This window comes from Andrographis paniculata, unplaced genomic scaffold (genome assembly GCF_009805555.1).
Source record: "Andrographis paniculata isolate CXL003 unplaced genomic scaffold, ASM980555v1 Contig86END, whole genome shotgun sequence".
NCBI classification, from domain to species: Eukaryota; Viridiplantae; Streptophyta; class Magnoliopsida; order Lamiales; family Acanthaceae; genus Andrographis; species Andrographis paniculata.
The window spans coordinates 5,559,897-5,690,899 of record NW_026137624.1 but is presented as its reverse complement, the minus strand read 5'-3'; the positions used below and the strand labels follow the sequence as shown (position 1 = coordinate 5,690,899).

Genomic DNA, 131,003 nt, shown 5'->3' with positions numbered 1-131,003 from the left:
TTTTATTCTAGTAAAAAAAAAAATTTTCACATTAGTATAAAAATACTCTCTCCGTCCAAAAAATATAGTCTTATTGTGTTGGGCACGAGATTTAAAGATTATTGATATTATATTGGTAGTTGGTAAAAATAAGAGGAAATGACTTTTTTGTCCTTTCGAGTATATTAGTGTAAAAAGTAGTGGCAATTGTGTAATAATAATGAAAAAATATGGATAGTTTTATGGTGATATGGTTATTTATGGAAATGAGATTATTGTTTTGGAACTGACAAAAATGGTAAACAAGACTATTATATTGGGACGGATGGACTAATATTTTAAAAGAATAAATTATAAACATACAATCAATATTTAATACAAACTTTTGCCACAAGTAGATTTTGTATTTGTAAACGACAAAATGGTAATTATTATTAGTTTTTTTTTACTACAAGTGGATTTGGATGTCTTCATATTTATGAATACAATTCACCTGTACATATTACTCTCTCCATAGGCTTTATTTGGATTGGATACAAATTTTAATAAATATAATTGTTACGTACGAAATTTAGAATTAGGTTAAAAGCCCAAGGTAAAAAAGAAGAATGGGCCTGGCAATAGGGTTGATTGAACTGGCTGAAGGACACCGTGAGGAAATCAAGGAAAATAAATTTATTTATTTATTTCTAAGGAAAATACAGGACGGAAGGTTCTCAGGTCGGTAGGTCCTCAGGACGGAAGGACTTCAGGTCGGTAGGTCCTCAGGACGGAAAGACCTCAGGTCGGAAGGTCTTCAGGTCAGTAGGTCCTTAAGACGGAAAGTCATTAGGACGGAAGGACCTCAGGTCGGTAGGTCCTCAAGACGGAAGGACCTCAGGTCGGAAGGTCTTCAGGTCGGTAGGTCTTCAAGACGGAAAGTCATTAGGACGGACGGACCTCAGGTCGGTAGGTCCTCAAGACGGAAGGACCTCAAGTCGGAAGGTTTTCAGGTCGGGAAGTCCTCAAGACGGAAAGACCTCAAGTCGGAAGGTTTTCAGGTCGGGAGGTCCTCAAGACGGAAAGACCTCAAGTCGGAAGGTTTTCAGGTCGGGAAGTCCTCAAGGCGGAAAGACCTCAAGTCGGAAGGTTTTCAGGTCGGGAAGTCCTCAAGGCGGAAAGACCTCAAGCCAGATGGTTCGCAAGTCGGGAGGATTGGCGGTCGGACCCATACTATTGTAGATTGGCAGTCGGGCCAAAAGAGCGGAAGGTCTGTGGTCGGCTCAAGGAGTGAAATATAGGGAATTTTGGTCTGCTGGGGACACGTGTCAGCATAAGAAAGGTTGGAAGACGGTTGAGAAGGAGACGTTGTAACCGTTCGGGTGACGGTTTTCAGTACGGTTTCCCAGGGAATATTTAAGGATTTGGATCATCATTTGGCAAGGGATCTTCAATCAACTTCAACAAAGCAAAGTCAGATTTGGGGATCACCACTTTAAATTTCAGTCTTTTATTTTCCAGTTTATTTTCTGTACCATACAGTGTTTAGAGATTCCTAATCTCAGGCACTAATTAATCAAGTTTAAGGATATTTTCTATATCTTTGAATTTTACTTTATTTTTGTTGAAAAATTACATCAACAAATTGGCGACCACAGTGGGAGCAAGACAAAATTGCTCATTCCAATTCCGGCGATAATTTCATACGTCTTAGATCCGGCCGAATCATCGGAAGGGTCCATATGGCAGGGTCACAACCGCAAGCATCTTCGACACCGGTGGGAGAATCCGTTCCACCACCCATTGTGCCAAATGCCGGGGACATCCCACAACCACCAACTGATTGGTGGTCTTATGTTCAACAAATGAACAACCAGCATACCTTGGTTATGCAGAATATGTTGCGTGAGCAACAAACGAACATGTTGCGTGAGCAACAGAGTCAGTTGCAGAACATGATAGATCAAGCATTGTCAAGGGTTAGTCTTCAACCCACTCAAACGCCACCAGGAGTGTCACCGTCCAGACCACAGGCAAATTTCGCAGGGCCATCATTCGTGGATAGTACATTCCCAAGTGCCACAAATCCCAACCGAATGGATCGGGGAAAAACTCCTTTGACTTTTCCCAACAATGTTCCACTGGGACCAAGGGTTACCAATTCGCAGCCGAACAATACAAGGGAGGACAGGCCTGAAGGATATATACATGATCCGATTCATATTCCTGTGCAGGATCCGTTCCAGGTTCCTGATCATCAACGCTTTCATGTAGATCCTGATGAGATTGCACATATATTAAGGGATCAGTATGGATTAACTCCTCAGATGGCTAACCGCCCTGCATATCAAAGACCTTTCCCAGAAAGGATCATTCATGAACACCCTCTCCCAAGGAATTTTCGACCACCCGACTTTCATGCATTCTCAGGGGAGGACGGATCTTCCACCATAGAACATGTTGGTCGGTTCACAGCACAATTAGGAGAGGTTGGCAATAACCCTTTTTATAAGTTACAGCTGTTTGGTTTGTCTCTTACCAGAACGGCGTTTTCATGGTTTGTAAGTCTACCTCCTGGACAAATTCAGACATGGGAAGGATTGGAAATGGCATTTCACGCTAGATTCTTTAATCCTTTACCAGTTGTTTCTTTAACTGATTTACTTGAATTGAGACAGTATCCAGAAGAAACTGCTTCACAGTTTATAGAAAGGGTACGATTGATGAAGGGACGATGTCCTACGGTAATCAGTGAGAAAGAGATGACCAATTTAGTGGTCCGGAATATGCATAATCGCTTAAGAAAGGCACTCACTGCCCTGGATGTTGAGGATTTGGCAAATCTTGCATCCAAGGCAGGACGTCTAGAGTCTTTGTTCAGAGAGGAAGAGCAGCATAACAGGCGTAATAGAGGCCAACATATGGCGAGTATGGGAACAGAAACATGCGACTTTGATTTTAATCAGTCAGAAGAGATGGCAGCCGAAATCCTTTCTGGAAAACCGTATGTATGTCCTAAATTGAAGCCAGTACCAGGATCTGAAGGAAAGGAGCAACCGACCTTTGATAGTTCGAAAGCTGATGAAATCTTTGATATCCTACTGACTGATGGGCAGATTCGTATTCCAAAGGGCCAAAGACTTGCCACTAAAGAAGAAATCAAAGGGAGACCATATTGTAAGTGGCATAATTCTTTCACACACACTACAAGTCAGTGTACTCATTTTAGGAAGGAAATTCAAAAAGCCATCAAGACAGGTCGGCTCAAATACATCACTTTAGGTGTAGACCAGCAACCATTTCCGAAACTAACAACTGCAATGGTTGACATCCAACCAAGTTCGGAAACAAGGAAAAGTTCGGTCAATAGTGGACAAACAGGGGAGCAAACTAGTCCCGGAAAAAAGAAAGGGAATCAGCCAAACAGCAGCCGACCGGAAGAACGACTCAAGGTTGTTGAAAGGCCAGTCGCTGAAAAATGGGACCGTCCAGACGGTTCTTTTAACGTGGAAGTGAAGGAAAAGGTTTTAGTGAAAGACCACCCGACCAGAAAAACGGGTTCAGTCGGGAACGAGTGGGCTCGAAATAAAAAGCCTTTACCCGTTGATATAGATCCTCGTTTCCCAGGTATGAATCGTACACAGATTCGCAATGCCAAACGCAGGTATGCTGCAAAGTATGGGAAACGAGTTCCTGCAGTGCAACAAAGAACCGACGAACAAACTGCGGCCGACCACTTGACAGGAGATCAGTCCATTAGAGTCTTTACAGAACAAACGACCGACGAGCAGGGAGCGGCCATTCAGTCTCCAATAAGTCGGTCCAGTCGGGTCTGGTCAGGAAAGCAACCGAAGGACGGATTAGGAGCTTCCGACTATACCAAAAGAAGTTCGTCGGGACAGGGGAAAGGTAAGGGAATGGCACATGAAATAATTAAAGGTTTTAGATGCCAACATTGTGAACGGATCAACATCAATCCATCTCTGGAAGAATTTCGTATTGAATCCTTGACGGTTCAATCTCGAAATGAGACGAAGGAAGAAGTGGTGCCTACAGAGGAAAATTCAAGATCTGTTAAATCTCGTCTGGGACCACGAATCCCTTGTCGAATGACAGAGGTTAACCAGATGAGTGATGAACCGACGTGGGCGAGTCTGGTAGATGATATTATGGACGAACCTTTATGGGCATTCTTGGCAGATGGCGAATTAGAGGAAACAGAGTGGGCAAAGATTACAGATTCTGAGCCTCAGTCGGAAGCACCTTCAATTGTGTTTCCTCCTATTCCAGAGGGTGCGAACTCCCATTTGAAACCCCTGTATGTTAATGCTCACATTTGTGGGAAACCAATCACAAAGGTTTTCGTGGATAATGGAGCAGTCTTTAATGTTATGCCATTGAAGACTCTCAAGAAGCTAGGGAAAGGAATTCATGATCTGTCCCCTGTGGAATTCGAAATGACAAGTTTTACAGGGCAGCCGACCAAGCCTGAAGGTATGATGGTTGCCACAATTGAGGTCGGACCAAAGAAAATTTCCACTGTTTTCTTTATTGTGGACGCAGATACCACATACTCTCTTTTGCTGGGACGAGATTGGATTCATGCCTCTCAATGTGTGCCATCAACCTTGCACCAACAGTTAATGTTCTGGGAAGGAAATCAGGTCTTTAAAATGGAAGCGAATGACAACCCATTCGACGTAACAGAACAAGTGGAAGAGTCAGTGTTTTATTCTAGTCATTTGGCTCCGATGTCTCAGTTGTATATGGCCAGGGAATACCCAAACAAGGGTTATAAAGTCACTGGCCAGAACTCGATGTTCTATTAAAAGAACACCTTTATTGTATGGCTCATGATAAAGCCACACCCATTTCTGTATAAGTTGTTTGTAATGGAAGATACAACTTTAGAAGTATGTAGTTCTCTTATTAATAAGTTCTATTTAAAGCAGTTATTACATAAAGTAGAAAATAATAAAGAGATTCTGGATGTTCACCTCCAAGAAGATGAACAATTTCGTTGGCCCGACTTATTAGAAAAAACAGAACCAACAGCTTCATCACAAGACCCGTTATTGGAGTTTAATTTAGGAACCGAATTGGTTCCAAAAGTGATCAGGTTAAGTGGTTATTTGTCTAAAGAGCAACAAACAATGATGCTTGAAGTTATTAGAAACAACATTGATTGTTTAGCGTGGGATTATTCAGAGATGCCTGGTTTGACAAGAAGTCTAATAGAGCATCGATTGCCCATCAAAGAAGGTTGTAAACCTTACAAACAACCTCCAAGGCGAATGAGTCCAGATCTGATGCCTCAAATCAAGGAAGAAATCCAAAAACTTCTCAAAGTGGGTTTCATTCAACCTTGCCGTTATGCGGAGTGGCTGGCTAATATTGTGCCAGTGGTCAAGAAAAATGGTAAGATAAGGATATGCATCGACTTCAGGGATTTGAATCTAGCTACCCCTAAGGACGAATACGTGATGCCTATGGCCGACATGCTGATAGATGCAGCAGCAGGGCATAAAATCCTTAGTCTGATGGATGGCTATGCAGGTTATAACCAAATATTCTTGGCAGAAGAAGACATTCCTAAGACAGCATTCAGATGCCCAGGGGCTTTGGGTATTTATGAATGGACAGTCATGCCATTCGGGTTAAAGAATGCAGGGGCAACTTACCAAAGAGCCATGAATTCAATCTTTCATGATTTAATTGGCAGATCTATGGAAGTGTATATTGATGATGTTATAGTTAAATCTGCCAGTTTTGACGAACATTTGAGAGATCTTGAAGAGGCATTTGAAAGAATGAAGAAGTACAAGTTGAAGATGAATCCGACCAAATGTGCTTTTGGAATATCAGCCGGGAGCTTTCTAGGATTCTTAGTTCATGAGAGAGGAATTGAAATTGATGCCAATAAGGCTAAAGCCATTCTTGATAGTCGGCCACCCAAGACGGTTACAGAAATCCAAAGTCTGTTGGGTAAGGTGAATTATTTGAGGCGTTTCATTTCTAATGCTGCTGGCAAGGTCAGACCCATTACTAAATTATTGAAAGCTGGAAAAATTGCCTTTGAATGGGGTCCCGACCAACAAACGGCTTTAGATGCTATCAAGCAGGCATTGGTTCATCCTCCAGTCTTGATGCCTCCCAAACAAGGTCGGCCACTCAAACTTTATTTGGCAAATACATATGAAGTGGTTAGTTGTTTATTGGCGCAGGATGGTGATGACGGGAAGGAAAGGGCAATTTACTATCTCAGTAAAACCCTTACAGGACCAGAACTGAATTACACTATGCCAGAAAAAATGTGTTATTCATTGGTCTTCGCTTGCACTAAACTCGAGCATTATTTGCTGCCCAGAAGAGTTGAGGTCATATCAAAGGTGGATCTCATCAAATTGATTTTACAGAGACCTACTATGAAGGGCAGACTCATGAAATGGGCCATCAAATTGGCTCCTTTCGATCTTCAACATTCCCCGCTGAGGGCAATTAAGGGACAAGCAGTAGCCGACTTCTTGGCAGAATTCTCACAAGTCGGGTATTCTCTTTGTGATAGTGTCCGACCATTTAGTTGTGCATCATATCTGGATAATCTACAGGTCGGATGTGTGCCTTATATAAGTACCAGAACATGGTTGATGTTCTTTGATGGTTCTACCTCTGGAAACAAATCGGGGGCAGGGGTCTTTTTGCAAGGACCTGATGGTCAAAAGATCAACTTACAACTACGATTGGAATCCATGACCCATAATTCGGCAGAATATGAAGCTTTAATTTTGGGTTTGGAGGCTTTAATTGCCAGGAAGGTCCAGTCTGTAATCATAAGGGGGGATTCTCAATTAGTAGTCAACCAGGTAAACAATCAATATGTGTGCAATTTCCCTCATCTTCGCAGATATAGGGACATTGTGAGTCGGCTACTGACAAGAATCTCAGAGGTAATAATTGAGTTCATTCCGAGGAAAGAAAACCAACGTGCTGATGAATTGGCTCAAAGGGCATGTAAAGGAATTCTGGAGGATATGTGGTCGGAGGTCAAGTCGGGCATAGAAGGAAAGACAGACCCGATCTGCGAAGTTACGGTCGGGCAGGAGACTATCGGACAGGACCCCGACTGCGAAGTTACGGTCGGGCAAGAGGATATCGGACAGGACCCCGACTGCGAAGTTGCGGTCGGGCAAGAGGATATCGGTCAGGAGTCCGACTGCGAGGTTACGGTCGGGCAAGAGGATAATGGACAGGAGCCCGATTACGAAGTTTTTATCGGACAGAAGTCCGATGGCGAAACAGTGTCCGATTGGAGAACAGAGCTTATCCTGTATTTACAGAATCCTGGTGCGAGTGTTTCAATTGCGACACGATTGAAGGCTTTACGTTTTCAATTGATAAATGGAATTTTGTACAAGAGATCATTTGAAGGTTTACTTTTGAAATGCTTGGGATCTAAAGAAGCTCTAGAAGTGATGACAGAAGTACATGGTGGGATATGTGGAGCTCATCGGGCAGGTCTCAATATGAGATGGGCCATTCATCGCTTGGGTTTTTTCTGGCCTAAGATTTTTGAGGATTGCATACAATTTGCAAAAGGCTGCCTGGAATGTCAGAGACATGGAAACTTGAATCATTTGCCAGTAACCGAATTGCAATTCTTGGCAAAACCATGGCCTTTTAAATCGTGGGCTATGGATATTATTGGTAAGATACATCCTGCTTCATCGAAACATCACTGTTTCATTTTGGTCGCGACTGATTACTTTACCAAATGGGTGGAAGCAGTTGCTTTGAAAAATGTGGATCAGAAAGAAGTGATAGACTTCGTTTTGAACCAAATTATTTACAGATATGGTATTCCTCAGTCTATAACAACCGACCAAGGCTTGGTCTTTACAGGGGAAAAGTTCTCTAATTTCTTGGCAGAATTCGGTGTTCGGTTACATCATTCTTCACCATATTATCCCCAAGCCAATGGACAGGCGGAAGCAGCAAATAAGATTATCATTGGGATTATAAAGAAGATGATTGAAGGGAACCCAAGAAAGTGGCATTTGTTATTGTCTCAGGCTTTATGGGCACATAGAAATGCCAGAAATACGGCCACAGGGTTCTCACCTTACCAACTTACGTTTGGCCAAGATGCTGTTTTACCAGCCGAAATTCGAGTGTCATCTGGCCGAACAGAATTTACTGATAGTGATCTTACAAAGGAATACCAACAAATTATGTTGCAGCAGTTAGAAGATTTGGATGTTAACCGTCTCCATGCAATAGATCGAAGTGTGAAACAGAGTGAAATCAGAGCAAGGAGTTATGGAAAGAAAGTTCTTCACAGGACATTCCAAAAAGGAGACCTAGTCTGGAAGACCATTCTTCCTACATATAAGAAAACCGATCAATTGGGAAAGTGGTCACCGAATTGGGAAGGACCATACATTGTTCAAAAAGATATTGGAAATGGCGCGTTCATTATTGTAAATCATGAAGGTAGAAGAGTACATGATTGTATTAATGCTAAATATCTGAAGAGGTATTATCCTGCCTTTTCAGATAACAAAACTGCCTGAAACCACATATTATTCAGAACCCATTTATGGGGGTTCGAACCTACTGGAAGGTTCATTTCTGTTAGTCATCGTGTAGTTGTGAGAAATTTTCTGTCTCTGAATCAGACTTTTCATCCCAGTGAGTGGATATTAGCTCTGGTTCTTCTTCAATAAGATCTTCCAAGTCTGGTCGGTACCTTTCCCATTGGCTTTGCATGTCATCTAGATCTTGATGGGTACGTGCTTGCATGTCTGTTAGGGCTTGATGTTCACGGTCAACAATGGTACGCAATCTTGAAAAGACTTTTCGTTGATTGGAAAATATGTTATCCCAACCAAGGTCTGGAAGTATGGTTGCTGCATGATTTTCAATCATTTCCATGTGATGATGGAGATCAGGGATGCGGCTGAGGATGTCATGAAGAGGTTCATACCCCTCAATGACTTTTTCCATCAGGAGGATGACGCGATGAATAGTTCTTCTACCTCGTTGGGAGAATCGGAATTTGAAGTCTAGTTGCTTGAGTATATATAACAAGTCTTCTGCATGGCCTCCAATAGGGTGATTACCTACAAAGAAGGGTTGAAGAACACCCTCCCAGTTGCTTGATGGAACATGAGGTCGGTCATTCGCCATGTTTGTTCACACTTTCAGTGTTTTGATTTTTAAAATATGCTTGGGAATATGTTTCTTAAAATGTGAGAAACAGTGTTCTTTTAAAGAAGGAGTTTGGTTCGTTTCCTATAAAGTTGGGAATTGAAAGGTGATCCTTGTTTTGAGAGAAGAAAGAAAAAAATGGATTACTAAGTCAGTTGTTGTTACAAAGGGGGAAATATTACAACAGTGCCCCTAGGGCAGTTTTTATTTGTGTCCATTTGTTTTCATCCCTGGATAGCCTTCTGGTAATGGCAGCCGTCTGATATCTTCTGATGAATTGGGATCGGGCTTGGGTTTTCAGCTCTTGATCCAATTCAGCCTCATTTTTGGTATACTTCTCAAGCAGATGCTGTTCATTGGTAATTTGCTTATCCAGGGTAGACTGTTCTTTCCTCAGCTCCCGCAATTCTGCCTCCTTTTTCTGAATGGCATCATCAACCAGAGCTTTCGTGATATGAATCTTCAGGAGTAGTGCAATATGGACGGATCGTCGGAGTTAGTACTTTCGAGGCTGAAAATGGACCTTCTGGAAGGGTTCCGTCGAAAGGAAGGGCAGGCATGTATTGATTCGCCATAGTTAGAATGTTTTGGGATTGTGATTCACACAGGCTTGTATTGCGAAGATGGAAGTTTATCAGGCGTGTTTCAGTAACTGGTGCAGTTGCTAAGGGAGTTTTTCAAGAGGGTAGTGATTTATGAACTTCCAAACATTGATTGTTAAATGGCGTTTGAAAGTCCCTTGGCGGCGGGCAAGTTGTTACGTACGAAATTTAGAATTAGGTTAAAAGCCCAAGGTAAAAAAGAAGAATGGGCCTGGCAATAGGGTTGATTGAACTGGCTGAAGGACACCGTGAGGAAATCAAGGAAAATAAATTTATTTATTTATTTCTAAGGAAAATACAGGACGGAAGGTTCTCAGGTCGGTAGGTCCTCAGGACGGAAGGACTTCAGGTCGGTAGGTCCTCAGGACGGAAAGACCTCAGGTCGGAAGGTCTTCAGGTCAGTAGGTCCTTAAGACGGAAAGTCATTAGGACGGAAGGACCTCAGGTCGGTAGGTCCTCAAGACGGAAGGACCTCAGGTCGGAAGGTCTTCAGGTCGGTAGGTCTTCAAGACGGAAAGTCATTAGGACGGACGGACCTCAGGTCGGTAGGTCCTCAAGACGGAAGGACCTCAAGTCGGAAGGTTTTCAGGTCGGGAAGTCCTCAAGACGGAAAGACCTCAAGTCGGAAGGTTTTCAGGTCGGGAGGTCCTCAAGACGGAAAGACCTCAAGTCGGAAGGTTTTCAGGTCGGGAAGTCCTCAAGGCGGAAAGACCTCAAGTCGGAAGGTTTTCAGGTCGGGAAGTCCTCAAGGCGGAAAGACCTCAAGCCAGATGGTTCGCAAGTCGGGAGGATTGGCGGTCGGACCCATACTATTGTAGATTGGCAGTCGGGCCAAAAGAGCGGAAGGTCTGTGGTCGGCTCAAGGAGTGAAATATAGGGAATTTTTGGTCTGCTGGGGACACGTGTCAGCATAAGAAAGGTTGGAAGACGGTTGAGAAGGAGACGTTGTAACCGTTCGGGTGACGGTTTTCAGTACGGTTTCCCAGGGAATATTTAAGGATTTGGATCATCATTTGGCAAGGGATCTTCAATCAACTTCAACAAAGCAAAGTCAGATTTGGGGATCACCACTTTAAATTTCAGTCTTTTATTTTCCAGTTTATTTTCTGTACCATACAGTGTTTAGAGATTCCTAATCTCAGGCACTAATTAATCAAGTTTAAGGATATTTTCTATATCTTTGAATTTTACTTTATTTTTGTTGAAAAATTACATCAACAATAATATTATTATTATATATTAGTTAATTATAATATAAAGTAAAAATGTTTTAAAAAATATACTTAATAAGTTTACATAAAAAAAAAATGATAGAGTGATCATGTAAGTCATGGTGTTATTTTGTAAATAAGTATAATATATTATAAATGAAAAAATATGCAAAATTATTTGCTATAAATAAAAAACTATATATTTTTTGTGAACAAACAAAAAAATAAATAAACAAATGCTAGACTTGATAGAGAATTATATTCATTAAAAAAATAATTCGCTATAAAATATTATTATACTCCCTCTGTAGTCTTAATTGGATTGGTTACTTGGCAAGTGGATAAAAAGTATAGATAAAAGACATTTTTTGTTTGTGAATATATCAATGTAAAAAATAGTGGTAATTGTGTAATAAAAATGAAAAAGTATGGGTAGTTTTACTGTAATAATATGATTATTTATGGAAGTAAGACACGGACAAATTGGTAAACAAAATTATTGTATTGAGACGGAGGTAGTATTAGAGATATAATTTATCATTTACATGAAAAAAAATTATTTATTTAAAAATAGAAAACATTTAATTACACTTCTTTTGTACCAAAATTAGTTATACGAGTAAAGTATTTTTTAATATAATAAAAAAAAAATCAATGGAAACGAAAGAGATATTAATATTATAATGCGAAATTAAACATTTTAAAAATGCGAATAAAAGTTAGTTAGGAATTTTGCAATTATATCACAAATTTCCCCAAACTTACAATACGTACCACAAATTAGAATTAGATAATGCCACAAATTGGGATTCATATTTCCCAAAAAAATTGAGACAACCCACAGGCCACACACATATATATATATATATATATATAGATACACAGAGAGCTAGAAAAAAAGAAGTCAGTGATGTTTATCTGCGCGTCAAAAGGAAGACTGTGACAGAAACAGACCGTCTCTCTCTCACACACACACATATGTATATACACAGATACATAAGCGTCATTTTCGACGCCATATCCGCCTTTTGCATATCCCATAATCCTCCCTCTTTCCTCGCTACTTTCTGCTATTTTCTCCTCAGCTCGATTGGCATTGGTTGAGCACTTCTGTTTCTCGTGGAATGTCAAAATCTCAACTTTTGATGTGCACGGATCTTCAGGTATCGAACACTGGATGCTGATTTTGGTTTTACATGGATACTGTTGATGTTGATGATTGTGCTTTATTGTAGGTTGAGTTGTGAGCTGTGGAGGAAGAGGAGAGTTTATTGGATTCTGTCTCTGTGTGTGTTTGAAAAACAAAAAAAATAAAAAATAAAAAGAAGAAGAAACTTTAGAGATGGAGGGAGAAATGGGCGAAGGACTGAAGAAGAAAATAACGATAGGGGTGTGTGTTATGGAAAAGAAGGTGAAATGCGGCTCCGAGGTTCTGTTCTTATTGCTTCAATTTTTTCACAGCACAGAGACGTTCACCATTGGGTGGAAAGAATGCTTCTGATAGAGTTCTGATTTGAGTTTCTTCATCTCTGTTTTGTCTCCTTCTTTCTGTTGGTGTCAGGCTTTTTCAGGGCCCATGTTGCAGATTCTGGAGAGATTACAAGCGTTTGGAGAATTTGAGGTGATTTGATTGGCTCCAGACAAAATTGTGTTGTTGCAAGAAAACATTTTGTTTGTGGGTTCGAGGATTTGAGTTTTGGTTTTTGATTTGAAACCGTTGTTTGATAGATATATAAACAGGGGATGATGCTTTGAATGCAAACTGATTTTTAGTATAATATAAAAAATAAAAGTTTAGACGTTTGATATGATTGGCTCAAGACAAAATTGGATTGTTGCGCAATAAAACATTTGGTTTGCGGGTTTGAGAGTTGAGCTTTGGGTTATGGATCTTAAAATTTTATATTGATATAGTTATTAGATGGGATATAAATATGTGTTTACTTATTGTTTTGAATGGAATATTAATTTTTTAAATATAATATGAAAACTAAGAAATATGGGCTTTGATTTGATGTTTTCTAAAAGTGAAAAATTAGGGAATAGTGAAGTTTGGATTGAAAACCACAAACTAACAGAGCCCGTGACGACGTGCTTATCGGTAATTGTTGGTTCTGAATTTTGTAGATAGTGCATTTTGGGGACAAAGTAATCCTTGAGGAGCCTATTGAGAGGTGAAGTTTCTAAGACACTATGTCAAGAGCTTTAGCAATGCTTAATAACCTTAAGATACCATTTTGCAGATGGCCTATATGTGACTGCTTGATTGCTTTCTATTCCACTGGCTATCCTTTGGGGAGAGCTGAAGCATATGCTTCTCTAAGAAAGTAAGTTTGATCTATATATACATATATATTGAATTTCTTGTGTATATATGTATGTATATATTCTCTTCTTTTGCAAGAAAAGGTTTGTAACAATAGAATTAATGTCTGGCTTTGAATAAATCACGACCAATGTTGTAAATATCTTCAATCATCATAATTGGTTCGTGATAGAGGTGGAAAGATTTTGCGTGCTTGAAAATTGGAGAGGACTGTGAACAATGTGAATGAAGCTGCAAAATGAATTCCAGAACTGTTTGGTGGTTGAAGAGTTTAATTTTTCTGAAGTTCTATCTGCAATTTAACAATTGGTTTTTGACGGCTATGTGGCACTATAAATGAGTAAGCTCGACTTCATATGTGATTTTCTTGTTTGTTTGTTTTGTTTCGGGATAAGAAAGAAACCTGGTTGGCATAACTCCAATGCAGCTATTTGGGAGAAATAAGTTTCACTCTTGTGCTTCTGTGGATGAATAATTGTTTATGCTTCTATATCACTTTGTCGGTACAGGCCTTTCCTCGTCAATGAATTGGGACAACAACACCTTCTTCATGATCGAAGGAAAGTGTATGAGGTTTGCATCTTTACTCTATTAGAGAACATCAAAGATTTTGACCTTTCCATTCTGTTTACTCTTATGTGCACACCCACACTGGTTTTCAAAATACTATGTGGATAAACAAACTTAAAAAGGTAGGGGGTTACAAAGAAGTTAGCAGTAAATTCCATTTTGACAAAACTTTGTAAATTATCTTTGATTGATTTTTCTTGACTAAAATTTGGTATTTTCTCAGTTTTCTTGCCATCCTATAACATTGTGTCGTAATTCTTTGAGTGTTGAATCTTGATGCTGGGGTGGTTTATCTGATGAGCTTTTCAGCGTCTTGAAATGTTCGGAATTCCTATACCAAGGTATGCCTTGGTCAACCGAGAATTTCCAAATCAAGAGCTGGATTATTTCATTGAAGGGGAAGATTTTGTTGAGGTTCACGGGAATCGATTCTGGAAGCCTTTTGTGGAGAAGCCTGTTGATGGTATGCTTTTACATGTATATCACAAGTGTAGTTTCTAAATCTTGGATTCCTATTATTATTCGTAATGCTTATTGCTAATGGTGTGAATTGCCACCTGCCATACTCTGGATCTTCCCAAATTTGTTGTTGATTTAACTCCATCATTAATTACCTTCGTTGATAAAAATGGAACATATCTATGTATTAATTTCTTTTCAAATGATTTGCCATCAGTACTTCCAACTATATCAGAAAATGGATGCTTGTATTCAAGAAATATGTTTTTACTTTATTATGCATAAGATGATATAATTTATAGTCTGGCATACTGTGTGCCTCCACCGATTTCATAAAAGAGAGTGATTCTTGTGAATTGAGAACCAAGTAATGCAGGTATAAATAACATGAGGTGTAGAGGGGGTGAGAAATCAATAGGAATTATTTGTACTGCTTGCTACAAATGTGGTAATTTGAAGTACAACTTGATGGAGTGGCTGTAGTTCTAAATTTTTTATGTTATATACTATTTTGTCATTATAACGATATATATATATATATTGTCAAAACAGAATTACCAGTCCTTAAAAATTTGTACATATTGCTTCCATAATTGAATCTGGAAAGTGAATGCCAATTGTTTACTTGTCTTGTTAAGGTGATAACCACAGTATCATGATATATTACCCTAGTTCAGCTGGTGGGGGGATGAAGGAGTTGTTTCGAAAGGTGAGACTATGAAAGATGTTTATGTTGATCTAGTTTTTTTAATTTTATGTATTGTGAAGCTTTCATCTTTGAATCCTCTTTTTTCTTGTCAAACTGGCACCTTTGAAGGATTTCCAGTGGAACAACCTTAATTCTTCTTTGAGATATTAAAAATAAGTGAAAATATTCAAATGCAATTTTGTAAGCGAGAGAAGAAATGTGCTCATTGTTATCCTTTGCAGATTTGGAATTAGAGACATTAATGTGCATGCATGATCAGTTCTCTACCCCTTATTTTGTACTCTAGAGTTTATGGGATGCTTGATCTCGTGTGTGTGTGCATATATATATATATATATATATATTTGCTTCCTTTTCAGGTTGGCAATCGCTCTAGTGAATTTCATCCTGAGGTCAGAAGAGTGCGGCGTGAAGGATCTTACATATATGAGGAGTTTATGCCCACTGGGGGAACAGATGTCAAGGTTTCTTTCTTTCTCCTTCTTTTATATATATATATATATATTCTTGTATCTGGGGTGGGGGGATGGAATATAATTCTAATTTTCTCGCAACTTTGAATGAATACTAGTACTTTGTACATATAGATTGAGTTGTTTGTTTTCCCCTGTGTTGTTATTAAACGTTATAATTGCTTGCCATATAGTGTTAAGTCAATCACAACCATGAATATCATGCTTGTACTTTGGGTAATTTAAAGAATTATTATTTTGTTCTTTGGCTGGATGTGTTATCACAACTTATGTCTGCTTGACATTACATAAAGATTGTTTGATTTGTAGTTTTTCTTTTTTCTAACTTTATACTTCAACACGGGTTACGCTATTATTTCTGATTTGTTGTCTTTGTTAAGCATTCAACTTTCTTGGTCCCCACGTATTTTCTATGGGGGAAAGTAAGTTGTTATCGAACTGTAGGCATTTTGATTGTTACCTCGATAGTTTTTGTTAGAATGAAGGGATATTTGCTGGTGCATAGATAAATAAAAACATTCTCAATTGCGAATTTTAGGTTTATACAGTGGGCCCTGAGTATGCTCATGCAGAGGCAAGAAAATCTCCTGTGGTTGATGGTGTTGTTATGAGAAATCATGATGGCAAAGAAGTAAGTTATTCATACAATTGTGCTGTTAGAATTTTCCAATTATTTAATCCGGCGTTTTCTTACCTTAAGGAATTAAACATGAGAAGTAAATTTTAGTATGTGGCTATATAGTACAGTTTAAGTTTCTGTATCATTGGCTATTGACAAAGGTGCTTTTTGGATATCTACTCCTATAGTTTGTCACCATATTGGTTTATTCTATATATTTCGTGGCAGCCAAAGGGATCACTAAGTAGAAAGATCAATGTATTCTTCTTCTTATTAATTTATTTAATGGCCGAATACGGCAGATTGATCACTGGTTTTTTCGTAATTTTTTTTTTTGGGTTCTGCTCTCTCCCTGTGCATTCTATAAGGAACCCTGCCAGCACTCTTGCTATTTTGATTTTTCGTCATGTTCTTTCTCATGTTGCATGTGTAATAGAGATCAAGTTACACCGAAAGTTAGTTGCTTAGCATTTAGTTTACAATTGGAATTGATGTAAATTTCAATCATAATTCTTAGCAGCACCCTTTGAATGCACCTTGATCTGATGTATATGGTTAATATATACACTTATAAAATATTCTATGCCAGATACAGTTCGGATCATTTGTACTATACTTCAATAACGGGTGAAATTTCAATTTTAGCTCAGGGAATTAAGCTTTTGGCACAGTGTTAGCTATATGTTTTTTAACTAAATAGAATTTTATGGTAGGGATGGGTTGGAGTACTAAGCCAAAAGTAATAGCTCATAATTGACCATCATACATCTAGTTGATGATTAGTGAAATTCTTTCACTGAACTTGTTTTTGTGGCGTGTCCGAATATAAGAGTAGTTTTTCACGAATTAAAGTAAATGACTTTGTTGTCTTTAGATAAATTGCTTTCTTTTCAGGTCAGATATCCTGTTCTACTTACTCCAGGTGAGAAGCAAATTGCAAGAGATGTATGCCTTGCATTTAGGCAAGCTGTAAGTATGATAATTTAATTATATTGTGTTGAAATGTAAATTAAATCATCTCTTTTTGAATTTTAATTATGCTAATCACTGGCAAGCAGGATTACTATGTAAGATCATTATTATTTTCACAATTTGGATAATTGCAGTAAACATTTATGGACAACAGCTTAAATAGTCTGGATGAGATTCATATGGCATCTTGCAGCTAGAGTTACATATTTAAATGCCCATTAAACAGTTCGATAGCATCAACTCTGCTGTTGATGGGTTTTTAGTGGTTGTTGCTATACCACTTAGATGGCTTTGGTTCTGAGTGATGTATTTCTTAACAAATATTTTGTAGATTGTTCAAACTGGGATTTCATATACTATTGTTACCTGTCTTTGGAACAAAATTGGGATAGAATTAATACCTTCTGATTTCTTAATGATAACTGCTCAATTTTTGCAATACATATAGCAATCAAAACTAAGATATTTTCAGTATAATTGAATTCATATATGCATGCTTTTATACAATCTAGCAAGCTTTTGCACAGAGTCTATTATGGTAAGTTTCGTTTGATTTTTTATTTCAGGTTTGTGGATTTGATCTTCTGCGCTGTGAGGGGCGATCCTATGTCTGCGATGTCAATGGATGGAGCTTTGTTAAGAACTCCTATAAGTAACATTTCTTCTTGCTGGTTTTATTTTCCTTGATTGTATGGGTGTCGAACAATTTTGTAGATCTGTAGTGTCCTAGGAAAAGATGAAACATCAATCCATTGGTTGTTTGGGTATGCCTTAAATCCAGTGCATCAGTAAATTCAGAAGCTAAAGAAATGCTTTTTGTTTTTTTTATATGTACACGTATATATATGCCCTTTCTCCTTTATTCTTTTTGAAAATTGTCACTTTTGGTTCTTATTTTACAGTGTATTTTTCTTTATCAAATGCAGATATTATGACGACGCTGCTTGTGTGTTGAGGAAGATGTTCCTTGATGCAAAAGCTCCGCATCTTTCTTCAACAATCCCTCCAACACTACCATGGAAGGTCAGTGAACCAGTTCAACCGTTAGAAGGACTAACTCGTCAAGGCAGTGGGATTATTGGAGCATTTGGGCAAGCTGAAGAGCTGCGCTGTGTGATCGCTGTTATCCGTCAGTAAGACAAGTCACTTCTTTTCTGTCCTCGATTTTATTTTGCAGGTTTTGAGACCCTTTAAAAGCCACGTATATATTTGCATGTTACTTTACAGTGGTGACAGAACTCCAAAGCAGAAAGTCAAATTGAAAGTTACTGAGGAAAAACTTTTGAATTTAATGCTAAAATACAACGGTGGACGCCCCAGAACAGAGGTACTTCTCAATCATATAATAATTCATTTCATGGCGACAATTTCCGCATTTGCTTGTACAAGAAATGTGTTTTGAGTCTGTTTACGTGCACCTGCAGACAAAACTTAAAAGTGCAGTTCAGTTGCAAGATCTTTTGGATGCAACACGAATTTTAGTTCCTAGAACTAGGTGGGGGAAGAATGTTCGAATTCTCGATGCTAATTAATTCACTTGTGTAACAATTAGTCAATTATCATTCTGCCTCAAGATTATATTATTTTAACTATATTTATTAGGGAATCGTTCTTACTACATGCTTTTATTAGGTGGTTATATAGATACAACTTTTTAATCTTTCAATTGAATGTTTCACTTCTATCATTCTATACTGATACTAAATTTATTACTTTTATTACGCAGGCCTGGTCGAGAAAGTGATAGTGAAGCTGAAGACATTGAGCATGCTGAAAAGCTTCGTCAAGTGAAGGCCGTGCTCGAGGAGGTCAAGTTCAAGAATAAGTTTATTTGAATTTTTCAAAGTTTTTTTGATTAAAAAAATAAATTATGCTGACGTTTTCCTTAAATGACGAAGGCGTCAAGTTTCTCATTTTCTTATGGTGCTATGTTAATATAAATTTGAACCATCCTGAGAAGTCTTGCACAAATTGTAACTATTGTGTCACATTCTCATATTCATAATTTCACAAGCTTAATTGTTACTATATATTTATATATGTAATTATCTGATGTTAGCACTACTTAGAGGTATGCTTGAATTACTATAATTATCTATTCCCTATACTTTATTTACTACTGTTGTGTTTTGTGTTTATGAAAACCTAGTGTTTGTTTCTATATCAACCTATAAATGTATTGTCTTCTATTCTTTTAGAGAATTTCTTGTAGATTGTTCTGATGATAATTATTTAATCGCTGAATTTTTTGTGTATAGGGTGGTCACTTTTCCGGCATATACAGAAAAGTCCAACTGAAGCCCTTAAAGTGGGTCAAGGTTCCGAAAATTAACGGTGATGGAGAAGAAGAAAGACCTACTGAAGCTCTTATGGTTCTTAAATATGGCGGAGTTCTCACTCATGCTGGCAGGAAACAGGTGACAAGATATTTGTATCACACAAGCAATCAATTTTGGTCTCAAATATGAAAACAATTTTTGGTTTATTGTTATAAGAGCTAAGCGTCTATCATTTGAATTTACATGACCAATATATACGTAAGCTTTGCACGATGCTCAAAAATCTTTTTGACAGGCTGAAGAACTGGGCAGATATTTTCGAAACAATATGTATCCAGGTTCGCAATTAACCATCTCTCGGTTGTGTAATGTGCACTTTCTGCGAAATTCATTTTATAAGAGTTTGTGGTGCTACATTTCATACTCATCATCTTTGGAGATTTGAAGTAAGTCTCATGATGTGATTTTGGGCGTGTTTGTTTAGTTCTTTTAGTTTTAGTTCTTTTTTTATGTTAGATATGACGTGTTGGTAATATATTAAATGATATTTTGTATTGAATTGTTGATTTTTGTATGTAGGTAAAGTATATATATTGTGTGAGAGTGTGTATATATATATTGTATTTTTTTTTTGCAATATTAATCGGAATCGTGTAGGTTTTTTTTGGAGGGCAGAATGAAAGACCCTTTCTTTAAGCTTTAAGCTTTCACTGTTTTTCTGAAAGTAGAATTTCTGTCACTACTGATTGTATTCTCAATTTTTTTAGATGATCATTTTAAAGCCTTCAATTGTTTTATCAATTTATTTGATTTCATTGTTGAACATGGCAGAATGCTATTAAAGAATATATATATATATATATATACACATATTGGATCGATTACATGCTGTAGACATTTTTTATATTTCATATATTTTTGGTTCTCTCTCAGGTGAGGGCACAGGCCTGCTTCGACTCCACAGTACTTATCGTCATGACTTAAAAATATACAGCTCCGATGAAGGCCGAGTACAGGTTATGCTTCCAACTTCCAAAATTATGTTTGTATCTAAATTATGTCTTAGGCTATTTTGGGTAAACATCGGAGTCGCCGTAGAGCTCTACAATGTGTCATCCTATTTTAACAAGTTGCTTGATGAAAGTCCTCTTCACATATTTGTTGTTGATTGACAGATGTCAGCAGCTGCTTTCGCCAAAGGTCTTCTTGATCTCGAAGGACAATTAACGCCCATTCTGGTTGGTGATTAAATTTCCGTATTGTTGATTTGCCTTTAGACATGTGAAATGTTCCATTTATTTTTCATTTTTCATTCTCTAAGGTTTCACTTGTCAGCAAAGACTCTTCAATGTTGGACGGACTCGACAATGCCAGTATTGAGATAAAAGAGGCTAAGGTAACATAAAAGTTTTAAATATATGATTGTTGAAATGTATGACATTAATAGTACATGACTCTAAATGAAATTTTTCATGTTATTTCTTAACAATCGATATATTTTATTTTACGAATTTCCTCTTTATTGTACTTCTAATCATTTCATTGTCTTATCATATTGTTTTCGATTCATCATTAAAAGAGGAGAAAAAATGTCACTTGCATTATGTGTTTTCTGCAATTTATGAAATGTCGAATGTATTTCTATATTCTAGTTGGGATTTGATCATTTTTATATGACTGTTCTACAATCTTATGCGAGCTAATGATACTGCCTAAAGAATTTTCAGGCTATAGAACACTAGATTTTATTGTCAATATAAATTGTTTTTCCAGCACATGGGAAGTGATTCATAAGTTATGCTTTTCAAAAATAAGAAACTCTCAGAATCAAACAAATGGATTTTTATGGTGTCTCAATATTCAATGTTTTTGTTGTGAACTTCTCTTTTATCCTTCTTGTTTTTCCAGGCCAGGTTAAGTGAGATTATAACTTTGGGAACAAAAGCTGTTCACAACATTGGTTCACCGGAACAACCTTGGATGGTCGATGGAGCTGGGCTTCCACCAAATGCTTCCGAACTTCTACCCAAATTGGTACAAGACTCTGAATTCAACTTATGATTAGCATCATTCTGAAGTGTATAGGCATGATATTGGTTAATATTATTTACATTAGATAGTAATTATTTAGGCATTATGTTGAAATGATGGCGCTAAACTATAATAAATTAAAGTTTCTGCCAAAGTAGAATTTTTAGTGGCAGCAATCTTCTGGTGATCCTATGTGATTATCATGATTCTAATCAGGCTAAGTTAACAAAGAAGGTTACTGAACAAGTGAGAATTCTCGCCAAGGACGAAGACGAGGAGCTTGCAGAGACAAGTGCTTATGATGTGATTCCTCCATATGATCAAGCTAAAGCACTCGGTAAAACAAATATCGACGTGGACCGGATTGCTGCAGGTTTGCCTTGTGGCAGTGAGGGGTTTCTTCTCATGTTTGCTCGGTGGAGAAAACTCGAGAGAGATTTCTATAATGAACGCAAAGGGTAGCTCTACTCTGATCCTTTTCTTTTTGCTATTTCTGCATGAAAATAATGAACTTGATGTGACCTATATCCTCTCATATCAGATTTTGGATAAATTCTTTTACCAAAAGTTTAGCTGACAATATGAAAAAATTTGCAGGCGGTTCGATATAACACAAATTCCTGACGTTTATGACTCTTGCAAGTATGTAATACTAATTTGAAAATCATTTGCCTTTTTGTATGTGATTCATTTTCTTCGTGTTCTTATTTTTTAACTTGTTTCACTTACCATATCTACAGATATGATCTATTGCATAATGCACATCTAAATCTTGAAGGCTTGGATGAGCTCTTCAAAGTTGCACAGGTATGTCGTATCCAATAGTTTTCGAAATCTTTTTTTTTCTACATAATAAAATTGTAGCGTATATATGTCTTGCTCGTTTCGCTGAAAGTGCAAAAGCATTTCCGATTTCAGAGCTTTGGGAAATTGACACACATATTCTATACATATTTTTGTATAGTTGCTTGCAGATGGTGTTATTCCAAATGAGTACGGTATCAATCCGAAGCAAAAACTTAAGATCGGATCAAAGGTAAAGCTACTCTTCTTTGATAATCCAAGATACATATACTTTTGTTCTATGTCGAATTTCGACACAATAAAGGCTCGATTGCAAATTCTCTATATGCCTAAAAGAAGTGTGCAATGTGTTCCGGCGAAAAAAATTGAGTGTACATTCACATCTAAACCTTGACTTGCAAAAACTTCAGATTGCTCGTCGATTACTGGGAAAAATATTGATTGATCTGAGAAATACAAGCGATGAAGCGATCAGTGTCGCGGAATTGAAGAGTAATCAAGAGAGTAATTCAGCATCCAGCACTGTTAAAGATGATACAGATTACCAGTCAAAGCCTCACAGTAAGATTGAAGGCTCTAGAAGAACTAGCTTCACAAGTGATGTTTCGATGGATCAAGATGACGATGAAGACAAAGAAACAAAATATCGCCTCGATCCAAAGTAAGTAGTGTCATTTTATTATTACTTGCTGTTCTTCGGTCGATTAGCTTTTCAAACAGATGACTTATACTCCTTTTTTTTTTCGGCTTCTTCCATCAGGTATGCGAATGTGAAGACGCCTGATCGCCATGTTCGAACTCGGCTATATTTTACATCAGTGAGTGAACATTGTGACATCTTATTTTATTTTTGCTTTCTTATTTAATTTTTTTTTTCAATAAACTTACATTCTCACGACGAACGGCAGGAATCTCATATTCATTCGTTGATGAATGTTCTCCGCTATTGCAACATAGATGAATCTCTTCAAGGAGAGCCGAGCCTCGTTTCTGACAATGGTCTTGAACGATTGTACAACACGAGGGAGCTCGATTACATGAGCTACATTGTATTGAGGATGTTTGAGAATACAGAGGTCAGTGCTCTAATCTTAATTTTTTTCTATCTCTCTTCTAAAGTTAAAGATTTACGGATCCATATTGCGTTTGAATTCTAATCATCGCTGCATTTCATTTGGCGCGCATTGATCCGCAATTGTGCTTGTGTCAAAATTTCGCCAAACTATGATTAGCATGCTTTCCAATTTTTCGTGATTTTGAGGATATGGAAGCTTTAGCTGCATGATTCGGCATTCATACATGTTTTGCGAACTTGTAAAGGCAATAACAACATTTACTCGTCGGAATTAACTAAGGTAGATACATGATGAATTCACTGAACTATATTGTTTGTTTAGTTTTTATAATTTTAGATATTTTTGTAGTGAGATATCAAGAAGTGTGAAAATATTATAGAAGATAATATTTGATGTTTTTATTGAATTGTTTGGTGTATATATTGTATATTATATATTGTGTGTTTGAAATAATATTTTGGGGACATAGGAACACATTCTAAGAGTTATAGTTTTGTATAGAGCTAATAATAAGTTGAATAGAGCTTTTATACTTCTCTCTTCTTATCGTTTCTGCGGCGCCTTGCATCGATCATTATATTATCGAAAACTAAAACCAACTGCAGGTGGCTTTAGAAGATCCGAAGAGATTTCGCATAGAGATGACTTTTAGTCGAGGTGCCGATTTATCCCCTTTGGAGGTAACTATGGCTTTATTCTTTTAGTTTCAGGTTTTTCTTTTTATGCAACTATCGATATTATATTTTTGCTTACAAAATATCACATTTAAACTACCATTGAAATATAAAACTATAATAATAAAACCAAATTTTGTAAGTCAAATAACATCAAGGTCTTGCTTTCAGAAGTTTTTCTTTGGTCGTGTTTACTTATATTTACAGACATTTGTTGAATTTAAAAATTATTCCGGATGTCCTTAGATATATTTTGGAAGTATTTTTTTTAAGTATAAAGATATTTAGATATAGTAAATTATGAATAATAAATAGGCATTCGCTTCGATATAGAAATAGATACTAGATATAATGTTATGTACTCAAAATAAGTTCTTGCTGTAATATTTTAAATGAAAATTAGATGTATTCCTTTAAAAAGCTATAAAGTCGATTAGCCGTGATGTTTTTTCATCCAAAATTATCAATTTTTTCCCTTCAAACCTACAAATTGCATAGTACGGAACAAAATATTGAAAAACTCGAGCTTTAAAAAAAAAAAAAACTTCTATTACTTACTTTCGAAAAGCAGCTAATACTTGAACTCGCATATGTGTCGCAGAGCACCGACAGCTGGTTACATCAGGAGCACACGCTCCCAATAATGGGGCCGGAAAGGCTGCAAGAAGTTGGATCATGTCTGACGATGGAGACGATGGAGAAGATGATGCGCCCATTCGCCATGCCGCCGGAGGATTTCCCTCCACCATCGATCCCTCAAGGATTCTCCGGCTACTTCTCTAAGAGCGCCGCCGTCTTGGAACGCCTCGTCAATCTCTGGCCCTTCAATAAACACACCGCTGTTGCTGTTGCCGCTGCCGCTGCCACTGCCGCCGGCGGCGGCAGCAGCTCCACCTCTAACGGGAAGCATTGATCCCTCAAAATCTCATGTCCTTCCTCAATAGCTGTCTTTATCTATATATATATATATTTACACAGGTGGGTTTATTACACATAACTGCACACCATTTGTTTTGCTGTCTTGAAAGGTACTTTCTTGGAATAGTTTAAAATCAATTTTGAAGACTCAAAGAACTCTTTTTAACATTTTCGATTCTCTGCTAAGGTTTGGTTTACCCAAATATAAGCTAGATTAAGTTTGTTTTGTTAGTTAGAAATTTACATTGGAGCATGATTTGGGGATCAGGTTTTTACTAAAATATATCGTGACATACATATTTTTTTATCTTATAATAGTATATCATTAAATATTCAAAAAAAAAAAAACTATTATTTTTTTAAAAAAATAAAATTTTAAAAAATCTGTGTAAATGAAGCAACATGTGTAAGAAATCAACTAATCAAACGCGTGTTTAGGGATATATATTTTTTTAAAAAAATAAATTGCATACTAGTATATTTTATAGATTAAATACAGTAATATTTTTCTCTAAATAAACCGGAAAAAAAAAATTGCACATTTTTTTTTAACATAAACAATATCATGTTATTTATATTATAGAATTATGTAGTAAATTAAAAATTAATAATATTTTATTAATTAATAAAAATATTTAACATTTTTTCATATTTTTTCCTTTCGATTTCATAGATACAATAATGTATATGTAATTCTTTTGGAAAATTTTCTTCAATTTTCACTGTTCATCGATTTTTTTTTTCTTAAAAATATTAAATCACAAAATTTATTTTTTATTTTTTATATTATAGTCTCTCCGTCTCACATATCATGTTCACGCTTGCGTCGTCCCACATAGCATGTCACTTGAAAAATAATTATACTTTAATTTTATTTTAAATTTTTTAATTTTATTTTTTTAAAATTTTAATTAAACTAATTAGTTATCTTAATCTTAATTTATAATTATTTATATTATCGGATAATTATTTTTACTAATACATTCTTAATTATTACTAGTTACACCCTTCCTATAACGGTATGTGGGACAGAGGAAGTACTAAAAATTATATTCAAAATTTCACACAGTTATTACAATTCGAAACTTTTACTCCCTCAGTCTTAGATAATATAAGCCTATTACCGTAGATCGAAAAATTTAGGTAAAATATAATTAATAAATAATTAAAAAATATATTAAAAAAATAATTATTATATATAAAAAATAATTATAGATTAAATAATTAAATAATTTAATTAAAATTTAAAAAAATAAATTTAAATTTTAAAATATAATTAAAATGTATAATCAATTGATAAATTACGCATGACAAACGAAGATAAAACATAAAGACAAATTATATAAAACAAAGAAAATACTATTTAAATTCCAACTTAAAACTCAAACTCCCATACAAACACATCATAAGAAAAAATTAATACAAACACATCCTAACTAAAAATAAAAAATATTTTGATATTAATGTATAATAATAAAAAAATACTTTGAGTCTGTCATAAAACACTAATGTGTACCCTGCATTTATATTTTACACTGACATACACGCTTTAACTACTTCTATATTGTGTTGATAAAATTCAATACAATAACTGCCTCACGCACAGACAATAAATAAAGAATAAAACATTTCAAGTTACATACCAAACATGATCCGAATACAATACAATACAATACATAAACCGACAATACATAATAATAATCCATATATCACATAACACAATTAATCTCGAAACAAGATGTATGCCGAACACTCGAACACACGTTTAAGAGGCATAACTAACACATGATAATAATTATCATAACGCAATTAATCTCGGACACAAAATGTTTACCCAGCACATATGTAAGGCGGCACATCACATTTGCATTAATTCAAGTCATATACCGTCAATTTATACTTCACTAGTCGACTAGCCATTCCCGATACCATCAAATATATAGTTCATGGAGAGGATGTCGCCATCTCCAAAATTAACGATCATACAAATAAAACTTCATGAAATGGCAAATTATTCCGATGGGGACATTATCTCCATGACATTCATTGCAAGGCAAAGGCACAACAAATTCAAGAAAGAGAAAAAGAATAGCGAGAAACGCCCTGAACTGACCGGGAAAATTCAGGCTTGAGATTCGAGATCCGCAAAAGGATGATAATACTAAGTTCAACAAAAGGTTAATTCAATTAAAGGTAACGAAAAAAGGAAATCAAATTTGGCGCAGCAATCTAGATTATTATTACCGACAAGCACAGACAGAATCCCATATGACGACGAGGATGGCACCCGACCATTCATGGCTTGAGAGCCAATGCCAAACCGAATTTGGCACTCTTGTCGATAGATTTGGTGTCCACTTCAGTCGAGACAGTGATAAGCGACTTAGGGCGCCATTCATGCTGGATCAGAGCATTCGCCTTTCCCCAATTGTTCAATCGAGCTTTCACAGTAGTCATTGGGTCCAAAGAATACTGTGTGCCGAATGTGATAGTATTCTCATTAGTCGAGAAGCTATGGGTAACCTCTGCACCAACAGCAGTGTTGGTCAACGGGCTCACTATGTGGTAGTACGACCCGTTCAATGTATCACCCTTGTCGTTCCTAAAATCAAGAGAATGATCATCGTTATTGTAAGCCCCATTTGAATCTTCCGGACAAATTCAAGTCAATGATGTGTGCACCAAGACAAGAAACTCGATAAAATCAGATATAACAAATAAAAACACCTAGTAATAGAAATATAGAATCACTTACACTGTCAGGGAAGCTATGAGATCCGAATTTGTGAAGCTTGCGCCGAAGTTGCATTTGGTTAATGCTCCTTCCTTGGTGTCAAACGACAGGTCACTTCCTAGTGCAAACTTATTATTTCCCAAAACACCGGAGAAGTTCACGATCGGGTTAGCAGTCAACCCAACGCTTGAGCTTATCCCGGCATACTCGTGCAAGTATTGAAGTTCCAACTACAATGGTCGACGACAAATCAATAATAAGGTAAGCCAGTAAAGTGTGGCAGACCAGCAAACTCAAAATGTAGCTTACCTTCCCAGACCTTTGGTCGGGAATTCTAAAGCTTAATATTGTCTTCAATCCAGGAGCGGGTTCATCAATTGTTATGGTGGTGAAGAGCTGTCATTGGATCGAGAAACTAGTTAGATCTTTCTATGTGGGCAGTAGGCGCAAATTTATTACGATATTCATCCATTTGCGGAAGAGTTTTATTGCTCATTAATATATATATTTATATATATATGTACCCGTAAGGATGAATACTGAGAATCTTTTCTAACAGAAGAATAAATAAGATTATAGAGCAACATATTCAAAGAAATCCCCAAAAAATTAAAACGGAGACACTTACATTTGAGCTTGTGTCCACTTTAATATCGGTGGTGATGTTTTTTTGCTTCAGTTGAGTGTTCACATCAGCAACGAATAGTTCGCCCTTCTTAATTCCAGTTGAAGTGAGGGTCTGCAATGAAGGCAAAAAGGTAAAAGAAATCAATATACATACAAAAATGGAACACAGAATTCCAAACTAACAAACTGCAGTGTCCCAGCAGCATCTTGTTCCCTCAGCAAAACCTCACCCCTCAAAAGACAACCGAGAAGAATGAAGAAGTTGAAATTACGGCAATCTCACATACATTAATAAATGTTTTTGTATTGATCAACCTCTATCCATACAGTTTTAATATATAAAGCACTATTACAAGAAATGTGAAGTTAGATACAGAGTGATCATAAGCACATATAGTAATTAACTTTTCAAAACAATTGTTGTACAATTTCTTTACTTCAAAGTTCGAAATCCAATTTCACCCAAGAGTATGATGTCATAATCACGCCCACTCATAAGCACAACTTATATTAAACTTTTATTCTAACTTTTTCACGTCCTATAAGATGAAGAGCTCTCTCAATAAATGATCCAAATTCCAAGTACCAAATAAACAGCTTATCCAAAATCATCAAGATATAAACACATATTCTTCAATTAACAAACGATGCAAAATCAGTGTTCGTATTTACCGACTGTTATTCGCTAATTCGTATAAGAGTAACCACCGATCACAAGCTAGAAGACAGAACAGTATATATTTTAAAAACAAAAAATGCGTACAATATCAACAAACACCAAAACAAACCTAGAAATGAAAAAATCACAGAAAAAAATAAATAAATAATCACTAAAAATTCAGAGAACTGACGAGCAAAAAAAACCTCCAATTAAAATAACAAAAAGACAAAAAAAAAAAACACAATCAGATCCACAAGCAAATAACCACTTACAACTCCAGTGGGAGAATAGGTAGTCAATGTGAACTTCTGGTCGCTGTTGAAATCCTTATACAGCAGATCTGAATCCACCAGAAAATACATCACAAACCAAAAGTAAATTTAACCTAAACCGCGAACAAAAACGCAATATCCGCCATTAACACTAGAAATGCGAACCATTAGCATACCTCGAGCTCTCTTTCCAATATCGGTGTAGAGACCTGGACCTTTGCCCATGATATCTTCGCCAACAATCTACAAAACTCCAAATCGCAGAGGAAGATCGCGAAGACAGGAAAGTCGCCGCAACGATAAGAAATGAATCGCAGCCAAGGGCAGGATCCGCGGTGGCTCTTGATATTTATAGCGGAAATCGGAGCCGTTGATGGGAGGCCGTTATCTCAGGACCGTCCATTTCTTTATTGAGATGTGGAATAGAGTTCAACGTGAGGGATTTATGATACACGTGGCGACTGTATGCTCAACGAAAATGAGGTGTAATGTTTATTATTTCAATCCGACCGAATCTGCTGGTATTTTAATTTTATTTTTTTTTAAATTATTAGTTTGTGTAATTTTTAAGATTTATATTACAAAGTATTTAAAAATATTTAATCAAATACTTATTTTAAATTTTACTTTCTTTCATCCCCTTCAAATATTAATTTTTATTTGGCACACTACCGCATACTCTATCAGTGTTATATAATTTGCTCATATTTTTTATTTTTTATTTGTTACGTATAATTTATCTTTTTTTTAAAAAATATAATTATATTTTAAATTTTATATTTTATATTTTTTAAAATTTTAATTAAATTATTTAGTTATTTTAATCTTAATTTATAATTATTTTTACTATACAATAATTAGTTTTACTAATACATATTTTAATTACTTACTAATTATACTTGGTATCTACAATAATATACCCATATTATATGGAGCAGAAGGAGTATTTTTTTTTTATTAAAGTAAAAATAATAACTACTAATATTAATTTTTTTTTACATGAGTTATAACTATATCTGTATACAAATAATTAGTTTATACATAAAATATAAATAAAAAATATTAAATGATTTTATATATTTATATTAATGAATCAAATATGATTATTTTTTAATTTACTATAAAAATTTAAAAAAATACTTCGAACCGAGATAGAGTATATCATTGTATTTTCTAAAAGTCAATGGTGTTTTTTTTGTCTTCTAAAGGATTTTTTTTTTTACACCAAGTATAAGAATTTGTTTAAATAATATACAATAATAAATCTTTATTGTTTGAATTTGAATTTTAATCAAATAATTCATTTATACATAGAATATAAGCGACAAAAATATCAAATTATTTTACATATTTATATATTAATCAATCAAATCTTATTACTTTTACTGTAATAAGAAAAAAAAAATCCAATTATCAATGTAACTAATCTCATATCTAGAGCTATAAAATAAAATAAAAAAAAAATTGTTTACAAATTTGACTTAATTCGATTCGTTTGAATTTTTTAAAAACTCGTTCATTAAATTAAGCGAATTGAATACGGACATAAATTTTAGTTTATTATGTTCATTAATAAAATTGAACATATTTACGAACGTTCAACCGTATTTATTAAAAATTTAAATTAACACTTTTATATTTAATTCTTTTTAAAATTTAATTTTATTAACAAAAATTATAATTATTATTAATTTAAACTTTAATTAAATAAAATAAAATAAAAGATTCTCCTAATTAGCCAAGCCAAGTAAACACAAAAAAATAAATAAAATAAAATTGCTAAACAAATCGAACTCAAACAAAAATATTAGCCAATATTTCTTGACGAACAGCCGAACTCAAAGATAATAGTCTCAGTTCAACTTGTTTACGGCTCTATTCATATCAAATTTTATATTAAAAAAAAATAAACAAATATAAATTTTGAATGAGACTGGTTCCAAATTGAAACAATATTAGGCCCATATTTGGCCCAGATATATAGCTCGATCCTGGCCCAAATTTATACCATGCTCAGATTTTGGGCCCATAAATAAAATGGGTTGGATTAGTCCAAACCTGAATCAAACGGCCCACTAGAAAACTCGAAGCTATATATACATATATATATACTTATAATTAATACCATTTGTGAGCGTAACGTGATTTTCTCCCAAATAAATAAATTGAAATAAACAGCCTCCCTGTCCAAAAACATTTATAGAATTAAATCTAAAAACAGCAGAGGGTGGGAGGAATATTAGGAGACCAATGGCTGTGGCTACCCTCTAAATATATATAATTTAATTATATATAAATATACAACCTGCCGTGTCCTAGCAACACCTACCAATTTTTTTCATGTACCACCCAACGTATAATCCCCACAGAATAAATCAAACCCTAGTTAGGGAGGGTGGGTTAACTTATTTAATTATTTATTAGGTTCAAACCTTAATTAGTTTAATTAACTAATTAATTAATTATATAGGAATACCTAAAAATATAAAAATTATATATAATAGGTATATATAAAAAGTCATCCATGAATATCACTATGGAAGAAGACACTAAATTGATCCTGACGATCTTCTTCATTTCCGTCGCCGTTTTAATCCCGACTATTCGGGCTAACATCGCCGAATACGACGACGTTTTGCGATATCGAGCTGAACTTTCGATTAACCGAACGCTCGAGTCGTACGAGCCCGATCCCGAGGAAGTCATCGGCCATCTCAACCATAACGTTCATAAGTATTTATTTATTTTTTTAAAAAGTTTACTGAACACGTGATACTTTACTATTATATAATAATTGTGTATTAATTTGACGTAGAATGCTCAAGGAACAAGGGTACGACTATAACGGGACGCGGCGGGAGTTGTCCAAGGGGTACACGGGTCCGTGCCGAGCGACGAACCCGATCGACTCGTGTTGGAGATGCGACCCGAATTGGGCTCGGGACCGATCGAAGCTAGCCGATTGTGTTTTGGGGTTCGGCCGGAAAACGACGGGCGGGAAAGGCGGGCCGATTTACGTGGTGACCGACCCGAGCGACGAGGATGTGCTTAACCCTAAGCCGGGAACCCTCCGGCATGCCGTGATTCAGGATGGGCCGTTGTGGATAATTTTCGATCGGAACATGCTGATCACGCTAAAACAGGAGCTTTTGGTCACCGGAGATAAAACGATCGACGGCCGCGGTGCGGCCGTCCACATCGCTTACGGCGCCGGAATTACGATCCAGTACGTGAAGAATGTGATCATCCATGGGCTGAAGATTCACGACATTGTTTCGACACCCGGCGGCCTGATCCGCGACTCGATGGAACACGCCGGAATGCGGACGCAGAGCGACGGCGACGGGATCACACTGTTCGGAGCTCAGGACGTGTGGCTCGACCATTTGTCGATGACGAAATGCGCCGACGGGATTATCGACGTCGTTCAGGCCTCCACCTGCGTGACGATCTCCAATGGCCATTTCACCGATCACGATCACGTAATTAATTGAACAACAAGCAACAACTCTGCTTTTTTAAATTAGGTCAAATTGAAAAAGTGTACCTTAAATTGAATTTTCCGGCGGCCGTCCGGCGGTTTGCAGACGATGCTGTTCGGAGCGACGGACGACTACGTGATGGACGAGAAGATGCAGGTGACGGTGGCGTTCAACCATTTTGGTAAGAGGTTAGTGCAGAGGATGCCGAGAGTACGGTACGGCTACATCCACATCGTCAACAACGATTACACGCACTGGAAGATGTACGCCATTGGAGGCAGCCAGCATCCGACGATTATCAGCCAGGGGAACAGATACATCGCGGATCTCCCCTTCGCCAAGCAGGCAAAAAAAAAAAATACATATCAATTAAACCAAATTTCCCCCAAATCAATTAACAAGTCCATTTCTCAAAACCCTAGAAATTAACCTAACCTCGCTGCAGGTGACGAAGAGGGAAATTGCGCCGGAATCGGAGTGGAGGAATTGGGTGTGGGTGTCGCAGGGCGATTTGTTCCTTCGCGGAGCGTATTTCGTGACGTCGGGGCCGCAGGATTGGTACACGAAGCATCCTGACAGATACGACCACGTGAATCCGGGGCCGGCGGACCTCGTCGGAGATATAACTATGTTCGCCGGCGCACTTGGGTGCAGAGTAGATGCTCCCTGCTGATAAATCACCAAACCCTAGAAGGAATTGGAAGTAGCTGAGGAAGGAGATGGATGTTGGAGGAAGAAGGGCATGAACGTATGTGTCTGTATATATATATAAGATCATCTATTTAAGGCCCTTTTTCTTTTTCTTTTTTTGTGTGTTTAGGTTTTTAATTTTGTGTTATTAATCGTTTTTCTTACAAGTTTACATGTAGCCGAAGAAATTAAATCATTTTTGTTGATTGTATATTTATGTAGAATTTGTTCGTGTATACAATCGTTGGTGTAGTTTATAAATGTGTATTATTTATTTATTTTTTATCATAGAATATTTTCTTCCCACAATCAAATTTATTTTTTATATATATTTTTTTGTTTAATTACTACCGTTCAATATTTATTTATCATAAGTATTATTATTTTTATTTTCTGAATTACTAATTAAATTTTTAAAAATATTTTAATTTTTTAATAAAATATTTATTTTTGTGTTATTTTATATTACAATTATCAATTTTGATAGCATTTAAATTTCTTTTTATCAATTAATCTAATTCGAACTAAAAATTATCAATTTTAGTTTCATGACAACCTATAAGCTTGAAGACAACCGTATTTGATGACTCGGATATAAGTAAACATGGTTGTATTCATACCCTTATTCATGATCATATTCTGAACACGACTGTATTCTTACCCGTACATGAGTTCATGTTTCATATTCTTGCTTATAGTAACGACCTTCTTCTTAATATGGCCATGTTTATGACTCTATTTTGTATATAGTCATATTTACTATCATGTTTACTTCTTTATCAAACTTATTTGATATGTAGTATTCATTCATTTTCATATATATTTATTCGCTTGCTTTGTTTACGGAATTTTATAAGTATTAATATTCCCCCCGTCTCATTTAAAGGTTGTCATTTTCCATTTTCGTCCGTCCCAAAACAAGATTATCATTTCCTAATTTACTAATTGTACTACCTACCTAACATAATAAATACCCTTCCAACTTACACTATATTACACAAATGTCATTACTTTTATATTATACAATACTAATAGGGGTATTTTCTTCATTTGCACTACAATCCATTATAATACTAATATTAAAAAATCTATGTGCAAAAAACAAACACCACCCTTGTTCTGGGACAGAGGGAGTATTATATTGGATGTATTAGAAATAAAGGTAAAAATAAAAAATAAACTAACCATATTAGTGTTGTATAATATAGTGTAAATTGAAAGTGTATTCGGTACGTAAACAATACAATTGCTAAAAATAAAAATGATAATTTGTTATGAAACATATCGAAATTAAAAAATTGATAGATTGTCAAGGAATGGACGGAGTGAGAATATATTTATAATTTAAAATTTATATTTTTAATTATTAAAATTTATACAAAGTAATCAAATTTTAATATCTAAAAAATTAATTAAAATTAACAATAATAAATAAGAAATTAATATACTACATTTTTAATAATTATTATTATATATATTTCAAAATTTATAGTAAAAATTTTAAAATAAAATTAATTTGTAATTTTAATAATAAAAACAAAAAATAATTATAACTTATAATAATTCATAACTTATAATTTAAAATATAAAAATAAAGAGTATAATATTTTAATTTAAAAATTGTAAAACAACATCAATAATTCGGCAGTTATCCTGCCGACGCGGAAATACGTGAGCAAAGTGTTGATTTATTGTGCATCATCCAATCGTGGTCCAGTTAGATTGTAAAATTATTTCAATAAATTCGTATTTTCTAATTTATTCTATTGCGAACTAACATTTTTTTTTCTTCTTATTTTAGTAGTTGTATGGTAGTGTTTAAGTAATATTTTGTTAATTTTATATATTACGAGGATTTGCTAAATAGTTTAGTAGATTCTTCTTTTTTTCTCTCTTTTTTTGTTTTATTTAGTAGATATTGTTTATCTATTTGTCTAGTTTCTAATTTTATCTTTTTAGAAACTTAAATAATCACCAAAGTTAATGTATTTTTAACACTCTTTATTTTCTTTGTCAATATATTAATTACTCCACGTAGACAGGGAATTTAGGTAAAGTATAATATAAAGTAATTAAGAAGTGTATTAGTAAAAATAATTATTAAATTATAGATTAAAATTAAGATAAGTAAATAGTTTAACTAAAATTAAGAAAATTATAAAATTTAAAATTTAAAATGCAATTAAAGTGCATAATTAGATTTCCAAAAATAAAAAGGAGTGAGACAGACGAAAATAAAAAATAGGGACAAATTATGTGAGACGGAAGGAGTATATAATAATGAATAAATTTTATCGTACAATAAGCACATTACAAAACTACTATATTATTACGTTTAAAATAATATAATAAACTCAATTTACCACACAACAAATACATTGAAAAATTAGCATATTATTGTATTTAAAATAATATATTTATAGTTTAACACATATTTATATTTAAATAGCAAACTTTATATTAATAAAGTTTACCAAAATATAAAAATATGTCAAATAAAATAGAACAAGTTAAAATAAAAAAAAAAAATATATACTCCAATATAATTCATTCCGAGAAGAAGGGAATAAAATATAACCATTTCAATAAAAAAAATTTATTATTCTCAAAACTTAATAAACACAAACAAACAAACTCTTGGTTGTAAATTCTGTGTTGATTTGATAAAGTCAATATATTTCATCAGATCAATATATGTTATACGAATGAATGACCATATTTATACATTATACAACATATATTACGTTATAAAATAACATATATTATGTTATAATATAATATATAATGCCCGTTCCAAATTTTTGTTAAATGATCATCACAGACATAAATTAAAAAAGAAAAAAAAATATAAACAACATACATGTGTATGTTTGGAAGTTTGTTTGAAATCTTCAATAGTAAAATTTTTAAATAATTTATTTATTAGAGATAAATCCTATTAACATATATTTAAATTGATTCGTAGTGTAATATAAATAAATACAAATATCAGTATTTGAAATGATATTTTTTATTTTTTTAAAGAAAAGACGTCAATAGCAAAAATAAAATGAAATCATCCAAACAAACACTGACAGAAGATTCGAAGCTAAGCAGTGGGAGGAACAGAGGCTGAGGCATCTGCATTGTTCTTACTATTATTGTATTCACTTATTTCCTCACTGTAACGTTTCTTGTCCGCCCTTGCTTTTGCTTCATACGGACTTTTCTCTTCCCCTGCCATATTTTGTAAGAAAAAATATATATATTTTTATATTCGACATCGCAAAAAAATCAGAAAAAAAATATATATATATTCTCAAAGAGAACATAGCCTTCGATTTTCAGTAAAAAAGTCTGACAAAAATTTAAAAGAGAACGTAGCCTTCGATTTTCAATACCCGTCATTTTGTTCCATCGCTCGCCGAGAACTTTCCCGAGCTCCGTGAACGAAATTCCCGGGTTGCTCTTCTTCATGTTCTACATCGCAAGCCAAAAAAGGAAAAACATCGATAATCAGCTAAGTATGATGTAAATTTTGAAATGTAGTTAGTTATTCGAAAGCGAAAGATAAAATGTACGTCTCGTTCGGTTTGGGAGAAGAACATGAAGGCGCTCATCGCCCTCTTCGGCGCATTTGGATCCTTTTTCTTCTTCGGTTTCTTCTTCTTTGATCCGTCGTCGTCGCCATCGTTGGCCTTCTTTTTATTCGATGGTGCCGGCGCTTTTGGCGCAGCTGCTTCTTTTTTCGATTTCTTTTTAGCCGGTACCTGAATCGGCATGGTTCGATATGAGGGTAATCGAAAATTAGATAAAAGTCGCAAGTAGAGAATAGTTTTGACCTCTTTTTCGCCTCCACTCTCGCTGGCGTCGGAATCTTCCTCGCCGGAGTCGGACGGGGAGCCTTCGTCATCTTTGTCAGCAATGAAATCCTCGTCCTGGAAAAAGAAAACAGGTACTTTGTGACGAGATTGCTCGTATGTTCAAATTGATATAAATGTCGAAAATTAGTCACCTCTTCGTCGCTGATGGCGTTCTTGATCCGCTCGAGATGTGGGTCAACAGAATCGTCGACATGCTCATTAAGAACAGAAGCAACTCCGACGCCGGCCTTATCGCTTCCCAGGTTCATGATTTTCAGGCCTTTGTGACTGCTCCCGACACGGGTTGGTTCCGACCTCCATTACGACGTATTTCGAAACGAAATAAAAGAAAAACATCGAAGGGTAAGAGATTGGACTCACTTGACGTATTCGAAGAGCTTGTGGTATTCATTCCTCTGAATGTTACGGAAAAGGTGCTCCTGCTCGGTCTTAAGCCTAACAAGAAGATCAAAGTAATGCATGTTCGAACCTCCAGCGCCGTGCCTCTCGAACTCGACAAAGTCTATCTGAATTCGAAACAATCACAATTACGATTCTTAGTTACGTGTACGAGTGTATGTATACAGCACAAATATAGTCGAACGTTGGATTATACCTCCTCGTGGAGAATAAGAGTGGGCGGTTTCGGCAGAAAGAAAAAGCTCTTTTCGAGAGGATAAAGTACTCCATCTTCGGCTTTAAGAGACGACTTCACAGCATAGCCGTCCTGGTCGCTACGGAAGGTTCCGGGTTTAGTGACTTTGGCGCCCGACAAGCCCCGGAGGATTGTAATAAAGACCTCATGTGCCAGTCCCTGTACGAAAAATATAAAACAAAAAAGAACATGTATATAAGAGAATGCAGTTTAGCGCTCCCAAAATGGTACTCTGTCGACCTATATTCAATTCATTGGGAGGTTATTATCGACCTCGAATTCAAACGTTGAGCGTCGTGCTTTAAATACCTTGTGTGTTAGAGGGAGCCTTTCCTTATACTTGAGATTGTAAAGTTCATCACTCATCGACAAGGTGGTATCCTTCACAATATCTGTCTCAAACTACACTCGAAAAACCAAAGAAATATCAACGCAATAATACGAGCATTACTTGCACCCTCAAGTCATATCTTGACAGGGTATTACATACATCTTATATCTAATATCAATCAATGAAAGAAAAATGCATATGAATGTATACATATATATATATGTGTGTGTGCGTGCGATCGTGGATTGCTATATATTATCAAACAAAACTACCTGCATCACGATATGGGGATATAAAGTTTGGCCCTTCCGAATTGGTGGATCAAGTGTAACAACGACGAAGGTATGAGGTTGGTTAGACTGCAGAGGAGAGATGATTAAGCAGGCATTCGCATAGGTCGATTCATTCTTTTTTATTTTCTTGGAACTAAAATGAAAAGGTGAAAAAAAATTTCAAGTCACACCAATATGCATTAATGTTCACTAATTTTAAAGAATGAGCAGAATGAAGAACCTTAGGCAACCAAAAAACTCGGACAACACTGCTGTATTGAATTTTGAAGTCGTTGGCTTGACCTTGGAGACGCAAAAATGACAGATGGAGTTCAATAGTGTATCGTCCCCTACATTTGATTAAAGTTAGGAAAAAATAATACGGTAATATTGAGACGCGACCAGCTTGGAACGACATCATACTATCTAGATTTTAATGACTTACCTAGGAGTGAGAATGGCAATTCCATCAAAGGTAACAACAGCTTCTTCACCTCCCGCTCCAACATCTGCCATTGAAACAATCTTGTCCCGGAAAACCTACACAAAAGTAATTTTACATGACAATACAGTTTTTGTGAGCTGCAACCTAATTGATATGGGTCAAGTTTTTGAAAGGCACTACCTGAGCAGAAGGTCGATTTTCATCCCCAACAAACTGAGTGTTTGAATTGGGGATGTGGAAGCTTATTTCCATTAATGAGTCTTTCTGCCAAACATGCAAAGAGACCATGAATTATCCGTCAAGAAAACCAATAAAGGAAACAACTCGTGGTTAAAGTTCATAATTCCACAAGAAAGGCCTGTGCAAGGATCCAATAATATGCACCATGTCGGATATCTAAAATACTGCTTATGGTATGAAATATATAGTAAGTACCTCATTGGCCCCAGTTGTATCATCTACGTGGAATTCCATCATGACATCATTCTTTCCTTGAAGCTGAGTCTGAGCAATGTCTGCTAGGGATATCTCAAACGCTTGTTTATTACCCACAAGAAATGTAAGCATATTCCCTGAGGGAAGATGAAAAAATAAAAATTTTAGAGATACAATAGTTGATATTAAACTATTTGCACCTAAAAGACTGAACAAGGAAGAACATTTGGTCTAAAATTAAAGCATATGCGACGTGCACTCAGGACAGTTTAGAGAATGTGCCGGAGTATTTTAGATAGAATGTTTCGCAGAGCCATAGCCTACTCAACACTTCAGAAATGTAAAAAGCAAAGCAAGTCATTGAAGTACAGCTTCAATTGAGACTTCAGTGAAGTAGGGCTCAGACATAAAATATAGTTATGATACTAAACTATAAACATACAATGAATCAACTCGAGATAATTAATGCAGTTTACAAATGTGATAGCACAAGTGGAAGTCTATCTTAATCCAGATAACCCAAGTTATATCTGCCACAATGGTAGTCTGCATGTGCAACATAATCTATCCATCCAACCGATAAAACATATCCTCAATCCAAAATTTACACCACTAAACAAGAGCTTACCATACAGGAATTCTCATAATCAACAAAGACAATAAACTAACTCTCTTTCTCTCTAACTCAGACAGAAGAAGTGACTGAAATGAGTTCATCCAGCAGAAAGTCACCGCTCATAGTTATACTCTTGCCCATATTCATACACGCAAATGCCACAAGCTACCTGCGGCATGCTACATTCTATAAATATGCACATGCTTCAGCCACATCGTTGTGTTGTTGTCCTATTTATTTTTGTTTTGCCTACCCCGTTAAGAATGAAATGTATTTTTCATGAATGTACATAGTTAAGAAGACCTATAATTTCCAAAAAGACATACTCCAAAGATAACAAAATAAGCATATAAATTGATGAATAAAGACACAAGGACAAGATTTCGTATACCATTTAAATCAACGTCACCCCAGTTTTTTCCACTAACGGAGAGCTGCTTCTCCTCTGGAGTTTTCCCATAATTGGATTGAAACAATGTATTAAGAGTCGTCACATCCTGATTAAAGACATTTAAGAGGTTGATTAAAATTAATCAAACAAATTATCTGGAACACAAATGAGATCTCAGTCTGTATATATATGTGGGATTTCGCATTTCTGTTCTGAAAACAACATACAAAAATGAGAACGCTACAAGTAAGCTAATTAATCACAGGTAACCATCATTCCTCTAATATGTATGAAGAATAAAAAACAGAGATAGGTGAAGATGAGTTGCCTGATCTCGAAAACCGGTGAACTTATGATAAAGGCCATCTTTAGTTCGAACACCTAGTTGATTTGACCGAGGAACCTTCATCCATGTAAGGCCTAACAAATCAGTTTTATCAATTTCAACTACCTTCCCACCTCCTTGCTTCTTCCACACTATACCTCCTGCAAAAATTTTAATTTGCCCTGGATTCTGCAGTTTGCAACCTAAAATGTATGAGATTATTCTGCAACTGAAAAGGACAGAACAGCTAAGAAATTTTGCAGCTTATCAGTTCTCAGTATCATATCAGTTCAAAAGAAACAGACGACATCGCCATGAAATCCTTATGTTAGTCCTCCATCTCCATTTTCATTTTGATTTCTCAGTTTGGTAAAATCAACATTGTGCAAGCTACTTGAAACATGAAAAATCTCATCAGAAACACCAATCGCTTCAGCATATTGTATTCCATCTGCTGAAATCAACCACGGAACGGTGATTGTGAATAATCAAAAGTAAAATGTCATAATTAACATAAGAATCCAAAACTTCAGCCTTAGTTCACAATAGAAATTTAAAATCCTCGAAAATCATCCGTATAAAGCCCCTGGAATAAGGACGAAAAATAACTCGAAACGGAACTAACATCAAACCAGATTCATCATCATCACATAAACGTCTCCTAGGCGTCATAACATAGAATTCGCAATCAAAATAAACCAGCATAGTGATCAGATAAAGGACACGATCGAAGAATCAGAAACTCACGGTTCCTCCGCGGCCTCCAAGGGAGATGCTATTGAATACATGATCCGTCATTGCCGGAAAAAACGACGCCGGAGAGTGCAGATGATCGCCGTGCACTGTTGTGCGCGAGCAGAAGATCGACTTTGTTCTCGGTCAAATCCGGTACAACAATAACGGGAGAGTTCGCACCATGACCAGGACCACTTCTTTGGAAAGATTTATAGCAGCTCCCAGGAGTTCGGCTCCTGTTAAAATGGGCCGAAGTCTGATTTTATATTTAAACAGATTTGGGCCGCCTTTTCGTCTTTCAATGAATTGTTTAGACGAAATTGCAATTAGACCCCGAAAATTTTGAAAAATTCGATTTTACCCCTCATTGAACCGTTTCTTCTTTGGAACAATTCATAGCAGCTCCCGGGAGTTCGGCTCCTGTTAAATGGGCCGAAAATCTGATTTCATATTCAACCAGATTTGGGCCGCCTTTTCGTCTTACAATGAATTGCTTAGAAGAAATTGCAATTAGACCCCGAAAATTTTGGAAAATTCGATTTTACTCCTCATTGAACCGTTTCTTCTTTGGAGCAATTCATAGCAGCTCCTGGGAGTTCGGATCCTATTAAAATGGGCCAAAAATCTGATTTTATATTCAACCAGATTTGGGCCGCCTTTTCGTCTTACAATGAATTGCTTAGAAGAAATTTTAATTAGACCCCGAAAATTTTTGAAAAATCGATTTTACCCTTCATTGAACCGTTTCTTCTTTGTAACGATTCATATCAGCTCCCGGGAGTTCGGCTCCTGTTAAAATGGGCCGAAAATCTAATTTTATATTCAACCAGATTTGGGCCGCCTTGTCGTCTTTCAATGAATTGCTTAGAAGAAATTGCAATTAGACCCCGAAAATTTTGGAAATTCGATTTTAACCCTCATTGAACCGTTTCTTCGATTTGATTACGTTCGCTGTCAATCGAAACTACTCCTCTCTCTTCTTCCTCTCTTTCTTCCCAACGCCATTCCCTTGGGCCCCTTTCTTCGTCCTAGGGTTCTCGCAATAAGGGCCATCGGGCGTAATTGCGCCACAAAATGTACGGATTCGAAGCGCTGACCTTCAACATCCATGGCGGTTACCTGGAGGCCATCGTACGAGGGTACCGTTCGGGGCTTCTCACCGCTGCCGATTACAACAACCTGTGCCAATGCGAAACGCTGGACGACATCAAAATGCACCTCTCCGCCACCGAGTACGGGCCCTACCTGCAGAACGGTTGGTCTAATTGTTGCCTTAGTTGCCGTGCTTTAAAATTCGTTTCCTTTTTCTGTACTGCGCTGTGTTCGTTGTATTTAATTGATGTTAGTGTGAATGAGAGCGTTCAATTTGGAGTTGTAGAGTTGTTCCGAATTAATTTGTTTGCATACGCTTGCTTAGCTGAAAATATGATCGGAATGCTGAATTCCTTAGTTTAGTATCTTCCACCATTTATTTTTCGTTATTTCTTGCTTATAATTGAGTTGTTTGCTGGATACAATGATGAATTATGCCTAAGTGATGAGAAACTCAAATCACCACTACAATCAAATTAAAACCAAACAAACCATAAGGTTGGAGTAGCAAACTGTAGTTTGGAAGTTGAGTTTATCCTCTAGAATTTTCTTTTATATGCTAATTTATGCAGTGATTATACTATTATAATATTAGTATATTATAGTTACTTCTAGCACCAGAAAGGGAAATAATATGTTGCAATGTAACTAATATACAATCGAAAAAATGAATGAAAATAAAGAAGAAGATGAAGAATATTCATACAAGAGTAGCAGTGAAGATGATGAAAATGAAGGGAAGAAATTATATATTAGATTTTAAAGTTGATTGACTTTGATTATCTATCTATCAAAGTAGTGTGGTTTAATTGATTTTGCTTATATAACTAACTATCTATGAGGTAAACTGTTTTTTTAGTGACCCCTAGTCAGGTAAGTGGAGCCTGTCGCAAACTAGTTTCATAAGTGTTTTTTTAGTCTTCCGGTGCCGGAGATACCCGCGTGGCTCGCCGGAGGTGACGTGTTCGCCAGGTGTCCCGCAAAGTCAGCAACACCTGGCGGATACGTGGATTTATTTATTTCTTTTCATTTTTTTGTCATTTTTTTCATTTTTTTAATTGGACCAAATAAAAAAATAAAAAAATACAAATAAAATTTAAAATAAATTAAAAATAAGTTTTAAAAAAAAATTAAAAAAAATCCATGTGTCCGCCAGGTCAGCGACACCTGGCGGACACGTCACCTCCGGCGAGCCACGCGGGCATCTCCGGCGCCGGAGGACTAATTTACGACAGGCTCCACTTACGGGACTAAAATGATAAGGGGGTCCAGTTACGGGACTAAAAAAACAGTTTACCCGATTATATATCGTTTGCAATTTTATTGGTTTGAATTATAATATAATATTAATCTATAGATTTTTTCTTATGCATTTTTATTGTAAAGTTGTACATATAATTATTTCTATATTTATATTTTTAAATAGCGGTCATCCTAATACTATTCCACTATAGTATTTTAAAAGTTGATTGTTATTTTATGCTATCTGAGATTGACAACTATGATATTAGGTTTCTTCACTGTCATTGGTTCGGATTTTTTTATAGTTCTAGTTGCCAAATTCAAACTCTACCATACATGTGCCATATTCAAACAGCTTGTGAAAATTTAACAGGCTATCTATGGTTAATTAGCCTACGTCGTGGTTATGCCTTAGTATTTTAGACGACCAAACGTTTTAGGCGTTTATTGTGTTTAGTTCTTGCCAGAAGTGTTGTTAGATCTGTTACTTGGCGGAATATTTAGGTGCCAATGTGGTAATCCTTTTTTTTTGTCTTGTCAAATTTCAGAACCCTCTCCATTGCATACAACTACAATTGTGGAGAAATGCACCCTTAAACTTGTTGATGAGTACAAGCACATGTTATCCCAAGCCACGGAGCCTCTGTCGACCTTTCTGGAGTATATCACGTATGTTAATTTCTTTCTCGATTTGTTACACATTTTCACTCTTGTGAAATCTACATACTTGATCACATATCTATTTTATGTATCAATGTTCCTTGTAATGTACTTGAATAGTTCATGGTCAGCATATTGTAGGGGTTTATTTGTTCATATCAAGTAGTTTGAGATCCTTCAATCATCCAACTATGGTTTCTGTTGGAAACTTGAAGTACAATTATTAATATATATATATATATAAGGGATATTTCTTCAATATTTCATCTTCTTTTCCAGGACTCTATTAATTTTTATAAGGAAATTAACCATATAAAACTTCAAATTTTGTTAAAACGAGAAGACTCTAAGCTGGACCTTCAAATTTTGTCATGGTACTTTTCGATATTTGGGGACATGGCATTATTTACACACTTCTTGTTGAGTACTTATTTTCCGTTTTCTCTCTGCATGTTAAACATCTTGTTTCCATTCTGGAATCTTGATTTGAAATTTTCCATTTTGTATATAGATACGGACACATGATTGACAATGTTGTGCTAATAGTTACCGGAACACTGCATGAGAGGGATGTTCAGGAATTGTTGGAGAAATGCCATCCACTTGGGATGTTTGACAGGTATAGTTCCCGTGTAAACCATTTCATCATAATTAGGATTGGTAACATGTATAAATACAATCTTTTATTTCACAGCATCGCTACTCTAGCAGTTGCACAGAATATGAGAGAGCTTTATAGGCTGGTGCTTGTTGACACGCCCTTGGCGCCCTACTTCTCCGAGTGCATCACTTCAGAGGTTATTACTGCTCTTATCATTTAAAAGTAGTAACTGATCCATGTATTTTCTCCAAATGTCGGAGGGAGTGGCTTTATAATACTTTTTTTCTTATCATAGGGTTAAAATTGGAACTTTCATAGGGTTAGTAATGTAATTTTTAGATTAAAGTATGCTGAGCGTAAGAAATATATAGGTCCGTCAATGACAATGGTGTAAATAGATAATAAAATGATAGGTAAAAATTTAAAGAAGGGTTGAACTTTTTTACTAAATATGGCATCAACATACTTTTGGTGGTCAAATTAAAATGATAATAGTCTATTTTTGCGGACAGGGTGAGTACCAAATTTCACAAAGAGTGGAATGGAGTAAAACTGAAGCTACTATTTTTTTCTCTTATTTATATTATTTATTTCATGATGTGGTTTCTCTTGTATGATTTCTTGCAGGATTTGGACGACATGAACATAGAAATTATGAGGAACACTCTCTACAAGGCCTACCTCGAGGATTTCTACAGGTTTTGCAAGGTATGACAGACATTTTTGAATGATCAAAAAGCTTTCGAACTATCTTTGTAGCTCTAGAATGTTTCAGTTTATGCTCCTACCTATTGTCTGGATATACCAAGGAAGATGTATGGTCTAATGACGCTACTATGAAATATTTATTCATGGGTGTATTTTTCAATATTGATATTTGAAAGGCTTATTCTTCAGAAATTTACACTTAACATGTGAATTTACTAGTAGAAGCTTGGAGGTGCCACTGCTGAGATTATGTCTGACCTCCTGGCCTTTGAAGCCGACCGAAGGGCAGTTAATATCACAATAAACAGGTTCAATACTATTCTAAATTCCACTTCTTTATAAATTTTCCGGGGTTCATTTTCTGATTACTTGACATCTCTTTGTCCAGCATTGGCACCGAGCTAACACGAGATGATCGTAGGAACTTGTACTCTAATTTTGGCCTACTGTAAGGACTTTACACTAATTTTTTTTAAATAGGTCTCGTTCTCTTGTTTGAACTCTTGTTCCAATTCACTAATGACAACCTTTTTCACAGATATCCTTACGGTCATGAGGAGCTTGCCTTGTGTGAGGATATAGATCAGGTACTTCTTTTTCTCATTGCTGTGTGTATGATTGAGAAAAGGAAAAAAACGTGCATTATAAACATGGCGCAGGCTTCTCTTTTTTTCTTTTTTCTTTTTTTTTTTTTTTGTTTTCTGTGTATCATATTCGTGAACTCTTGAACCATTGAGGTTGGGGCTGGTCTATATATTCTTGCATATTGACTCTTGTATTCATAATTTAAAGAGTACTCTTTCCCCTTTTCGAAACATTGAATGCTGACCGATTGTGACCCTATCAATTTACTTTAGTTTGTGTTATTATTATTTTTTCTGTCATGCAAATCTATATATATTTTTTTTGTGTGTGGTCAAAAAAAAATATTTTCGTTCTTTTTTAGTAAAAAATTATATATCTTTTCTGAGTATTTTTTCTTACTATAAAAGGCAAAATAATATCAATTATTGCTTATTTTTATTAATACGCTCTGCCCATATGCTTGAGCACAAATTTGGCGGTGGAGGGAGTATTAATTTCTTACCACTTTACTGTGCTTTTAGTTTCTCAATTACCTAAAACAATCTCAAGTGTTATTTGTTGTGGTGCCCATTTACTATAACCTCCTTAGGTTCGTGGCGCCATGGAAAAATATCCTCCTTACCAGTCGATATTCTCTAAGCTATCCTATGGAGAAAGTCAGATGCTGGACAAGGCCTTTTACGAAGAGGAAGTAAAACGACTTTGCTTGGCATTCGAACAGCAGGTTTGCCTTGCTTTGCTCATCATAATCTATCAAAGTGATAATTGGTTTTATTTATAAGTTGTGGCTGAGGCACATAGTGCAGCCTCGATCTTCAATTCCTTGATGAAGTAAAAAAAAAATTCGATTGTGCAGTTCCATTACGGCGTGTTCTTTGCTTATATGAGGTTGAGAGAGCAGGAGATCAGGAACTTGATGTGGATATCAGAATGTGTGGCGCAAAATCAGAAGTCCCGAGTCCACGACAGTGTTGTTTTTATATTTTGAATTGAATTCACAAGGTACTATTGCTGCTGCTAACACTACTCTCTTATTCCATCCCCCTTTGTGTAAAATAATTTTTTGTGTCCCTTTTTTTATCGAATTTGCTTGTTTTGCTTCTTTCACAGTTCAGTTTTCATTAATAAATTTGTATTGATTTGAGGTGTATGTGTCTTCTTTTTTTTTATGTGTATCTATCCTTTCTATCTTTGACACTGACAAATGATTGTGTGCTTGTTTAGCTGGTGATTTTTTATTTTTTATTTTTGAATAATTACTTGGACTTGATATTTTGAGCTACTGACACTCTATTTACATAGAATGAAAATTTTTGTCAAATAAATGCACTCTACAAGTATATATATAAGAGCAAATATAATGTTTCTTCCTTAACATTGCCGACACTTAAAAGTTCTTCGAAATCTACTGTCATATATGATTTGTTTAGTGTGATTCGAAAAATACATCATGTGCTAGGGAAAACCCTTGATTATTCATTTATCTTGTTAAATTTTGTTTTGATTCTTTTTTCATTTTATTTGTCCAAATTCTATTTTTTTTTTTTTTTTTATCCGTTAGAAATTATATATAATGTATAGTTGGTAATGATTCTATAAATAAATAATAACTAACCATTATATTAAGATTTTAATTTAATTAAGAGGTCAAACTAAAATTAACTTAACGACATCCAAATTGTGCAAAGAAGATATTAAAATGATCAAATTAAATAATAAGGATACATAAATTTTTACTTCACCGTTGAATAGTTCTATTTTCTATATTTATGTGAAATAGTGAAAATTGTTATAAGATGTGTGAAAATGTTTGATTTGTTTTTATTAAGATGGATTGATGTTTTTTTATTTTCCTTTTTAATTTCATTATTTTTTATAATATTGTGGTTAGGGATAACTAATTTGACTCGTCCAGATAATGAATATTGGCATATCAAATTAAACACACACAAGTCTCCAATTCAAGGTGAATTCGTAGATGTTGTGCCGCTGGGAAATTAGATTTTAAATACATTATTCATTTTATTTTTTTCCTCTGAAAACATCAAATCAAATACCTATTTTTCATTTTTTATATTATACTAAAAATTAATTTTACATTCAAAACATCACATCAACGCCTATTTATATCACATCATACAACTATTCAAATTCAAAATTTTATTATTCAAATCTTAACTCAAAATCCAAATCCCAAACAAACAAACACATCCTTAGGGGCTTTAATATTTATACCAAACAATACAGTTTTTCAATTCTCAATTCCCAGGTTAAATTGTACGAATTTTTAGTTCTCGGATTAAATTGAACAATTTCCCATGCCTTGATTTATTTTGCAAAATACTTGTAAAATAAATTAATACAAAAATGGAATATGATTGTTTATGACTTTTGTTTTATTTTATATTTTACTGGTTTTAGAATAAAATATTTTAAATATAAACTAAAATTAAATATAGAGTATGATTGTCTTTGTATTTTTAATTTGAGATATATATTTTGTAAGAGTATATATATATATATTGTTTTTTTTTTTTTTTTGTTATAATGCTAAATCCTAAAGATATATCATAAAAAATTTAGTGAAAAACACTCATAATATGTTGAATAATAAAAAATACATAAATACAAATAAAATTAAATATTATATATTGAATATCTTATTGTTTATAATTCTACTAGTATTTAATTTACAATATATAATAAACAGTTTTAAAATGATAATAAAAACTATGGTTGTATCAACAGTGTTTAAATATTTTAAGTTGCTTAGTGACAAGATTAATTATACCCATGTTTGGTCTTTACTTGCAATTTCTTAGTTATTGAATGGAAAAAAGTATAATGAACTTTTGTGTGGGTAAAGAAAATATATTATATACTCCCTATGTCCCGAAACTATAGTATTAGTTGTGTTGGACACGAAATTTAAGAAATATTAATATTATATTGATAATGAATAAAAAAATATAGGTAAAATGTCTCTATGAACATTTTTGTCCTTGTGAGTGTATTAGTGTAAAAGGCAGTGACAATTGTGTAATAATAATGAATAGTATAGATAGTTTTATAATGATACAATTATTTATGAAAATAGATTATTATTTTGAAACGGACAAAAATAGTAAACAAGACTATTGTATTGAAACGGACAAAAATAGTAAACAAGAATATATGAGTGTATGCGCATTTTATATATCTTTAATAAATATTATTAGGACTTGAAATCTTGCAAAATTTAATGTCAACAATACTTTAAAATAGTTTCAAGTAATTTATTTCAAGCTCAAGGTGAATTTGTAGATTTAATTTCTACAATAAATCGGTTCAAATAGATGATGAAATTTAATTACGGAATGAAATTAAATTCGAAATTTCTTGAAATTAAATTCTGGTGAGTAGAAATGCATTGTGTCAATATGTGAACTGAGATTTTTTCAATTGTTCGGACTTAAATATAACTAAAGTCGTGAGCTAAAAATTATTACGGACTTTGGACAAATCAATTAAGTAATTAACTAATGAAAGTGGGAAGTTGTTCAACATTACTTAATGCATCCTTAATCACATATATTTATATATATTGAGTTGAGATTTTAGTATAACAATTCTTCGTAAATACTAATAAAAAAAATTAATATATACATCAATACAATATATAATGCATATGAATGTATTTTATTCTTTTATAAAAATTAACAATTCAACATAAAATATTATTTTTCATATTACTAAAAATATAATTTTTTTCATATCTAACATAAAAAATATATTCATAAAAAAACACAAAGTGAACAAACTCAATGTGCATACACTATATTATTTTGTAATAGTCGAAATATTTCAAAAATCCACTTATGATTTGAAAATTCCGCGTAATTTTACCTTGTGGTTTAAAAATTGTGTAACCCTCTCGTATATTTCAGAATATTGCATCAAAACCCCACTGTCTACCCTTAACAGAGTATACACTATACACGCCAATAATATTACGTGGATAAAGTCTGCCAACTTTGAAATTTACATTATTGGCTATATCTGATACGCTCTATAGATGGTACGGAAATTTGATGCAATATTTTAAAAAATATGATGGAGCGTCAAACAATTTTTAAAAGTCACATAAAAAAAAAAAAAAATTATACAGAATTTCAAACTACAAATAAATAAATTGTGAACAAATTACTCTTTTACATACAAAATTACAATTACCAATTCACCTTCACACAATCATCCCGGATAACCGTACAAAGGCAGTTCATACTTATTTTGACTTTAATTAGGTCAAATAAACTATAAATAAATTTACAATATTTTAATTCATAGGTACTAATATATATTTCTTTTGATATTTAAATTTATATTATGTCCCCTTATGAAACTTTCGTTATTGGATTAGACATGATGAAATCATAAAAATTTTGACATTTTCAAACTTTGTCTTGACAGTTCCAATTCCGTATCAAGGTCACCATGATAAGCCAATAATTTTTTTCCATATTTCATAATACGATTTTTCTATGAAAAATACGAGTTTGAGTTTGAAGAAGGGAAAGAGCAAAGATCTTGTACGACGGAGCCGAGAGAAATACTCAAAAGATTGAATTTTGTTTACTCACTTTAAATTGAGTATCGATTTTCCTTTATTGGTCCGAGTAAGATACGACTTATTTAAAAAATTTCTTTGAAAAAAATAATTCAAAAAGAAAATCCTTTTGTGAGATTCCGTATATTCTATATCAAGTCAATTTTTAATTCTTGATTGTTGAGATTTACGTCAATTCTGATTAATATTTGTCCCTTAATTTTCAAAATTCAGAAAAAAAAAAATAAAAATAATTAGTTGCAGAAGGTGAGAAACAAATTTGGTCCATAACCATGGGTTCTAATACAAAAGATCTCGTAACACTTACCAATGAGGCATGTGGATTAGAAGTTTTCCCAACTCAATTATAAATAAAGAAAAATATTTTTTAGTAAAATAATATTAATTCTCTTATAAAATAATTTTATTTTTATCTATTTTTTTTTAAAAAAAATTGTCCGATAAAATAGAGATAAATTTCGACAAATAATGCAGTAGTATTAAATAGATAAATAACATTTAATTAAATTTACTATTTTATAATACATTAAAAAGAAAGAAAAAAAAATCTTAAGATTTTAATTTTAATAAATTTAAGAAATTCACCACCGTTTGCTCTTGAAGTAAAAATAAAGAAAAATATAAAATAAAGATAAATCCGCTCTTACGAACACCGTGACCAACATATGAAACCACCCTGGACTCCAATACTGAACCAATTTACACCGTTGATTCAGTGGGTCACACAAAATCAAAGTCTAATCCAATACAATGAATGGTCCAGATCTACCCGGCTCTCAGCTCCCTGGACTTCCCCAGAATCTCCCTTACAGCCCACTGGTTTCATCTTTGCCCATGGTTTTCCATTTCCAGTCTCCAGAATCCTTCAATTCATGGCTTCCTTCAACCTCATCCCCATTTATGCAAAATCTACCGTTGCTGTGATCCTCCATGCGCAAAATGGGATAAGGAGAAGCTCAATTTCTTATCCACTGTTCCAATTTTTTTATCCTCCCCACGAATTACTGAAACCAGTGTGCCCCCATCGCTGTTTCTGCACAATCGCGTCGTCAGGTATATTTGAAACTGCCCGGCGCTCGATTTCACTATCGCGTCGACGGCGGAGGTCCTGATTTCTGAGATTGATTTGATGCAAATGGGAATTGAGCAAAATCAGGGCGGTAGGAAGGGGAAAGGGAGCAGCGAATCGAGGAAGAGCAATCGGAGGCAGAAGAAACCGTCGCCGGTTCAGCGGTTATACGACACTTGCAAGGAAGTGTTCGCCGACTGCGGCCCCGGCGTTGTGCCGTCGCCGGAAAAGGTCGAGAGGCTCGCGGCGGTTTTGGGTATGAAATTTCAATCTGATTTTGGCTGTTACATTCATCATTGCGTCCAATTTTCAGCCAATGAATATTCATCAGTATATATATATAATATATATACATATATGCAAATTGATTGTGGTGATGAAGGGATTCCATGAGTCTACCTTTGATGCTGAAATTCTAGGGTTTGTTCTTGAAATTTAAGGCAATCTGGAATTTGGATAAGACTTAAGAGCTTGATTTTGTTGGATTAGGGTTGATTCTTGCATGCGTTATTTGATGTGACATCAGCAGAATTGATTTGTGTGATTATCTGGATGGATTTGTCTGAAATGATTGAATTAATTCTTGATTGAGTTTTGATTTTGCCCCTTTTGGTGATAAGAAAAAGATGGCAATTCTTTTTTTGAGTGGATAAGAATCAACACTTTGCTTTTTCTCTGTTTTTATATGATTTGTGGTGTATTTTGATGTTATTCAGTCACTTTTTTTGTGTTTGGATTGATGAAGAAAGGATTGAAAGAATAATTAGTGTTTATAGGATTAGGGTTCACAATGATTGAGTGTATTTGTTTAATCTTTATAGTCTTAGGTGTTTTGTTGTTAGGTGTGTGAATCGAGAATGATGTTTTGTTTGTTTTGTTGATTTTTATTGTTATGTGTGTATATTTATCTATATATTGTATTTTTTGGTTAATTGCAGTAGGAATAAACCACTTGGTGAAATTTTGTTTAATCCCAAATGTTGAATTGAATTGTTTATTTCATTTACAATGAGCTCTTGATTGATTGGGTGTATTTTGATCTTTTGAATTTGAATTTTTTTTAGTAGAATGCTCAGTTTAGATGGAAAGTTTTGAAGTTTTTTTTTTAAAATATTAGTAAAAAATTGGGTAATTGATACGATTTTTATGAGAAAAAATATATTTTTGGTTTTGATTTATTTATTTTTTTTAAAAGGTTATGGTCAATGAATAATATCAAAACTTCCAAAAGTATATTTAAATAATGGGTCTATTCACTTTTGTTTTTTTTTTGTATATTTTTTATATTGAGTATGAGATGTTTTTTATAATATTTATCGAGAATTGTGTCATTCAGAAAAATGCTAAGCGAACAAACTCATTATGCCTTTAAATTATTGGATTTGAAGTTTTACATTGAAAACTATGCGTTCTTGATATGATGTTTTGATTAGAAAATAAGTAATTTCTTAGGTTGAAAAAATATTTTACGGTAGATTGGATGGTGCAGAAGTAAATTTGAAAGCACAATACACACTTTGTCGATTAAGGGGTGAGAATAATATGCCATGTTTAAAAAAGAACTTTTGTTGCACCATTTTTACAAACATATTTCTGCATCTCAGCAATCTACTTTTGCGTTCGAAAAGTTATTCGAATTTAAGGCATATATGTTCCGTATTGTTAATGAAAACTCTGCTGTATAAACTTCTTAAAGTTGGATACTAATCCTGATCAATTCCCGAAATCTTCCAGCAGCATTGTTTTAAGACTGTTTGTAGAATCTTTAAGACTCAGCTTCCGTAAATTTTGTTTCCATGTCCTGAATTCATTTTGGTAATTAAAAATTCAACTTGTGTAGCTGTAACAAATTATAATCGACTTATGCAGATGGCATCACCCCAGCAGATGTTGGCCTGAGGCCAAATCAACCGTATTTCAGCAGCGAACGAGCTCCCATCATATCGTATCTTCCCCTTCACGCGGGTGACAATTTCTCCGTACGCCACTCGTCCTTCAACTCCTCCACTCTTTAAGTTTTCTCATGATTTCGATATGATTGATTGTTTCACTTGATCGCGTGCGTGCGCAGATAGGAATCTTCTGCTTGCCCCCGGTGAGTGTCATCCCTCTTCACAACCATCCCGCAATGACGGTCTTCAGCAAACTTCTCTTCGGGACGATGCATATCAAGGCTTATGATTGGTCGAACGAGGCGGACGGCAATGCCATTGTAGGTATGCTATCGAAACTATTCGGCTTTTAGCTTTTAGTCGTAATGTTATTTCATTACTTTTTTATCAATTCATTAATAAATTTACTATAATATCTCACTGTACTTTAACATTATAATACTACATCTGTCCCATAAGAAGAACACTATTTGTTTTTTTTAATATTTTTATATTTGTATAATTTACTCCATAAATAATATTGTATTTGTATTATAAGAGATTAGTAGATATATTTTTGTCTTTTTTCTTGATTTGAAGCATATGTTACTCTTATTATGAGACGGAGATAGTATTATTATTACTTTTTAGTATCCGTGCCCAACCAAAATTACATAATTTTTCCAGACGGAAGGAGTATGTTCTAATTTGGGAACATTTGAAACTGCATAGGAAAAAATTGCAAAAAGAATGAAGCCTATTCTTTGGTCATTTTGAGAATACAGTTGGATCTTTGTATATATTCAGAACATGTTCGTTTGTTTGCTTGTTTTTTTGTTGTCCAAATTCGGACCAATCTACTTGTCCCTAGCTAATCGATCTTCTTTGAAAAAGGAATAAGGAATCGGAATTCCCGGCTATCTCTCCTCGCAAAAGTCGAATTTGTAGTATACTCTACTCTGCCCCGCCCATCTTTTTGTCTCATTGTTTGGATCCTTCCATAGCTAAACACCAACCTTCGATTACTTCAATTTTTTATTTCCTCGATTGTTATTGTCTGCCGGGGCCGAGCCCCTTTAGCCTTTTTATATACGAAATGGGACCTCGAGTCGACTAGGAAATTAAAAATGGAACGTGCTTTGGTAAAAATAATTTGACGAGTTTTCTTATCTACTTTTTCGATGCAGTGCAACCCAATGGATCGCGCCTGGCGAAGCTGAAGATCAATTCAACCTTCACGGCGCCGTGCAGCACGAGCATCTTGTATCCGGCCGACGGCGGCAACATGCATTGCTTCACTGCCGGCACGGCCTGCGCTGTGCTGGATGTGCTCGGGCCGCCGTACAGCGACGACGATGGCCGTCACTGTCAATACTACTATGAGCTTCCATTGGCTACATCAAGAGGTATTTTTTAAATTTATTCCGCTTAGACAGAAGTTTCCGAAGAATTTTGGAAATTTGCAAAAGTAAAATATTACTATTTGATTTGATGCTTTCTGAGAAAATAAATATACTCCCTCCCTTCCATATCTATTTATCTGTTTGCTTTTATATTAGTATTATATTGGGATGTAGTAGAAATAAAGATGAAAAAACTAAACTGGTAATGACATTTATGTAATATATTATAAATTTAAAGGGTATTTGTGATGTTACAATTACCTAAAAAAAAAATTGATACTTTATTATTGAGACGGATCAAAGTTAGTTTGTTAAGGCATGGAGAAAGTATTTGATGCGATGATTTTTCATAAATAAATAGTGCAAAATAGGTGAAAGTTTACTATGTAAACAATGATTTTGGAATATTTTGAATGTAAGAATAAATTTTTGAATTGAAATTTTTTAAATTTGCAGGGGAATTGGAGGAGGAGGAGAGAGAAAGGTATGCTTGGCTGAAGGAGAGAGAAAAGCCAAGAGATTTGTGTATATTGGGAGTGCCGTACGATGGGCCAAAGATCTTGAAGAAATGAAGCATTTATTTCTCCTTGTATCATAATCATAGACATTTTCTTTGTTTAGTTTTAAATTTTCATTGTCACTTCTCTTGGTAATCTATTTATATATATTATTATTTTGCTGATTTTTTAGTTGGGATTTTAGGAGGCTTTTATTTGGTCAATTTCAACTATCAAATACTGAATTAGATTATTGAAAGAGATATGGATTAGTTGTTATCAAAGGGACATATATACTACAAATTATTGAATATATATATATATATTTTATTTATTCCCTTCGTTTCTTAATAATCTATCCATTTTTTTCATTTTGATCCGTCTTATAACAAAATATTTATTTATTTATTTTAGTAATTGTATTATTATGTAACGTTACAAATATTTTTTTAATTTACAATATATTATACAAATATCATTACATTTATATCATGCAATAATAATAAGGTTAATTTAGAGTATTATATATATTGTAATTAATTTTTGTAAATATAATACTTCCTCTGTCCATAACAAGTATCTATTTTTTTTATTTTAATCTGTTTTTTTAAGTAAATGTACTATCTACTTAACATTACAAATACCCTTACAATTTATAATATATTACACAAATTTCATTACCTTTATATCACACATACTAATAAAGTTATTTTAGTCATTTTTACTTTATTTCTACTATATTCTAATATAATACTAATATTTTTAAAACTACGTGCAAAAAATAAATGGATACTTAGTTCCGAGACGGAGGGAATATGATATTTATTTTATAAGATATAGTCTCATACAAATAGTTTTATTACACAATATATTTATACCTATGGATAGATATAAGCAGACAGCATCTGTGCTCATTCCTCTTTATAGAGATGGGGTAAAGAGTGATGACTCGAAGGTTTGTTTGTTTACTGGCCTTTGATTTTGTGTTTCTATTTCTATTTTTTTTACAATTATATATTTTATAAAATAAAAATTTAACTTTTGAAATTGAACTCTAACAGAGAGAGAGGGTGAATAAATATATAACAAATACAATAAATTAATTTAATTAACTTAGTATACAACGGATAATACATATTTAAAACTCTTTAATTTTTATTTATTTTTTAAAAATAAATAAATATTTGTATCTATATTTAAAATTCAATATATTTTATAAATAGTTTATATTAATTATAAATAAATAAACTAATTTTATTTATTTATTTATATTATATAAAATTTTATTATCTACAAAGTGATATCTTTTACGATAATAAATTTTAAAATATTTAAATATATATTCTAATTTTTCTGATAATGTATATTAAATTTATTTTAAAGCTATTAATCTTATTAATCACGTAACAATAAAATAATATCATGACTCATTGTTATTAACTAATTAATATTATTATCTTAAATATTATCACTAGTGAAAAAAGTAGATTGTTTTAGGACAAAAAGAGTAATTACAAATTAATAAAATAAAAAGTTTAAATAAAATTTCAAGAGTATATTTTGTTTGTGTTTGAAGAACATATCAATAATGTTTAACTTATATAATTTTTTTTTGATAAAAATGATATTCTTTTTGTCCTGCTTTAATGGTTAAATTTTTTTTTTTTTATATGTTATGCGTCACTGTATATATTTATTTTTTAATAATAATGAATCTTATTATTTTTTTTTACAAATATCAATATTTTACTATCACATTATTATTTTTATAAAAAAAATAATAAGACAATTATTTTTACCATATTTTTTATATACTGTAATTAAAATATTATTATTTTTTCAAAAAGTAAATATATACCTTAAGCAAGACCAAAACAATAAGACGTGTTTACTTATGAAGTTTTAGTTTTGAGTTTTGATTTTAAATAGTAAAATTTTGAATTGAAATAGTTGTTTGATGTGATAAAAATATGTGTTAATGTGATGTTTTGAACGTAGTGTAATAAAATAAATAAAAATTGAATGTTTAATTTGATATTTTTGAAAAAAAAAATTAAAATAATAAAATCAAATGTAAAACATGACCGGTAAACACACTCACCCTCTTAACAAAACATCATATAAATAAGAATTATATTAAAATTTTAAATTTCACAACGAAAAGCAAACAAACTCATACCTATCCAATTATCCTTTTATTTTAAAAGTACTATTTTATATTCATCTTTACTATTTCAATAAAAAAATATACTAATATGTTATATCACAAAATAAAATTAAAATATTATTAAAATAAAATTTCATATGCATATCTATTTTAAATTACGATCCCAAAACAACTATGCTTAAGTTATTATTATTATTCAAATAAAATATTTATTTTTTGTATTTTGATATATTTAATACTCCCTCCGTCCCACGTAGTATGTTCACGTTGCCGTTTCTGTCCGGCCCATATATCATGTCACTTTTATTTTTTGGAAAATGATTACACACTTTAATCTAATTTTAAACTTTTTAATTTTATTTTTTTAAATTTTAATAAAACTAATTAGTTATCTTAATCTTAATTTATAATTATTTATATTATAGAATAATTATTTTCACTAATACATTATTTAATTATCTACTATTTTATACCCTCCTAAAATACATTGTGTAACAGACACTGTATGTGGGACGGGTAATATAATTTATTGTTTTTTAAAATATAATAATATATTTTATTAATTTTTTTAAATTTAAAATTTTTATTTTTTCTATATTAAGTAGAGTATTTAATTATTATATAATAATTTTTTTTATTAATATATTTTATAAAACTTAACCTAATTTTAAAATCAGAAAATTTCAAGTCAGATCTTAGCTGTATATGCATATAGATATGAATATCTATATACACACACATATAAATGTGTGTATGTTATGTGGGTAAAGCCATTTGAAGATTCTGCGCTTGCGTTTTACGCTAACTTATCTCCGAACATAATTTTCTTATAAAACGCTCTCTCTGGTGTTGGAGACAAATCAGCCATCACATAGAAGACCGGTGGGACTTCCCTTGCGCCGCTGATTTCAGGTACACGACTTTCTTCTTTTGATTAAATTCCCGCTGTTTTAGTGTTTTTATGTTGATTTGCTTCTGGATCTGAAGTTTTCTCGGGTTGATATGATCAATTTCTTATCTATATAGTTGTTTTTGTCTTTGATGGCGTTTTTTGAGCGATTATCGTTAATTTTCGATATAAGTCTTAGAATAGTCTTAGATAGGGTTCAGTATCAATTTCCAATACTTGAATTGGACAACATAGAAAGGGAGCTGAGCTGTGGATTTGAATCGTGGTCATTGTAGGTGGTGAAGATGTCAACGCCTGCGAGGAAGCGATTGATGAGGGATTTCAAGCGGTTACAGCAGGATCCTCCGGCAGGCATCAGCGGTGCGCCATATGATAACAACATTATGCTCTGGAATGCCGTTATATTTGGGTATGTTACATGATTTGAAAGGATTGAGATAATTATTTACTTGTTTTTGCTGACCTATGGATTTTTTTTTTTCTTATAATTGCTTTCAGCCCCGACGATACACCTTGGGATGGAGGTGAGAAGATGCAAATCTTTTGGTTAGATATAAATTGGTTGGTGCAGTTAAAATTCCTGTAATTTCTATGGCTTGGATTGATTTATTGAGAAGAGTATATGGTAAAAAGCATAAATTGATAAGAGATTTGATAAGTGGTCGGTCATTTCTTTCAATGATGAAGAAGGTATGCGAGGAATGATAAAGAGAAGATAGAACTAATTATCAGTCCAGTGGCTTCTTTATATTAATGTGTAATATGCTTGATCCACCAAAGTTCAATCTTCTTAATTGATCACTTATTCTATTAATTGTTAATTTTCTTATAGGAACGTTTAAATTGACACTTCAGTTTACGGAGGATTACCCAAATAAACCACCGACAGTGCGATTCATATCTAGGATGTTCCATCCAAACAGTAAGTTTTGTGATGTCTGATTATTTGATGTTTTCATTGTTATGGAGATGTTATCTGAATGCTTTTCACTTACCTATATATGATGGCCGGACATCTGTTGACGATAAATACCCGACACATATTGTCCGTAATGGACTTGTATAACAATGTGATAGAATTTGCTGATCACAAAAATCGGGCTAAAAGTCAAATAGACTTCTGATTGCATGATATGATTGTATTTTTTGTTTTCCTTTTTGTTTTTTTGGGTTTATGTCGTTATCGTTGTTGTTAGTAATGAACTAGCCAACTTATCCTTTATGGGTATCAGAAGAAAAAGTTTATCAGATTTATCCTTTTCTCACTCAAGCCATTGGTTTTGTACACAATTGTAGTAATGATCAACTTATTTTATGACGATAATATTCTTCTAAACTGTCTTAGGAATGGGCATTCACAATTTTCTTCGTCCTTTAGCTCTTTTGAAAGGATTCTAACTATTCTAAATGCTTAAAAACTTGAATTTGAGCCACAAGACAATTTATTTATTTTTCCGTTATTATAAGCTTTTGTCTGATTGAAGAAAACAGTAGACTGAATTTGACTAAGGTTTCTTTTTATATGCCACTGCATATGAGATGTCGTTTGATAAAGCTCAAGCCTCATATGAGATGATCAAGTAGTCTGTTCTGTATGAAAACAAAACGTTCATAGTAGTTTGTTTTTTCTTTTGGAATCTCCTATAGATATATTAGACCATAATAGAGACAAGTTACCCCTGTATGATACGGACTGGGATAAGTGAAAGTGATTTTTTCTTTCAAGTTATTATTCACTATGCCTTACTAAACATTGTGCTCTATTCGACTAAATGCTTTTACCAAAGATCTAAAGTGTCAATTTCGCTTTAAAAGTCAAAGCGCAACCATTAGATCAAGAATAGGGAAGTCCTTCATAAGCTTGTAATCCGGGAATGTTGCCATTTTATAGTCTAAATCAGCATGTAACGTAATGAGTAATGACGAGGCTTTATGTTGTAACGGTTGTACATAGTATGTGCATATGTCTATGACATGATTCAATGTTTTTTTGTTACGTGATTATTGTTGTTTTTAATTGTGCTACCTTTGTATGATTAAGAGTTAGAGATTGAATTTGTGTTTTCTTGAATTATTTGATTCAAAATTTGACTTGATTTATTCTCAACATGCAAGTAATAACAATTTTTTTATCTTTTTAGTTCCTTTCTATGTATTATTGCTATTACGCTAACCAATGCACAATGTTTTGTGCAACACGCACGCCCGCTAAAACAAACTAAAAATTAGAAGTACTATTATTCACACAAGAACCAGATGATCCTTCCTACATATCAAAAATCGTAGCTAAGCTAAGCTAAGCCGCATCTTTATCATCTGTCAATTCTTTTAATTTTGCCAGATTTGCCAATCATATATAACAAAGTATAGTGGACATTATTATTTTATTTGCTCCATGCTGATTTTACATAGTTACGATTGGCTTATATTGATGTACATTTGGGTATCAGTTTACGCAGACGGAAGTATTTGCTTGGATATATTGCAAAACCAGTGGAGTCCGATATACGATGTAGCTGCTATACTAACATCCATTCAGGTATGTAAACTTAGGGTGTGTTTGTTTGGGAGTTTGGATTTTGAGTTGGAATTTGAATAGTAAAAGTTTTCAATTGGAATAGTTGTATGATGTGATATAAATATGTATTATGTGATGTTTTGAATATAAAATTAAATTTTAGCGAACCCAAATTACAGTCCCTGCTTTGCGATCCGAACCCAAATTCACCGGCAAACTCGGAGGCTGCCAGGATGTTTAGCGAGAACAAACGCGAATACAACAGGAAGGTGCGCGAAATCGTGGAACAGAGCTGGACAGCAGACTAAAGTGTCTCCAAATGACTGGAAATCTCGCGCCTGGTCTCGACGGTTTACGTAACATTTCTCTTAAATGCTTTGCTTTCACAATTTCTGCGTTAGCAGTCTCACTCAGGACAACATGGCTGTGTCGAAAAACATAAATTTTATTTTCGTTGCTCGTCGTGTACATAATCTCATCTTGACATCTTCTTGTAGTAGGTTGCTGCTTCCCTTTCAATTTCTCAATTATGAATTTACTTACACCTCTCTAGGATTCTCTAACACACTGAAATTTGTATCTTCTGCTGATAATTGTCATCAATATAATATAATGATATGGATTATTGTTTGTCTCATTTGATTGCCAATCTTGCAGATAATTTCTTAGGGACAAGATTAACAGAAAGGGACTAAGCAGTAAGCCTGTCTTTGCTTTTTTATTTTAGAGCTAATGTTCATTGCAGTATTTCATTTTTTTATTTTTTATTTTTGTTTTCAATTTGAAATGAGAACGTAGATTGAATTGCTGTCTTTTGTTATTTGTTTCATTTTGTGTTTTGAATATTACATGTGATACATTTTATATTTTTTAGATTAAGAGAGAGAGATTGCTTTCTCTCCACCAAATTATTATGGCTTTTTTTAAATAATATTTATTTCTATAATAGCAAATAATTTTTATATATTTTTTAAAGTTTCATTTATTTACAATGTTCATTTAACCTTTTTTAGGAGAGATTATAGTATTTATTTTCATATCAAATTTTATATAAAAATTTTATTTTATTTTTTATTTTTTTTTCCAAACTTCATATTAAACATTTATTCAAATCAAATTTAGTATTTACGTTTTGTTCTCATTTTCTATTATGTTTTTATTCTCTTTAAAAATATTAAATCAAATAATTATTTTTCTTATATTCAAAATATTACATCAATATTTATCTATATTACATCAAACAATTATTTAAATTTGAATTTTTACTATTCAAAAATTCAAATCTAAAAATTTAAACCTACAAAGATGCCCTTGATTCTTAAAACATATTGGATGTGTTTATTTGTGAGATTTTAGTTTTTTGTTTTGATTTTGAATAGATGTGATGTTATGTATGTAAAATTTAATTTTAGTATAATATAACAAATAAAAAATTGATGTTTGATTTGATATTTTAAGAAAAAATAAAATAATAAAATAATAAAACGAAAAAACAAATGTCAGAAGTAAACACACAAGTGGTTGTTCCCTATTGTTTCTAACTATTTATTTATTTTCCCACCAACAAACAGATACAAAAATATGTCCAAAGAGGTTGATGATTAATTCATCAATTAATAAATATTGGCAAGCACTAATTTTATTGCTTCGCAAAGTACAGCACAATTGTACATAAAATAAATGCCGTATTTAATTTTATTCCCAAATTTAAAAATATTCAAATCCCATATTTTTCCGCTCCTCCAAACCAACAGTTTAAACTCCATACGACATCGTATCCCATAAATAATTTAAATTTAAATTTAAAATAGTATTTTATTTTTTTAACTTTATTTAATTTGCTCATTCTCTTTGTCAATTTATACTCCATCAGTCTCAACTAATAATGAATAAGTAATTTAAATTAAAATTAAAATAACTAAATAATTTAATTAAAATTTAAAAATTATAAATTTAAAAATATAATTAAAATATATAATTATATTTTTGAAAAAAATAATTACAAATTTCGTTGAACATTTTAATCTTTAATTTATAATTATTTTATTATATTATAATTAATTTTATTAATATATTTTTAATTATTTAATAATTACGTATTATTTAAAATTACTCACAAATGAACAAATTATTTAAGAATGAATATTATTATTATTATTATTTAATTTTATAAAGAAATAAAGAATGTGTGAGGTTGCACTCGCACTTGCAGGCAGACGCAACAGTACGCTCAACAACTTTACTAAAAGCGACTGTATAACTGCAACACTGCTCTGCACTCTGCACCCTCTCATTACACACATATATATACATACACTGTATCTGTATCTATATATATCTCTCTCTCCATTTCTTCTCTATTCCTTTTGGAGCGAAAGGGTGAAGGAAGAGAGCGAGTAATAGGTCCGTTTCCTACGCAATGAGTGGGTGGAATTGATTCACAAAGGTATGGGCTTTTCCTAAAGATACCCACCCCAGTCTCTACTAATTTTGCTTCCTTTGCAATCCATCTGCGAATTAAGTTTTCCGTATTCCATGTGATTTTTGCTGCCTAAGGGTTTCCCCTTTCTGCTTTTATATATCGGTTTATTATTGAGCTTGTTTCCAGGGTTTCGTTTCGAGAAAATGTGGAGCTGCGCGGACTGTTGAGTAAGGAGAATTATACATACATATACATATATATATATTTCGATTTCCTTTTCATCTCCAGGTTTGGGAACCGCCAGATCTGAGCTGCATTGCGCCGAAAACGAAAGTGTATGTTTATTTTTTTGTGCTTATTTGATTTTTTTAGTTTTTTTCTTCGTTCGTGTGGGTCGTTAGTGGATTTTCCTACTTTCCAGGAGTTTGGTAACAGATCTTGCACGGTGACTGAATGTTTTTGCTTTTTGATTCTTTAAATATGTTAATCTGAGCTGCAGAATTAATTTTAAGTTTCATGTTTTTTAGCTTCATAGTTTATGAGTAAGTAATTTCTCACTCATCCTTTAGGTTTTATGGATTCTGTTGGCTTTCAGTGTTCTACTTTATAAGTTATCTGTTCTTCTGCGATTGTTGCTGTGTTCTTCAATTTCGCATTTGTTTTGTTCTTATTCTAAGCATTGCAGGTTGCATTTATCAATATTTGTAATGTGTTAAAGTTTTTTGAACACTCATACAGATCTGTACAGATTTTTTTTTTTGGTTATGTTAAAATTGTAGAAATGCTATCTTTTTTGTGTTATGTATTAAGGATTTATCATTCGAAGCTGTTCCGAAATTGAATTGAGTTGTTATTTCTAGTTTTTGCTATGGGAAAGTCTCCTGGAAGATGGATCAAGACAGTGCTGTTTGGGAAAAAGCATTCGAAATCTAGTTTATCCAAGGTAAGAATTTGTTGATTAACTTATGGTGGTTTACATGTTCATTTTTACTCGAAATAATTGTTTCGACAAAATTATGGTTGATTTAGTTCAAAATGTATGATGAAATTGTGTTTGTTTCGAAACATTTTAGTTTACATTTTAGAAGAACCATTTTGTCGATTAAAATTGGCATGGGGTTTTGCAGAATGCCAAACATGGTAAGAAGGATGCTGCAAAGATGCAGTCGGAGGACGTATCTGGGAATCCCCTCGTAATATCAAATCCTCATGTAATTGCCGATGAAGATGCAGAAAATTTGGAACTTGAGAACAGCATTTCTTGTGGGACTGGTGTTTCAATTCCTGTGAATCAAGGTGTGGAATCGCAAAGTGTTTCTGTCTTGCTTCCGATAAGTGATGCTGAAAGGAGAGCTGCTACAAAAGCGCAAGCAGCTTTTAGGGGATACTTGGTAATATTCTCCTGCATTCGACATGCTATTATGCTTGTGATTTTAGTTTCTATATTGAAATTGGGATTTGGATGCTTTCTGTTCCTTTAATCTTTTGATTTTGGTTTGGGGTTTGAGAATAGTTGAAGCTTGAATTGAAATAGTGTTTGATACGATGTTTTGAATGTGGAGTTGATTGTACGTAATATATTAAATGAAAATAAGGTGTTCAAGTTTTGTATTTCGGTTTGGGGTTTGAGAACAATACAAGTTTGAATTGAAATATAATGTTTTGAATGTGAAATTGGTTTTGTATGTAATGTAGTAAATGAAAGTAGGTGTTTGATTTGATAGATTTGGAATGAAAATTGGTTTTGCGTGCATCTTGTTATGTCAATATTCGTACTAATCTTTTGTGGATTTGGAAGGATCGTGTACTCAAAATTAATCTACTTTGAAACCGAAACCATTTTGGATATGCTCGGACACTCTCTATAGCTTTATGTGCAATTCTTGGCGATTGAAATTCTTAGGACGCAATTTTCAGGATTTTCTTTCTAATTGTACTATTCAACTATGCTGACAGGCTCGTCGTGCTTTCCGAGCTCTAAAGGGTATCATAAGGCTCCAAGCTCTTATTCGTGGTCATTTGGTTAGGCGACAGGCCGTCGCTACTTTGCACTGTATGCGAGCAGTTGTTAAGCTTCAGGCATTGGCACGCGGACGAAGGGTTAGACTCTCTGGTACGTGGCGCGGAATACATAAGAAGTGCGACACACTTCAGGTAATGTTGAATCAATTACTCGTTTCTTGATGACATTGTTGAATCAATAGCTCGTATAAATTCGTAGATTCGTATAACTATTTGATGCAAGCACAAGCGCATTGTTCCGTGATTTTGTCAGGGTGCTAAACAGGCCGAAGGTGGAAAAACATTCGAAAATCAAGCGGCAAATGCATACATTCGTAAGGTTGCATTTTTAATTTTCATTGCATAGCTACCTATCAACGCAAATATAAATGATACAATAGCGCGCCTTTATTCTGTTTTCTATTATGTGCATCTTTTTAGCATCCTATCGAGATGATCTATAAGAATTAGCGTTTTGTGACTGCTTTTTTTAACACGGGTCTGATTACCGTCGTTGCTGTTCTTGCCAGCTTCTTTTGTCGATGCCTACCGCTATGCCCCTGAGTCTTCAATACGATCTGTTCGAACCAAATTCAGCTTCGAACTGGCTCGACCGCTGGTCATCGTCTCGTTTTTGGGAGCCACCTGCTCGTCCGAGAAAAGTTTCGAATGCAAAGCCTCAGAGGAAGCAGGGCGAGACGCAAATTTCCGAAAATGATTCGTGGAAGTCGAAGAGAACCATCCGGAAGCCGCCTTCAGTTTCTGGAAACATCGACAATGGAGCTTTAGCTTCTTTCGAAACCGAGAAGGCCAAAAGGAACCCGAGGAAGGAGGCCGTTCAAGAACAACCCCAAAACGAACTCGAGAGGGTCAAGCGGAATTTAAGGAAAGTTTCCGTTTCTACGACGACCATTACTTCCGAAAGACCAGAAATCGAACCTGAGAAGCCGCTACAATCCACAGGCCTGAAAGGAATCGTCGTTTCCACCGAACACCAAACCGAGTCGGACGTCGAAGCTCCTTTAAAGACGCTAACAATCGAAGATCCAATCGAGACGCCGCACGAAGATCAGTTTCACAACTCGGAAAACGGTGGCAAGACAGGCGACGTAACGGGCAACGGGGACGACAAGGACAATCACAAAATCCGTAAGCGAAGATCGCTTCCCGCGAAGCAAGAGTACGTCGAAAACATATCGCAGAATGCCCCAAACTTACCGAGCTACATGGCGGCCACAGCATCGGCGAAGGCGAAGCTTCGAGCCCAAGGATCTGCTCGATTCAGTGACGACGGCGGCGGCGGGGAGCAAGGTTACGTTCGTCGCCATTCTCTCCCGGCCCCGACCAACGGGAAGTTAAGCACTATGTCGCCTCGACTGCAGAAGCCTGTCCAAAGTAGCAACGGCAAAGGAAGTAATAAAACCAACCGATCGGCGCCATCGACTAGAGACGGTACACGTTTTTACATCCTTATTGTTGTCGAATCTATTCGATCATTCGATGGATGCAAAGTTAAGAAGTATGTTTGATTTTGCTGCGCAGATAAGGTAGTGCAGAGGGGCTGGAGGAGGTAATAACGATGAGAAGATTTGTATAGCCATAGATGAAGATGAAGAAGAAGAAGAAGAGGTATGTATTTGTTTGTCTGTTGGATTAATTATAATTGTTTTTAGTTAAAAGCCTGTGGGTTTATTATGGGTTGGTTTGGTTCGATTAAATACTGCTCTGTCATGTTTTGTTTCTGCTTTCCTTTTTTTTTTTTTTTTTTTTTTTGTCCTTTTTATTACAAACAAACGTTTTTGAAAATGTTTTGATGAGAACGAACCATCGTGTTTTCTTGTGTCGGTAAGGGGGATTTGTTTTCTGTATTTTTTGTTTTGAGATTTTTATTATGTATGAAAACATATTTGTTATATTGGTTAATTTTGATATAAAATAAAAAATATTTTATAAAATGTATGAATGAATTAATAAAAAGGAATAATAATAAAGTTTCATTTAAATGACCCCATTTATACCTTAAATTGTTTATATTAAACTTAAAGCAAAAGTTAAAATGCTTCGAAACATACAAAATATAATACTTTCTCCGAAATATCAGTAGTATTATATTGGGATATAGTAAAAATAAATTAGATTTTTTACGGGAGGGAGGGAGTATCAAATAGCAAAAACTACCGTAAATATAATAAATAAACTAACCTAATACGAACTGATTGTATGCTTATAGTGGTGATCAATTATATTATAAATATATTGATATATGGATAAATATATAATATATGGCCCGAATAAAACGCAATTAATTTCAGCTTCAATTCAATTCAATTAAAATGTTCATCAGCTCTTCTACACTATATATATAAGAACGAACAATTTTTCTCTACGGCTTCCATAGAGTTTCACGTCTGCAAATCGAAACCGAAACCGAAAAAACGAACGATCAATCATCGACAAACCTCGATCAATCACGGCGTCTCGACAATGGGCTTCTCGACAACAACTTTAGGCGACTGCATCATCGTCATCGATGACGCAGCCGTTCGATTGTGCGGCGAAGCTTCGTTCCCGTTCCTCCTCGACAAAGACGGGCTAAGACTAAACTGTCCGTTCCTTGTCAACCCTGTCTGAATCCGCACCCCGTTTCTCGGGTTCCCGCCCGGTCGGGCCGCCTGTAAGGCCTGAAATTGCGACGACGCGCACGCCATATCGGTGAGCGACGGCAACGGCTCAAGAGCTTCAACAATCTCACTCATCGCGGGTCTGATTTTCGCCTCGCGGCTAAGGCAACGAGCCGCCAGCTGGACAGCCTGCTGGGCGCCTCTGATCGAAAAACGTCCCTCGAGCCGAGGATCGACGAGCCTGTAGAACCGTCGACGCTCGCGGAGAAATGGGCGCGCCCATTCGACGAGGTTATGCTCGCCGTTCCGTCTGGTTTTGTCCATCGATCTCCGCCCCGTCAGCAGCTCGAGTAAAACCACTCCGAAACTGTACACGTCGCTCTTCGCCGTAAGATGTCCTACCAAAACATGTAATAACATTACATCGACGAAAAAAAAAACGTGTTTACTTGTACAACTTTCCACCTGATTTGACTGTTCTAACTTTCTTTTCCCTCCAAACCATAAAATCGAACAACTATCTCAATTCAGAATTTTACTATTCAAAACTAAAACTAAAAACCAAAATCTTACAAGTAAACACAACCAGTAAACTCGGATCAAAGAGGTCAGGTAAAAAGGGTTTACCCGTCATAACATACTCGGGCGCGGCGTAACCGTATGTTCCCATTACACGAGTCGAGACGTGCGTTTTGTCCCCTTCGGGGCCGTCTTTTGCAAGTCCAAAGTCGGAAAGCTTCGCATTGTAATCCTATAACATATATATATATATATATATAAGATTTTTAAGTTTAAGAAAATTGATACTTTCGAAAACGTAAGGTTTGCGATGCATTTACCACGTCCAGCAAAATATTCGACGTCTTGAAATCTCGATATATAACGGGCCTCTTCGCTTCTTCGTGAAGAAACGCGAGCCCTTTCGCCGCGCCCAACGCGATTTTCATCCTTATTGGCCAAGGAAGGGGTAGCGATCCTACCGTACAAAAAGAACAAAAAGATCGATCGATCGATATGTATGAATTAGCGTTTAAACATACTTTTCGAATCAAGATTCTAAAAAAATGAAACCCGATTAATCCGAAGATCGAATACATATAAAGTCGGATAAAAGCATACTCTTAAACAAGTGATTCTCTAAGCTTCCGCGGGGCATGAATTCATAGACGAGAAGCCTTTGGTCATCCTCGATACAATATCCGATCAATTTGACGAGATTCGGGTGTACGAGTTCGCCGAGATAATTCACTTCAGCCTACAAGAAGAAAACGAAACAAGAAATCAATCGACAATTCGAAAGAACGATGCAAAATTATTTGATCTTTCCAAAACAAAAATTCGAATCATACGAGCCATTCTTTGTGTCCTTGAAGCCCGTCATGATTTAGAGTCTTTACGGCGACGGTAAGTCCCGTGCCGGGTTTCACCGGTGCGCTGCTCATCTCGTTAACCCAACCTTTGTAAACGCAGCCGAACCCGCCCTCGCCGAGGAGACAATCAGGCCTAAAATTCCTCGCCGCTAATTTCAATTCGTTATAGGTGAAGTTCCGTAGCTGAGACGATATTTTCAACTCTTCGCTTATGTTTACCGTCGATGGATTACTCTCGCCGTTGCTGGTCGTCGACGACGACACGACCGGAGCGACCGGCTGCTGCTCGTTGCTCGAATCGTTCGTATATTTACTTTCTGAAAAAAATGCACAAAAAGATCGTTATTACCTTCGACACACCACACATGTACAATCGATCGTTCGACATGTCATATTGCGACAATTAAACGACAAAGCTAAACAGTTGCAATTAATAAAAACGGATAAGGGATAAGGCGGCGCCAACAGTCAATTAAAGCCCAAGAAGTGTCCGTTTTTTGGTTAGATCATTACAACCGAACAACATTAGATGTATACATATGTTTACTATGCGCAAAAACAGAGCAACGAATCACAACCGATCACATTGAAATGTCGAATGTAACTTTCTAAAAAATTATTATATCGATTGTCTTTTTCCTCTTGCAAAACATTTTTCGTTTTAAAAATTTGTCCGAAACTCAAAAACTTCTATATAAACAGAGCCTATAAGCTTAATTCGACACCCAAAATCATCAATTTTCGATTCTAAACAACGCAACAAAAAATTAGAGTTGAAGAATCATACTTCATACCCAAATTTCACATTCTTCACCAAAACACAAACATCCATTAATCAATCAATCAATCAAAATCAATTGATTACCATAAAAACCAACAATGTGATAAACAGACAAAGACAACATATGAATCCAACAAATGAGTTAAAAAGGTAATAATAAGAACACAATAAGAAATGCTCAAATACATACATATATATATATATGTATAGATTACCATTTATAGAAGTTGTCCCACTAACGCCATTGTCGCCATTAATCTTTCCAGACAAGCATCCAAAAGATCTGAAAAACCAACAGCCAACATTATCGTCATCATCATCACTACTGCTTTTCTTCGATTTCGAATTTGGGGCATCCATGGCAGCAGCAGCAGCTTCCGGACAGTGTCGCCTCTGCCTCATTCTTCAAACCCTAGCTAGAATTAAAATCTAAAAACAAAATAAATTAAAAAGGAGACATTTAAAAACATCAAAAAAGAAAGCCCTCCTTTCACACTTTTTGGGTTTTTTTGGGTTTTTCTTCCCCCCTTATCCAAACATTCCTTTTTTCATCAAACTTTGTAAGAATTTCAATTGGCTTTCTTATCCAAATGATGAGATGAGATAAAGACAGAAATCCAAACCCATAAATCAAAAGGCTGTAAAAGGGGGGAAAAATTAAAAACAAAATAATAAATAAAATAAAAACCTAAGATTTGATTGAGAATCCAAAATGTTTGAACATGCGAAAGAATCGAATCAAAGTAAGAAATTACAATGTGGGGTGTCAAAAAACAGCAATTCACGAAGAACCCTTCAGACACTCACACTGAAAACAGTCATTCGAATTTCTAGAGAGAGAGAGAGAGGATTTGTTGAGAGAGAATATGTCTGTTTCCAGAAACGGACACAGGCGTAGCGCTGGTTCTCGAGGACAAACAAAGGAACAAAGCTCTCACTCGGTAAGGGCAAATGTGAATGACGTGTATATCTATCTGTGCGTGCTAGAGAGAGAGAGGAGAGAGAGAGATAGGAATGTGCGTTTTGCCTGAAAAGAAGTAAGAAAATGAAATACGGACAGCGGAGGGAAGCTACAGGCGATGGCTGTGACGAGAGATCTGTGACAGTGAAATCCTATTGGCTAGATTGTTAACCGCGTGGGCCCTACTTTTGTATTGTCTTGATTCTGATTGGACGGTGTGGATGACGCGCTCACCACCGCTGTAACTGTAATATTGCGTCTTCTTCCTTTATGGTACTTACTGCTAATGCAAAAGCCCTTCGTTCTGACCCGCCACGTGGATTTTTATTTTTACTCATTAAATAATTTTTTGGAGAAATTTAGACTATATTTTAGAGTTTAAATAGATAAATTTAACCATCTTAAATATATTTAATAAATATAAATAATTTAATTAAATTTTAAATTTTTTATACATGAAATTTATTCAATTTTTTTTATTTTTTTAACAATAAATATTTTTATTTATATTTAAAAAATTTATTAATATATTTTTTAAATTTAATTTAAATTAAAAAGATTATAATATGAAATTTAAATATAATTAAAATATATAATTATTTTTCAGAAAAAAAATATGTGAAACAGAGATAAATAAATAAATGAACATTTTATATGGAAAGCAATAAATATTTTTAAATATAAAAAAATTAATGTATTTTAAAAAAATTATAAATAATTAATAATGTTTAAAATCTCAAATATATATAAAAACAGTGATTAAAACTTTATACTATAGCATGTTTGTTTATTTTTTACTACTTTTTTCATCCCTATATTTAGCCTCTTTGGTCCTTTGATAAAATTAAGAAAAAAAATATTTAAAAACTAACAAAAAAAAAAAAAGTAGTTTAAACTATTTTTTTAAAAATTAATTAGTGATTAGAAAAAATGGATAAAGGAAATATAATAACTTACCGATAATTGTTATAAATAAATATTAAATAAATTGTAATAGTTAAATATTGATTTCTATTTATTTATTTATTTTTTACTTCCGTAAATATAATAATTAGGTCATTTAAGGACCGATGAAAAAAATAGAATAAATTTGAAGATAGAAAAAACATATAAAAAATTTATTGTAAGTACTAATATATTTTTAGTTAAAATTTTATTAAACATTGTGCTCACTATGTGTGTTCTTTTACACAAAATTTTTCGGACATATCTTTTTTATAAAAATTAATATATTACATACCCTCATTATTTTTATATTATCTATACAATTTCATATATATTTCACATTAAAATATATATATATATCCTTCCAAACCAAAACACAAAGCACACTCAATATTTTAATTACTCCAATTTTTAATTTTTTTTATATGTAGTTATGGATTGCTATTGGTATATAAATTAATAACATAATAATATCTATATCAAGAAGTGTAAGATAGGATATTTAGTACTACTTATAATAAGATGTACGCTTACTTAAAAAAAATAAAATAAAATAAAATAAAATAAAATTGATATTTTGCATTTGAATGATTGGAAAAAATAAAAAATAATAATAAAATTCTTTAAGGCTGACTAGGGTGTAATTTTATTTTATTCAAGATTGGAGTTTGAAAAGCATTCGAATTTAAAAGATGATTTTTTCACTTTTAATTATAAACAACTTTTGGCATCAAGTGTCTAATTATTAGTACTTCCATTTTCGACACTTGATTCATTCATCCATTATATTACAATACTTTATTTTTTTACTTATTTTATTATGTGGTTTTTTTTTCCCCCCCCAAAATATTTACTATTAATATTTTTATTTAACTTCATATATATACCCAAAAAAAAAAAATCTTAAGTCAAGATATGTCTAAGCCGTCATGTGTCTTGTCTCCTAATTGGACTAATTCATTTGAACCGGCCCATTTTAATTGGGCCCATACATTATCTAGCCCAATAAGGTGGGACTAGAAAATTATACTAACAGCAGGAGTTCGAATCCTGGATGATTATTAATTTGAGATAAAGTGGGCTCCACATAATAAACGGTTGAGATTCAAACGGGAGTCTGGCTCCAGCGTGTTTGCAAGAATGTCTACTTTTGTATTTATTTGTTGATTGTAATTATACAGTAACTTTTTTCTGTTTTTTTTTTTTATAATATCCGAAATAAAATATTTAAAATATAAAATAAAATAAATCCTGATTTAATTTTGTGGTTAGAAATCCTCGATTACTATAATTAGGAAGGTGTAGTGCACTCCTAACTAAGGCCATGGCCACAATCCCTGCTGGTTCTCCCCAAACACGTTGCAGAATCCCTCCGGGTCCGGGTCCGGGTCCGGGTCCTGGACCATATCTGGTCTCGATGAAGAAGGCTGAAACTGAAAGACCTCCCTCATATTCGCGGATCCGGGACCTCCAACGCTGGATGATGTCATAACAATGGCGGCGACGCTCGTGTCCGAATGAACACACCCCGCCGAAACCTTCCTCCCGTTTAGAGCTAACAACTGTACGTATATATATATATATCAATAGAGTATTGGCGTATTAATATTAAATTATTTTAATGTTCTATATATATTGCTAAAATAGGAAAGAAATACATTTTATACACCAGACAAAATTTGAAATAGTTTAAAGTTATCTTCAAACCACCGTATGGTCCTGGACTGGACTTAGTAATATGTAATTTTGAAATTGCAAAATGCAAAGTAAAATACCTGTGAGTGGAGTTTTTTATTGTTAGATTTGAGGGCGAGGTTGTGGGCAGCGAGGGACTGGAGCTGTCTGCGAAGGGCATCATAGTCGCTCTCGAGCTTCTTGGTCCGGGACCGGGCTCGTCTGTTCTGGAACCAAATGGCCACCTGTCTGGGGTCCAGGCCCAGCTCCCGAGCCAGCTGGATCTTCCGGTCCGGGTCCAGCCTGTCTCCGCCGGATTCGAAGCTCTTCTCCAGGCCATTCACCTGCTCCGCCTTCAGCCGCCGCTTCTTCTCCTTATTCCGGCCGCCGTGCAGATCCATCGACATCCTCAGCAGATCTTCTACGTACCTCGCTCCAAAAATTATTGTAATAATTAAATTGCTTTGATTCTTTGTAATAATATATTCATTATATTATTTTATCCCACAAAATATTATATAAAAAATATGTAAATATATATATATATATATTACTCACCATTGTTGGAGAAGACGGATTGATCCATTGCTTTCTACCGTGAGAAAGTATACAGTGAATCGCAACTACACTTCCACTCTATATATATAACCATAAATATGATTTTTTTTATTTTATTTTATTATGGATTTACTTTCCCAATTATTTTTTATTATAAGACAATAATTTTTAATATATATAATATATTTATTCTTTTATAAAAATAATATTCGATATAAAATATTATATCTTTTATATTAGTAACATAATTTCTAATATTTTAATAAAAAATAAATACTTCAAACCAAAATATTAAACAAACAAATTGTCTCTCTCTTTTACTACCCATAGATTTCACAATAATATTACAAATATGACAGCACTTGCTTATTATATCAAGACTATTACACTAATTTATATTCTCTCGATCTAAGAGTAAACTTTTTATTTTATTATTTTTTATTGTTTAAGTCAAAATTTCTAATTTTTTTTTATAGTAAAATAAGTCTCAACTAAATATTAAAATATTTTTACTTTTTCTTTTTACATTTTTTTAACTTTAATTTAAAAAATAAAATAGACATTAAACCACTTTAATATTACTTTAATTTACACGCAAAAATCAAATGAAAAACTTATCGATGAACGCATGAATAACTAAGAGGAACACAATTTTGATTGATATATTCTAATATCTTACGATATCAAATTGATCTCGATTGTATAATAATATACATCGATTGTAAAGGCACAAATGCAGACGCAACGGCAATCGGATGTAATGCATCGACAAACTGATAATGAAAATTCACACCAATTTGATTCCGATCCATTGATAAATAAAATATTTCAATAATTTAACAATAATGTCTAAATATAATCTCACATATAATAACTATTTTTATTAATTATAAGTTCTAAATAAAATACATTTTTTTGTTGCCTTGCGTTTTCATATTTTTCCTCAGTTTTTTTTAATTAATTTTGTTGGGAAATGGTGGATAGACAAGCCTGCTTCGGGTCAACTTCCTTTGAAGCGCAGTTAACTTATAGTAATAACAGCTTACTGACAACGATATAAATACTTGAGCAGAAAAGCAATAAATGAACCATGTATTTGTTAACCCAGTTCGGTTATAACAACCTTATCTGGGGGATCCAATCCATGAGATACTCCACTGTAATTAATACTGAAAATAGTACATAACAACCTTAAACTCACTTAACACATATCCTCGATAAAGGCTTACCTTCCATTCAATGCACAGGTACTGGTAGTCGCAAACGCGTACTGACACTATTGTATACAAGAAGCCTAGAGTAATGCATTCAACAAGCTGGTTGTCATCTCCTTTGGGTCTCCGAGAACTCCTCCCCCCGGAAACTTCTCTGGTGGGTTTTGTATATCAAACACAGGTGAAAAACATGGAGATAAAGAGGGACTCGAATGAGAGCTTCTACAATAATTTCTTTGTCAAGGATAAGCTCTAAAAAATGTGCTCTATCACTAAACCGAAGCTATCTCATGTTGTGTATACAGGAGCCTGATTTGAGTGTAAATTAAGCAACAATTAATTCCCTTAGCACACAAATGGAATGAAACGGTTCTCAAGATAGATCTAACATTCCTTTGACTATCCTTATTTTATCAAACTTGTCTTGTATGGATATATACACATATGAGACAAAATGGATAAGATAATACACATAAACAACTGTTGCAGGTAAGAGTCTACATGCAGTCTGTGTTTGTCTGCAGCATCAGAAAGTAATTTGCTGTTTTTGATATCGGGAGACAGCGGCTATACAGAATGTCATTTGTCCATATACCAAAAATGAAAATAATGAGATTTTTCATTTAACAAAGTTAAAGCTGCAATATTCGACCACTATTACTATTATTATTATATATAAACTAAACTAAACAAACTCAGGTGTATTGTCACAAGCCCTAAACAAAAAGTAAAATAGCAAAAAATGGAAATATATATACATATATATTCTATGAGAAAATTTTTAAGAAGGTTTGGCAGAGATCAATTTTAAATGCTGAACAAATATATATATATATATAAATATTTAGAAATAAATTTATATGTGGTATAAATGAGTTAGTTGTTTGATTTAGCATAGTGATATTTTTGGCATTATTTTATTTGTTTATTTAATTTGTAGACAGATAGATATAAGTGGAAAATGGACGGTTGAGATTGAGTTTATTTAATTCATATTGATGATGGACGGTGGAGATTGAGTTTGACCAAAAATACATACCCCGACAACCATACCCAAACCCGGTTCGGTGAATGCCTAACAACCCCAAACAGGGATTTTTATAAAATCATTCTTTACTATTTTTGCTAATATTCCATTCCATGTCTTCTCACAGGATTGGATTCTTTTTCAGGTTTTCTATTGTGTAATCATTTTTTTTTTCAATAAAAAAAATATTTTGTCCAAAAATAATATATTTATTTATTCTTTGCAAGTAAATTTTAGAATATAAGGAGTATTTTCTATATACATGTGTTCATGAAAAATTTTTATTTCTAAGTTAAATAGATAAGTTGATGATATTATTGTTGTTGTATTAATAATTAAAATTATAAGAGTATTGTTTATTTCTATAGAGACTATAATTACTACAAACAAAAATAGATAGAGGGTTTGTAATGTAGCCTATTAGGTGTTGGATCTTTATGGCAAATTTGAGATAAGATGAAATCAGAAACTACAGATCTGATAACATTGAAATCGAATGTTAGTCGAATCCGAGTTTCGCTTAGACGTGATTTTCTTGAAGCGAATTCAACCACCATCGATCGTCTCTTAGGATAGAATGAATCGAATGAAATTACAGATTTCGCAAACTGAATTAGGAAAACAAAAAAAAATTTCGGAGGATTTTTTTATTGTAAAGAAACTTTTTGGTTTCTAGAAATCTTAGAAAAAAAAAAGAGAGAGAGAGAGAGAGAGACTTTTTTTACTTAAAAAGAAATCCATTTATATAAAGTTAATGTAAGGTTTTATTGGTAGTGTAATTGGCAAGAATTAGCAATTATCATTTAAATTCAAAATTATAAAAATAATAATATGGATTTACTTTTTTTTTTTTTAGATACACAACTTCCAAACAACAACCACATCCACATTGTCGACCTTAAAAAAAAACACGACAGAGCACCACGAAGCCCAGTTACGGCCCAATTGAAAACACGAATAATTCATAAGCCCAAAGGCCCAATACTAAAAAAAACAAAGCACGTGCAGTGCAGGTGCAGCAGCCGAGGTAAGAAGTTACAACAATGGGCGTTAAATTTCAACTACATAAATTATAACTAATTAATTAATAATTAGATTAATGTCCTAATGATGGCAGCCTCAGGGCTGTCATTGTCTACAGCCGACATCAGCTGCGAAAGGCGAGCGCTCAGATCGTCCATTTCACTGTGAAGGCTTCGTATGTAATTGCAAGTTTCCTGCAGCACTTTATTCGCTGACGCCTGTAAAATTTACTATTATTTATTTATTTATTTTTAATTACAACCTACGTCCGTACGTCTGTTGGAGAGCATGCATTGTGCGTGTGCGAGCACGCACAAATGCGCAGGTTGTCTCCACAAAGACAAAGCACCACAAGGAATCAACAAATCTCAAATCTCAATGCAGGTATTTTTCACGAAGAAATTAAAAAAATTAAACCACACGCCAAAACTGATATACGTAAGTAATAGATGGAGCTTTCTATGTGTAATTTAATTGCAGACATTTGTGTGAGGATTGGATTAATTAATTAATTACGTACGTACCTTGTCGGAGCGCCGTCTTGTGGTGCGGATTTCGGGAAGAATTTCGTGCAATTTGGAGACGAGTTGAATGATTTGGTCGTCGGTTATTTTGGAGGCTCCGTCGGTCGTCGTCGTCTGGCGTTGTCTTCTCCTAGACGACATCGTTTCGATCGAAACTGTAACCTAATTGTAAGAAGAAGAAAAGCTGTGAGAGGGAGAATCAATTAAGTGTTGTAAGAGAGGATTCTCAGTAGAAGAAAAGGCGTGTATGTATAGAAATTAATTATATTAAGACAAAATTAATATATAAAATAAAAAAATAAAAAATGTGGAAAGGAGGACCACTGGAGTGAGGGAGGATCAAATAAGAAGCTGGGGATTGAGAGACAGAGTGTACAGTGGCAGAGACAGTGATGTTGGATTTCAACAAGACAAGACAACTGCATTGGAGGAACCACTATACTCGTTTTTATTTTTATTTTTATTTTTTAATACAGTTTCTTATCTATCTATCCATTTAATTTTTGCATAAAATTTTAAAAATATTAATATTATATTAAAATATAGTAAAAATAAAAGTAAATTAACTTTATTAGTATTATTTGTGTAATATATTGTAAATTGGAATGATATTTGTAATGTTAGGTAAATAATACAGTTATTAAAAAAAAATTGATATTTTATTACGAGACCGACCGAAATTAAAAAATGGATAGATTGTTAAGGGACGGAGGAAGTATTGTTTAATTAATTTGTTATTATTATTATTATTATTATTATTATTATTGATTTTTTAAGAACATAGGTTTTATTTTTTCTAATTTTTCCCAAAATAATTAATATACTACACACTGTTAAGGAATAGAATTTGAATTGCTTTGAATTATTTTAAATTATTCATATGTTATCATTTAGGATTTTTTATAACTGCAATATTTCTCGGTTAGTTCTGTACTATATATTCTCTGCACAAATCAATAATAAACATACATGATATTCTCATACACACCTTCATTATTTTTATATTTTCTATACAATTTTCTATATTTTATATAAAAAACTTTCTTTTCCAAAATTCTCACAAAACAAACACAATGTACAATATATTTAATGCTAATTCTTACTGTTGTTTATTCTCTTTGTTATTTTTAATAATATTATTATTTTTTTATTATACAATCTTCCATTCTTATAAAAATATCACATTTAATTTAATATTCTAAATAAAAAAATCATCAAATAAACAACGCGGACTGCTTTAATAGGATGGAGTCAACTTCCAAACGAGAGAGAACATTGCAAATCGCAAGTAAAGGAGTTTCAAATGTTAACACTCACAAAAAAAATAAATTAAAAAATTAAAACCATAACCAATGTGGTTATACTCCTTGTGTCTTACTTCTAAAGTTTACGAGCGTGCTTACTTGTAAAATTATGATTTTTTATTTTTGTTTTAAATAGTTAAATTTTGAATTGAAATAGTTTTTTGATGTGATATAAATATATATTGATACGATGTTTTGAATGTAAAATTAGATTTTAGTGTAATAAAATAAATAAAAAATGATGTTTGATTTGATATTTTTGGAGGGAAAATTGGAATAGTAAAACCAGAGAAAAAATCCACAAGTAAACACACCCTATATTATTTTGCACGTTGATATTTGAATATTAATTATTATATCAAATTAAAATACAAATAAAGAGAAAAAATACAAAAAAATATTTCTATTCGTATTTTATAATATAATTATAATAAGATTTGTATAGTGAATTATATAAATATAAAAATAATTTTAACATTAAGTAGAGTAATATAAAAAATAAATATAAATTTTATAACGGGACGAAAAGAATATAAAAATATATTTATATAATAAAAAATGATAATTTATTGGATTGCAATGTAATGAGGGGGACTGTGAAATAAGCAACATGTTACCTGTCAAGTAAAGTTGTGATGGCCAGACATTTATCCAAAATGTATTTTAAAAAGTAGCTATGGTAAATTTTTAAATTGTTTATAATAATACTTCAATAAAATGTGGAGGTAGGCTAGTATGTATTTATTTTTTATTTTATTTTAAATAATGTAGAAATTCGCAATTGTTACTCTTCATATGCATTTTGGATAAATTTTCGATCAAATTTAATAATTTACAATTTAAGTTCGATAAAATAAATTACACGATCAGGCATAAGTGGTAATTAATTATGGTACGAACAGGGGTGGGCCTTTCCATGTGCATGTACATGTCTCTACACCATGTGACCTTTTAATTTATTTACATATTAACCACTTCAATTTTATTTATTACATCCATACATATCTCATCTTATTCTCTACATCCTTATCAACTAATTTCTGTTTGTATGCATATTTTTTAAAAATTTTGATATTATTAATTACTATAATTATTTTAAATGTAATATTAAATATTTATTTATTTTTTAATAAAATATTATATCAAATATTTAAAATTTTAATTATATTTAAAATATTTCAAAATTTTAAAATTTTCTATCCAAACGTAACTATCATGCAATTGTAGATATATATAGAGACAAAGAGAGAAAAACGTGATCACGAATCACCTGGACAAGTCGAGCTATAATTTATTACTTCCTCGGTCCCGACTTGTTCAGCTTTCTATAGATATAAGAATTTAAGTAATGGTAATAATTAATAAATAATTAAAAAATATATTAGTAAAAATAATTATTATATGATACAAGTAATTACATACTAAGATTTAAATAACTAATTAATTTAATTAAAATATTAAAATATATAAATTAAAAAATTAAAAATACAATTAAAATGTATAATTATGTTTTTTTTTAAAAAAAAAAGTAAAAAAACAAACTATATAAAATAGATGGAAAAATCTCAATATATAAACCCTATGTACCCACAACTCAAAATGCTTTTACAATTATTAAAATTTTAATACTATTTTTGTCTCATATCTATTTATCTATTTGTTTTTTACACGGAATTTTAGAAATATTAGTATTATCTCGAGATATAATAGAAATAAAAGTAAAAAGACTAAACTATTTACTAGTATTGTATGATATAAAGGTAATGATATTTGTGTAACAAAACTAATTAAATGATCAAAAAGAAATTAAATGCAACAAAAATTAATATTTTTAAAATAATAATATCGATAAAATTATTTTTTTCTTGCATATTATAAATATATTATTATCGTATTAATCGAGTCGAATCCAAATTAAAGTTTGAGTTGGATCCAATCTTAAACTTTGAACCCGATCCAAACTTGAATAAGGTATATAATATATGACTTATCTTCGAATAATTTCGACGAGATTCCTAATTAAGGTTTATTCGAATGCATTGTTATTCCTAACTTAAAGTGTCTTTAGTAAATCAACCAACAACTTGGGCATGCATGTTTGATTATCGATTGATACTTATATTTTTAATATTTTTATTTCATTTATTTTTAATTTCTTAAAATGGTATCAATTTATGATCTTTCTATATTAAATATATATATTTTATTTAAATATAAATTTTAATAAATTCAAAAATTATATATTATTATATATATTATCATAATTTATCTTGTAACAAAGCAATATCTTATTAGTTAAATTTAATTTTCAGCTACAATTCTAATTTTCATAGACAGCCAATGAGATTAAAAATTATTCAGTCCAACAATCATTGGTTCAAATTTGCGACGTTTTCAAGTTTTGTCTACTATACATATTCGTCTAGTGTCACTTACGTTGTTCATTATTAGGTTTAATTTGCATGCTATTAGATTCAACTAAAAATTTATCCAAAATAAATTTAAAGAGTAGCGACTAAAGATCCAATATCATTTTTTAAAAAATATATATATATATAGATACAGTTGACTAATATATTTTGACAAGTATGTTTGTTTGTTTGTTTTTGAGTTTTTTTATTTGTATTTTAAATTAAATATTATGTTAATATAATATTTTATAATAATAATAATAATAATATATTTTTATTTATAATAGTTTGAATTGAATACCAAAATATCTAATATACTTAGGAGTATTTATTTATTTTGAGGGACAAGTAATTCACAAATAATGACTATTTGGGGACACTCATTACCGTTGGTTGGGTGGTCTGTCACAACACTCTCGTACGTTAGTTGGCATTAATTAAAAGGCGTTAGACTTAGATGGTCAGTAAGTTTGCCAAATAAGTTAAACTTCTATTTATTTATTTACTTCTTCCTCCGTTCCAATACGATAGTCTTATTTATTATTTGTGTATGTCCCAAAATAATAATCTTATTTTTATAAATAACTATATCATCGTAAAACTACTAATATTTTTTCATTTTTATTACACAATTGTCATTACTTTTTACACTAATACACTCACAAGGGCAAAAAAGTTTTTTATCCATATTTTTTTACCAACTATCAATATAATATCAATATTCCTTAAATCTCGTGTCCAACCCAATTAAGACTATATTTATGGGACGGGGGAAATACTATAATAATACTCTCTCCATCTTGCTAATCATGTTTATTTTTTTATTTTCGTCTATTTTATTTATAAAAGATTAAGTATAATTAATTATTTTTTATTTAAAAAATATTAAAAAATATTTGATACAGATTAACAAAAAAAAATATTACAGATTATTTGAAATGAAAGGAGTATTATTTATCAATTGTACTTAAAAAAATATCATATGAAATATTTTTAACGACAAAATATCACACAAATACTCAATGTTTTTTACTATTTCTAAATTTAAATTTTCAGAAAATTTCAAATATTTGTTTATACATTTTTAGCTTTTAGCATTCAAATACTTATTCTTAAAGTTTTATTATTTCAATTTTATTTATTTTTAAAATTTCAAAATCTCGATGATCTATAGGAAGCCTAAATAAAATAAGCATATGACTATACGAGTAAACCATAAATAGACATAGACATGATTAGGTGTGTTTGTATGGAAGATTTCTAAAGATTTTCACTATTCATTAATTTTTTTATTTTTTATTTTTAAATATCAAATCAAATATTTATTTTTTATTTTTTATATTATACTAAAAAATAAATTTATATTTAAAATATTATATCAATACTTATATATATCATATTATACTACTATTTTAATTTAAAATTTTTACTATTTAAATCTCAACAGATAAATACACCCATGTGTATTTATAATGTAAACCATCATACATACATATCTGAGTAAAATAACGACTACAGATTTTATTGCATACTTTTATCGGAACAAAGTTGCTGAACTGTTAATGCGACTTTTACCTTAAATTTTTAATTTATGTGCATAATTAATGCGTGATTGGTTAAAAATAATAATAATAATAATAATAATAATAAATTGGGAAGTGACGGATTGGTGATCACATGAAAAGCACGTGACGGGGCAGTGGAGTGGTGTTTGGAATTGGCGACCGACATATGCCCGGGAGTGTTGCCAAACTTTTCCACAGGTCACATGTTTCTCTTCCACTCACATCACGACACGTGTCGCGTCAACGAGTGTCCCATTGTCTGTACTGAAAAATCCGTCTGGTTAACCTTCCAGTATTATTACAGCAAAGTCACACAGCATATATTACATTCGTTGTGCTCTATCTAACGGTTTTATTTAATTTAATTTTTTTTTATTTTTAAATATTAATTATTATATCAAAATATAATGTAAATTAAGAAAAAAATTTTAAAAATAATTTAATTAGTATATTATAATACTAATAAAATAATATTTTTAATGTTAAATATAACGATACAAAAGGTAAATGTGACCATTAGAGACAGACGAAATGAGCAATATTTTTTCCGTTCCATTTATGTGTTCGATTTAACGTAGGTACGAGGATTTAGTTAAAAATGTAATTAATAAATATACTAGTAAACAATATTATTGTACAATAAAATGAATTGTAAATTAAAAGTAAGATAATTAAACAATATAATTAAGATTTTAAAAATGATAAATTATACAATTTAATATATAATTAAAACGTATAATAATATTTTTCAAAGAAAAAAAAACAAATAAAGTGAGACAGACGAAAAAATAAGATGGAAGCAACATACTACTTCCGTTATCAAAATTTATGTTCATTTAATTGGACATAAATAAGAAAGTAGATAAAAAAAAAAAAAAGAAATTCTTTTATAGTAAAAAAATTTAAAATTTTTTAGTAAAGAAAATTGAGAATATTTTTCCGATAAAAAAAACATAAATTTAAATTATATAAAGGGCATAAATTAATAACATATGATATAAATACAATATGTAAATACTTCATCCGTCATGCAAACATGTGTTCATTTAACCGAACACAAATTTTAATAAAAATGAGTAATAATAATTATTTTTCTTTTTATAGTAAAAAAAAAATACAAAAATATAATAAATTTTTACTTAAAAGAGAAACGAGAATATTTTTCAATAACAACTCAAAAAAGAAAATGAGCATAGATTTGAATAACGGAGAGAGTATAATATAAATACTTCCTCCGTCCCATAACAAAGTATTCATTTTTTTTAAATAACTGTACTATCTCCCTAACATTATAAATACCCTTATAACTTACAATATATTATTACACAAATGTCATTACTTTTACATCACACAATATTAATAAGGTTATTTTAGTCATTTTTATTTTATTTCTACTATATTTCAATATAATACTACTAATATTTCTAAAACTCTGTAAAAAAACAAATAAATACATAATTATGAAACATAGGAAGTATATTATAATCTTTTAGTCCGAATGCATCCGGTTAACTTTTGTACATGAATTTAAGTATATTAATATTTTAATAATTGGCAAGTATGATGTTTCTTTTTTAATTTTTAACATTAATATGATATGTTTTTATTTATAAAATTGAAGGTATTACTCGAAATAATTATTGGATTGAATATAATATTTTTCAAAAGTTGGACTCAATTGGGCCTAATCCTGCTGTTAACTAATCAATTTGCGCTCCAACAGCTGCAAAAGATAAATCAAATGGGCCGAATTAGAAATGCCCAATTAGGATCCGACCCGTACCCGCAAATTCAAATTTAAGAAAAAATGAAAAAAAAGGTATCAAGGCGGCAACGGTCACAGCCAGGCGCCAGCTATCAGTTCTTAAATTTTAATACTTTAAAATTTTTTATTAGGTTTATTTTAAACAATAAACGTCAAGATGGCCGAGCGGTCTAAGGCGCCAGTTTCAGGTACTGGTCCGAAAGGGCGTGGGTTCAAATCCCACTCTTGACAATTTTTACTTTAATTTTTTTGGGTTCAAGACAAAAGTATATTTTTGTTGAGTTGTCATTTTCTTGTAAGTTTGCAAGAAACCCATATTTAATCAAACATCAAAATTATTATTATTTAGATTATCTGTCATGAAATTGATGTGAATTTGGACTATAGTTTATGTGCCAGCTAGCCAAGAATCGTGTAATTTAGGTAACACAAAACAAGCAGGTTCAATAATAATAATAATAATAATACAGGCAAAACTCATCTTTCAGAAATCTCATCGTCTTCTTCTTTAAGTTGTGGAAATAATATTAGAAATTTAATTTTATTACATTGCTCATTTGATCTTGATGAAATACTTGCATTTTATTATCTTACTCTTATTAAAGGGTTATTTATTTATTTTTTATTTTTTTCAATGGTAATACTCTTTTCATTTAGAATCAATTTATTCATTATTTTGATATGTTCGAAATCAACTATTTTTATTTTTCAATAACTATATTTTAATTATTATTATAACCACAATGTAATCACTATTTTTTTTTTTTTACTCAATCAAGAATAGAATTGTCCACTCACCCATATGTTATATATAATACTAAATTATAAATTAAGTTTAAAAAATAAATAGATATATTGAATCATTGTTGGTGTTGTTAATGTTTATAAGGGTTATATGTGTTGTATATATTGTGTAGACTATTATTATATTTATGTTATCTCATAAGTTGTACGAACTATATATTTATATTGATATTTATAGTCAATTTACGATCATATAACATAGTCGATCATATTCTCTAACAATTAATATGACACCGATCATTTATTACAAATATTTAAACCATACCATACTAAGGTTGCGGGAACAACAGAAACCCCGGTTCTATGTATATTTTCCGACTCACAAAGGTGATCGCTCTAAGTTTATTCCGGCACCAAATGAGCTGATCTCTCGATATTTTCGACATGTTCAAAACCCTACAAACTAACTTCATTTCTACCTCTGCAAAGAACAAATTAAGAACTTGGTTGGAATCACGACCACCTCCATCCTCTCTAATGTCTGAATATTGTAATCTTCTCAAAATGCACTTCTCACTCCTCACAATGTCCTTCAACTTTCTTTCTTTCTGCAAAAACATCAAATCAAGAGTGAAAAATAAATTGGATATATATATATATATAATTTAAGGGTTTTCGATTAGGGTTTTTACAAAATCAAATGAAACTATTCTTACAAATGTAAAGAACCAAAACCTTTCGAAGATTTTTCTCAACTTCGGATAGTAATTTGTGGTCCTGAGGATTGTGGAGTTTCGCCGTGGTTTTTTTCTTGCGGCCATTGGTTGGTAGAGTGTTGCAATCTTTGTCGGTTCGGACAAATACCCATAGCGTCCGAATCGACTCCTCTACGATCTCCACAAGCATTTCGGTCGTGACGAAGTACTCGTCGCGGTTGTTGGTATGAACACTTGTATTGTCCATGTTCTTGTCCTTTGGATTGTCTTCTATAAAAGGGTTCAAGTTTGTTTTAAACCAGATTCGATGTGTAACAAGTTTACGATCAAATATCAAGGGCTTATAAAGTGATCGTACAAAATTCTTTTTTTAGAAAGAATATCATATCAGCTAACTATTTTTCATTTAAAACATCTGTCGGAATGAATAATTTAACTTAAAAAATATATATTCCTTTGGCTCTATTAGTTATATATGTGTATATATTTAATATTTGCATATTAATTAAGGAATGTATGATAAACAATATGCAAGTATGTAGAGACAAAAGCATGTTCCTTTTTAAAGTCTTTTAACTTTTTTATTATGTAATTCCTATGAAAATACAATATTTTTATTTATAGAGCATTATATTCAAATTACTATTTTAAAATAGATTTATTTTGAAATAAGTATTTGATATTTTTATATGAAATGATCAATTCAATAGAATATCTTATTACTAATATTTGTAGAGTCATATTTACCAAATAACAAAATAAAAAAAATTACCTATTGTTTATCACCCTCATATATAACAAAATATATATATATTGTTAGTTGACAGATGAAGTATATATTCTAACAAACGGTACCAGAAACCAAATATATAACGGTAGAATTCGAAGTCACCTCTTATGGCGGGAACTTGAAGAAGGTTGCGAAGCACACATCGACTTTTAACATAACTTTGAACCCGCGGCCCTTGGAACGGTTCGTCTTCCACGAACCGTTGCACGAGCACTTGAAACCGCTGAAGCTCGCCAGCAACCTCATTGTATTGTCGAATCCCGTGGGGATCGACATTCCATAAGTCTACGACCTTCATGTATTGCCATCGCAAGAATTCCCACGATAGACACACTTGCCCGACATACACGACCTCGAGGTCTTCTTGCAATTCCCCGACAAATGCCCCCGCGGGGTCGGGGTTATGCCCCTGTTGCTTGTGCTTAAAAATCCAAAGATTCTTAGATACGAAGGATTTGAGCGTCGAGGGCGACCCTTTTTGTTGAACCGAGGGTCGAAAAGGATCTTTGAGTTGAAGAAAACCTACATTTGATAGCGATGTAATAACAACAATTAGTACTATTAAATGACTATCTCAGCTAAAAGAATTAAGCTTAAATGAATATATACACTTCCTCTGTCCCATTGAAAAGTTGTTGTTTACTTTTTGTACGTAGATATTTTAATATTAGTATTATATTGGGTTGTAGTAAAAATAACAAAAATATCACTATTAGTATCTGTAATATAATAAAAGTAATGATATTTGATAATATATTGTAAATCGGAAAGATATTTATCATATTATGTATATAATACGATTACTAAATTAAAAAATTGTAGACGAACAAAAATAAAAAATGACAATCTTTCAACGGGACGGAAGGAGTAATTTATTGATTAATATGGTTAGCTAATACGTCCCCTTAAGTACGCAAGGTGTATTTACGTTGCATACGAATTTTGCACATGAACAATGACAAATAGATAATAATGGGACTAAAACAATGGAATGTTTCGAAATTGGGATATGTCCAAACGAAGCGTTAGCAAAGAGACACGAGCAATACGATGATGTCCGAATTCAAAAGACTAACCGATGGCGTACATCTTTTGGTAGTTGAGGATGTCGAATTTACGCATCGTCTCGATGTAAGCTTTGTAGAACTTTTCGACCTCGTCAACGCAATCCTCGTACTTAAAGCTTTCATCCTCGATTTTCCACGGCTTCAATGCCACGCCGGTTATTGCCCTCGGCGACGAATCGGATTCTTCGAGAATTGTCGGAAGCCCTGTGGCTCTGACTTTCCTAAGCTCCATTTTCAACTGTTCGATCAGTTCTTGATGCTCCCACAATGTCTCCAATTCTGTCGTCGTTTCTTCCATGGATGATTTCCCTGTTTTATAGCCGTTGGAATCTTCCTCGTTTTCCTCGAAGCCTGGTAAAGATTTCTTCGATTTCCAATCCCTGGATTCGATGTTCTTGTCTGAAGATGACATGGATGGCTCGTCGGGACAGGCCTGGATTCCTGGAAATTCCTCATCGGCCATTTTAGATAGGGGTTTTCTTCCATTTTTTGCAGGTTCATCAATGGCGGCCCTGGAAGCAGAAATTGTTTTTAGCAGAAATTCTTCATCAAGGGAATTATTGACAGTTCTTCCAGGCTGGATTCTCCTGAATTCTTCGAATGTCGGAAACTTAAATTTCCTTGTCAATAATTCTGTAATTTCTGATTTATTAGAAGCTTCTGGAGGAACTGATTCCCAATCGACATTTCTTCTCACCCTGCATATATATATATATATATATACATAATTAACCTCAGCAAAAACAAAATCAGTCGATCGAACAAAAAACAATTATTATTTTTTATTTTTAATAATAATAATAATAATAATTCCAGACCTGGAAATGGAGAAGAAGAATCTGAAAAAGGGTAGAAAAAGATAGGCAGAAACAGTGCGACAGAAACTAAAGAGCAAAGTATCGAATGCCATAAAAACTTTGGGAGAGAAATTGAAAGAACAGTTGATCGAAAATGGAAATAATAAATGATGATGATTAATTCACAATTAAGGAAGCAAAATCAAATCAAGAGAGAGAGATGTAGAGAGAGAGAAGGTGTAATTAGAATCCAACCATCGATGGATTGATCGATAATTCAGGAGATAAATCGAAGTGGTGGGTGAGTAAATTGAGAGTTGATAAGGATCGGAAAACGAATTAATTAATTTAAATAAAAATAATTAATCAAGAACAGATCGATAGTTACCTTTCATCTGCAGAAAACCCTAACGAAGAAGAAGAAGAAAATGATGATGAAGACGATGATGAATTACGTAGAACGTGCATTCGAATTTGGTGATTGAATTTTTGGGTCTTAATTGAATGAGTTTAGAGTGAGAAATGGAGTGAAGAACTAATCATGAATTGAAGAGAGAAAGATAAAAAATAAAGAAGCTAATCTTGATCATTATTATTACAAGATGATGAGATTTTACGTCAACGTTTGTGGGTCCAGGGAGTTGGGGTCCTGATAGATACGCACCGCATATGAATGGGCCCCACCGGGTCGGAGTGTCAGGTTCATTGTAGCGTACCGGGATCTAAGGTCCGTGGACTGGGGAATCTTTGCCGAAAATCCAATAATTGGAAAGGTCACAAGACAACACTATACAGTATCTGATATTAATTACTCGTTAAATGTTTATTATTAATCATATATAATTTTTATGCTATAATTATTTTAGTAATAAATTGTACTTTCTCTATTCGAAATAATTATATTAATTTTTTTTTTTAAAAAAATTGTCCACTAAAATAATGCATACTCTGTCTATTAAATTCTTTTATACATCCAAAATTTTATTATTTTTATATTAATAATTAATTTATCATTATTTTTTATTTATTGCTTTGTTTTTGTTTTTATTAATTTTTTAATTACTTTTTCATAATTCACACTTTATATTACTTTTTACATATAATACTTCTATCTTAAAATATTACTTTCCATATTTCAAAACGATTTTTGGAATTTCGTAGTAAATTAAATATATATATTATTGGTTAATAAAAGTGTATAAAAATTTTTAACATTTTTGTCATTTACTTTATATATAAATTAATTGTATATGTCATAAGTATTTTTATAATTTAGGTAAACAGTTAAGGAGATTTTGATATTAATTTATTATTATTTTTATTAAAATAAAAAATAATATTTTAAAGTGAAACGACCGAAAATAATAATAGAAAAAATATTTTATATTGAAACGGAAGAATATCTGCTTCACACTTTATCTCATCACATCACCGAAATAAATATAATTTTTTTCTCTCATCATATTAAATAATTATCAAATTATTTTATTTAATACTACTCATCTAAACTTTTGTGCCCGAAACAAACATTGAACCATGTTTGAGTGAGTATTATTTTTTATATAATTTGGGTATAAATGGATTAAAATTTACATTGGATAATGGGCCTAAGAGAAATTAACTCCTAATAATTTGGGCCCAATAAAATAGGAACGTAAACACACCAATTCAATTTTTGGGGGAACAAACCAAGTGTGTTCGTTTGTAGGATTTAGACAAAATCCTACTGTTTATTCAAAATATTTTTTCAAAAAATATCAAATTAAACACCTATTTTTTATTTTTTTATATTATATTAAAAATCAATTTTTTTACATTCAAAACATCACATCAACACTTATTTATATCATATCATACACCTATTCAAATTCAAAATATTTACTATTCAAATCCCAACTCAAAATTCAAATCCCCAAACAAACACACCCAAACGATTGGTCACTCTTAATATTATTTGAGTTGTTTTATATTTTATTTTTAAATAGAAAAAATATATACATTTTTTTTTAAATTTTTCACAAGTTTTTTTTTTTTTTTTTTTTTCTAATTACAGTGTGTAAAAACATAAAATACAAAGTTTAAAATTGAACTCTCTAAATCTATCCTCAATTCTTTTTTTATTGTAATAAAAAAATATTTTCGTTTTTTTAAACAAAAAAATCCATATCAATTTTTTTTTTTGGATTTTTTTATTATAAGATATAAAAAGTAACAATTATTACTTAATTTTGTTAAAATTTATACTTAAAAATTTGAGCTCATATTGATGATTAGGAAGTACTTGATTTGTTCTTTTGAATGTGTTTTCTTCATGAAAAATTATATTTCTTCCATCCCGCATAATGTGTTCTTATTTTCTATTTTCGTCCATCCCACGTAACTTGTCATTTTTTTTTTTGGAAATATGATTATACTTTAATCACATTTTAAGTTTTAAATTTTATAATTTTTTAAATCTTAATTAAACTATTTACTTATCTTAATCTTAATTTATAATTATTTTTACTAAATAATAATTATTTCTACTAATATACTTCTTAATTACATACTAATTATACTTTACCTAAATTCTCGTATTTACAGTAATACACTCAAAATATATGGGACGAAGGGAGTATTTAAAGGTGAAATTTTTTTAATTTTTAATTTTTAATTTTTTTTTAACAACAAATGTATATTGCAAAAGTAAATAAAGCCCATAATATAAATGGCAGTAAAGAATAATATTAAAAATACATGTGCCAACCAATGGGACATATGTGACCTTTGTATTTGTAGTTTAATTTAATATACTATTATTTTCATTAGTTAATTTGATTTCAATACAAACAGACATTAATTTTTTTAGTTTATTACTATGTATTAAAAACTTTAAAATGAGATTGTAATATATCGTTCTTTTCCAAAAAATAAAAGTAACAAAATAAGTAGAATAAAAGAAAAATGGAAAATGGACATTATAAGTGGAACGGAGAGAGTACTAAATAAACAAACCAATGTTTTATCTTATTTTAGTTTTTGATTTTTGGTAATATGTTCATCCAACAGAAAATTTTGACCTACCATGTCTACATTGATGTTTTTGTTCATCTCACATTCCATGTCACTTTCCTTTTTTTTTTAAAAAAATATTATACACTTTAATCTCATTTTAAACTTTTTAATTTAAATTTATTTTTTAATTAAAGTAATTAGTTATCTTAACTTTAATTTATAATTATTTATATTATAGAATAATTATTTTCATTAATACATTTTTAATTATCTACTAATTATATTTATCCTAAATTCTCATGTCTACAGTGACCCAGATATCCAATGTGGGATGGAGGGAGTATATAATATACATATATACTCACTCAATATATTTAATATGCATATTTCATTCAATATATAATACTTATTTTATATTAAAATATATTTTGTCATATCTAATACTTCATCTATCCGCCAAATTTATTTGCACTTTTCTTTTAGTTTATCAGCTAAATTTATCAAATTATTAATTTTGGCAAAGTCAAAAAATCAACATTTAATTATTGTATTTCCTTCAACATTTATTTATCTCTCTTCATTTATTTTTATTTCTAACTAAATTTTCAAAAATATCTTCAACTACCTATCATTTTTTTAATAAAATATTCATTTTTCTTAAATTTCGTGCCGGACCCAAATGAGCTATTTTTAATGGAGAGAGGGAATATAAAAAGTTAACTCAAATAAAATAAAAGAATCAAACAAACACACGAGTTTAGATATGATGTTGTATATAAAAAATAAAAAAATAAAAAATAAAAATAAATAAACTATAAAAGAAGAGAACCTTGTGTAGTTAGATTAATTGGTGATTTTTTTATAACTATTTTAGTTTTGATTTTTGGATTGAATGATGATTTAGATATAATATTTGTAAAATAAAAATATTATAGGTGTATTCAACAAATAACATATGCTTTTAGTTGGAAATAATTATTTTAATATATTCAAATTATCTATAAATATTTTAAAGATTTCAATTTCAAATGACACTTGACTTCCACAATCTCATCAAATTTTGAAGTGCATGTTTGTAATAAATAAATAATGACAAAAGGAAAACAAATTAATTAATGTCAGGTCACGTGCGATGCATGCGCGCGTCCTGATCAGTAATGACGTTGCATTTATTACACGGTCATTTGAATGCTAGGTTCATTAACGCCATCATTGAATTTGAAAAAAAAAAAAAAAAAAAAAAAAAAAAATTAAAATTGAAAACGCTAGAGGAAGGGCTTGAACCTTCGACCTTGTGGTTAACAGCCACACGCTCTAACCAACTGAGCTACTCCAGCTACATATTATACCATTTATAAATAATATATTTAATTATTAAAATAATAGATTTATTATTTTTAAAATTTTTCTCTAATCAAAAGATAGATCCATTTGTCTTATAAAAAAAAAAGTTGTTGTGTTACATATAGATTTTTTAATTTTACTTTTCTTACCCAAAATGACAACAAATAACACTGTTAAAACCGACACTCAAATCAAATGAGTCTATATGTTATATGATGTAAGAAATACTCCATCGGTCCTAAAACTATGGTCTTATTTAAATTAGGCATGAGATTTAAAGAATATTGATATTATATTGATAATTGGTAGAAAGTATGAGTAAAAAAATTTATTGTCCTTGTGAGTATATTAGTGTAAAAAGCAGTGACATTTATATAATAATAATGAAAAAATATGGATAATTATATGGTGATACGAATATTTATGGAAATAAAACTATTGTTTTGGGACGGACAAAAATAGTAAACAAAACTATTGTATTGAAACAGAATGACAAAAAATTATATCAAAATTATAAAATACAATTTTTTTCAATAAAAAATATTATATATAATATAACGTCTAGCAATTATTTCATTGTAAACATAACAAAACTAAAAACATCCAAAATATAAAAACAACCCACCCTCACCCAATGTGTTTTAGTATTTTTAAAATAATAAAAATTCTAAATTATAGTAATATTTTTTCTATGGAACGTTTAAAATAAAATAAAATATAAAAATTATATATGTGACATTTCAATGTCGATTTGGCATCGGATTAATTTAATATAATTTAATATATATATATATATGTATGTATATAATGGATGAGTGTGACTCATCATCTAAGGGTGTATAGTGCCCATACTTCATTTTTGGTGAGTGATTGCTTGTCACATTTTCTATTATTTAATCAATTACATTTACTAAATAATTATTAAAAAAAATATTTTATTAAAATAATATTTACTAAAAATATTAATAGTAAAAAATATATATCTAAAATTGAATAAAACAAATTCATATTAACATCTACCATAGTTAATTAAAGGGGACCATTGCACAAATTGCCAAAAAAGCTTTTACAAATATGCAATAATTATAAATATATACTCCCTCCGTCTCATGTAATATGGATGTATTACTATAGACACGAAAATTTAGGTCAAGTATAATTATTAAGTCATTAAGAAATGTATTAATAAAAATAATTATTATTTAGTAAAAATAATTATAGATTAATATTAAGATAACTAAATAGTTTAATTAAGATTTAAAAAAAAATTAAATTTTAAATTTTAAAATCTGATTAAAGTGTATAATTAATTTTTCAAAAAAAAAATGACAAATTATGTGGGATGGACAAAAATAGAAAATAGAGACAAATTATATGGAACGGAAGGAGTATATATATATATTTTTTAATTTCCGTTAAATTTATACCTTTATTTATAGTAAACAATTTTATCACTCCATAATTTTGTTATTTATACTTTAACAAATAATAATCAATTTGTTACTACTCCATCCGTCCTTCCTATCTTATAAGTAAGTATCTGTTTGTTTTTTGTACGTAGTTTAATGTATATTGATATTACATTGATATAGTAAAAATAAAATAGAAATGACTAAAATAACCTTATTAGTATTGTGTGATATAAATGTAATGACATTTGTGTAATATATTGTAAGTTGTAAGGGTATATGTAATGTTAGATAGATAATCCAATTACTAAAAAAAAATGAAATAGATACTTTGTTAAGGAACATACCAAAAATAAATAAATAAATAAAAGTATTTTTTATGTTTACTCTACCATCTTTAATTTTATAAACCATTTAATAAATTTTGCATAATACCATAATTTTATTTTTTTACCTATCTTATTTTAATATTAAAATATTATTATTTTTTAATTTTGGTATCCAAATAAATTTACGTAATTTAAGGAATCAAATGAGTAATAAATTATTTAATATAATGTAAATATAGATATTTGTATGATATTTTTTCGATATAAAAATAAGTTTTAATATATATATATAAGTATATGTTTGACTGAATATTTTGAAAAAAATAGAAAATAGTAAAAAGTTTATATTAAAAACTTATAGAAAACAGTAAATCCTAACATCATTTGTGCTTATAAAGATTGTGAGGTCCTTGTCCAAAATTGTCTGAAGATTAGTTTTTTTTTTTTTTTTTTTTCATTCATATGAATATATGCTTTGGATTTCTTAATTTGTATATTATTATTTCTTTTATGGTCCATTTGTAGGTATCTAGGTGAATAATGTTTTTTTTTTTTTTTAATAGATAGAAAATAATTATTACATATAATTTTATTTTTTTTAAAAAAAAAAACAAGTAAAAACAACTACTATTTATTGAATTATAAGTAAATAAATGGGATGTTCTATTTATCCTTTTTCCGTTGTTTTTATTCTTTAAGTTTTACTACCTAAGAAAAAAAAATAAAATTACAAATTATTATTATTATTATTATTATTATTATTATTATTATTATTATGATAAATAGGGCACGCAACATTCCCTTTGGTCTTTAATATTGAGTGTATAACAATTTGGTCCCTTACCATCAAAATCAACTATTATCATTACTGTCCTCTTAATTTAACACTTCTATGAACACCACACACCGTGCAATTATTATTATTATTATTATTATTATTATTATTATTATTATTATAAATAATTTTCATTTTCACTTCAAAAATATATAAATTAATATAGATATTAAATAGTGTATATATATATTATACTAATTTTCACTATTCAGTTTTATTATTTATAATCTCATAATTCTTTTTTATCTTTAAAAACACGGTTCAAAGCATTACCTTTTTTAATTAAAAATAAAAAAAAATAAAAATATATAATAATAATAATAATAATAATAATAATAATAATAATAATAATAAATTATAAGAAAATGCACTCAAAATAATGGTATGCTTCTAGCCATAAATGTTTGTTCCAATGGTTTTTTTTTTGTTACAGTGAAATTATTGTTGAAAATTTTGATATATTTTTATAAAAAAACTAATTGAATGAAAAAAAATATATATATATATATATATATGATTTTGCATTATTTACATTTTTTAAAAAAAGAAAAAGAACTATTGAATGAAATATTATTTTTTTTAATTAAAATATTGGTGTGTTTGTTTAATTTTTAGTTTAAATTATTTTTTAGGTTAGATATAAAAACTCATATCGTTAAAATATAAATAATACTCCATTTATTCAAATTTATGTTCATTTTATATTTTTTATTGTTACTGAAAAATATTTTTGTTTCCTTTATAAGTAAGAGATCATTTTATTTTTGTATTTTTGTACTATAAAGAAAAAAAATAAATTATATCTTTTTATTAAAATTTGTGTATGACCAAATGAGCATATATTCAATAATGAGTAATATTTTATATTGAATTGTTGATTTTTTTGTAAAAGAATAAAATATATATATCAAATATATTAGTAATTGTATCCTTAAAAAAATTATGTATTATCATACCCTCTATTAAATACTTATTTATATTAAATCAAAGCTATTTTATTCCAAATTTTTATTATTTTTAAATTTTAAATTTAAATTCAAATAAAAAATTTCATAGAAATCTACATGTGGTGTCTATTTATTTATATAAATATATATATATATATATTTAAAATGTTATGATGATTATTACCAAAATGCAAAGGAACAATGATGAGAATAGCTAAGGTTACACATACAAGTTGAGACAACAAAAGAAAGATGGATCCATGATGCAATTTTGTAATCATATATTTAGACTATGTTTATATATTATTGTCTTAAAAATAAATAAATAAAAGACTCATTTTTATTTTTTTTTTATCTGTTATTAGAAAAATAATTTTTTTATTTCAATTTCAAGAAGTAAAAAAATTATACCACTTATTATTATTATTATTATTTTAAAATTTTTTACTACTATAAAAGACAAAAAAATATACGACACATTAAAAACTCGTACGAAAAGTAACACATCTATTTTTCGATGATGGAGTAAGTATAAATTTTTAGAAATTTTAACATTATTCATTAATAATAATTTTTTTTTTAAAAAAAATATCTACATATCAAATCAAATATATATTTATTTACATGGGGTGGGTTCTTCCACTATTTTCAAAAAATATTTTTTTAAAAAAAAAATTAATATATTACCCATATTTATTATTTTTATACTTCCTCATTCCCTTAACAATTTATCTATTTTTTTATTTTGGTCCGTCTTATAACAAAATATTCATTTTCTTTTTTAGTAATTGTACCATCTACCTAACATTACAAATACCCTTCCGATTTACAATATATTATACAAATGTCATTATCTTTATATCATACAATACTAACAGGGGTAATTTAGTTTTTTTACTTTTATTTCTACTTTATCCCAATATAATATTAATATTTCTAAAAATCTATGTAAAAAATAAATGAATATATAGATATAGGACGGAGTAAATATTACTTACACAATTATTTATATCTCTCGTAAAAAAAATATTTTTACAAACAATTTCACTGTACAAACACAACCCAATCAAATCCTATGTTTGTTTGCTTAGTGATTTGAATTTCAAATTACCAATATTCACTCTACACAGTTTTATATAATTATATCTTCCCTTTGTCGTAAAAAAAAGTATGTCAATTTGGTTAAGCAAAATTTTAATAAAAATAGATAATAATAATAATAATTTTTTATTTTATAGTTATATATATATATAAAATTTTTATTTTTAACTAAAAATAAAAACAAAAATAATTTTTTATGACAATACAAGATGAAAAATAGACATAAATTTAGATGACATAAAGAATATTATTTTTATATTAAAATATTATATAAAAATACTATTTAAAAGTAAATTCAAATATAACAATTTATTTGAAATCAATTTCAAATCATAATCAAACAAACTTAAAAATATATATACATAATAATAATAATATTTTAAAGTTAAAAGATTTGTGTCTAAATAGAATCTTATTTATTTGAGGTTGTCTTCAAGTTCGAACTTCCAATATTTCCCTCTATTTCTATTTTCATGCCCGTTCTCTTCTACATACCGTTATTGTACTTAACGTTAAAAATATTTTTATATTTATATAATTTTTTATACAAATGTCATTATATTATATTAGTATTATAAGATACTGATAGAAATATTTTTGCAATTTTTCATTGATATGTAATATATTTTGATATAATAATTAATATCTAAAGATCAACACGCAAAAAGTAAATAGATACTTAGTTACGGGAAGGATGGAGTATTTATTTATAATATTTTTTTTATTTAATTTAGTACAAGATTATTTTGAAATATTACATATACGACGGAGGGAGGATGTATTTGTTCAGGAGTTTGAATTTTGGTTTTAATATTAAAATTTAAAATTAATATAATATAAATAGAAATTGATATAATATGATATTTTAAATATAAATTTATTTTTAATTTAATATAAAAAATAAGTATTTAATTTGATAATATTTTTTTAATAAATTATAGAAATAAAATAAAAAAAATTCCATTGACTAAAAATAAAAATTTAGTAAAAATTACCTATAAAATTAAATATTATACCATCAAATATGTATTTATTTTATATATAAAAACACCACATCAGATAATTATTTTTTTTTTGTATTGACAATATTTTTCAACACAAAAATCTCTCTACCTAAGCAGAGCAATATTTTTCTGTTCAATTTATTATTATTATTATTATTATTATTATTATTATTATTATTTCTTAAATACTTATATTATATATATATATATCTAAACATAATTAAGAATTTTTAAGAGCAGTTGTTAATTATAGGTGCAATGTCTTTTGTTTGTAGAAAATAAAGATGAAAAGCAAACATCATGTGTACCAAAAACAGGCCAGAAGTTAATTTCCAATTAAGTGTCACATAATTAAAAATTATATTTGGATTAGGATATTAGAACATAATTTAACCCTTGATTAAAATTAGAAATATTCTATCTGTTAACATCATCCACAACTTGGATAAAAAATTTAAAAAATAAATAAATAAATAAAGTTTTGGTAAGAGATAATAATAAAGCAAAAAAGATAGAAGAATATTTTTCACATAGAAAGAGAAAATAGACTGGAGCAGAAACTCCCACATTTATTATTTATTTATGTGTTTATAAAATATTATACAAAATATTTATTTATTACTTTTTTCGTCCTTCATAATTATACAATTTTTTTAAAAAAATAAATTCAAAATTCGAAAAAATATCTATTTAAATAGAGCCTAAAATATCAATTTGGAATAATTTTAAAGCTTTGAAAGATTAGCATATTGATTTTTGTCTTCTTCTTGTTCTTTTTATTTTTTTTTTCCTTTTCTTTTCTTTTCTTTCATTTGTATATATATCATATACATAATTACATATGAATTGCATACTTATATTATATAAAATAATTAATTTCATTTACATTTTTATTATTTTGAGAATATACGAAAATACAACCAAACAATCTCAAAAATAAGTAATTAAATAATTAATGTCGCTTGATCTCGGACAAACCATTTTATATTTTTTTAAACAGCTCGAAAATTAAGAACGTGTATATTTATGAGTTTTTTTTTTTTTTTCCTAAAAAAAAACTGTAATTCAAATAAAGCATTTAAAAAAATAATAATAAATTTTTTATATACAAAATTACAAATACATAATAAATAATTTTTAAAATAAATATGGGAAAAAGAAAAGAGAAAAACCCTAAAAAGGGTAATAAAAAAACTATAATTAAAAAAATTATCATCCAATCATTCTTGAATCGGATAATATTAATTATCGTCGCGACTAATCATATGATTAATAGATAGAAAATAAAAAAAAAAAAAAATTTAAATTAAAATTGAATACGAGAAAATGAAAATTTAATTTAAGGAGAAATTAGAATTAACTATCGTACTAACAAATTGTGGGTCGATCGTCATCGTCTTCCTCGAAAACCACGATAAATTTTTGAAGACATTGAAGAATCATATCGTTCGATCTCATCAAAATAATCAGTTAATTAGAAGTGGAAGCAGACCCATTTGTAACGATAATACGATCGTCTTCTTCATCGCCGCCGTGGAAGTGGTGGCGCTCCTCCTCCTCCGCGTCCTCCTCGGCCGGGGCGGCGCTCACCGCACTGTAACTAAATCCGTTGCCGTTAACGGCGGCTGACGGCGTCATGACGGCCGTTAAGAGGTCCTTTTTACTGAATGTGTTCTTGTTGTTGTGCATCCACACCTTGAAAACGCTTCTGTCGACGCCGATTTCGCCGCAGAATTCGTTTATCAGATCGTCGTCGCGTTTCTGCATTTTCCAGCCGACTTTTCCGGCCAATTCGAGCATTTTCTCCTTCTGATTTTGGCTGAATTTCGTCCGGAAACGTTTCCGGCAGCTGGAGGTCGACAATGGCGTCAAATTAGGGTTTCCGGAGGTGGTGATTTGGGGATTTCCGTCAGGCGTCACGTGACCGAGAGCCAGCAGCACGTGCGGCGCCGTGGGGTAGTACGACGACGAGATCGGCGGCGGCGATGGGGAATTATCGGCGCTATCGCCGCTGTTCCCCGGCGGCGGAAGCGGGTGGTGCCGGTGGTGCGGCCGGTACTCGAGCGCCGGAAACGCCGCCGCCGACGCAACCTCCGGCTCCCGGCGGTGGAAATTCCGGTGGCATCCGCACGCGGCGCATTTTAGCGACGTCGGGTCTGCGATTTTCGTCGCCGGCGACGGCATAAACTCGCCGCAGCCGTCGACGGCGTGGCCGCCGAGCGCGGCGGCGTGGTTCTTCAGACATTCTTTGTACGCCACAACCACCGGCGGGTGGAGACTGCTGAGCGGCGGGTGTCGCTTCAGTACGCCGTTGCTGAACGGCGGCGCCACCGCCTGGACTCGAGCCTGAGGCTCGGACTCAGGTTCGGGAGTTTTAACCGTTGAATTGGTCAAGTCCATTAGGGTCGGAACTGAACAGCGGCATGGAATGGAAAAAATTGAAAAAATTGGGAATAAAATCAGGGTTTGGAAAGTGTAAGTAAAATTGATAAATTTGTAACCATGGTTAGGAATAGTGTGGTTGGGTTATGTTTTTTTAAAACCATGGTTAAGTAGTTATGCCATTGGTCATGTGAATCATAATAAATAGACATGCTTCTGCCTCTTTTGCCACCCTTCATTTTCATACTTTCTGCAAAGCTGATTCTTTGAATTCTTGGATTCTCTACTCCAAGATTTAAAAAAAAATAAAATAAAATATAATATGTATGTGTGTTGAAATAATTGATATATGACAGAATTAATAATATTTAATATAGTTAGGGTGCAATTTTGGGGGTATTTTGAGCAATGATTATTGATGTAAAATTGAGACAAGAAATGGGTGGGATGATGATAATAATAATAATAGTAATAAAAATAAATAAGCAGTTGAGAAAGTACTGTAAAAAAGCTGTTGTGCAAGAAAACAAAAAAGTACCAAACCTTTAAGAATTAAATTCCATAATAGATAGAAAGAGAGGAACATGATGAAAAAACAATAAATAAACAAAACAGGGTTAAGTCAAGTACACAGAATAGGTATTTTATTTTTTATTTTTATTTTAATACTAATATTCAGTGGTTGCGTGTAACTGTGACTCATATTTTACATTTAAGTAAACACGGTAAGATTAAATAAAATAAATAAATTAATATTTGATTTCATGTTTTTTAAAAGAAAAAGTCTAAATTTTATAAAATTTATCCGTGGTTTTACGAAATTGTGTCAAATCTCTCATACTTCTAAAATTGTGTCAAACTCTATCGTGGTATCATAAACTCTCTGCGTCTAACCTCTCAGTAGTCCTTATTTTACGGTATGATCTAAATGCGCTCAAACTGCAAATAAATTTTAGAATCTCAATTTCTAAATCCCTAAAATTACAAATATATTTATTTTTTTTATATTTAACCTAAAAAAAATTTAAAAATAAATTCTTAAAACCTCAGGAAAATAACTATTTTTTAGTATATTTATTATTTTTTTAGACTAAATATAATAAAAATGAATATAATTGTAATTTTAAGAGTTTAGAAATTTGAGATTCTAAAATTTATTCACAATTTGGGCGTATTTAGGTCAAATACCATTAAATAAGAACCGCTGAGGGGATTAGAAGCACAGTTTATGAAATCATGAGAGAGTTTGATGCAGTTTTAGAAGTACAGAAAATTTAGCGCAATTTCATGAAACAATATGTAGATTTTGTGCAATTTAATCTAAAAAAAATATATTTAATGTCATATTTTATAAAAAAAGAATAGTATCAAATAAATTAAAATCGGTTGTATAAACATAGTATTTTGCTCTATAAATATAAATGGTCAAATTATAGTATTTTATATTATTGATATAATTTTATGTATAAAAAAACAAATTAATTGAAAAATACAAAATGCACAAATTAAAAATAACAAAATAAATAAATTAATTTTGAAAAAAACTTATATAATTAAAATATTACTACATCCATCTCACATTGGGTGTTTTGGTCAGACACGAGAATTTAGGATAAGTATAATTAGTAGATAATTAAGAATGTATTATTAAAAATAATTAACCTATAATATAAATCATTATAAATTAATATTAAGATAACTAATTAGTTTAATTAAAATTATAAAAATTTAAAATAAAATTAAGATGGGTAATCATTTTTCAAAAAACGAAAGTGATAAACAACAACATGAACATTATAAATGAGACGGAGGAAGTAGTATTTTGTATTCCTCTCTCCGGGAAAAAAAAAAAAGGTCAAGCAAAAGATTATTCTTTTATATTGATTTTTTTTATTACTATAAAATACAAAAAATAAATATTATATTAAAATACTTGAAAAAAAAGTAAAAGAAAAATTAATATATACTCATCTCAATTTACTTATTATTAATTTTATTTTAGAACTTTCTTAAATATTAACAATTTTATTTGTTATTTTTAAAATTTAATTAATACTATAATTTTTTATTAGATATACATTGTCAAAGTTATGAATGGCAGTCTCATCCAGAACAGACGTGACAAGAACCCACCCACCCTACGTACATTTACAGTTACCACCCATACATACATTGGATATCAATATATATACAAATAATAAAATATTACTTCATCTGTCCACTTACAATATTTACATATTTTTATTTTGGAACGTACAATTATAAAGTTAACATTTCATTAAATATCATACTTTTTTTTTTCACAAATATCCTTACTTTACATCACATCATTACTTTTACACAAAAGAATAAGGGCAAAAATATTATTACACTACTTTTGACTACTCATTATAATTAAAATATTATTATTTCTTAAATACTGTGCCAAAAGTAAATTTCAAACATTCTAAATAGACGGAGGGAATAGTATTTTATTTTTATAGCTTTAAAAAGTCATGATTTTTAAATTTTATGTTGTACTTGCTGCATTCATGAATTATATGTTTACTTGTGTTACACACAAATTTTAATAAATACTACTCCCTCCGTTCCAATACAATAGTCGTGTTTATTATTTTTGTATGTCTTAAAATAATAGTCTCATTTCCATAAATACTCGTATCACTATAAAATTATCCCTACTTTTTCATTATTATTATCCAATTGTTACTACTTTTTACACTAATACACTCACAAGACAAAAAATTCTTTTATCCATACTTTTTATCAACTACCAATATAATATCAATATTCCTTAAATTTTATGCTCAACCCAATTAAGACTATATTTATGGGACGGATGAAGTATAATTTTATATATATTGACCCATGGTAAATATGTGATGAATAATTATATTTACCATGAGTAAATATGTACTCATGGTTAGAATAATTACATACTTAACTTCCATTCATCATATTTTTTATAAAAATAATTTAAAGTACTTAGACAAGTGTATAATTTAAAATTGGCAAATAATATTCCTTCCTCCTGTCTATAGGCTTCATATTATTATAAATGCAAAAATTTAGAAGATATATAATTAGTAAATAATTAAGAATGTAACAGTGAAAATAATTATTATATTATAAAATAATTATAAATTAAATTTAAAATAATAATAAATTTAATTAAAATTTTAAAAATTATAAATTAAAAATTAAAATTATATTAAAATTTATAATTTTTTTTTTTAAATGACAAATAAGTTAAATATACAAAAATTGAAATATGAACATATTAAGTGAGACATAGATGATAATAATAAGTGGAGTATTAAACTATCTTTTTGTAATTTTTACGTGAACAAAAGACGAATCCTCATTTATTTATATATTTATAAATATATTATTATTATTATTATTATTATTATTGTAAGAAAGTACAGTACAATTTTATGATGAAAAAGAGGAGATTAGGGTGATCTATACGACAGTCTCCAACGTCGTACGCAGGTCTCCTTGGAATTTACTCTTCCATCCAACGGCCCACATCATGCCACGTGGATCAATCAACTCTTGTGCCTTTGGCATGTGAATTTCACACTATTGTGTTAATTATGAAAACATTCACGAGTCATTTTATTTTTCACATTTTATTTTTTCAATTTTATGTTTTTTATTAGTATATTTTTAATAAAATATTATATCAAATACTTTTTTTTGTTTAGCTTTAATATTTATATTTATTTTTTTCACGCTTAAAAAAATATATTAATATTTTAATAATAATAGGTATATATAATAATATAAAGACCAAAATATCTTTACATTTAAATCTAAATGTATAATAAAGTGAGTGCAAGATGATAAATATAGGATGTGTTTGTTTGGAAGTTTGGATTTTGAGTTGGGATTTGAATAGTAAAAATTTTGAATTTGAATAGTTGTATGATGTGATATAAATAAGGTTTGATTTGATGTTTTGAATGTAAAATTTGATTTTTAGTATAATATAAAAAATGAAAAATAGGTGTTTGATTTGATATTTTTTGGGGGAAAAAATTGGATGAATAGTGGAAATCCACCAAAATCCTTCGAACAAACACACCCATACTGTCTTTACATCTTGTTAACACATATCTTATTCTGTTCTATTAATATTTCATGTTCTAATTATAACGTCCTAATTTTATAGTTTCATATTATTAAAATTTTATTTTATTTTCAAATATAACATTAATAAATTTTTATATTTTATATTTAAATATAATAATAACACATGTTTTTAACATGTAAAAATTTTAGATTGTTTGTTTAGTATTTTTATTTGAATTTTATCGATAATACATAAAATAATATTTTATATTAAACTTTGATTTTGTGAGAGGATAAAAATATTATATTAAGGTATGAATTTTTTATTTAATACTACAATATTTTATTTTTGAAAATATGAGTTCAAATAATAAAAAATAAAATAAGAATCAGGTGTGTTTGTTTTGTGAGATAATTTGAATGAGGATTTTTTAATATCAGGTATGATAAATTGTCTATGAAATATAAAAATAATAAATTTATATTATACATTAATGTTTTTGATAAATATGTTTGTTTTTTTTTTTTTGTTAAAAGAATACTTGTTTGTTCAGTGAAATTGTTTAAAGAAATATTTTTTGACGTGACGTATAAAAAATTATGCAAATAATATAAAAATAGTAATTGTGTATAATATATTAACATTTTTGAAGAAATATTCTTTTTAGGAATTATAAATCTCATTAAAAGACCACACCCACAATATCAAGGTGTGTTTTTATTAAATGTATAAAATATTTTATTCATTTTATGTGTTTATGTTTGCAAACTACAATTTACACTAATTAAATGACACAATTTTTAATAAAAATAAAATATTGTTTTTTAATAAAAATATTAAAATAAAACATTATTTAAATTCAAATTCAAATTTAAATTCAAATTCAAATTAAAATCAAATACAAATAAATACATAATAACTGGATAGAAACAATGTTGGGGCCCACTAGATAAGCCCATAACTGAGTCCATAATTGGGTAACATGGGCATCTCTTTGTTCTTCAAACCAAAGAATTATGGTTATTATGATTATTATTATTGTTTTTCTGTCTTTAAAAACTATGAATTAAATTGTTTGTTGTTTCAGTCGAGATTATTATTATTATCATTTTAATGCAAGGGAGATATAAAAAGTTATATCGGTAATATAAAAAATAATATTTTATAATAAATAATATTTTTTATAAAAAATATACTATTTTTATCGTCCAATTGTGTGTTTATTTGAGTGATCATGAATTTTAAAAAAATATATATAAAAATAGAGATAATAATAATAAAAAAAAGAATATATTTGGATAATAGGGAATTTTTAAAATTTTAATACGAGCGAACAAAGTATTCATTTTATTTTTTATTATACTCATATACCAGCATATATATTACATTATATTTTCTCCGTTAAAAAAAATATTTTATATGAGTTATACACTTAATAAATATAGTATTATATTGATTGATTGTTATATAAAAATATACTATTATTTCAACAAAAAATATATAATTTAAATATTTTATAAACAAAAATTTTAATCAATATTTTATTTTAAATAAATTTTAAACTTTAATATTTTTAAAATTTTTTATTACTCTTTAATTTTTTTTAAAAATTTTATTATTTAGACTTTGAATGTTTAAAAAGAAAAAAGAAATTTCACAAAACATCACATCAATCAATTATTATGTAAATGCAAAACATAAACCAAATTTTCTCAATCTAATTGGGTGCGTTTCTTTAACATAAATCTTACGGATTTTATTATTTGAATTATTTTTTAAAATATATATATTTTCTCTCGTAAAATATTTTTAAAAATAAAAATATTATTTAAATAGAAAACTTAAATCAAAATTTATCAAACCAAATACAGAGAAACATATATATTTGTTTGTTAAGTGTTTTGGTTTAAAGTGTATTTATTTACGTGAGACATAAAAAATTATATAAATAATATAAAAAATAATATTTTATATTAAATATTAACTTTTTGTGGAATTATAAAAATTAATATTTCCTGGCATTCGGTGTAAAATTGTCGTTTACTTTTTGCACGTTGATTTTTTAATATAATTTATTATAATAAATTGTTGCGAAAAAGACGAAAATACTAATATAAAAGTTGAAATGATATTTATTTTGTTAGGTAAATATTATATTTACTAAATTAGAAAATAATAACTTTATTTTGAATCGATAAAAATAGAAAATCAGAATCTTTCCATAAGACAAGAGAGAATAATATATAATGAAAACCGTGTCCAGAAAAAAGATTGGAAGAGTGCTTCTAAAATCCCAAAAGTTTATATTCAAATCAAAATCACAAACCAAACATTATCTCCAAACCATTGACTTAAATCATTAAATTAATATTATCGAAGATGATGATGATGTTGATGATTAGATAGAAAATAAAAAAGACCAAGACTGAGTTACGATCGGAGACTCCAATGAAGTCTCGTCTCTGACAGAATGAAGAACATGCACAAATTGATCGATCAAAACTTACGATGATGTCTAATTAAGTATCAATCAAGCCATTAATCTTAAGGTAGCAGAAATCAAGGTCACACATATATATATATATATATATATTACCAGTTATGGGTTTGTTATCTCATTGCTGGCTTCTAATCGAATTCTTCGTCTTCCCCAACCTCTCCTTTTTCATTCACCCTTTCTTCCTTTTCTTCTTCCGTCTCTATCTATGGCTTCTTTTCCCTTTCCAAATTCTCTGCCGCCTTCTCTCCGCCGCCTTCCCGGTTCGAGCCGAACCGGTTTTTTACGACGCCATGGACTCGGACTCGGAACTCTCCCCGCCGGTTTTCCTCCTTATCGTTTCGTCGGAAGTCCGGGACCTCCCGGATGACTGCGATGGACCGCGACCGGGACCGGTTCCGGTTCCGGTCGAGCCGGATCCTGTTGCGGTCGGAGATAATTGCGACGGGAACCGGTCGTGGCTGGCAGAGTTTTTGCTGTCCGACCGGTACACCGACGCTTATTTGCTTTCGTACGGCCTCGACGACGACGAGGCGGCGGCGGCGGACAGTCGGGACGATTATTCCGACGGCCAGTTGTTAGTATTGCCATTCTCTGATTCCGCCGACGCCGCCGCCGCCGCCGGCGACTCGCCTCTGAATGTAGGAGGAATCAAAGATTCGTTATTCCAACGGGAGCTCGCGGAAAGATTCAGATTTTTCAATCTCCTCTATCACGAAAGATTAAACGGACTCGGTGAGTATTCACATTTTATTGTGTGTTTTTTATTAAATGTATTTTATTATTATTATTTTTTATGTTATACGAAAAATAATATTTCTTATTACAAATAATAATATTACAAATACTCTTACAATTTATAATATATTAAATATCATTATTTTTTATATTATACAATACTAATAAAGTTATTTTTAGTAAATTTTACTTTATTCATATTAAATCTCATTATAATACTAATATTTTTAAAATTCAGTAAAAAAGCAAACGGATACACGGAGGAAGTATTGATGATATAAAAATAATATTTTTCTTTATTAAATATTTAATGTATGTATTGTATTTTTAAAAAATATTGATAAAAAATAATATAATAAGTAGAAACTAATTGAATAAATATACTAGTAATTTTGAGTTGAAATCAATTATGACATATTTTGGTAATAATAAAATGTCAGTTTTTATTATATTATATATTGTTGGGACTATTATCATAGACAGACATTAATGTTGTATTCATATGCAAAATCAGTATCCTAATAGTAGCCATATGGACAATCAATCCGTCGTAATTTCTATCTCCCGGTATGTCTGAATCTAAGAATCGATACCGTTCAATTTGCAGGGGCAATCTCAGCCGAGCGATCGATGATCGGATTATCAAATTCGACGAATTTCATTATTGATCAAATCAAAACAAGAAGGGCAAAGATTCAGGGGAGTTTACAGAGTGATTTGGAGCTAATATACGTAGCTCAAACATGCCTCTTCTGGGAAGCTCTCAATCATCAATACAGACAGGTCGAAATTCGAACATTCTCCGAACAAACAACATCGTTTCATTACATCGTCGCCGAAAAATTCCAGGAGTTTCAGATCCTGCTCGAAAGATTCGTCGAGGAGCAAAAACCAGGGGACCGAAGATCTCCGAATTTCATCGATCAACGGCTGTTGTTCCATGCCACAATCCAGGTTCCCGATGTTACAGGTACGATAAAATTCTTGATAAAATGGTCGAATGCAAGAGGGTAGGATCAGAAATGACGAGGTTGCCCTTGCAAGCAGGGTTCGTCGTCGACAAATTCGATTCAAGAACAACTGCAGAAGAAGAAATCGGATCGAACAAATTACTACAGGCCATCAAGAAATGCGTATACGCTTTCTCGTCGTACGTAACAACAAACGACCGGAAAGGGGTTGTCGGGACAGTGGAAGATCCCGTCGACCTGGAGCTCCTATACGACGTAACTAAAGCGCTGCGAAAGGTATCGATTATCTTGTCTGATTACTACTACCTAAGCTGCATTCGTTGTCTAATGTCTTAAAACGATTTTTGTCGCGAAGAAAGGGACGATGATGAAACATCTACGAGGGAAGAAACGATGTTGTCTGAAGAGACGAGTCGAGCCTCTCCGGACAGAAGACGAGAAGATCAATCTTCTCTTTGCCACAATCGACATGAAGCTCGTCGATCAAGTGCTTAAGATGTCCCTCATTTCGGGACAACAACTCGAGTGGTGCCGGGAGAAGCTTAACAACCTAGAATTCGGACAGGGCAGAGTTTTAAGGAGTCATATGTACCATTTATTTCCCCGCTCATGAAATTCTAAGATCAAAATTTCATCAAGACATCGAACCTCAAATCGATCCTACAACGACAAAAGCCGCTAAAAACAGCTAATTTCACCAAACCTAAAGCGACAAAACAGCGACGAACAAAAAGCAGAATTACCAGACAAACTTCCTCGTACGAGGATACACAGAATGTAATAAGTAGACCAACGCAAAAAACTACCACGAGAATCATCGAGCATTTCAAGTTCCCATTGTGCATCGACTTTCACAAACTAAACTCTAAAATGGATCGAACATCCGAGAAAAGGGGAGCGACAAACACATACATATTAAACATCGATCAACGGCATTTTTCAACATTTTTCAACGGTTCAAAGCGTAGTAAACATAGAAATCGAAAAGGAATCCCATAATCTTCAGACAACAAGTATGTATATGTATGTATCTAAACGATGTTCGAAGAAACTTATTGCGCCGAATAATCTTATTCAAATCTATAATGTAGTAAGAGCTCTTACATAGGGCGGCCTACTACTTCTTAACCTTGCGCGATTTCCGCGGTCCCGGGACTTCCATTCTACCAATGGGGCATCCACAGCTGGCTCGGAATATCATTACAGCTCGGCCGTTAGGGGGCGCCATTTTTTTGAGCTCCGCCTCCAAATCGCGGTGGTGATCGCGCCGCAATTCGAACAATCCGTTCTTACTAAGATTCGACGAAGATTTTCGGACACAATCCTCTGTCCCGAGCTGAATATCGAATTCGGCGGCGTCGGACAGCCCCCGACAGCCTGGCTTCCCGCAGCGCCGGTCGGAAAATACGATGAGCGCCGCCAGGGCGGTGACTGAGAACAGAATGCTGAGTCCTAAGCAGCCGAACAACAGAGGAGCGGTTGAGATTTCTTCGATTAATACATCGAAGACTTCTTTGGATAATTCGAGAGCTGCGAAGGTTACGATCTTGGCGTACGGATAGATGAGGAATCCGGAAGCGGATATGACGGCGATCAGGATTATTACATCGACGATGGCGAAACGAGATTGGTCGCAGGTAGGGATGTTAGGAGGGGAAGAACTTCGACGGTTTTTATGGAACTGATTGATCTGTTTCAGCTTCGAACATGGATCGGGGGAATTTACAGGTTTCGCCATGGCTATGTGATGGTTCATCGGAATCGAGATTCCGATTACGACCATTTGGGTGTGGAATTGCTGTCTCGTTCCGACAACAATCCAATCCAATGGAATCGAATTGAGCCAAAATTTTCCCTAAATAATCCCCAAATCAGAGAACGAACAAACCCTAATTTCAATCCCAATCCCAAAATCCCCAAATCAAATCGAACAACACAGGCGCGAGAATACGACAAATTCTCGGCCGGCTTTTGATTGTAAGAAGAGTTTAGGATAATCCTAGCCAAAAAAAAAAAAGGGTTTCGAATTCAGATTACGCAGAAATTCGTTTGTTATTACACACACGAATTCTTGATCGACTTATCCCTTTTTCGAAGAAAGCTTTGATTTGATGAATGGCGGATACACGATCGAAGAGGAGACGGGAGGAAGGGATGGATATACACGTCAACCGCCTAGGGATTGGGCCGACCCGACCCGACCCGGATGACTAGACCGGTCCGGTGTGGCCCACAAAGTATGGACTGGACTTCAAACCCTGATTAGGACATCATTGGGGCATCATTTCTTGCGGTGTTGGGTCAAGTCAACCTCAAAATTTGGAAATTGGAAATTATGAAAATGAAATTAAATCCTCCCCAAATTAATTAATTAATTAATTTTGTGAGTGACACATGAAGTTGGTTACTCCAAAAATTGAATCTTTATTCCATTGGAGAAGCAGGAAAGGAATATAATTAATTGGGTATTTGTGATGGTAATGGAAATTGAAATTGAAATGGAAATGGAAATGGAAATTGTGCATTTGACAAAAAAGAGTGACAAAATTTCAACACGGCTTCGGCTATGCTTTGAAATTATTGCAACCTACTTGGGAAATGCCGACTATGTACAGATATAGTTTTTTTATTTTTTATTTTTTAAAATTAAATGTAATAAAATATTTAAATATTTACTTTAATAATTAATTATAGTAAGATAGCATGATATTACGTCCATCCGGTAAACTATGTAGGTTTGGTTGGGCGATTAAAATTAATGATATTTTAATGTGAAATTGGATATATACAAAAAGTAAAATGAAGTATTGTAGAAAAAATATTAGAGAATTAATAAAAAAAAAATAGTAGGTTAAATAGAAAAAAAAAAAGTGACAAATTAATTATTATTTTTTAAAATAATGATAATAAAATTATATACAGATAAAGTTGTTTACTCTAAATGAATTGTCATGAATTTTATCGAAAATTATGCTCATATAATTGAATGCAAAATTTAATAAATATGAGTAATAATTATTAATATTTTATTTTTATATTAAAAACATATATAAGTAATATTTTTTATTAAATTGAATGGCAGTATTGTTTTTTTAAAACAACAGTTTATAAATAAATAGTGCTATAATTTTTCTAAAATATAAATATATTAGAGGAATCTAAATATTTATATTGATCATTGATGCAAAACAAAATATGCATTTGATGATATTTTTTAATATTGTATATAAATAATAATAATAATAATAGTATTTTATTTTTCTCGAATAGAGTTCAAATATTATGATTTGTTATGTAGATATGCATTAATTTTTATTTTATTTTAATTTTTAATAAAACATCACACCAAATCATAAATATAAATCAAATCAAACCCACCATTTGATTCTAATAATTTTGATTTCCAATTTTTTACTATGTAATTTTTAGGATTATATTTTTATATAGGATAAACTGTTTCTTTAATATCGTATTTGGACTTCTTTATCATGTTAATTTCATTTTAATTTCGTAAGTGGAGCCTGTCGCAAACTAGTCCCATAAGTGAAATTTTTTTGTTGTTTTAGTTCTCCGACGCCGGAGACGCCCGCGTGGCTTGCCGGAATCCACATGTCCGCCAGGTGTCCCGTTGGGTCAGCGACACTGGTGGACACTTGCATTTTATTTTTTTAAATTTTTTTCAATTGGACCAAATAAAAATTTTAAAAAGCAAATAAATTTTAAAAAAAATAAAAAATGAGAAAATAAAATAAAATAAAATCCACGTGTCCGCCGTATCAGCGACACCTGGCGGACACGTGGCCTCTGACGAGCCACGTGGGTGTTTCGACGCCGGAGGATTAAAACAACGAAAATTTTTCACTTATGAAATTAGTTTACGACAGACTCCACTTACGGGACTAAAATGATAAAATGGTTCAATTACGAGACTAAAAATATAATTTACCCTTTTATATATAATTAACAAAACATCACACTCAATCTATTATTTCAAATGTAAATATAAAAAGTTGCCAATGAATAATTGATACTACATTTTTATAATATATGAATATATATATATATTTGATATTATGATTTAAAAAAATATCAATGAATAATTTTGAATTTATAGTTAGGTCCAGACTAAAGAGAAAGAGAGCTACTGATTTATTTTTTTATTTTATTATTATTATTTTTTCAATGTTGAATTTTGTTTAAATAGCATGCAAGATGTAATATTTTGTGTGGCAAAATCATTTATTTTAATAAAAAAATATAAAGATATATATTAAAAAAATAATTAAATAAATTATACTTTATAAACTAAACAGGGCATTAAATTTTTAAATAATGCATATAAATAAATAAATAAATAAATTATGTATGGAGTCAAATGTTATTGATAGTTTACCAAACCTATTTTGTGATTTTGGCATCACTACTAAAGTCAGTTGAAGACACCTACCATGACACTTGTATCTGATTTTTTTCATTTCTATTATTTAGAAAATAATTTATTTTTTATTTTTAAATATTTTATCAAAATAATATTTAAATAAAATTACAAAGTAAAAAATTAAATTTAAACCAAAAGCAGACAAACATGATGTCATAAAGAAATATATTTTTAAAAAGTTGGCATGGATGTTAATATAACATGTATTTCTTACATTTTATAATAAAAAACATAGAAAAAATGGTAAGATGATATGATTTTTTTGCTAAAAAAATAAATAAGACTTATCTTTATAGTGAAAAAAAAAAAAAAAAATTTAATGAAGTTTTTTTTTTTCAATAAATATTACATCAAAATACTATTTCAAATAAAAACCTAAGGAACCCTAAAATCTAAACAAAAAAAATCATAAAGTAAACCTCTGTCCATTCTTCATGATGTGTTTGTACCTTGTTTCTATTTTATGATTTTATTATATTTTTATTCTAATATTTTTAAAATGACAATAATGATTAAATATAATAGTATTATACATATAAAGAAGTATTTGATATTATATTTGTAAAAAATAATCTATTAAATAATTAAAATAAAATAAAATACACCCTTCAATTCTTTTTTCATATATATATATATATATTTTAGTTATTTTTAGCCCTGAAGATATGTTGTAAATTATAATGAGTGAAACAACCTCAAAAGCCATTGGGCTTTAATTAGATGAAAAGAAGGAAAATAAACAATAATAACAATCAAATAAATATTTTGGGCCTTATTTATTGTCAATTATTTTAATTGTAAAAAATATAAAGAAATATGTGTTTGTGTTCTCTTAAACTAATTATTTTGATTGTCTTGCCCTTCATTTGTTTATTATTTGGTAAGACTCAATTTTTATTTTTATTTTATTATTTTGTTTATTACTTCTTCTTTTTTTGTGCCCTTCATTTGTTGATTTGTTCATTTTGCTTTTCATCCATTTATCATTTTGTTATATATATAAGTGAAGTTTTGGATTTTTACTTTAGCATATGAATAAATGTGCTATAATAACGAGTGTATTAATGTAAAAAATAGTGACAATTTGGTTATTTATGAAAATAAGACTATTATTTTAGAAGGAACAAAAATACTAAATAAGAGTATTGTATTGGGACGGAGAGAATACTTATCATACAATAAATATTTATTTTGTTGAAAATGATAATATTTACAAAAAAAATCATTTGTATTTGAATTCTTCTCACACTGACATATTCGATACGAGAAAAGTGTTAAATTTGTAATTTGTGCAGAGATCAAATGTGTCAAAAGTGATCAATTTTTTCTACTAGAACTAAAATTGATTTTTTTCTTTTTTTTTTATATAATGAAATCAAAATTAATTATTTTTATTCTCGTTGACATTACTTTAAACTTTTTTTTCTCATATTTTTTCTCACAAAGTAATTTATCACATACTAACTTTCTATTATTTTTAAAATTCCAAAACTTCAAAATTTATATATATATAATACTCTTTCACCAAACATCTTCAATAAAGTTTTTATTTAAAATATTTAAAATTCAAAAGTAGCACATCTTAAATTAAATCCATACCATGTGGGTCAAGTGGATGTGATGTGGGTGTCCTATAATCCTATATTATAAAACAATCCCCAATCAGCCATGTCTGATTTTACACGTAAGAAACTCACCGATTCTTGCAAACACCGGGTCCTCAGATCCAGAAAAAGATCTCCACCGTCCATCACGAACCCAAACCCAACCAACGGTAAAGATTCGCCACCAAAATTCAACTCCGGAAGCTCCACGCATCTCCATCCAAATACCCAAAAAAAAAAAATGGCAAATCTAGAAAAGGCAAAAAGGCGAAACAGACAGCAAAAAGGTTGGAGACTTTTTGGAAAAGTGGCCGAGGAATTTGGGGAGTAGTTGAATATCGGGAATTCGATGATTCGTGGCTGAAATTGCAACTGTGATTATCGTAATCGGATCTTTCTTTCTTCTCCAATTCGATTCTTGATTTTTGTGCTGTGATTTTGAATTTTGAATGTCTGTTTGTGTTTAGGTCAGAAAGGGGCAAAAATGGCGGAACTGAAAGACCCCAAGATTAAGCTATTTGGTAAAACGATTGGCGCTGCGATTGAGCCGCCGGAGAATTCTCCGGCGCCGGATTCCGACGAGGCAACGGCTAATTGTAGGAACGGAGATGAGGATTTGGATATAGATGCAGATGATCGAGAATTGCGCGAGGTAATTGTTTTTAAATCGTTTTTGTTTGATTTGGGGATTTCTGCTCTCGATTTAGGGTTTCGTGATTGAACAAAATGGATTAGCCTTAATTGTCTGAATTCAGATTCGATTGCATTTTTTTTTTTTAGGTTTTTCTGCAATTGTTTGTATATTACAGGATAATGTAGCAGAGGAAGATTCGATTCGTCGGCGCCGGCGCCGGCGGTGTAAAGAAGAATGCAGTCCGTCGTCTCTCCCGGCGGCGGCTGCAAAATCCAATCGGAAAACGCCGGCGCCGGAAAAGCACGACAAGATCCTCCCCTGTCCCCGCTGCAACAGTACGGACACCAAATTTTGCTACTTCAACAATTACAACGTTAACCAGCCTCGCCATTTCTGTAAGAATTGCCAGAGGTATTGGACGGCCGGCGGGACTATGCGGAACGTGCCGATCGGCGCCGGCCGCCGGAGGAACAAGACAGGTCCGGCGGCGCCACATTTCCGGCGACAGCCGTCGCCGGAATCAATAGTATCGGATTCGAACATTGCCGACAAATCGAGCGTGAACGGATTAGAATCGGTTTCTTGTAATAGAGTCGAAACTTCGTCGAAGGATGAATCGAGCATTAACGGATTGCCGAGGAGCGAGCCGATCCCGAATTATCTGCCCTACTTCCCCGCCGCGCCGTGGGCGTTCGCTTGGCATTCGATTCCGGGGGCCCCCGCCGTAAAATTATCTCCGCCGTCGATCGCACCTCCCGGGTATCCTTTACAGTTCTACTCGATTCCACCGCCGTATTGGGGTTGCGCCGTATCAGGTCCTTGGATAGTCGATTCGCCGACTCTTGGGAAGCATTCGAGGGACGACGACAACGAGCCGAATACAGAAACGGAGAGCGATCGTGGCAAAAAGTGTCTATGGTTCCCGAAAACTCTGAGAATCGATGATCTGGGGGAGACTGCGAAGAGTTCGATATGGGCGACGTTAGGCGTCGGGGGGAAGAATGATAGAGTCGATTTGATTGGCGGGAGTAGTCTCTTCAAGGCTTTTCGAAACGAGTCGAAGCGTGACGACGAAAATCCCGCACCGGCGGCGCTGCAAGCTAATCCGGCGGCGCTTTCACGATCGCAGAGCTTCCGCGAAACGTCGTAACCCGATTGTCGAGTACTCCAATCCGAATCGATCCGAAAATCCAATTTAGTTCAGTGTCGATAAATAAAGGAAATTAGAGCATACAAACAAATAGGGTAATAAGTTTTTTTGAGGGTAAGGATTTTGTTGTGTTGTGTTACATTTTTCAAGGCTATTATGGTAATTTCACTTTTCCGGCGTTCTCTATGATGTTTTTATATGTGTTATGTGAACTGGCCGCCTGCGAAAGTCTGTCCGAACGACCAGCCGGCCGGCGCGACGTCGTAGGAGACGACTGTCCGGCCGTCGCTGGTCGTGACAGTAAACGAGAGGCTTTGGCTGTTGAGGTAAGAATTGCTCTGCCAGTTTTGGCCCCAATTCCGCGACATCGGCTGCCAGGCTGTCCGTGATCCCTTGATGGCTACGGCGTGGACGTCGCCAGCGCCGGCGACGTTCGTCACCAGGACAAGGTTGAAATAAGAGTGGCCGTTGATGGTGAACCTAATCCCTCCTTTTCTCTGACAAGGTACTCTGAAGACACATAAAATTGATGTAATATCGATTTATCTCGATTACTCTATCTATTATAGGGGTGTTAAAATTAAACACGATTTGAAAAAAAAATTACTCATTCCATTTATCAATAGTTTTATAACACAACAAAAAACTTTTATGCTCTTAATCTATTTATACATTTAATTTATTCAAAAAAAAATTTACTTCGTTAGCTCATCAATATATTTTTCAAATTTTAATTATTTTATATTACAATAAACTAATATAATACGTCATTAGTCTATCAATTTCCATTTCCGTTGATAAAAAGGTTATTATTTTCTAATTTAATAATTGCATTGTCTACATAACATAATAAATATCACGAGTATTTTTATCATTTCTACTACAACTCAATATAATACTAGTACTAAAAAATTTACTAATAGTTCACATAATAATTTTTATTAAATTTCGTGTACATCTCTAATAGTTCACATAATAATTCACACCACGTATTATCATTCATTTTAGTATATAAAATATATTCATAAAATGCACTGTTTAATTTTATTCAGATCTCTATCCGTTAAATTTATATTAAATTTTCATTCAACTATATATATATATATATATATTTTTTCATTTATGTGCCTAATTTTATAAATATTTTTTGTGATACTAAGGAGTACATATCTTACCGTCGGTAAGAGACGGGGACAATCCCGGCCCGGTATTGTGCAATGCGCAAGAACACGGGCTCGGAGAGATCGAAGTGTTGGTTGGGGGGGTCGCACCACCCCCCGGGGGGGCAGAAATTGGTGGCGGTGACGGTGATGGTTCCCGGCAGGCACCACTGCGGATCGTCGACGCACGTGAGCTCGAAACACGCGCCGCAGCTCAGCCCGTTGTCGAAAAGGGCGGTGCTCAGCGCCGTCGTGTCGGTGCCGTATCCGGTGCTGTACAAGTTTCCGTACCCACAAGCCCCTCCTGCATAATAATAATTGCAATTAATACCGATCGTAATAATATACGTACACGTATATGTACGTATAAGGTACGTATATATGTCTGATTATTACATATATAAGGTACGTATATGTCTGATTATTACACATATATGTATACCCATAGTGCCCGAGGCGTCGCCGCCGCCGTAGAACGTGGCGTGGGCGTTAGTCCAGCCGCAGTTGTAGTAGCCGTCGACACATTTATGAGCGGCCGAGAGTATGAAAATTATTGCCAGAAAGACGCCGGCGCCGCCGATCATGTCTTGGGGAATGGAACGACGTCGTACGCTGCAGAAAAAAGTAGGACTTGTTTAGGAGGATGATGAGACTAAAGAACAATACTTACGATGTTGTAATAAATGGTAAAAAGGATCAAATGGGTGTTTGAGAAGAAGGTGGAGATTTATGATTGAAATAAATAGAGCAAATTAGAGACATTCATAGCTTCATTTGTTTCGTGGGATTGGAAAGTTCAGAAGAAGTGGTACCGTTGAATATTTTAAACGGGTTAAATTATTTAATTTTAATATGATTTATTTATTATCGTGTCGGGTTCATGTTGGAAAGGTCAGAGCCATATCAGGTTGAATATTTTAAACGAGTTAAATTATTCAACTTGAATATAATTTATTTATTATCGTGTCGGGTTCGTGTTAGCATGTATGTATAATTAAGTTGAAATTTTAATTCAAATTCAATTATTGTTTATCGTATTGTGGTGTTATGTTAGTTTTTAGTGATTTTAGTATAATGTGTACAATGAATTAAGTTGAATAATTTAAAATTGAACTTAATTTAAACTAATATGTGAGCTAATTATTTTACATAATTGAATTGAAATATTTGAGTCAAAATCACTTATTTTGTGTCGAATTGTCGTGTCATATCAGTTTTTGTCAGCTTTAGGGGTGGAGACATAAGGACTGAATGATTTTTTTAAAATTAAAAATTCAGATATTTTTATTATTTTAATTTAGCAAAATTAATAATTACAAAATGTATCTTGATGTATTTAATCAACATAAAGATGTCGGTTTTGTAGGAATTACTTGGATCGTGTTAGGACATATGTCCGTATAATTGACAATATAATGTACAAGGACGACGGCTCGAGGATTGGGCCATCGTCCCCTATATTTTCCGTCATTGTTTTTAAATAAATAAGTATATGTTTTATGATATTTTGAATAAATTTATATATGTAATATAATTTGAAATTTGTAAAAAAAAAATAGTGAAAGATCAAGACAAACCAACATCCAAACGCAAATTAAAAATAATATTCCCTCCGTCTCACGTTAGAAGTCATGGTAAATATAATTAGTAGATAATTAATAATTAATTAATAAAAATAATTAATATATAATATAAATTATTATAAATTAATATTAAAATAACTAATTAGATTAACTAAAATTAAAAAAAAATAAAATGAGATCATTTTCTAAAAAAAAATAAAATGACATGTAGAACAGACAGAAAATGGCAACATGGACGGAGAATGGAGGGAGTAACGTATTAAATATTTATTTTTTATTATGTTAATTTTTAATATTAACTTAAATGTTTATTCAATTTGAATTTTTATTATTTTTAATCATAAATCTAATTCCCATATCACATTCAAATACTTATTCAAGGCTCATTTGATTTGGAATTAGTTTTGAGGTATTAAGATATTAAATTTTTAAAAAATAATATAAATGAATATTAAAGTTTAAAGTGTTTGTTTTCTTATTTGAGTTAGAGTTTTTTATTTTAATTTTTATTTAAATAGTATTTTGATACGATATTTTATGTGAACAATAATTTTTATTTTTTTTTAATTGAAAACGGTATATATTGAAAAATAGTAAAATTGATTTGAAATTATCACCAAACACACCCAATATATAAGAAATGTTTGAGTAGATATATTGAATTGATATTTTGATAAATAGATAAATATTATCATATAATATCAAATTAAATATTACCTACGTCCGGATTTAAGGGTCTCATTTTGAATATTAATTATTATATTAAAACGTAGTACAAATTAAGGAAAACTTGCAAAAATACTTTTATTAGTGTCTTATAATACTAATAGAAAAATATTTATACAAAAAAATTATACAAATATAAGGATATTTTTAATGTTAATATAATGACGCAAAATGTAAATGTGATTTTTAAAGACAGACGTAGCAAAGTATTTAATTTTTTTTATTTACTTTTTTCAACCCTAATAAACATATGTCTAAGTGTAGTATAAACTTGTGGAAGCAAAATCGAAAGAAATTGGGGAGAAAAACTATATATATAAAACTTACAATTAAAATCATATTGCCAAATCAAAATCATAATAAATTAGATGTTTCAATTAATTTGTACATAAATTGCCACCTCAAACTATTTTGGCAAATATAACTGATAAGATCGAATATATATACATATATATATATATACTTGCATTATAAATTATATTGATTTTTTTTTAATTGTTTAGTTTTTATTTGAAATTTTGAGTTTTTTTTTTTTTTTTGACGTTTAATTTCAGTAATGCTTAAATGTGATATTTTTATCGAAAATGATATAAATTAAATTTTTCTTTTTTTTATTTGAAATAAAAAGTAAATATGCTCTTATTTCTTTAAAATAAATAATATGCTAATTATAATATTTTAAATACTCGTTCCGTCCCAAAATTATAGTCGGAGTTGTGTTTGATACGGAATTTAATGAATAATGATATTATATTGATAGTATGTAAAAAATACGAGTAAAAAACGTTTTTGCTCTTGTGAGTGTATTAGTATAAAAAATAATGGCAATTGTGTAATAATAATGAAAAAGTAAATGTAGTTTTATAGTGATATGATTATCTATAGAAATGAGACTATTGTTTTGGGACGAACAAAAATGGTAAACAAGACTATTGTATTGGGATGGAGGGAGTATAATTCTTATTAGGTTTCAAATTTTATGAGTTTTAAAATCTCTTAAAGTTTTAAGAAATCAATATTTGATTTGATATGAGAATGTAATATGTGGTGAATGTAATTTATATAGAAAAAATATTTTTAATTTAATATATTAAATAAAAAATAAGAATTTGATGTCCTTTCTATTAAAATTGTTATTAATAGTTTCAATAATTTATATATATATATATATATTTTGTATTTTACCCTTATTTTTTGTATAAAAAATTATTATAAATTATATATACATATTTTTAATCCATATCTAATTCTTAGTCGCAAAATCTCATTTAATACCGAAATATTATCACATGTATTGATACACTACTTTCGTAACTAACATGAATTAGTCAAGTAACAATTTTTTACATAAATATTTATATAAACCTACTTTTGTATATATATTAAAACACACACATATATATATTAATATATTATTCAAATATTAAATATATGTAAAAAACAATATATATATATATATATATATAGGTGCTACAAATTTCTAGGTGCCTAGTCAATGTAATCTTAGACAATGTTATATTAGTAAATGTGACAAAATGTTAGTTAAAAATGACATTTTCAATGACTATAAATTAGATAAAAATTATTTCTATACAAAATTTACGTAAAAGATAAAAATAATACTCCCTTCGTCCCACATACCATGTCCACGTTGCCGTTTCTGTCCGTCCCACATACTATGTCACTTTCCTTTTTGAAAAATGATTGCACACTTTAATCTCGTTTTAAACTTTTTAATTTTATTTATTTTTTTAATTTTAATTAAACTAATTAATTATCTTAATCTTAATTTATAATTATTTATATTATCGGATAATTATTTTCACTAATACATTCTTAATTATCTGCTAATTACACCCCTCCTAAAATACCGTGTCTACAGTATAGCAGATGTGGGACGGAGGGAGTAATTAATGCTATGTATGTAACTCAAAGGATATTTATCACAAATAATAATGTTTTTTTCTTTTTTTTTAACAAGTATATCAATAATTTGACAATAAAAAATTATATATATTATATGTAGAAATGTAGAAAATATATACGTAACTATGTGTTTGTTTGAGAGTTTGAATTTTAAATTAAATAATTATATGATGTAATATAAATAAATATTGATTAGATATTTTAAATATAAATTAATTTTAAATATAATATAAAAATAAAAAATATATTTAATTTAATATTTTTGAAAAAAAAAAAAGAATTATATCAATAATAGAAATCTTTTAAAATCTTTAGAACGAACACAATGTTAACAAGAGCACATGGTGATAATTAATGTCTGAAGTATTTTCAAGGCCACATGGAATCTGGTCCCACTTAAGATGAACTTTCATTTCATTTAATTGCAATACATTATATGTTTTTTTCTAGAAAAAAATAATAATAATAATAAAATTATGTAATTCTTGTATTCTTATTTAAAATATATATTGCATCTTAATTAAAATAATTTTATTTATTATTTTTGTTCTTTTTAAAATAATATTTTCATTTTCATAAGTACTTGTATCACTATAAAAAATTCATATTTTTTCATTATTATTATTTATTACACAAATATTACTATTTTTTACACTAATACAATCATAAAAACAAATAAAATTTTTACTTATATTTTTTATCAATTATCAATACAATAGTATTATTCCTTAAAATTTGTGCTCAATACAAATAAAATTATAGTTTTAAGACTATGAGAATATTAAATGAAATAAATACAAATTTTAATAAAATATAATATTATATTGATTGTAAAACTTATTTTGTTGATAAGTATATATTTTATTATTTTTTATTATCTAAATATAAGATATTAATTTATTTTTATTGTATAGAACTCATTATATGTTACAAATAACATAACATTTATATTTATTTACAGCAATATTTTTATATTAGTTTAATAAATTATAAGAGTAAAATAATTTTTACATATTAAATTTATCTCCAACTATTATTAAAATAATATTTATTAAACTCTTTATATAAAAAATATTTATTTTTAAATGGACAAAAAATAGTATATTTAATTGCAATTTGGTTAAAGGTACTCATTTAAACTAATTATTATTGCGATGACAATATATATTTTAAAGTTTTATTTTTATATATCTTATATATTAAGTTTAATTATAATAATATGTTGTATGAACTATTATATGATAATAATGATTAATTATTAAGCACTAATGTAAATATTTCAAATGTTAATGCCTAATAAATCCATTCATTAAAAAAAATATAAAATCAATATTTAACATAAAAGATTATTTTTATATTATTAATATAATTTTTTTATCTCACTTAAAAAAAATATTTCAAACTAAAATACTAAATAAAAAACACACTAAAACATAACCAAATAAAGATTAAATGAAAAAATAATGTTTAAATGATTTTAAAGAAAAAAATTAATGAATAAATGAAATCAAAACCAATTATTATTTTTTTTTTCAAAAAAAAAAAAAAGCCTATGATTTAATTCGATATAGTTTGAAAATAACCAAGAGTTAAATAGAAATAACTTATATTTATATAATATAAATATTTAGTTAACATCTTAGTTTAGTTAAATATATCATAAAGTATAATATTTAAAATAAAGTTGATTCTGTTTAAATAAATATTTTTGAAATTTAAACAAATAAAAAAAATAATAAATTAAATATTTGATACTATTATAATTTTTATAAAATAAAAATTATTAATTAACAATACCAATATTTTTTTAAAATAGATTGTATATATATATATATATTGATAAATAATGAGACAAATTTGAGACCACAAACAAATAGCCCTTATAGTGCAGTTTGTTGAAGTTAATTGCAATAAAAAGTTTCCCATTTATGCCTGGACCATAATATTTAATTGTGTCAACCACCTAATAGACAAATTTGTATTCCCATTTTCCATAAAATTAAATAAAGATAGTATAATAATTAAATTTAAATATAATAATTTCTTACATAGCACTAGTTTACGCGCTAGTTTTCTATATATATTGATGACTAATTTTTTGTTCCACTTTTTTTTTTTTATAATCCCTTCGTCCACTTGCAATATTTATATATTTCTATTTTGGGATGTCCAATTAGAAAGTTAACATTTCATTTAATACCCTACTTTTTTTCACAAATATCTTTACTTTATATCACATCATTACTTTTACAAAAAAAAAGTAAAGGAAAAAATATCATTACACTACTTTTTAACTACTCACTGTAATTAAAATACTACTATTTACCGAGAGATAATAGATAGTTGATGGAATTTTATTTTTATTTTATTTTTTAAAAATAATGTTCATAAAATAATGTTAAAAGCTCCAACAGTATTTATAAATACAACTATATCACCGTAAAATTATCATTTGATTTCATTATTATTAAACAAATATCACTAATTTTATATTTAAATTAAAATACATTTTCACATTAGCAAAAAGGAATTTTAATCAATAATTTATATGTAATACAATTATAATACTCCTTCCGTCCCATAACAAAGTGTCCATATTTCCATTTTAGTTCGTCTCATAACAAAGTATCAATTTCTTTTTTTAGTAACTGTATCTACCTAACATTACAAATACCCTTACAAGTTACAATATATTACACAAATGTCATTACTTTTATATCACACATACTAATAAGGTTATTTTAGTCATTTCTACTTTATTCCTACTTTATCCCAATATAATACTAATATTTCTTAAACTACGTGCAAAAATTAAATGGATATTTAGTTCCGGGACGGATGGAGTATTTATATTCCTTAAATCTCGTACTACAAAATTATGTTTCAATTGATTTGGGACGAAAAGTGTATCCCCTTAGTCCCATAACTAAATATTCATTTGTTTTTTTTCACGTAGTTTTAGAAATATTTGTATTATATTTAGATGTAGTAGGAATAAAGTAGAAATGACTAAAATAATCTTATTAGTATGTGTGGTATAAATGTATTGACATTTGTGTAATATATTGTAAGTTGTAAGGGTATTTGTAATGTTGGATAGATAGTACAGTTACTGAAAAAAAAGAAATGAATACTTTATTATGAGACGGACTAAAATGAAAAAATTGATACTTTGTTATGGAATTGAGGGAGTATTTTAAAAGAAAATAAATGTATTGTATGTGTTTGAAGTATTTTAGTTTTAATTTTTTGTTTTTATTGGGTATGAAAAAACGTGTCTATTATGCAAAAAAAAATATTTTCTCTGTCTTAGTGGAAATTATATATTTATTTTTTTTAATGAATTAAAATATATTTGTATTTTATTAGTTGATAAAAATGTGTAAAATGATTTTGATATTTTTACAGCTGAAAATACAAATAAAATAAATACTTTATAAAAATTAAAAATATTTTGATATTTATATATGATTATTATGATTGAAAACTGATATTTTTATATGTTACAAGACGAAAATAGTACAAATTGTATATTAAGTTAGGGTCCAATGAAATAATATTTTGAATTGAATATTAATTTTTTATAAAAAAGTAAAATATATATTAAATATATTAAGAATCGTGTTAATGAAATAATATTTGAATGAACAAAGCCAATATTAAATGTAAATTCTTTTTTAAAGTATTCCCTCCATCTACATTGGTTTTTAGGTGGGTAGTATTAAATAAGATAATTTAGAAATTAGATGATGTGATGGAAAGAGAAATATATATATATTTTTTTTTATTTGGATGATGTGAGTGGATAAAGTGTGAGATGAAAATTAAGTATAATTAATTATTTCATATTTTGGAAATATTGCAGAGTGTTTGGAATATACCAAAAAAAAAATGTTGTAGGGTATTTGAGACGGAGGGAGTAATATTCAGGAAGATATTTTGCAAAAAAAAAAATATTATACTCCCTCCGTTCACTTACAATGTTTACATTTACTTACTTTAGGCGCGGTGTTTAATAAATACTTGTATTTTAATTATAGGAAGTAGTTAAAAGTAGTGTAATGATATTTTTGCCGTTAATTTTTTGTGTAAAAGTAATGATGTGATGTAAATTAAGGGTACTTGTGGAAAAAAATATGGTATTTAATGAAAAGTTAACTTTGTAATTGACCGTAAAAAAATAGAAATATGTAAACATTGTAAGTGGACGAGGGGAGTATAATTTTTTTGAAAAATCTCAAATAATAAAATTTAAAAAAATCGTATTAAAGAAACATACCTAAATGAGAATATTTGTTGGGCCCAATATTGTATTGGCCCATATTAACTTCGGATCAATAATGGGCCCATTCCTTCAAAGTTCATATTGAATCTATTTCTATCAAATTTTTGATACACAAACATTTAGAGCTTCATTTAGATAGAAATTCTATATATATTAAAAAAATTGAAATAATTAAAAGTTATTATGTAACAGTTTGTTATCCTAATATTGGCAAAATTGCTCATAATTTTCTTGTGGTGGTTTCGAAACTCAGCGTAAATTCCCCATCTATTTTGAAAATTGCATGATGTCCCCTTATACTTTAAAAAATATTGCATGAAATCACTTTGTGGTTTCAAAACTCAGCATAAATCTCCATTTTACTTTAAAAAATTACATGACGCTCACTTATACTTTCAAAAATATTGCATAAAACCCCCTATGCCATGCAAAACATATAGATAGGAAATCATCTTCTTATCACACGAGGAAAGTTTCATGGTAGTGGAGTTTCATGCAACGTTTTTAAAAGTATAAGGGGGTACCATGCAATTTTTAAAGTATAGGGAGATTTTACGCTGAATTTTGAAACCACAAGGGAGTTATAGACAATTTTACTCCTAACATTTTGAAATGAATTTGTTTTTTTTTTATTTATATATATTAGAAAATTATGTATATAAAAAATAATATTTTATATTAAAAAATTGATTTTTGTGATTAAATAATATATATTATGTTAATGTGTGTATATTATATTTTTAAAATAATATTTATAAAGAATTGTGCCAGTGAAAAATATAATGTGAACAAACTGATATATGTTTTTAGATTAAAAAAATAAAATAAAACTTTGATGCCGTTTTTTTTATTGAAAAAATTACTATTTGTTAGTTGAAAATTATCAAAAATTTTAAAATATAAATGTATATTAATTAATATTTATTACCCCATTCGTCATTTAGATCTATTCTCATTTTTCTTTTTTGGTTGTCATCTAAATTTATTCTCGTTTTTTTTTTTTAGTAAAAAAAATACCATTTTTCTTAAAATAAAAAAATTAAAAATTTCTATTTTTACATATTTTTCTCAAAACCCATACCCGATTAAATAAGCACACAATTGGATCACGGAGGGATTAAATTTTAAAAATGCCAATTGCATATATCCTTACATTTTTTAATGGTGTTTAATTAATTATTTATGTTTTCAAATATATTTAAAAATTATTTGTTATAAAAATATTATATCAAGTCATTATTTAAATAATAATAATAAAAAAAATAAAATAAAAACAATAGAGTGATCTGAAGCATTGTGATACCTAATGGATAATGTGTATTATTTGGTCTTTATTGGTATTAAATACACCATGTATTATCTTTTAGACTTTTCAATTCTATAATTTATTTCAATTGAATTCAATTTTTTGATACCTTCAAATTTGCCATAAATAATTTACCTCTTGAATGCATTATTTACAATTAAGATTTAAGAAATTTTCTTTTTACCACAAAAAAGTAAAATAAAATAAATATAAATCATCCTACTGCTTGTTTATTCATATTTTTGAAACTTTTCATATTTTTAAATATCTCTATCAAATATTTATTTATTTCATAAAACATTGCATAACACATTTATTTTTTATTTTTTTTATTTCAAAAATCTGAATACAAATGGAGCCTTAATGTTTATATAAACGAAATATAATTTTTTTAAAATAAAAAAAAAGTAAGAAAAAAATGAAGCAAATTATTTTTTTAATAAAATAATTGTTAGATACAGTAGTAGTATTATGTATAAATTAATAATGTTTTTATTAGAAACGGTAATTGCAAAATATTTCAAATAAAATATAATAACAAAATATTTTTAAAAAATACATTTTTTTCCAAATCAATATATTCATTTCATCATTTTTTTTTTTGGGATCTATTTAAACTTAACATTTTGTTTATCTTTTTAGTAATTTTATTTTTCACACATTTTTTAATATATTAAAAAAATAACATAATTATTATTTAATTAATTTATATTTTTTTAAGAGCAAATTTAATTTTTTATTCTTCTAGTATAGTAGCCTTGGATATATAAATTCAATCTAAAGTGAATTAATTCCTCCCCACCTAACAGCCATTGCCACGTCCCACGTCAAAAAATAAAAATAAAAATAAATATAAATCTGAACATACTTCAGAATTGCCTTTATTGCAAAACTCACCTGCAAAAATAATTTCCAATACGTAATAATACTTCATCCGTCTCAAATATCATGTCCATGTTGTCATTTATGTCCGTCCCATATGCCATCTCATTTTCATTTTTTAAAAAATGATTACACACTTTAATTTCATTTTAAATTTTTATTTTATTTTTTTTATTTTAATTAAACTAATTAATTATCTTAATCTTAATTTATAATTATTTATATTATAGGATAATTATTTTTACTAATACATTCTTAATTATCTACTAATTACACCACTCCTAAAATACCGTGTCTACAGTGTAGCAGACACGGTATCTGGGACGAAGGGAGTAATAATAATAATAATAACAATAATAATAATAATAATAATAATAATAATAATAATTTAAATTATTTTAAAATTAGTAACATTTAAATAAATTACTAATACTCGAAAAAGAGAGGATAATACTCCATAGGACAATGCCCATAATTTATTCAATTAGTACAACCCATTACCCATTATAATTCAATTTATAAAATTAGAAAAGGGTAAAGTTTTTTAAATTTACAATATAATTTTTAATTTATAAAATAGCATATTTTATTTTTATTTTATTATAAAATAACAAACTAAAAAAACATAAATGGCTATATAATAATAGTAGGGCTATATATATATTCTAAATATTTATTTTTGTATTTTTAAAAACAATAACTAGTACATTTTCTCATAAAAAAAAAAAAAAAAACTTCATGTTTGTATTCTTATTATTTTTTGTTTATTTCAAATATTTTTATATGTTATATATATATATTAAAAATAAAAATAAAACACCCTAATATATATATATATTTATAAAAAAATTCTATAAAAAACAATTTGTTAAGTGAACACATTTTATATATATAGTCCCTTGTCCAGTAAGTATATATCCGTTTATGTTTCATACGTAAATATTTTAATATAAGTATTATATATGTATAGTACAAAAAATGTATCATAGTCAAATTTATTCTTAGAAAAATACAAAATATATTAAATAATAATGATACTATCTTTATAATAATATGTAAATAGAGTTTTT

At 30.8% G+C, this 131,003-nt stretch overlaps 17 protein-coding genes and 2 non-coding genes across 34 annotated transcripts; 9 read left to right on the top strand and 10 right to left on the bottom strand.

The window, feature by feature from the left end:
- Positions 1-11,898: 11,898 nt before the first annotated feature.
- On the top strand, positions 11,899-25,056 carry LOC127242080 (inositol hexakisphosphate and diphosphoinositol-pentakisphosphate kinase VIP2-like). 5 transcript variants are annotated; one of them, XM_051261416.1, is made up of 31 exons: positions 11,899-12,141; positions 12,214-12,407; positions 12,540-12,599; positions 13,106-13,152; positions 13,222-13,305; positions 13,814-13,877; positions 14,184-14,337; positions 14,972-15,042; positions 15,402-15,506; positions 16,054-16,146; positions 17,029-17,103; positions 17,673-17,758; positions 18,033-18,239; positions 18,334-18,433; positions 18,531-18,601; positions 18,833-18,914; positions 19,365-19,523; positions 19,681-19,723; positions 20,319-20,401; positions 20,561-20,623; positions 20,707-20,781; positions 21,294-21,419; positions 21,651-21,874; positions 22,014-22,058; positions 22,157-22,223; positions 22,381-22,452; positions 22,631-22,881; positions 22,981-23,038; positions 23,129-23,296; positions 23,902-23,976; positions 24,572-25,056. In XM_051261416.1, exons 2-31 carry the CDS (start codon positions 12,321-12,323, stop codon positions 24,881-24,883), a joined length of 3,207 nt encoding a protein of 1,068 aa, XP_051117373.1. In that variant the 5' UTR covers positions 11,899-12,141; positions 12,214-12,320; the 3' UTR covers positions 24,884-25,056. The 5 variants fall into 5 exon arrangements, with proteins under 5 accessions (XP_051117373.1, XP_051117370.1, XP_051117374.1 ...); XM_051261413.1 differs by having other exon boundaries at positions 11,900-12,141; positions 21,633-21,874; XM_051261417.1 differs by having other exon boundaries at positions 11,900-12,141; positions 17,009-17,056; positions 21,633-21,874.
- A 1,446-nt stretch (positions 25,057-26,502) lies between these two features.
- Positions 26,503-29,526, bottom strand: LOC127242245 (mitochondrial outer membrane protein porin of 34 kDa-like). The gene is made up of 6 exons (XM_051261710.1): positions 29,359-29,526; positions 29,183-29,250; positions 28,251-28,361; positions 27,932-28,018; positions 27,644-27,852; positions 26,503-27,490 (listed from the first exon to the last, which is right to left on the bottom strand). The coding sequence occupies exons 1-6, from the start codon at positions 29,405-29,407 to the stop codon at positions 27,184-27,186; spliced, it is 831 nt and encodes a 276-aa protein (XP_051117667.1). The 5' UTR covers positions 29,408-29,526; the 3' UTR covers positions 26,503-27,183.
- A 2,192-nt stretch (positions 29,527-31,718) lies between these two features.
- Positions 31,719-33,339, top strand: LOC127242062 (probable pectate lyase P59). Its single transcript, XM_051261392.1, has 4 exons — positions 31,719-31,915; positions 31,998-32,664; positions 32,770-33,009; positions 33,110-33,339. The coding sequence occupies exons 1-4, from the start codon at positions 31,719-31,721 to the stop codon at positions 33,335-33,337; spliced, it is 1,332 nt and encodes a 443-aa protein (XP_051117349.1). The 3' UTR covers positions 33,338-33,339.
- Positions 33,340-36,271: 2,932 nt separating this feature from the next.
- Positions 36,272-41,571, bottom strand: LOC127242489 (FACT complex subunit SSRP1-like). Of its 3 annotated transcripts, none has more exons than XM_051262051.1 (16): positions 41,414-41,571; positions 40,670-40,855; positions 40,342-40,447; positions 39,335-39,471; positions 39,080-39,163; positions 38,900-38,994; positions 38,696-38,804; positions 38,455-38,541; positions 38,161-38,253; positions 37,813-38,010; positions 37,578-37,723; positions 37,349-37,484; positions 37,176-37,271; positions 36,915-37,103; positions 36,735-36,813; positions 36,272-36,570 (listed from the first exon to the last, which is right to left on the bottom strand). In XM_051262051.1, the coding sequence occupies exons 1-16, from the start codon at positions 41,462-41,464 to the stop codon at positions 36,443-36,445; spliced, it is 1,920 nt and encodes a 639-aa protein (XP_051118008.1). In that variant the 5' UTR covers positions 41,465-41,571; the 3' UTR covers positions 36,272-36,442. The 3 variants fall into 3 exon arrangements, with proteins under 3 accessions (XP_051118008.1, XP_051118009.1, XP_051118010.1); XM_051262052.1 differs by having other exon boundaries at positions 36,273-36,570; positions 40,670-41,120; positions 41,414-41,544; XM_051262053.1 differs by having other exon boundaries at positions 36,273-36,570; positions 40,670-41,117; positions 41,414-41,534.
- Positions 41,572-42,350: 779 nt separating this feature from the next.
- LOC127242471 (V-type proton ATPase subunit d2-like) lies at positions 42,351-47,439 on the top strand. 2 transcript variants are annotated; one of them, XM_051262025.1, is made up of 10 exons: positions 42,351-42,656; positions 44,284-44,404; positions 44,907-45,014; positions 45,090-45,192; positions 45,624-45,704; positions 45,927-46,012; positions 46,093-46,152; positions 46,243-46,291; positions 46,879-47,013; positions 47,146-47,439. In XM_051262025.1, the coding sequence occupies exons 1-10, from the start codon at positions 42,476-42,478 to the stop codon at positions 47,275-47,277; spliced, it is 1,056 nt and encodes a 351-aa protein (XP_051117982.1). In that variant the 5' UTR covers positions 42,351-42,475; the 3' UTR covers positions 47,278-47,439. The 2 variants fall into 2 exon arrangements, with proteins under 2 accessions (XP_051117982.1, XP_051117983.1); XM_051262026.1 differs by having other exon boundaries at positions 42,354-42,656; positions 44,942-45,014.
- A 4,338-nt stretch (positions 47,440-51,777) lies between these two features.
- Positions 51,778-55,920, top strand: LOC127242435 (plant cysteine oxidase 2-like). The gene is made up of 5 exons (XM_051261975.1): positions 51,778-52,220; positions 53,834-53,943; positions 54,036-54,180; positions 55,023-55,241; positions 55,695-55,920. The coding sequence occupies exons 1-5, from the start codon at positions 52,025-52,027 to the stop codon at positions 55,808-55,810; spliced, it is 786 nt and encodes a 261-aa protein (XP_051117932.1). The 5' UTR covers positions 51,778-52,024; the 3' UTR covers positions 55,811-55,920.
- Positions 55,921-58,646: 2,726 nt separating this feature from the next.
- Positions 58,647-61,967, top strand: LOC127242369 (ubiquitin-conjugating enzyme E2 2). Its single transcript, XM_051261885.1, has 6 exons — positions 58,647-58,814; positions 59,088-59,221; positions 59,311-59,336; positions 59,645-59,734; positions 61,263-61,351; positions 61,510-61,967. Exons 2-6 carry the CDS (start codon positions 59,097-59,099, stop codon positions 61,636-61,638), a joined length of 459 nt encoding a protein of 152 aa, XP_051117842.1. The 5' UTR covers positions 58,647-58,814; positions 59,088-59,096; the 3' UTR covers positions 61,639-61,967.
- A 1,459-nt stretch (positions 61,968-63,426) lies between these two features.
- Positions 63,427-67,621, top strand: LOC127242366 (protein IQ-DOMAIN 31-like). 2 transcript variants are annotated; one of them, XM_051261880.1, is made up of 8 exons: positions 63,427-63,776; positions 63,939-64,087; positions 64,613-64,695; positions 64,880-65,143; positions 65,709-65,906; positions 66,028-66,093; positions 66,284-67,205; positions 67,296-67,621. In XM_051261880.1, exons 3-8 carry the CDS (start codon positions 64,621-64,623, stop codon positions 67,325-67,327), a joined length of 1,557 nt encoding a protein of 518 aa, XP_051117837.1. In that variant the 5' UTR covers positions 63,427-63,776; positions 63,939-64,087; positions 64,613-64,620; the 3' UTR covers positions 67,328-67,621. The 2 variants fall into 2 exon arrangements, with proteins under 2 accessions (XP_051117837.1, XP_051117836.1); XM_051261879.1 differs by having other exon boundaries at positions 63,427-64,087.
- Positions 67,622-67,883: 262 nt separating this feature from the next.
- LOC127242367 (serine/threonine-protein kinase PBL34-like) lies at positions 67,884-71,520 on the bottom strand. 4 transcript variants are annotated; one of them, XM_051261883.1, is made up of 7 exons: positions 71,214-71,520; positions 70,741-70,954; positions 69,724-70,061; positions 69,494-69,629; positions 69,214-69,350; positions 69,002-69,125; positions 67,884-68,772 (listed from the first exon to the last, which is right to left on the bottom strand). In XM_051261883.1, the coding sequence occupies exons 2-7, from the start codon at positions 70,925-70,927 to the stop codon at positions 68,222-68,224; spliced, it is 1,473 nt and encodes a 490-aa protein (XP_051117840.1). In that variant the 5' UTR covers positions 70,928-70,954; positions 71,214-71,520; the 3' UTR covers positions 67,884-68,221. The 4 variants fall into 4 exon arrangements, with proteins under 4 accessions (XP_051117840.1, XP_051117839.1, XP_051117838.1 ...); XM_051261882.1 differs by having other exon boundaries at positions 67,885-68,772; positions 71,281-71,520; XM_051261881.1 differs by having other exon boundaries at positions 67,885-68,772; positions 71,333-71,520.
- A 2,227-nt stretch (positions 71,521-73,747) lies between these two features.
- LOC127242060 (homeobox-leucine zipper protein ATHB-23-like) lies at positions 73,748-74,506 on the bottom strand. Its single transcript, XM_051261391.1, has 2 exons — positions 74,207-74,506; positions 73,748-73,993 (listed from the first exon to the last, which is right to left on the bottom strand). The coding sequence occupies exons 1-2, from the start codon at positions 74,504-74,506 to the stop codon at positions 73,748-73,750; spliced, it is 546 nt and encodes a 181-aa protein (XP_051117348.1).
- Positions 74,507-77,861: 3,355 nt separating this feature from the next.
- LOC127242303 (transcription factor PRE5-like) lies at positions 77,862-78,638 on the bottom strand. The gene is made up of 2 exons (XM_051261789.1): positions 78,452-78,638; positions 77,862-78,145 (listed from the first exon to the last, which is right to left on the bottom strand). Exons 1-2 carry the CDS (start codon positions 78,590-78,592, stop codon positions 77,996-77,998), a joined length of 291 nt encoding a protein of 96 aa, XP_051117746.1. The 5' UTR covers positions 78,593-78,638; the 3' UTR covers positions 77,862-77,995.
- Positions 78,639-85,647: 7,009 nt separating this feature from the next.
- Positions 85,648-85,727, top strand: TRNAL-CAG (transfer RNA leucine (anticodon CAG)). Its single transcript has one exon. It is a non-coding gene; the product is annotated as a tRNA-Leu (tRNA).
- Positions 85,728-86,463: 736 nt separating this feature from the next.
- LOC127241972 (uncharacterized) lies at positions 86,464-90,154 on the bottom strand. Of its 5 annotated transcripts, none has more exons than XM_051261275.1 (5): positions 89,632-89,868; positions 88,823-89,511; positions 87,849-88,268; positions 86,976-87,223; positions 86,464-86,848 (listed from the first exon to the last, which is right to left on the bottom strand). In XM_051261275.1, exons 1-5 carry the CDS (start codon positions 89,721-89,723, stop codon positions 86,570-86,572), a joined length of 1,728 nt encoding a protein of 575 aa, XP_051117232.1. In that variant the 5' UTR covers positions 89,724-89,868; the 3' UTR covers positions 86,464-86,569. The 5 variants fall into 5 exon arrangements, with proteins under 5 accessions (XP_051117232.1, XP_051117231.1, XP_051117233.1 ...); XM_051261274.1 differs by having other exon boundaries at positions 86,465-86,848; positions 86,976-87,226; positions 89,632-89,867; XM_051261276.1 differs by lacking the exon at positions 89,632-89,868 and adding an exon at positions 89,999-90,154 and having other exon boundaries at positions 86,466-86,848; positions 86,976-87,226.
- Positions 90,155-93,867: 3,713 nt separating this feature from the next.
- TRNAN-GUU (transfer RNA asparagine (anticodon GUU)) lies at positions 93,868-93,941 on the bottom strand. The gene has a single exon. It is a non-coding gene; the product is annotated as a tRNA-Asn (tRNA).
- Positions 93,942-100,890: 6,949 nt separating this feature from the next.
- LOC127241960 (zinc-finger homeodomain protein 10-like) lies at positions 100,891-102,125 on the bottom strand. The gene has a single exon (XM_051261260.1). It carries the CDS (start codon positions 101,971-101,973, stop codon positions 101,044-101,046), a length of 930 nt encoding a protein of 309 aa, XP_051117217.1. The 5' UTR covers positions 101,974-102,125; the 3' UTR covers positions 100,891-101,043.
- Positions 102,126-108,517: 6,392 nt separating this feature from the next.
- LOC127242457 (uncharacterized) lies at positions 108,518-110,905 on the top strand. The gene is made up of 4 exons (XM_051262004.1): positions 108,518-109,265; positions 109,876-110,238; positions 110,316-110,515; positions 110,595-110,905. Exons 1-4 carry the CDS (start codon positions 108,635-108,637, stop codon positions 110,850-110,852), a joined length of 1,452 nt encoding a protein of 483 aa, XP_051117961.1. The 5' UTR covers positions 108,518-108,634; the 3' UTR covers positions 110,853-110,905.
- On the bottom strand, positions 110,852-112,357 carry LOC127242458 (uncharacterized protein At5g19025-like). Its single transcript, XM_051262005.1, has one exon. The coding sequence runs from the start codon at positions 112,020-112,022 to the stop codon at positions 111,357-111,359; it is 666 nt and encodes a 221-aa protein (XP_051117962.1). The 5' UTR covers positions 112,023-112,357; the 3' UTR covers positions 110,852-111,356.
- A 4,198-nt stretch (positions 112,358-116,555) lies between these two features.
- Positions 116,556-118,065, top strand: LOC127242466 (cyclic dof factor 2-like). The gene is made up of 3 exons (XM_051262019.1): positions 116,556-116,655; positions 116,749-116,933; positions 117,091-118,065. The coding sequence occupies exons 2-3, from the start codon at positions 116,766-116,768 to the stop codon at positions 118,063-118,065; spliced, it is 1,143 nt and encodes a 380-aa protein (XP_051117976.1). The 5' UTR covers positions 116,556-116,655; positions 116,749-116,765.
- A 56-nt stretch (positions 118,066-118,121) lies between these two features.
- Positions 118,122-119,958, bottom strand: LOC127242467 (expansin-A10-like). The gene is made up of 3 exons (XM_051262020.1): positions 119,668-119,958; positions 119,241-119,529; positions 118,122-118,575 (listed from the first exon to the last, which is right to left on the bottom strand). The coding sequence occupies exons 1-3, from the start codon at positions 119,807-119,809 to the stop codon at positions 118,269-118,271; spliced, it is 738 nt and encodes a 245-aa protein (XP_051117977.1). The 5' UTR covers positions 119,810-119,958; the 3' UTR covers positions 118,122-118,268.
- Between the last annotated feature and the right edge of the window lie 11,045 nt (positions 119,959-131,003).

Bases quoted from the DNA above. Each gene is read 5' to 3' on its own strand.
- LOC127241972 (XM_051261274.1), bottom strand. From the start codon at position 89,723: ATGGCATTCGATACTTTGCTCTTTAGTTTCTGTCGCACTGTTTCTGCC. The intron at 88,269-88,822 runs GTTAGTCTTTTG...TATCAAATGTAG, and splicing joins CCAAAAGATGTACGCCATCG to GTTTTCTTCAACTCAAAGAT. The intron at 86,849-86,975 runs GTTTTGGTTCTT...ATGTTTTTGCAG, and splicing joins TTGAGAAAAATCTTCGAAAG to AAAGAAAGAAAGTTGAAGGA.
- LOC127242060 (XM_051261391.1), bottom strand. From the start codon at position 74,506: ATGGATCTGCACGGCGGCCGGAATAAGGAGAAGAAGCGGCGGCTGAAG. The intron at 73,994-74,206 runs GTATTTTACTTT...ATATACGTACAG, and splicing joins ATAAAAAACTCCACTCACAG to TTGTTAGCTCTAAACGGGAG.
- LOC127242457 (XM_051262004.1), top strand. From the start codon at position 108,635: ATGGGTTTGTTATCTCATTGCTGGCTTCTAATCGAATTCTTCGTCTTC. The intron at 109,266-109,875 runs GTGAGTATTCAC...TTCAATTTGCAG, and splicing joins CGAAAGATTAAACGGACTCG to GGGCAATCTCAGCCGAGCGA. The intron at 110,239-110,315 runs GTACGATAAAAT...CCTTGCAAGCAG, and splicing joins CCAGGTTCCCGATGTTACAG to GGTTCGTCGTCGACAAATTC.
- LOC127242369 (XM_051261885.1), top strand. From the start codon at position 59,097: ATGTCAACGCCTGCGAGGAAGCGATTGATGAGGGATTTCAAGCGGTTA. The intron at 59,222-59,310 runs GTATGTTACATG...AATTGCTTTCAG, and splicing joins TGGAATGCCGTTATATTTGG to CCCCGACGATACACCTTGGG. The intron at 61,352-61,509 runs GTATGTAAACTT...CCCAAATTACAG, and splicing joins CTATACTAACATCCATTCAG to TCCCTGCTTTGCGATCCGAA.
- LOC127242466 (XM_051262019.1), top strand. From the start codon at position 116,766: ATGGCGGAACTGAAAGACCCCAAGATTAAGCTATTTGGTAAAACGATT. The intron at 116,934-117,090 runs GTAATTGTTTTT...TGTATATTACAG, and splicing joins ATGATCGAGAATTGCGCGAG to GATAATGTAGCAGAGGAAGA.
- LOC127242366 (XM_051261880.1), top strand. From the start codon at position 64,621: ATGGGAAAGTCTCCTGGAAGATGGATCAAGACAGTGCTGTTTGGGAAA. The intron at 65,907-66,027 runs GTAATGTTGAAT...TGATTTTGTCAG, and splicing joins AGAAGTGCGACACACTTCAG to GGTGCTAAACAGGCCGAAGG. The intron at 67,206-67,295 runs GTACACGTTTTT...TTTGCTGCGCAG, and splicing joins GGCGCCATCGACTAGAGACG to ATAAGGTAGTGCAGAGGGGC.
- LOC127242245 (XM_051261710.1), bottom strand. From the start codon at position 29,407: ATGGGCAAAGGTCCAGGTCTCTACACCGATATTGGAAAGAGAGCTCGA. The intron at 28,362-29,182 runs GTAAGTGGTTAT...CCTTCATTGCAG, and splicing joins CCTATTCTCCCACTGGAGTT to ACCCTCACTTCAACTGGAAT. The intron at 27,853-27,931 runs GTAAGCTACATT...CGACCATTGTAG, and splicing joins CCGACCAAAGGTCTGGGAAG to TTGGAACTTCAATACTTGCA.
- LOC127241960 (XM_051261260.1), bottom strand. From the start codon at position 101,973: ATGGACTTGACCAATTCAACGGTTAAAACTCCCGAACCTGAGTCCGAG.
- LOC127242303 (XM_051261789.1), bottom strand. From the start codon at position 78,592: ATGTCGTCTAGGAGAAGACAACGCCAGACGACGACGACCGACGGAGCC. The intron at 78,146-78,451 runs GTACGTACGTAA...TAAATTTTACAG, and splicing joins CAAGACGGCGCTCCGACAAG to GCGTCAGCGAATAAAGTGCT.
- LOC127242489 (XM_051262051.1), bottom strand. From the start codon at position 41,464: ATGACGGATCATGTATTCAATAGCATCTCCCTTGGAGGCCGCGGAGGA. The intron at 38,805-38,899 runs GTAAGTCATTAA...AATCAAATGTAG, and splicing joins ATTGCCATTCTCACTCCTAG to GGGACGATACACTATTGAAC. The intron at 37,724-37,812 runs GTATAATCCAAC...TTTCGAATTCAG, and splicing joins CTCTTATTCTCCACGAGGAG to ATAGACTTTGTCGAGTTCGA.
- LOC127242471 (XM_051262025.1), top strand. From the start codon at position 42,476: ATGTACGGATTCGAAGCGCTGACCTTCAACATCCATGGCGGTTACCTG. The intron at 45,015-45,089 runs GTATAGTTCCCG...TTTATTTCACAG, and splicing joins CCACTTGGGATGTTTGACAG to CATCGCTACTCTAGCAGTTG. The intron at 47,014-47,145 runs GTTTGCCTTGCT...TCGATTGTGCAG, and splicing joins GCTTGGCATTCGAACAGCAG to TTCCATTACGGCGTGTTCTT.
- LOC127242458 (XM_051262005.1), bottom strand. From the start codon at position 112,022: ATGGTCGTAATCGGAATCTCGATTCCGATGAACCATCACATAGCCATG.
- LOC127242080 (XM_051261413.1), top strand. From the start codon at position 12,321: ATGGAGGGAGAAATGGGCGAAGGACTGAAGAAGAAAATAACGATAGGG. The intron at 13,153-13,221 runs GTGAAGTTTCTA...ACCATTTTGCAG, and splicing joins CTTGAGGAGCCTATTGAGAG to ATGGCCTATATGTGACTGCT. The intron at 23,977-24,571 runs GTAACTATGGCT...TATGTGTCGCAG, and splicing joins CCGATTTATCCCCTTTGGAG to AGCACCGACAGCTGGTTACA.
- LOC127242062 (XM_051261392.1), top strand. From the start codon at position 31,719: ATGGAAGAAGACACTAAATTGATCCTGACGATCTTCTTCATTTCCGTC. The intron at 31,916-31,997 runs GTATTTATTTAT...AATTTGACGTAG, and splicing joins CTCAACCATAACGTTCATAA to AATGCTCAAGGAACAAGGGT. The intron at 32,665-32,769 runs GTAATTAATTGA...GGCGGTTTGCAG, and splicing joins ATTTCACCGATCACGATCAC to ACGATGCTGTTCGGAGCGAC.
- LOC127242467 (XM_051262020.1), bottom strand. From the start codon at position 119,809: ATGATCGGCGGCGCCGGCGTCTTTCTGGCAATAATTTTCATACTCTCG. The intron at 119,530-119,667 runs GTATACATATAT...ATTATTATGCAG, and splicing joins CGACGCCTCGGGCACTATGG to GAGGGGCTTGTGGGTACGGA. The intron at 118,576-119,240 runs GTAAGATATGTA...ATGTGTCTTCAG, and splicing joins GTCCCCGTCTCTTACCGACG to AGTACCTTGTCAGAGAAAAG.
- LOC127242435 (XM_051261975.1), top strand. From the start codon at position 52,025: ATGCAAATGGGAATTGAGCAAAATCAGGGCGGTAGGAAGGGGAAAGGG. The intron at 54,181-55,022 runs GTATGCTATCGA...TTTTCGATGCAG, and splicing joins GGACGGCAATGCCATTGTAG to TGCAACCCAATGGATCGCGC. The intron at 55,242-55,694 runs GTATTTTTTAAA...TTAAATTTGCAG, and splicing joins TCCATTGGCTACATCAAGAG to GGGAATTGGAGGAGGAGGAG.
- LOC127242367 (XM_051261883.1), bottom strand. From the start codon at position 70,927: ATGAGGCAGAGGCGACACTGTCCGGAAGCTGCTGCTGCTGCCATGGAT. The intron at 69,630-69,723 runs GTATGATTCGAA...TTCTTCTTGTAG, and splicing joins AAGGACACAAAGAATGGCTC to GCTGAAGTGAATTATCTCGG. The intron at 68,773-69,001 runs GTAAACCCTTTT...ATGTTTTGGTAG, and splicing joins GCCCGAGTATGTTATGACGG to GACATCTTACGGCGAAGAGC.